Source organism: Lissotriton helveticus, chromosome 2_1, assembly GCF_964261635.1.
Source record: "Lissotriton helveticus chromosome 2_1, aLisHel1.1, whole genome shotgun sequence".
Lineage (NCBI taxonomy): Eukaryota > Metazoa > Chordata > Amphibia > Caudata > Salamandridae > Lissotriton > Lissotriton helveticus.
The window spans coordinates 409854543-409998721 of NC_136059.1; positions in this window are offsets into that span (position 1 = coordinate 409854543).

A 144179-nucleotide genomic window follows, 5' to 3' on the forward strand; every position below is an offset into this window, starting at 1 on the left:
AACTTGGCCATAGCCTAACATAGGGCATTCCAGAACCTTCTGGTCCATGCTGGACCATTGAAGGGCAGCCTATAAAAGGCGGAATGCGGGGCAGCCATTTTGTCTGTCAGTGAGGAGCAGCTAGAGTGAAGGCTGAGGTCTAGTGGGGGTAGGATTCTGAAGGGTGGTTCCCTCTACAAGAGTAGCCCTCTGTCAAGGCTTTCCCCCTCCTTGGTCCTGTTGTCCTAGCCAAGTTAGCTCATCCTGCTGATCCTGGGCAGATAGATCAAGGGGTTAACTTTAGTAGTCCTGGGAGCTGAGCTGAGAGTTCCCCGTGCCCCTAGTCTGCCCAGTAAGGAGGAATAGGGGGTTGGTGCTGAGAGAGTACAACCTGGCTTTATTCTGAAGGAGCCCCCCCCCCTTTCCCCTCCTCTTCGTTCTGGTGAAGGAAGGGAATTCATTCATTAAACAACTGTTAGCATCCCCTACCAGTGACTGGTCCTGTGGTGTGTGGCCATCCCCTCTGCCAGCTGAGACGAAGGTGTGAGGTGAACTGTGACCGGGTTTTCATCGATCGCGCTCTGGGCCAACACCCCCCGGGATCCACTGAGCCTGGGAAGCTTAGAGGGACTTCCCTTTGTGAGCGGGACCCCAGGGGCATTGATCGCGCTGGAGACGCGTCGCCTGTCCTGAAAGGAACAGGAGGAGTTACTGCGCACGCCCCGTCTGTGAGGATATCCCCGGAAGGAGGGGCCGTGAAGTGAGCAGGCCCCAGCGAGCAGCGTCTCTCCTCGGAGCAGGTTCAGTGGGAGGCGGCCTCGGCGAGAGCGCTCCCGCGCATGCGCACCGGAGGAGTGTTTCCTTCGCGCTGAGCTGAGGGAAGGCGCCGGAGGGTGCCTCAGATCGCCGCCTGTCAGGTCGCTTCCTCCTGCTTGGGCGCCGTGTGGAAGAGTCGGCCTGAGCAGGGAGGGAGAGCGAGTAGGCCTGGCAGCGGGGAAGAGGGTTGAGATCTGCCCAGAGGGAATTTCCAGCGCGGAGGTAGCGCGGAGGTAGCAGGCCCACGTTAAGGAGTCACCTGAGGCGTGGGAGCCTCTCTAGCCTTGCTTTTCCCCCCAGCCCCTCGCGCCAGAGCGTTCATGTCCCCTGAAACCGAACTACCTGCGCATCTACCTGATAAACAAGTAAGGAGGAGTCTGAAAGGGGGAGAGCGACGCTGGTGAATAACTTAACAAAAATCTTCCCATTCAACTACTTTTGGGACTTAACTAAATGCTGATGTAAGAGAATCTAAAACAATAGTATCAAAGGAGGTTTGGTAGAAGAACTGTACTGTTGTCCATGCAAAGGGTTGTTGCTCTGATCTAATTTAAGTGCTGCTCTTGCCAATCTTTAAAGCAATGCTGTGTTAAGAGATAGTATAAGGTGCGCAGAGTACAGTAAATGTATAGCTAACTATCAGGAAATCTAGTGATGTGATGTGGACTTTTAAGGTCAGTCATTCTACTTAAAACGAATGCTAATATTGTGATGATACCTGCTTTGGTTTACAGAGAGTAGTAGTTCTCTCCCAAGACTCAAGTAGATTAATAGTTAGCCTGATCGTTTCTAAGGTACAATTTCCCTAAATGCAAAAGTGTGATAAGAAATCAGAAATACAGTGACTGCTAGTAATTTAAAAAGTGATAATCTGCTAGTAACGTACAAAGAGTAATTGCTGACCCGGAAAGTGATTTGAAATGTTTTGAACTATTGATATGTGAGCTACTAATACTTGACAACAAAGAGAATATTATTTTTATATAAAGCAGAACGTATTTTCACATAATTTTGGTGTAGTGTTTTCTTTTTGAGTGCTATTGCGTGGTTCTACTTTAGGGTGGTCTGCAACCTTAACACTGTGCCTCTGAAATGCATGTCTTGCCCTAGGCCAGGCTACCCAGTTCCAACATCCAACAGCCTCCAAATCAGAAGACTGACCAGAGTCCTTGAAGCAACAACTAATGTGACTGCAGGAATACTGCCGAACTACTCTGCCGAACTCGATGACACCCGCATGGTTGCCCTCCAAAATTGTATGGTGCTGGACGTTATCTTAGCTGATAGGGGAGGAGCCTGATGCATCATCTGGGCAAGCTGTTGTGTGTATATTCCTTTTCAAAGTCTCTGTATTCCATTTTCCTCCAAAAAAAGACAAAATAACCCAAAAATGTAAAGCTACATAATTGATAAGAGTAATACATCACTATATTCTCTGAAGATTTCTATTTTTTTCACCCACAATCACATATTTACATGTGCTGTACCACTAACTTCCTATTCCTTTGTCTTAAAAAAATCCACACCCTCAAACACTGCATTTTGTATCAACTATTCCTCTTTACACACCTTTTCTAATACTGAGCATTATGTTTTACTCTAGAAATACCAATATCTCCACTCAAACATGTCATGGGGTAACATATATATACTCTAATGTGCATTAAAAAAGTAGGGGCTTGAGTGGGACGTGGCCAACTGCCGAGAAAGATGGTCGCACCTTGAGGCGGCTCTGTCCGAACACACCCGTTCTAATAGAAATCCACCTAAAGATCTGGAGACACTGATTGCAGAATAGCTCAATTATGTACCGCAGCCAAGCATGAACATTCCGTTCCAAGAACCGGGTGGATTCAGTGTGTAAAGACAAATTACGGCTTGCCTGTGTGAATGACACGGTGGCAAAGCGGGAGTGACGGAAGAGGGGCGCTCTGAACCTGGCCACCGCTGCAGTACTCAGTGCTGAGACGGGAGGAAAGCACAGCCTTCGGGGACACGTGTAGCATCAAGAGACTTTGACCGAAATCCGCTCCGGCTGGCGCCTGAACCTCGGCGGCCTTGCTGGCGTAGGAGGTACTGGTGAGTTGCGCGCTAGAGTCAGTGGGCGGCCTCTGTGAAGCCTGAGCTGCACAAACAAAGCGTGGCTGAGAGCGGCGTCAGACCGTCTCCGCAGTTGGTGCCTGAGCAAGGATTGAGGAAGGGTGATAGATATGCAGATTGAATTTACCCTAGAGCTTGGAGGGAGCGGCGGCAATCAGGAGAAGACGTTGAGCGTGTTCCTGCAGGGCTCTATTGTCTGCACTTGCTGCTGGGATGCATGATTGGCTGTCCCAGCCTAAACAAGGAATACCCTGGGGAGCGATTAATGGCTGCAAGGGCGCATTCAATTCCAATAGTGACTGGGACGAAGTATATGACGAGCTGGTACTGCCCTGCTTTTGGGACCCGACAAAGACTGTGGCGGCAATCTGGGGAAGACGTTGTGCATGTCCCTGCAGGGTTCTACTGTCTGCACTTGCTGCTGGGGCGCCTAATCAGCTGTCCCAGCCTGAACAAGGAATACCATAGGGTGCGATTAATGGCTGAAAGGGTGCAACTGTGACGGGGACGAAATAGGTGTTGAGCTTGTAATGCTCTGAATTTGGGACCCGGCCACAGGGGTGTTACCAGCTGCACTTCCTATCAGGTGACCTCCCGGAACTCTGAATAAATACTTCACTGCTGTTGTCACTAGTGGCCCTGTCCCATTTCTTTGCTCCCCCACCATCATAGGTACTCATGACTGCCTTGCAATATTTATGACTGTTTGCTTCTTGATGCACTTACCAATGGAAACTCTCGAACCATGAGGTTGGCGTCGCCACTGGCGGGATTGGGCCACATTCTGCTACTCCTTGTGGAGGTGTTAAAAGCTTGGGGGAGGCCCAGAGATGCTCCAGTAGTCATCCGGCCTGGGTAAGGCCTGCGCGATATTCAGGATACGAACAAAGGCAAAGTGCGCAGTTACAGCAGTGACTAACGAATGCCACGACGGCGTATTAGGCCGTTAGAACCGTCTCAGAGGGCAGATACAACCTAGTTATCCTCAACAAGTGGCGTAAAGGGACTCCCTGCCCGGTGTTACTTGCCTGACCTGAAAGCCCATACCCGAAATACCAAGCCCACCATGCAGGCGAACTAGACAAATACGCCTGGAGCAAGGGAATGGGCACCAAGGACAAAGATACGGAAGTCCGGCCTGAGAAGAGGCAAGAAGTAGCTGATGCGCCGGAACTAACCCTTCACAATATAATGACAGCCATCACAGCGGTGAGGACGTCACTGAAGTCCAGAATCAATACTGTCTCCACTGAGATCTCCGTAATAAGAGCTGATATGAGATCTAATAACACTAGACTTAAAGAGGTTGAATCGACCGCAAGTACCCTTGTCAAAGACACGTCCACCCTTCAACATAGAGTGAATGACCTACATTCTCGCAGTGAAAGGATGGAAGCTCAGCTGGACGAATATGAGGGGTGTTCAAGGCACAACAACATGCAAATTCTCGGGGTTTCAGAAAAAGCGGATGGAGGAATTGGTCACTGCCTATCTAAAACCTTCAAGACTGTCAAAGTTTTCTACGATTGAGCGGGAACACAGAGTGCCCGGAGGTAGGCTGAAACCTCGTGCTTCCCCAAGGCCTATAGTGGAGAGAGTCTTCAACTACAGGGACAGGGACATCAATTTGAAAATGGCTCACACAGTGCCGCCAACTGAACTCGAAAATAGTAAGGTGTCTTTCTTCCCAGAGCTTACACTGAAGGTACGGTGTCAGCGACGCAACCTTCTTGAAATCAAAAAAGCCCTGCGAGATATGGACATCAAATATGCAATGCTTTTCCTGGCCAAGTTACGAGTAGAATCTGAGGGAAAGGTTTGGTTTTTCGTTTATCCTGAGGATGCATGGGATTGGCTCGATGGATGGCGATTAGCAGGAAAGAGGGGTCACCAAAGCCAACAAGGTAGACCAGGGAAATCTCAAGTGGAACAAATACCACGACCCACAATGGGGTCAGAACGGAGCAGTCGATGGTGATAAAGAGGACTGGTCCTTATTCTTAATTTCTCTTGCAAAATTACAGGAACTCTTTTGTTGAGCCTCATACAAACTTGGATACCCAGCTGATAAGCACCTGAGAGGGAGGTATGATGAAACAGACTATTGATCATGAGGGGAGAGACTGCACAATTTAAAGTAATATGGAGCTACTTGGGGAATCAAAACATTGATTCAGTATTTCTATATTGTAATTGTTGGACGGGTGTGGGGTTGAAACACACACTAATAGTTAAAGGGGTGGGCGATAGGCAATCTGCTAGTTTGGAGTGGCAGGAGGTTCCGAAACCATCATGCAGCAAGGCAGGGAGGGAGGTAAAGTTCTTTACAATGAGAGAGGTGGGTTTCCAGTCACCGAGAACCTCCGTCACATATTGCTTTGCACATACTAAGGATCAGTTAGAATTTACTGGTGGGCGGAAGTGAGATGGGGATCGCGTAGTTAAGTTCATATACAATTCGGGCAAGGTTGACTACACTAGACGGAAAACTAGTGATAGTGCACTCCATACACTGGGCAAGCTGAGACTGACAATTGGCAGGTTGAGATGGGTGAAAGATACCACACAGAGAAATTAGGTGAGTAGAGGTTTTCCCTTGATGGCGCAGGTCAATACCCCAGGTAACCATGGTTATAGCATTAAATGAAGGGCTTAAATTGTTGTGCCCGGAACGTAAATGGGCTTGAAGATAGGATAAAAAGAGGAGTAGTGCTCCAATATTTAGAACAACACTCCCTTGATGTGATTTTACTCCAAGAGACCCATTTGTTAGGTAACGCATATAACCCACTGACGAAATGGAGATTCAGACTCTTAGCACATTCTGCATTTGGTTCAGGGTATCGGGGTGGCAATAATGACTTGTAAATCCTTCCAGATGATGACTGAGCGCACTTGGACAGATAACTTGGGTCGATTTGTGGCAACCTCAGGGACATGGGAGGGATGTACATTAAATTTAGTCTCTTTGTGCCTACCACCGGTTCTTCAGGCCCCGGCACTAAGAGACCTTGGCGACCTGCTGCTCACCCTGCCAGAGGGTACATTCCTAATTTGGGGTGGCTTTCACTCAATTGTTTCTGAGTCTTTAGATAGGTGGTCCCCAAGATCCCCACCACCCGCACGTACACAAATTCATAATTTTCTGGGAACAATAGACCTAGTAGACAGTTGGAGGGTGTTCCATCCCGTGGAACAACAATATACATTTTATTCGAGGGGGGCTCACCTCAGTATGTCTAAGATAAACTATATCATAACACCGGTGGATCACTTAGAAAACATCAAAGAGGTGAGTCACCTCACCAGAGGTATATCAGATCACTTGCCCATCTGGGCCCGGATCGAGGTGGGAGAAGTCAGAATTGGTGGAACGGCCCAATCAATCCATGGTATCTTGAGATCCCCCAGATAAAAGAGAAAATTGTATGTGATACAGAACTTTATTTTCAAGAAAACCAGCATTCAGTGAATTCAACCTAGATACTGTAGGAAGCATACAAGGTTGAAATTTGAGGGGCCGCTATCTCTCAAATTGCCAGGGTTAAAAAACATAAACAGGTAGAATAAGTGGGTTTAGAAACAGATATACTTGAACTAGAGGGGAAGCTCCGAGAAGCGGACCTAGTTAAGACAAGACATGACTTAAAATTAAAAACAAAAGAATATTCTACAGTGGCCACTGATGCGACCAAGACACAACACAGGGCAACGCTCAGCAGGATCTACGAAGTCGGGGATAAAGCTGGGAAACTACTGGCCTGGTTAGACCGTAGGGAACTGGCAAATAGAGTGGTGGCGGAGCTCGCAGCGGAGTCGGAGGAGAGAATCACTGAGCTGCAGGAGGTTGCGGATGCCTTTGGTGCTCATTATCATGGTATATATGCGTCTTAGACGCCACACGCAGGAAAAGATATGCACTCCTTTTAGAGGGATATTTCTTTGCCCGTACTCTCTGATGAAGAGCAATTAGAACTTGAACTGGAATGAAGAGCACAGTGGTAGAGAAAGCCATACAAGACTTACGTGTGTGGAAGGCGACGAGCCCAAATGGTTTGCCCATTGAAATATATACGCTGGCCCAGAGTAAGATTGCACCATATCTGACTAGAAAGATTCAGTAGAGTATAGAGGTGGGATTGATCCCCATTGACCAGAGGTTGGCGGCAATTGTGGTTATTCATAAGAGTGGGGTACCCAAGAACCTATGCTCATCGTATAGACTAATATCGCTGTTCTATGCAGAGGCCAAGATATTGGTGAAAGTCCTAGCCACTCGTTCAATAAGCGTTATAACAAAATGAGTGCGCCCAGACCAATCTGACTTCATGCCAGCCAGAAATACTTCTCTTAATTTGCGGCGATTACAGGGAGTGCTGGACCGAGCCAAGTAGTAATAATGAAGTTGGGATTTGGGCCGGGCTACTTGGGTGGGTCCGCCTCCTCTATTCAGAACCTCTTGCCCAAATAGTGGTCAATAATAGAAAGTCTCCTGTGTTCAAACTCGGTAGGGGTACCAGACAGGGCTGTCCCCTCTCTTCATTGCTGTTCGCCCTAGTGCTTGAACCATTGGCGATGTGGATCCCATTATCAAGAGGCACAGATGGGCCGTGGGGTTGGGAGGACCGTATTTCACTGTATGCCGAAGACATTCTTTGTACTTGGCATCCCCGGCGGCCTCCCTGAATAGAGTGCTTTACATTTTCTTAGTATTTGGAAGATTCGCTGGATACAGGATCAATTGGTCCATATCAGTGATCTATGTTCTTAGTGGAGGGCTGCCTTCCATGCCCAGGGGTTTCACTGTAACAGAAGCAAAGAAGTGGTTTAAATTCTTGGGTATCCGGGTCTGTAAAGACCCAGCTCATTTCTATGAAGGCAATCTCCTACCCCCGTTGCAGAGACTTAAGAGTGATGACCTACACTGGAGGCCGCTCCCATTGTATCTGCTGGGGCGTGCAGTCTTATTCAAAATGATGTCCCTTCCACGTTTTTTGTATGTCTTACAGAACACGCCCTACCCAGTGGGAGTAGAATACTTTAGAACCATAGAAGATGCCCTGAGAGACCTCTGTGGGATGCAAACTGCCCAGAATTGCCATGCAAAAGCTTACATGAGGGTGTTATGAAGAAGGGATGGGTCTCCCAGACATTAAAAGAAATATTAATGGACAATGCAACTAGCCGCTATAAACGAGTGTACATACAGGCTATAGGGAGTTCCTGGGTTTCACATGGAAAGATGGCTGCTCCCGGGGGGAAGTTTTGCAGGAGCAAGATCCACTAACCCCGCCAGGTTTAGACTGTCGGGACCCACTAGGCATGTGATCCAAGTGTGGCGGGCTGCTACGAGGAGCCTGGGTTGAGAGGGTAAGATCACACTGGCCACCCCACTCTGTGACATTGACCTACTTGGCAATCTAAGACACACCTGTGGATTTGAGAGCTGGGAGTTAATAGTTATCTCTAGGGTTGGGGATCTCTGGAAGGCAGGAGGAATCATCCCTTTTGCCCAATTGCAAGTGGAGTATTAATTTGCCAATACTGAGTATTTTAGGTATCTACAGATCCGACACGCCCTGCTTGCAGTGATATTTAACAACAAGGGGTGGTGATGGACAGAGGGTCTGAATTAAGCAGAATACTCTCACCCAGTCAAGAGATCAGGGCTAGATCCAACACCGTTTTTTAGCTCACTGCACCATCCCAGTTCAGAACCTGGCTATATGCAAATTAGTCTGTTCCTGTCCCAGTACATGATGGGAACAGGGCAAACCAAACTACCAAGCCAATTCTTACACTGGGAAGGAAACAAGCTTCCGGGGACCGGTTTCTGCCATTTCAGCCGTCGTCGGCCCGGCTTGCTTGAATCCTGATGGTGCAATGAGCAAGGGACTCACATCTGAGTATACCCTTCCACGCTTAGGGTGGACAAAATATTTAAAAACAAGGGGTGGTGATGGACATAGTGTCTGAATTAAGCAGAATACGCTCACCCAGTCAAGAGATCAGGGCTAGATCCAACACCTGCTCTATCAGGATTCAAGCAAGCCGGGCCGACGAGGCTGAAATGCCAGAAACCGGTCCCTGGTAGCTTGTCTCCTTTCTGGTGAAGAATTGGCTTGGTAGTTTGGTCTGCCCTGTTCCCATGATGCACTGGGCCAGGGACAGACTAATTTGCATATAGCCAGGTTCTGAGCTGGGATGGGGCAGTGAGCTAAATAACGGTGATGGATCAAGCCCTGATCTTTGGACTGGGTAAGAGTGGTCTGCTTAAGTCAGACACTCTGTTCATCACCACCCCTTTTCTGAATCGTTTTTGGCCACTCTAGGTGTGGCAGGGTATACTCAGACATGAGTCCCTTGCTCACTGCTCCATCAGGATTCAAGCAAGCCGGGCCGACGAGGCTGAAATGCCAGAAACCGGTCCCTGGTAGCTTGTCTCCTTTCTGGTGAAGAATTGGCTTGGTAGTTTGGTCTGCCCTGTTCCCATGATGCACTGGGCCAGGGACAGACTAATTTGCATATAGCCAGGTTCTGAGCTGGGATGGGGCAGTGAGCTAAATAACGGTGATGGATCAAGCCCTGATCTTTGGACTGGGTAAGAGTGGTCTGCTTAATTCAGACACTCTGTTCATCACCACCCCCTTTTCTGAATCGTTTTTGGCCACTATAGGTGTGGCAGGGTATACTCAGACATGAGTCCCTTGCTCACTGCTCCATCAGGATTCAAGCAAGCCGGGCCGACGAGGCTGAAATGCCAGAAACCGGTCCCTGGTAGCTTGTCTCCTTTCTGGTGAAGAATTGGCTTGGTAGTTTGGTCTGCCCTGTTCCCATGATGCACTGGGCCAGGGACAGACTAATTTGCATATAGCCAGGTTCTGAGCTGGGATGGGGCAGTGAGCTAAATAACGGTGATGGATCAAGCCCTGATCTTTGGACTGGGTAAGAGTGGTCTGCTTAATTCAGACACTCTGTTCATCACCACCCCCTTTTCTGAATCGTTTTTGGCCACTATAGGTGTGGCAGGGTATACTCAGACATGAGTCCCTTGCTCACTGCTCCATCAGGATTCAAGCAAGCCGGGCCGACGAGGCTGAAATGCCAGAAACCGGTCCCTGGTAGCTTGTCTCCTTTCTGGTGAAGAATTGGATTGGTAGTTTGGTCTGCCCTGTTCCCATGATGCACTGGGCCAGGGACAGACTAATTTGCATATAGCCAGGTTCTGAGCTGGGATGGGGCAGTGAGCTAAATAACGGTGATGGATCAAGCCCTGATCTTTGGACTGGGTAAGAGTGGTCTGCTTAATTCAGACACTCTGTTCATCACCACCCCCTTTTCTGAATCGTTTTTGGCCACTATAGGTGTGGCAGGGTATACTCAGACATGAGACCCTTGCTCACTGCTCCATCAGGATTCAAGCAAGCCGGGCCGACAAGGCTGAAATGCCAGAAACCGGTCCCTGGTAGCTTGTCTCCTTTCTGGTGAAGAATTGGCTTGGTAGTTTGGTCTGCCCTGTTCCCATGATGCACTGGGCCAGGGACAGACTAATTTGCATATAGCCAGGTTCTGAGCTGGGATGGGGCAGTGAGCTAAATAACGGTGATGGATCAAGCCCTGATCTTTGGACTGGGTAAGAGTGGTCTGCTTAATTCAGACACTCTGTTCATCACCACCCCCTTTTCTGAATCGTTTTTGGCCACTATAGGTGTGGCAGGGTGTACTCAGACATGAGTCCCTTGCTCACTGCTCCATCAGGATTCAAGCAAGCCGGGCCGACGAGGCTGAAATGCCAGAAACCGGTCCCTGGTAGCTTGTCTCCTTTCTGGTGAAGAATTGGCTTGGTAGTTTGGTCTACCCTGTTCCCATGATGCACTGGGCCAGGGACAGACTAATTTGCATATAGCCAGGTTCTAAGCTGGGATGGGGCAGTGAGCTAAATAACGGTGATGGATCAAGTCCTGATCTTTGGACTGGGTAAGAGTGGTCTGCTTAATTCAGACACTCTGTTCATCACCACCCCCTTTTCTGAACCGTTTTTGGCCACTATAGGTGTGGCAGGGTGTACTCAGACATGAGTCCCTTGCTCACTGCTCCATCAGGATTCAAGCAAGCCGGGCCGACGATGCTGAAATGCCAGAAACCGGTCCCTGGTAGCTTGTCTCCTTTCTGGTGAAGAATTGGCTTGGTAGTTTGGTCTGCCCTGTTCCCATGATGCACTGGGCCAGGGACAGACTAATTTGCATATAGCCAGGTTCTGAGCTGGGATGGGGCAGTGAGCTAAATAACGGTGATGGATCAAGCCCTGATCTTTGGACTGAGTAAGAGTGGTCTGCTTAATTCAGACACTCTGTTCATCACCACCCCCTTTTCTGAATCGTTTTTGGCCACTATATGTGTGGCAGGGTATACTCAGACATGAGTCCCTTGCTCACTGCTCCATCAGGATTCAAGCAAGCCGGGCCGACGAGGCTGAAATGCCAGAAACCGGTCCCTGGTAGCTTGTCTCCTTTCTGGTGAAGAATTGGCTTGGTAGTTTGGTCTGCCCTGTTCCCACGATGCACTGGGCCAGGGACAGACTAATTTGCATATAGCCAGGTTCTGAGCTGGGATGGGGCAGTGAGCTAAATAACGGTGATGGATCAAGCCCTGATCTTTGGACTGGGTAAGAGTGGTCTGCTTAATTCAGACACTCTGTTCATCACCACCCCCTTTTCTGAATCGTTTTTGGCCACTATAGGTGTGGCAGGGTATACTCAGACATTAGTCCCTTGCTCACTGCTCCATCAGGATTCAAGCAAGCCGGGCCGACGAGGCTGAAATGCCAGAAACCGGTCCCTGGTAGCTTGTCTCCTTTCTGGTGAAGAATTGGCTTGGTAGTTTGGTCTTCCCTGTTCCCATGATGCACTGGGCCAGGGACAGACTAATTTGCATATAGCCAGGTTCTGAGCTGGGATGGGGCAGTGAGCTAAATAACGGTGATGGATCAAGTCCTGATCTTTGGACTGGGTAAGAGTGGTCTGCTTAATTCAGACACTCTGTTCATCACCACCCCCTTTTCTGAATCGTTTTTGGCCACTATAGGTGTGGCAGGGTGTACTCAGACATGAGTCCCTTGCTCACTGCTCCATCAGGATTCAAGCAAGCCGGGCCGACGATGCTGAAATGCCAGAAACCGGTCCCTGGTAGCTTGTCTCCTTTCTGGTGAAGAATTGGCTTGGTAGTTTGGTCTGCCCTGTTCCCATGATGCACTGGGCCAGGGACAGACTAATTTGCATATAGCCAGGTTCTGAGCTGGGATGGGGCAGTGAGCTAAATAACGGTGATGGATCAAGCCCTGATCTTTGGACTGGGTAAGAGTGGTCTGCTTAATTCAGACACTCTGTTCATCACCACCCCCTTTTCTGAATCGTTTTTGGCCACTATAGGTGTGGCAGGGTATACTCAGACATGAGTCCCTTGCTCACTGCTCCATCAGGATTCAAGCAAGCCAGGCCGACGAGGCTGAAATGCCAGAAACCGGTCCCTGGTAGCTTGTCTCCTTTCTGGTGAAGAATTGGCTTGGTAGTTTGGTCTGCCCTGTTCCCATGATGCACTGGGCCAGGGACAGACTAATTTGCATATAACCAGGTTCTGAGCTGGGATGGGGCAGTGAGCTAAATAACGGTGATGGATCAAGCCCTGATCTTTGGACTGGGTAAGAGTGGTCTGCTTAATTCAGACACTCTGTTCATCACCACCCCCTTTTCTGAATCGTTTTTGGCCACTATAGGTGTGGCAGGGTATACTCAGACATGAGTCCCTTGCTCACTGCTCCATCAGGATTCAAGCAAGCCAGGCCGACGAGGCTGAAATGCCAGAAACGGGTCCCTGGTAGCTTGTCTCCTTTCTGGTGAAGAATTGGCTTGGTAGTTTGGTCTGCCCTGTTCCCATGATGCACTGGGCCAGGGACAGACTAATTTGCATATAGCCAGGTTCTGAGCTGGGATGGGGCAGTGAGCTAAATAACGGTGATGGATCAAGCCCTGATCTTTGGATTGGGTAAGAGTGGTCTGCTTAATTCAGACACTCTGTTCATCACCACCCCCTTTTCTGAATCGTTTTTGGCCACTATAGGTGTGGCAGGGTGTACTCAGACATGAGTCCCTTGCTCACTGCTCCATCAGGATTAAAGCAAGCCGGGCCGACGAGGCTGAAATGCCAGAAACCGGTCCCTGGTAGCTTGTCTCCTTTGTGGTGTTTGGTCTGCCCTGTTCCCATGATGCACTGGGCCAGGGACAGACTAATTTGCATATAGCCAGGTTCTGAGCTGGGATGGGGCAGTGAGCTAAATAACGGTGATGGATCAAGCCCTGATCTTTGGACTGGGTAAGAGTGGTCTGCTTAATTCAGACACTCTGTTCATCACCACCCCCTTTTCTGAATCGTTTTTGGCCACTATAGGTGTGGCAGGGTATACTCAGACATGAGTCCCTTGCTCACTGCTCCATCAGGATTCAAGCAAGCCAGGCCGACGAGGCTGAAATGCCAGAAACCGGTCCCTGGTAGCTTGTCTCCTTTCTGGTGAAGAATTGGCTTGGTAGTTTGGTCTGCCCTGTTCCCATGATGCACTGGGCCAGGGACAGACTAATTTGCATATAGCCAGGTTCTGAGCTGGGATGGGGCAGTGAGCTAAATAACGGTGATGGATCAAGCCCTGATCTTTGGATTGGGTAAGAGTGGTCTGCTTAATTCAGACACTCTGTTCATCACCACCCCCTTTTCTGAATCGTTTTTGGCCACTATAGGTGTGGCAGGGTGTACTCAGACATGAGTCCCTTGCTCACTGCTCCATCAGGATTAAAGCAAGCCGGGCCGACGAGGCTGAAATGCCAGAAACCGGTCCCTGGTAGCTTGTCTCCTTTGTGGTGTTTGGTCTGCCCTGTTCCCATGATGCACTGGGCCAGGGACAGACTAATTTGCATATAGCCAGGTTCTGAGCTGGGATGGGGCAGTGAGCTAAATAACGGTGATGGATCAAGCCCTGATCTTTGGACTGGGTAAGAGTGGTCTGCTTAATTCAGACACTCTGTTCATCACCACCCCCTTTTCTGAATCGTTTTTGGCCACTATAGGTGTGGCAGGGTGTACTCAGACATGAGTCCCTTGCTCACTGCTCCATCAGGATTCAAGCAAGCCGGGCCGACGAGGCTGAAATGCCAGAAACCGGTCCCTGGTAGCTTGTCTCCTTTCTGGTGAAGAATTGGCTTGGTAGTTTGGTCTACCCTGTTCCCATGATGCACTGGGCCAGGGACAGACTAATTTGCATATAGCCAGGTTCTGAGCTGGGATGGGGCAGTGAGCTAAATAACGGTGATGGATCAAGTCCTGATCTTTGGACTGGGTAAGAGTGGTCTGCTTAATTCAGACACTCTGTTCATCACCACCCCCTTTTCTGAACCGTTTTTGGCCACTATAGGTGTGGCAGGGTGTACTCAGACATGAGTCCCTTGCTCACTGCTCCATCAGGATTCAAGCAAGCCGGGCCGACGATGCTGAAATGCCAGAAACCGGTCCCTGGTAGCTTGTCTCCTTTCTGGTGAAGAATTGGCTTGGTAGTTTGGTCTGCCCTGTTCCCATGATGCACTGGGCCAGGGACAGACTAATTTGCATATAGCCAGGTTCTGAGCTGGGATGGGGCAGTGAGCTAAATAACGGTGATGGATCAAGCCCTGATCTTTGGACTGAGTAAGAGTGGTCTGCTTAATTCAGACACTCTGTTCATCACCACCCCCTTTTCTGAATCGTTTTTGGCCACTATATGTGTGGCAGGGTATACTCAGACATGAGTCCCTTGCTCACTGCTCCATCAGGATTCAAGCAAGCCGGGCCGACGAGGCTGAAATGCCAGAAACCGGTCCCTGGTAGCTTGTCTCCTTTCTGGTGAAGAATTGGCTTGGTAGTTTGGTCTGCCCTGTTCCCACGATGCACTGGGCCAGGGACAGACTAATTTGCATATAGCCAGGTTCTGAGCTGGGATGGGGCAGTGAGCTAAATAACGGTGATGGATCAAGCCCTGATCTTTGGACTGGGTAAGAGTGGTCTGCTTAATTCAGACACTCTGTTCATCACCACCCCCTTTTCTGAATCGTTTTTGGCCACTATAGGTGTGGCAGGGTATACTCAGACATTAGTCCCTTGCTCACTGCTCCATCAGGATTCAAGCAAGCCGGGCCGACGAGGCTGAAATGCCAGAAACCGGTCCCTGGTAGCTTGTCTCCTTTCTGGTGAAGAATTGGCTTGGTAGTTTGGTCTTCCCTGTTCCCATGATGCACTGGGCCAGGGACAGACTAATTTGCATATAGCCAGGTTCTGAGCTGGGATGGGGCAGTGAGCTAAATAACGGTGATGGATCAAGTCCTGATCTTTGGACTGGGTAAGAGTGGTCTGCTTAATTCAGACACTCTGTTCATCACCACCCCCTTTTCTGAATCGTTTTTGGCCACTATAGGTGTGGCAGGGTGTACTCAGACATGAGTCCCTTGCTCACTGCTCCATCAGGATTCAAGCAAGCCGGGCCGACGATGCTGAAATGCCAGAAACCGGTCCCTGGTAGCTTGTCTCCTTTCTGGTGAAGAATTGGCTTGGTAGTTTGGTCTGCCCTGTTCCCATGATGCACTGGGCCAGGGACAGACTAATTTGCATATAGCCAGGTTCTGAGCTGGGATGGGGCAGTGAGCTAAATAACGGTGATGGATCAAGCCCTGATCTTTGGACTGGGTAAGAGTGGTCTGCTTAATTCAGACACTCTGTTCATCACCACCCCCTTTTCTGAATCGTTTTTGGCCACTATAGGTGTGGCAGGGTATACTCAGACATGAGTCCCTTGCTCACTGCTCCATCAGGATTCAAGCAAGCCAGGCCGACGAGGCTGAAATGCCAGAAACCGGTCCCTGGTAGCTTGTCTCCTTTCTGGTGAAGAATTGGCTTGGTAGTTTGGTCTGCCCTGTTCCCATGATGCACTGGGCCAGGGACAGACTAATTTGCATATAACCAGGTTCTGAGCTGGGATGGGGCAGTGAGCTAAATAACGGTGATGGATCAAGCCCTGATCTTTGGACTGGGTAAGAGTGGTCTGCTTAATTCAGACACTCTGTTCATCACCACCCCCTTTTCTGAATCGTTTTTGGCCACTATAGGTGTGGCAGGGTGTACTCAGACATGAGTCCCTTGCTCACTGCTCCATCAGGATTAAAGCAAGCCGGGCCGACGAAGCTGAAATGCCAGAAACCGGTCCCTGGTAGCTTGTCTCCTTTGTGGTGTTTGGTCTGCCCTGTTCCCATGATGCACTGGGCCAGGGACAGACTAATTTGCATATAGCCAGGTTCTGAGCTGGGATGGGGCAGTGAGCTAAATAACGGTGATGGATCAAGCCCTGATCTTTGGACTGGGTAAGAGTGGTCTGCTTAATTCAGACACTCTGTTCATCACCACCCCCTTTTCTGAATCGTTTTTGGCCACTATAGGTGTGGCAGGGTATACTCAGACATGAGTCCCTTGCTCACTGCTCCATCAGGATTCAAGCAAGCCGGGCCGACGATGCTGAAATGCCAGAAACCGGTCCCTGGTAGCTTGTCTCCTTTCTGGTGAAGAATTGGCTTGGTAGTTTGGTCTGCCCTGTTCCCACGATGCACTGGGCCAGGGACAGACTAATTTGCATATAGCCAGGTTCTGAGCTGGGATGGGGCAGTGAGCTAAATAACGGTGATGGATCAAGCCCTGATCTTTGGACTGGGTAAGAGTGGTCTGCTTAATTCAGACACTCTGTTCATCACCACCCCCTTTTCTGAATCGTTTTTGGCCACTATATGTGTGGCAGGGTATACTCAGACATTAATCCCTTGCTCACTGCTCCATCAGGATTCAAGCAAGCCGGGCCGACGAGGCTGAAATGCCAGAAACCGGTCCCTGGTAGCTTGTCTCCTTTCTGGTGAAGAATTGGCTTGGTAGTTTGGTCTGCCCTGTTCCCATGATGCACTGGGCCAGGGACAGACTAATTTGCATATAGCCAGGTTCTGAGCTGGGATGGGGCAGTGAGCTAAATAACGGTGATGGATCAAGTCCTGATCTTTGGACTGGGTAAGAGTGGTCTGCTCAATTCAGACACTCTGTTCATCACCACCCCCTTTTCTGAATCGTTTTTGGCCACTATAGGTGTGGCAGGGTGTACTCAGACATGAGTCCCTTGCTCACTGCTCCATCAGGATTCAAGCAAGCCGGGCCGACGATGCTGAAATGCCAGAAACCGGTCCCTGGTAGCTTGTCTCCTTTCTGGTGAAGAATTGGCTTGGTAGTTTGGTCTGCCCTGTTCCCATGATGCACTGGGCCAGGGACAGACTAATTTGCATATAGCCAGGTTCTGAGCTGGGATGGGGCAGTGAGCTAAATAACGGTGATGGATCAAGCCCTGATCTTTGGACTGGGTAAGAGTGGTCTGCTTAATTCAGACACTCTGTTCATCACCACCCCCTTTTCTGAATCGTTTTTGGCCACTATAGGTGTGGCAGGGTATACTCAGACATGAGTCCCTTGCTCACTGCTCCATCAGGATTCAAGCAAGCCAGGCCGACGAGGCTGAAATGCCAGAAACGGGTCCCTGGTAGCTTGTCTCCTTTCTGGTGAAGAATTGGCTTGGTAGTTTGGTCTGCCCTGTTCCCATGATGCACTGGGCCAGGGACAGACTAATTTGCATATAGCCAGGTTCTGAGCTGGGATGGGGCAGTGAGCTAAATAACGGTGATGGATCAAGCCCTGATCTTTGGATTGGGTAAGAGTGGTCTGCTTAATTCAGACACTCTGTTCATCACCACCCCCTTTTCTGAATCGTTTTTGGCCACTATAGGTGTGGCAGGGTGTACTCAGACATGAGTCCCTTGCTCACTGCTCCATCAGGATTAAAGCAAGCCGGGCCGACGAGGCTGAAATGCCAGAAACCGGTCCCTGGTAGCTTGTCTCCTTTGTGGTGTTTGGTCTGCCCTGTTCCCATGATGCACTGGGCCAGGGACAGACTAATTTGCATATAGCCAGGTTCTGAGCTGGGATGGGGCAGTGAGCTAAATAACGGTGATGGATCAAGCCCTGATCTTTGGACTGGGTAAGAGTGGTCTGCTTAATTCAGACACTCTGTTCATCACCACCCCCTTTTCTGAATCGTTTTTGGCCACTATAGGTGTGGCAGGGTATACTCAGACATGAGTCCCTTGCTCACTGCTCCATCAGGATTCAAGCAAGCCGGGCCGACGATGCTGAAATGCCAGAAACCGGTCCCTGATAGCTTGTCTCCTTCCTGGTGAAGAATTGGCTTGGTAGTTTGGTCTGCCCTGTTCCCATGATGCACTGGGCCAGGGACAGACTAATTTGCATATAGCCAGGTTCTGAGCTGGGATGGGGCAGTGAGCTAAATAACGGTGATGGATCAAGCCCTGATCTTTGGACTGGGTAAGAGTGGTCTGCTTAATTCAGACACTCTGTTCATCACCACCCCCTTTTCTGAATCGTTTTTGGCCACTATAGGTGTGGCAGGGTATACTCAGACATGAGTCCCTTGCTCACTGCTCCATCAGGATTCAAGCAAGCCGGGCCGACGAGGCTGAAATGCCAGAAACCGGTCCCTGGTAGCTTGTCTCCTTTCTGGTGAAGAATTGGCTTGGTAGTTTGGTCTGCCCTGTTCCCATGATGCACTGGGCCAGGGACAGACCAATTTGCATATAGCCAGGTTCTGAGCTGGGATGGGGCAGTGAGCTAAATAACGGTGATGGATCAAGCCCTGATCTTTGGACTGGGTAAGAGTGGTCTGCTTAATTCAGACACTCTGTTCATCACCACCCCCTTTTCTGAATCGCTTTTGGCCACTATAGGTGTGGAAGGGTGTATTCAGACATGAGTCCCTTGCTCACTGCTCCATCAGGATTCAAGCAAGCCAGGCCGACGAGGCTGAAATGCCAGAAACCGGTCCCTGGTAGCTTGTCTCCTTTCTGGTGAAGAATTGGCTTGGTAGTTTGGTCTGCCCTGTTCCCATGATGCACTGGGCCAGGGACAGACTAATTTGCATATAGCCAGGTTCTGAGCTGGGATGGGGCAGTGAGCTAAATAACGGTGATGGATCAAGCCCTGATCTTTGGACTGGGTAAGAGTGGTCTGCTTAATTCAGACACTCTGTTCATCACCACCCCCTTTTCTGAATCGTTTTTGGCCACTATAGGTGTGGCAGGGTATACTCAGACATGAGTCCCTTGCTCACTGCTCCATCAGGATTCAAGCAAGCCGGGCCGACGAGGCTGAAATGCCAGAAACCGGTCCCTGGTAGCTTGTCTCCTTTCTGGTGAAGAATTGGCTTGGTAGTTTGGTCTGCCCTGTTCCCATGATGCACTGGGCCAGGGACAGACTAATTTGCATATAGCCTGATTCTGAGCTGGGATGGGGCAGTGAGCTAAATAACGGTGATGGATCAAGCCCTGATCTTTGGACTGGGTAAGAGTGGTCTGCTTAATTCAGACACTCTGTTCATCACCACCCCCTTTTCTGAATCGTTTTTGGCCACTATAGTTGTGGCAGGGTGTACTCAGACATGAGTCCCTTGCTCACTGCTCCATCAGGATTCAAGCAAGCCGGGCCGACGAGGCTGAAATGCCAGAAACCGGTCCCTGGTAGCTTGTCTCCTTTCTGGTGAAGAATTGGCTTGGTAGTTTGGTCTGCCCTGTTCCCATGATGCACTGGGCCAGGGACAGACTAATTTGCATATAGCCAGGTTCTGAGCTGGGATGGAGCAGTGAGCTAAATAACGGTGATGGATCAAGCCCTGATCTTTGGACTGGGTAAGAGTGGTCTGTTTAATTCAGACACTCTGTTCATCACCACCCCCTTTTCTGAATCGTTTTTGGCCACTATAGGTGTGGCAGGGTATATTCAGACATGAGTCTCTTGCTCACTGCTCCATCAGGTTTCAAGCAAGCCGGGCCGACGAGGCTGAAATGCTAGAAACCGGTCCCTGGTAGCTTGTCTCCTTTCTGGTGAAGAATTGGCTTGGTAGTCTGGTCTGCCCTGTTCCCATGATGCACTGGGCCAGGGACAGACTAATTTGCATATAGCCAGGTTCTGAGCTGGGATGGGGCAGTGAGCTAAATAACGGTGATGGATCAAGCCCTGATCTTTGGACTGGGTAAGAGGGGTCTGCTTAATTCAGACACTCTGTTCATCACCACCCCCTTTTCTGAATCGTTTTTGGCCACTATAGGTGTGGCAGGGTATACTCAGACATGAGTCCCTTGCTCACTGCTCCATCAGGATTCAAGCAAGCCGGGCCGAGGAGGCTGAAATGCCAGAAACCGGTCCCTGGTAGCTTGTCTCCTTTCTGGTGAAGAATTGGCTTGGTAGTTTGGTCTGCCCTATTCCCATGATGCACTGGGCCAGGGACAGACTAATTTGCATATAGCCAGGTTCTGAGCTGGGATGGGGCAGTGAGCTAAATAACGGTGATGGATCAAGCCCTGATCTTTGGACTGGGTAAGAGTGGTCTGCTTAATTCAGACACTCTGTTCATCACCACCCCCTTTTCTGAATCGTTTTTGCCCACTATAGGTGTGGCAGGGTATACTCAGACATGAGTCCCTTGCTCACTGCTCCATCAGGATTCAAGCAAGCCGGGCCGACGAGGCTGAAATGCCAGAAACCGGTCCCTGGTAGCTTGTCTCCTTTCTGGTGAAGAATTGGCTTGGTAGTTTGGTCTGCCCTGTTCCCATGATGCACTGGGCCAGGGACAGACTAATTTGCATATAGCCAGGTTCTGAGCTGGGATGGGGCAGTGAGCTAAATAACGGTGATGGATCAAGCCCTGATCTTTGGACTGGGTAAGAGTGGTCTGCTTAATTCAGACACTCTGTTCATCACCACCCCCTTTTCTGAACTGCTTGCAGTGATAGCAAAGGGAGAGACACTGCCAGACTCCGCCCCACTAGAAGATAGGGTCCTAGACGGGGGATGTCCCACCAAATGGACACATATTTGGGGAAAATGGAATAACTACAGGGGAGGAATATGTGATCACTGCAGCCTAGGTGGGATGCTGATCTAGGATGGCCCGTTATAAGTGGCTCCAATATAAATGGTTTGTAATACTAAGGTCTCAGATGTATTGTTCAGTTTGTGCCAGTACAAAACCTCGTATACATATATCTGTATGATGTCTAACATGTACCAACCTTCTCCCAAATAAAAGGTTTTATAAAAAAAACTAAAATATACTAGAGGCTTCATTAACAACAATTTGACTTAGGATAGCGCTGCATGTCACTTTGCTGCGCTGCCCTGCATCAAACGAAAAACAGCAGGAATGTGCTGTATCTGTAAGATACAGCACATTCCTGGCCTCTTACTCTACACTGGTGCACAAATGGCTATCTATCACAAACGCAGGCAACCTTGCACCATGGCGCAAGGGTGCCTGCATTGAAATCAGGTTGTTTTTTGAGGAAGGAAACCTCACTGCACAGAACAACCTGTTACACTACCCCTGGGGGGTGCAGAATTTTGGCACATTCCAAGATTTACACTATGTTGTATATGTGGGGATGTGTCAAAAACAATGGGCGTTGAGTGGAAACACCCAATGCAATGTCCATGGAACGCCCCCCCCCCCCCCCCCAAGCAGTGTGAGGCAAATCAGCGAATTGCGGTGTGATGCCTTACACCATATCTACGAGGCCATGAAAAGCCACATAAGGTGGCTTTCTGTGACCTTGTAGATATGATTGAGCAGCCTGCGCCTCCAGAGCATCATTAAAAGGTACGCTCCTGCAGTGTGAATGAAGTCATAGGCCTTGTATTAACATATTACAGACTCAGAAGCATTGCCTCTTTTACTTACAGCTACATACAAATTCAACATTTCATATTTTTTATCACTCCACATTCTAATCTCTATCTCTCAGAAGCTATATTAACAAATATGCACTTCTAGAAACCACTTTTCACTCAGGAAACCTTAAATAGAATAGCTTTACCAACAGTAGTGCACTTACTTACACTTCTCAACAAAGTTCAGAAAGTATATTTTAAATTACCTGAATTTGAAGCGGTTTCTTATATCCAGCTGAAGACAACGGTCTGTCTCATACTTCTGTTGAGCACATCTCAAGCAGACTTCCTTCTCCTTCAAATCACCAAGAACAATGTGAACTATATCTAGTTGTGCACCCGATCACATCACAGCATGTATTCAACCATGTCATATTAATGGTAACATTTGGTTGAACCTTCGTCCTTTTTTTCTACTTCTCTGAATGAATTATTTTATTAACTGTACAATTACTTAAAATCTTTACAGTAACACAATAAATGTCTAAAATACAATCAAATGCACCATGACAGCGTGGGCGCAGTTTTTCACAGAATGCTCCTAAATTAAACTGCGTCACCATGAGTAAAAGTTGTGTATATGCCCCAATTCATCCCAGCTTGTACTTAGACCCATTATGATCTCACGAGACTCTTGCAGGATCACAAAACACCTTGTGGCAGGCTCAATAATTTCCATCAGGGTCTCCCAAGCCTCTCATGAGATTGCAAGTGTCCTTTCTCCCTGAAGCTTGTGGTCTACTCTTGAGAGAGTCTCTTATAATCGTGACAAAATTGTAGGGAAATAGTAGTATGTAGGATGGAGTATCCTCTCCACTGAGACCCATCTCTTATATGACAGGTTTGTGCAGTTGAGCATAGGTAGGTACTAGCCTCTCCAAACAGACCTCTTTCTCAGATTACAGGTGTGCAGAGTATTGTGTGTTGAGGGACTGCCCTCTTCACTGAGAAACTGGCCCCACCACTGAGATCTCTGTCCCAGATGACGGGCTTATACAGTAGGGGTGTTGAGAGAGACTAGCCTCTCTGCAGAGTCCTCTCTCTGTAATGATGGGCGTGCGTAGTAGGGTGTGGGGACCTAGTGGGCTTGCCTATCAGACCTCTCTTTCAGATGATGGGTGCGCATAGTTGGGTGTGTGGAGGTACTGGCCTCTCTGCTGAGATCTCTCTCTCTGTAATGATGGGTGTGCATAGTAGGGTGTGTCAATGGACTGACCTCTCCTTTTAGACCTCTCTCTCTCATTTGACGGGTGTTGGTAGTAGTGTTTATGGTGGGACCACCCTCTCTGTCAGACTTCTCCCTCAGATGGCAGATGTGCATGGTAGGGTGTGTGGAGAGAGACTGGCCTCTCCGCTGTGACTTCTCTCTCAAATAACCTGTGTGCATACTAGGGTGTGTGAATGCAGTGGCCTTTCCTTTCAGACTCCTCTCTCAAATGACAGGTGTGTTTAGTAGGGTGTAAGGAGAGTGTGGTATATAAATAAATAATACCGGATCTAGGTTTTACTGGACATAGCAATAACAGATAGCTCAATAAATAAGAGTCAAGATTCGAGGTAGTAGGAGTTTGCAGGTTTAATACAGCATCAAGGACAGGAACAGGACAACCTGCACAGGAATAGGATGACAGGGCCCTGCAGGGGGAACAGGGAATGAGCTAGCGTGGCCCGGCAGCTGCCGGGGCTGGATCTGGGATGAGCGCGCTAACATTTAATAACAGTACACAAGCATATATACTAAAACAATTGCATTACAATACATATGATAGGCGGAGCAGTGGGTGTGGTCAATAGCAGTCGCGAGAGATAAGGGTGAAAGTAGGTGTAACAAGAGGCGTATACATAGACATGTGATGTAAACGTAACAGAATATGTCATAAATGGGGCGGAAACATGGAGGGGGCTACCTAAGGAGCCGGGACCTCTAACCTAATGGTGCGCGCAAACTGACAATGACGTGTTACTAGGAGAAGCTGGGGGCTATGAACTCTGTGCTAGGAGTAGAGACTGAAGTCTGGAGAGTCAGGGCGACATGTACCTAAACCCTATCTAGTATCTGATGTTTAGAGGACATGTTGATATAAACTAAAAGTCAAGAGGGGAGAGGCTAACAGACTCTAAGACTGGAGCATGCATTATTCTACATGTAGTGCGTGATGAAGAATATTAAATGACCATTAATACAGTATTTCTCTTACATGGAGACGTAAAGGCTAGACAATGACGGAAACTATTGATGCGATTCAGTAGCTTAGGAATGCAGAGAAGGAGGGCTGGACTGATAACTAGAATCATAACATACTCTTGGCAGACTCAGAGGCAGAGCCAGGCCGAGCCGGGCACTGTGAGGCAGGAAGTAAGTGAAGGGTCAAGGATACAGGTGGGGGCTGTATCGCTCCTCAGCGAGGATTCAGGAGACAGGAGCTGAATCTGGTGTCCAGGCCCTTTTGAGGCCTAGAAACGGGAACTTTACAATGAAATAACGTGCACACTGAGAAACGTGGCAACGTACCTTTACATAGGCCTAATACTCGTAGCTTTCACGAGAACTGGAAACTGGCATACTAGAGATGGACACAACTGTAATTGCATCTTAGATCGAACAGGGGGAATACATATGCATATTAATCATGCACACATAACATAAGATGGAGGACACGTAGGGACACAGAACATGGCAAAATTTACTTTTCCACATTCCCTCCTTGTCACTACGTTTCCATCAGGAAACATCAATATTCATGATACCATCTATCATTTCATACAGTATCATTTGCTCGTCTCAAATTTTCTTGGAACGGGGTTTAGAACGGGACTTAGGACTAGGAATACAAGAGGTAGCACAAATGCCGCAAATCGCGGGGCCACATTGTATACAGAGGCAGCAACTGAATATGATCGCTACTGCAATACCTAGAAAGGACAAGACTTTCCATCCCCAGGCGGAAATTATATTCCAGAACCAACCGGACCATGTCCAGGTGCCTGGATCTTGGTGTAACATATGGGCAATATTATGGAGTCTGGTAATAGCTGAATAAACAGACGGCGCGTTATTAGGAATGAAAATGCAGCAACTAGATCCGATGACTCTACATGCCCCGCCCCTATCGGCCAGTATGACGTCAAGGACGAGACGATTCTGGAGCACGACAATTCTCATAAAGGATTGCTCTTCGGTTAAGTTACTTAGAGCAGAAGTAGTCTCAATCACTACTGCTTCAAGTGTTCTGGTTAATCTACGTATCAGTTTACTATTTACAACAGTGCCTAAGTAGGGGAAGGCACCTTTATTGATATCTATGTATTGTTCTAGAGCAGTTTCAGTATAATCGACAATCGGGAGGTCTCTCTTGTGTCTAGTATGTACTAGGTGGGAATTCCTATGATAGTCAGGTGGGGCTAGGAAAACTGGTGGCAGTAGGAAGGCAATGTAACAGGTTCCCTCCCAATCGAGGGGCAAACGAACATATGCGGTCTGACCACAAACAAAATAAGAATTACGTGAAGCTTTAAAAATAGATTTCCTACTGTCACTATACTTGACAATAGTAGTACAATCACTAAGGCCTACATGTACGGAACCATTATTTCGGACACATAATTCGCCTTTAACTGGTAATACTGATATAGTAGGTAGGTCTGGAGTAGAATCAGACTGAACATTCAGGACCATGAAATTCGAAGAATAATTACCTAAATTATAAACTTCATTTTCTAGATCTAACCCTGTTCTGTGGGGAAGACCTTGCTTGTCTGGAAAACATGTACTGTTAAGAAAAGACATATCTGTTGAGGATGACGTTAACGTGGACCATGCTCCACACGAACCATTATGTGAAAATGGATAAGGAAAGAGTGGCAGAACTCCTTTCGGTGTCTGGAAAGGGGGGAGTCGACCACACACCCAACAATTAGTGGCATTGCTGGTCTGGTGTGAATAATGTAACATGCGGATAAAAGAATTATTTCGCATAGCGAGACGATATGAGAGTTCATGAGGAGGCAGATCACTAAACGTGTGTTCTACTGTAGCATTAGCAGACTTATTTACATGAGAAACTGGAAAATACAGATAAAATGCATAACATGTGCAGGTAATCATAAGGCTGAAAAACAATATGAAACTTAGAAAAACAATACATCGGATTGAGTTTTGACTAACTCTCTCACTATGGGGGTCTATTTTATACATGTCAGAAACCGGTCTAACCGTTTCACCTAGGGGAGGACTTAGACAATCAAACTGGCTGACTTATTTTACTAGACCTTAGTTTTTGCTTATACTCCTGTTGCGGAGTTTTCTCTAACAGGGAGGGTTCAGTATCATTGTCTTTTGCGGGACAGTCCTTAAGAATAGTACTTTGGCAATCTTTCAAATCCTCGGTAATGTTCTTAGAAACAGGCTTTAGTCCAAAAAATCTTTTCACATGTGACAGGTGGACCCAGCCCTTCCTGCCTTCCAGCTTGACGGCAGTACGGGTGGCCAGGAGGACCTGTCGGGGTTCCTTCCAGCGAGGCTCCAGCGGACTTGAACGATCAAAGTTCCGGACAAGAACCATGCATCCGGGAACGATGTCATGCGGTGCCACCTCGGTATTGTCTGGAAATGCGGCAGCAACCTGTGAACGACAAGAGTTGAGGGCAGACATCAAGGAAGCTAGGTAATCTGTCAGCATATTACTTGAAACATCTGTAATACTTCGAGGTCTAGGTGTACCCCACATGTTAGGGGGGCGGCCGAATACGACCTCATACGGGGACAGACCTGATCTGGAATGTGCGACCATGCGCATATAAAATAAAGCGACTGGCAGAGCTACTAGCCAGTCCACACCTTTCTCTTTACATACTTTTGCAATACGGATTTTCAGGGTCTGATTATGTCTCTCTACTAGACCAGCTGCTTCAGGATGGCATACACAATGGAACTTCCACTGGTACCCTAACAACAGGGAAATGTGTTTCATAAGCTCGGATGAGAATGGCTGGCCGTTATCAGAATATACGACTCTAGGGAGTCCGTAGCGGGGGAAGAATTCACGAACCAACTGCTTGGCAGTGGTCGCGGCTGTGTAATCTGGGACTGGATATGCTTCTGTCCACCTGGACAAAGCGCATACAACTACAAGGACATACTTGAAACCTCGACATCGCTCCATCTGAATATAATCCATTTGGAGGACTTCAAAAGGGTGGTCAGGGGGCTGGAATCCACCTTGTTCCACCGGGACACTTTTACCTGGATTAAACTGACAACATATCATACAGGTACGGACTTTCTGTTTGGCTGCAGCTCGTAAATGCTTGTTGAACCAAATGTTCTGGATACTGTCTAACATAGCTTTTTCTCCTAAATGTGCTGGACTATGTGCGGTATTGATAATGACTTGAACCATAGAGTCGGGGAGAAACCATGTGGCTCTACCCTTCGTTACCCATCCCTGATCTGTCTGGACCCCTCCTTGTTCGGACCATTTCTTGATTTCATCGGGAGTAGCATGTAACTGGATATCTATGACATCTTGAGTGGGGTCCTTAACTGTCATACATGTAGTCTGATCTGGAGTATGTGTCTGTGTCGGGTTAACTGAAATGTCTGGAGTCTGTGCTGTAAGCTTGGCTGTGCGATCTGCTAGATCATTACCTTGAGAAATAGTGTCAGTAACTTTCGTATGTGCTTTGCACTTCATGATAGCAATAGATGTCGGTAAATGTATGGCATCTAACAGAGCCTGAATAAGGAGACCATGCTGAATCTTGGTTCCATGAGAAGTCATGAAACCTCTCTCCTGCCAGAGCACTCCAAAGTCGTGTACGACTCCAAATGCGTAACGTGAATCTGTGTAAACATTAACTTTCAGGTTCTTAGCGTGTATGCAGGCTTGAGTCAGAGCAACTAGCTCTGCTGCTTGAGCAGACAGGGTGTCAATACGGTGTGTTTCTATAACTTCAGTGTCTGTAGTCACTGCATACGCGGCTACTAGTTCTCCTGTACTCGTTCTCATACATGAACCATCCACATAAAGTGTCAGGTCGGGATCTGGTAATGGAATATCTGTCAGATCTTGTCTTGGCTTAGTCATAATGTTAACTACTTCCACACAGTCGTGTGTGGCAGGATTTGAATTAACTGATGGTAACAGTGTTGCAGGATTTAGAACGTTGCAGCGTCTGATTTCTATGTGTGGCTGGAACAGTGTCAATTCATAACCTGTTAAACGTGCAATTGTCAAGTGCTGAGTCTGTGTTCGGTTCAAAAGAACTTCCACAGAGTGTGGAACTTGTACTGTCAAGGAGTGTCCTAATACTATGGAATCACTTTGTCTGATAGCTAGTGCTGTGGCTGCAACTGACTTGAGGCACGCAGGCAGAGCCTGGGCTACAGGATCTAGTGTGCTCGAAAAATAAGCACATGGCTTGTATTGTCCTGCTTGATCTTGTGTGAGAACAGATAATGCTGTACCTTCACGTTCAGTGACGAAAAAGTGTAAAAGGCTTACTGTAGTTCGGTGTAGCTAGAACAGGAGCTTGGCATAAAGCTTTCTTTAACTCATTGAAACTAAGTGTATGTTCAGATGTCCAAGGGAGGACAGTCGATACGGCTGCCTCCTGTGTCGTTAACTGTATCAGTGGCTTGGCTAGGAATGCATACTGAGGAATCCATTGTCTACAATAAGAAGTGAGGCCGATAAAAGCACGTACCTCCTTCTGTGTCTTGGGCTGAGGAAGACTCGCTATTAACTGGATACGGTCTGGTGTCAACTGCCTACCCCACTTGGACAGTAAGTGGCCTAAATAGATCACTTGCTGGACACAGAATTGAAGCTTCGAAGGGGACACCTTGTGCCCCATCTCGGCAAGGAAATACAAGACTGTAAGGGATGCTCGCTCGCAAGCACGTTCAGAACGGGCTGTGATTAGTAGATCATCGACGTACTGGAGCAGGGCAGTGTCAGTTGGCATGTGAATGTTGTCTAGTTGTCTCTTAAGTGCTTGACTGTAAATACTAGGACTTTCTGTGAAACCTTGAGGAGCTCGTGTGAACATATAGCTTCTTCCATTTAAACAAAATCCGAAAAGAAACTGGCTGTCTGGATGAATGGGGACACTGAAAAACGCGTTCTTGAGATCTATGACTGTGAAAAATGAGGCTTCGGAATCAATGGCTGTCAATAGGGAAGAGATATCTGGGACAACTGGGTACTGGGGAATAATACATTTATTAAGTTCTCGAAGGTCAATCACTAATCGATATACTGGGGGTGCATTTGGATCAGTACGTTTCATGACTGGAATGATCGGAGAATTACATACATTGGAGTCAGTTTCTACAACTACTCCTTGAGCGATGAGCTCGTCAATAATTTTGGATAAGGCTGCTACAGCCTCAGGTGGCAATCTGTACTGTCTGATTCGTGGTAACACTACACCTGGCTTGAGAGTCACACGATGGGGTGTGATTTGCATATAACCAACATCAGTTGGACCTTGCGCCTATAGATGCTGCGGGACATTAGACAATCTCGGATCAAAATCTCGTAACACATAGTGACCCTTGAAGTCACGTAGGAACAATCGTATTCCCTCGGGGGAGCAGCAAATAACTGCACCTAATTCTTTCAGTGTTTTAATACCTAACAGATTTTCTGGACATGACTTCGTAAGTAATAGATCAGTAGTGCGGGACAATGGACCTACTTCTAGAGTAACTGGCTTAGATATCTCGTTTACAATAGGCTTTCCTGAAAATCCAAGGGAAACATTTCTAGAGCCTGAGAGCGGAGCCCCTGGAACTTCGGCGTGGCTGATGGTGGTCCTACTTGCCCCTGTATCAATCAGAAACTTTCTGTCTTTCCCTAATACTTGACTATGAACATAGGGACCCTCTTGATCTACAGGTATCTCGATGAGAGGCAAGCCTACCTCCCTCTCTAGGCTGTTTCATGAATATGGCTGATACTCTGGATACTCGGACTGTGCATACTGGTACATCTGCTGTGTAACATGCTGTGTTGCAGCGATAGGCTGCGGTGCTGGAACTGTCTGTTGTGCATTCTGTGGCTGAGAAGTCTGTGAAACTTGTTCTTGTCTAGGCGGACGTGGTCTTTCTTTAGTCTTACCGGTAGCTATATTGTGTTTCAGAACTGCACACTCGTTTATATAATGACCTGGCTGTTTACAATAATTGCATGTCCCTTTAACGGGAACTGCAGGATGACTTGCTTGATTCGGACCCCTCTTCTGACTGTCTTGAGGAACAGATTGTGCAACTAGTACTTTCATTTTCGTGTCTTTCATACGTTTTCTTTCATGATCTTGCTCTTCTCTGATTCTATTCTGGTGGTATTGAAGCATCTGCAACATCTGGGACGGGGTATTAGCTTGCCAGGTACTTTCGACTTTCAGAACTCGATTCTTTACTTGGGGACTTGAATTCTCGACTAATTTAGTAACAAAAAGATGAGGGTATGACTCGCTACTTGTCTTGAGGCCACTGTTTATAATAAAACACTTTTCAAATCTAGAATAAAAATCACTAGTGTCTTCGTCTTGTTTCTTTTTAGTGGCTAATAATCTAGGCAAAACTTGTATTAATAATTCTGGTAATTCTTTACATTTCTCTCCTAGACCGGTACCTGGTACTCGTATCTTATCTTCAGCTTCTAGAACTGCCCAATCGATCTTTTTCTCTCCCACCTCCCAATCTTTTTCCTTGAGTTTTTCATATACCCCTGCGGGCAACAGGACCTTTAACATTTAATTATATCTGGATACGTGTATTCTCCCATACGGAGCATGTCTTTTAATTCTCGGTGGAACCCTGCTGGATCTTTGTCATGACAAGGAATTAATTTCTTCATCTCTAAGAGTTCCATCTTTGTAATCGGGGTGTAAACAAACACTCGTTGCATTTCACCATCCGTTGTCCTGACTGGGTGTACTTCTCGTAACGGGTTCTGTCTATCTATGTAAAAGGGTTTACTTTCTGGGGGTGAGACATGAACAAAATGCGGGTTCAAGAACAGACTATATTTGTGGCGCTGTTCGAGAATGACACTAATTAAATCGGTACCTAAACCTTTCCATTTATACTGGAGTAACTCGTTCAGGACATCGTGTAGCGGACCTGGATCAGAGTGTTGACCCTCATACAGAGTAATGAGGTGCTGGATCATATACATACCCACCAGTCGCTGCTCGGCTGGGGGCAATTTCAGAAACATTTGTGCCACTATTTCGTCTGGAAAAGTGGTAGAATCAGTAATCCATCGGACTGCTGATCGGACTAGTTCTTGTTCATGCATAGTACTTAACTCGCTATAACCGATTCGTGATTTCAGAATATGATCGGTAGCTTGAAATACTTGTTCTAGAGAACCTTGTTCTGGTGCTGGATGATGAAAAACTGTCTTGTGTTCTAGGCGTGAATGGCGGTCTGGAAATCTAGATTTTCCTACATACGCTATTCTAGTGGGATTCTCGTCGTCTACCTCTTCGGTAGAGTCATTTTCTTTCTCGCTTACTTGTGCTGCTTTACGTTGTTCGTGTAACTTTAGTATTTCTTTACGAATTTTCTTGTACATACTCTCTATACTACTGATAGTCTTGTGCTTACCCTCGGCTATATTATCACTCCACCTTGTCAGGATTCTCATTTCGGCCGGATCTTTAGTCGGGTAGTCTTGTTCTCTTATTAGACAATTAATCAGAAACTTTAATATCATGAGCTGGATCTCAGCTTTCCTTTGAGACATGGCTTCGCCAATACTTTCTGGATCATTCCCTGTACGGATGAAACGATATATTCTGTCTAGATCTTCTTTCATATCTGGTAGGGTGTCTAAATACCCGGTCACCCGTCTTACACGGATGGAATATATTACTGTACTATCATCACCTGCAACCGGATCATAGCGGCATTCAGTAAGAGCTCGTCGGATATCTGCAACGGACTTAAATTTGGGCGTACGCTGTAACGCACATTCATGTAACTCGGCCAACGTTCTACGTTGGTGTGGCGGCGGGGTACCAGGAGGACCTCCTCCTGCGGCCCCTAAACTGGAATCGTCGACGGACACTCTTCGTATTGGTGCGGCGGGAAATTGTAATGTGGGCTGGACCGGGGGTACCGTAGCAGGTACTCCGGTGACTGGAGGAGCAGGATTTACATTATTTACAGGAGCTGGCGGAACAGGATTTGCATATTCTGGGACTGTGTCGTCCAAATAGGACGAGATGAAAATATCAGCTGCGGTCGGTTTGTGACGTAGCTTAGTCGGAACTAATGGTGGCGGAAAATTACTGGATGCCTCCGGGGTCGCTTTTGGCAAGCCCTCGGCAAGAAGAGGATACATACCCTTAATAAGGGCATGCCTCTGTCTGTCTGATTGTTCGGTTTTGACTCGTTCACCTATCTCGATTAATTCCCTTTCTTGGGCTCGTTCTAAAGATTCTCTACTTAATTCTGACTTTCTGATTTCTTTTTCGGTTCTCTTATGAGATTCTTTGCGCCATAACTCGATGGCATCTTTCTGTGACTGTCTGGCTTTCTTTTTCCATAATGCTTCTTCTACTCGCATGATGCACTCGGCATCCCATGTGCCTGATACAGGCCATCTATACTTTTCCTCTAACTGTTTGGTATACTCTACCCATAAATCTAGATATAATATGGCACTTATGCCATGCTTTTGATACATAAAATGACCTGGACTGTCCCTAGGCGGGACAGGAACTGCTGCTTCTAGCAGACCTTTTCTGGTTTTTAACTGACGTAGTTTAGAAAATAAGGGCATGACTGGACTGTAATCTAGACACAATACAATACACAATGAACACGATAATTACTCCACATTCATACCACGACAGTACAATACATGAAAAACATTTAAAATAACAGTTCGAACAGAATACTACCTGGAATACTGGAAACAGAATACATGAATTTTCTCGAGAAACAGAACTGACTTGAACAGAAACTAGATGTACTGCTAAAACAGTACGAAACTCACCGGTCTCATAAAGAGACACGTTAGGACCCGCATCCACCAAAGTGGACACTTCGTTTTGGGTCTGTGTACCACCAACCCACGGACCAGAGTCAATTTAGATTGACCCTGTCTAGATACTACCCCAGCAATGGTACTCACCGGGCAGCAAGAACGGAAGGCCTCGGACTGGACTGGACTGCTTCGACGCCGGACGGACGAACTTCGGACTTCTGTTACGGGTGGGCCTCCGGATACCTCGGACCTTGGACTCTCGGCTTGGGCTCTGGTCGGGACTCGCCGCGTTCCTCCACCGCCTCGTCTGGATGCTGGACCGCCACCTCCGTCTCCTCCGTGGGCCTGAGGGATACTTGAAGCAGAAATATCTGCCGGTGCGCAGAAGAGTTCCGTCACGGCTGCAGAGGGTCAGGGGGCCGGCGTGGCTTCACCGGCACGTGGGGAAAGGGCAAGTCCCTATTCGGGCGCCATTATGTGGTATATAAATAAATAATACCGGATCTAGGTTTTACTGGACATAGCAATAACAGATAGCTCAATAAATAAGAGTCAAGATTCGAGGTAGTAGGAGTTTGCAGGTTTAATACAGCATCAAGGACAGGAACAGGACAACCTGCACAGGAATAGGATGACAGGGCCCTGCAGGGGGAACAGGGAATGAGCTAGCGTGGCCCGGCAGCTGCCGGGGCTGGATCTGGGATGAGCGCGCTAACATTTAATAACAGTACACAAGCATATATACTAAAACAATTGCATTACAATACATATGATAGGCGGAGCAGTGGGTGTGGTCAATAGCAGTCGCGAGAGATAAGGGTGAAAGTAGGTGTAACAAGAGGCGTATACATAGACATGTGATGTAAACGTAACAGAATATGTCATAAATGGGGCGGAAACATGGAGGGGGCTACCTAAGGAGCCGGGACCTCTAACCTAATGGTGCGCGCAAACTGACAATGACGTGTTACTAGGAGAAGCTGGGGGCTATGAACTCTGTGCTAGGAGTAGAGACTGAAGTCTGGAGAGTCAGGGCGACATGTACCTAAACCCTATCTAGTATCTGATGTTTAGAGGACATGTTGATATAAACTAAAAGTCAAGAGGGGAGAGGCTAACAGACTCTAAGACTGGAGCATGCATTATTCTACATGTAGTGCGTGATGAAGAATATTAAATGACCATTAATACAGTATTTCTCTTACATGGAGACGTAAAGGCTAGACAATGACGGAAACTATTGATGCGATTCAGTAGCTTAGGAATGCAGAGAAGGAGGGCTGGACTGATAACTAGAATCATAACATACTCTTGGCAGACTCAGAGGCAGAGCCAGGCCGAGCCGGGCACTGTGAGGCAGGAAGTAAGTAAAGGGTCGAGGATACAGGTGGGGGCTGTATCGCTCCTCAGCGAGGATTCAGGAGACAGGAGCTGAATCTGGTGTCCAGGCCCTTTTGAGGCCTAGAAACGGGAACTTTACAATGAAATAACGTGCACACTGAGAAACGTGGCAACGTACCTTTACATAGGCCTAGTACTCGTAGCTTTCACGAGAACTGGAAACTGGCATACTAGAGATGGACACAACTGTAATTGCATCTTAGATCGAACAGGGGGAATACATATGCATATTAATCATGCACACATAACATAAGATGGAGGACACGTAGGGACACAGAACATGGCAAAATTTACTTTTCCACAAGAGACTGGCCTCTCCTTTGAGATGTCACTCTCAGATGAAGGGTATGCATAGTAGGGTGCATGGGGAGTGATTAGCCTTTCCACTGACACCTCTGTCTCAGATGATAAGTGTGCATAGTAAGGTGTGTGGATGAGCCCGAACTCTACTCACAACTCTTCTCAAACCAATGACTATAAATAGTAGAGTCTGATATACATCATCTACATTAAGACTCCTTCCAATAGTAACAAGTAGCACAGTGTACTCAAACATCATCTACTCCTTTCAACTTTTTATGACCTGGTGAGAAACTCGTGAGATTGTAACATTATTATTTTAAAAAGAATTTACCTTCTAATCACCACAGTACTTATCTAGTACACACTTCCTCTCATATGCAAGGACTTCATTATGGATTCCTACTAATAGAGTGTATTGAGCACTCATCTACTCCTTTTTTCTATTCACATTCCAGCAAAATTCCCACAAGATCCTAAAAAGTAGTTTAAAACAATATAGATTTATTTTCTTCACAGTAGTTATCCCTTGGACACCTTCTCTCCAAATCTAGAGGGACAGCATGCCTTTCTACTGCCCAGTACATGGCTTTTTTACTTCATTTTCACAACACCTCGAATGTTTCACAGTAAACAGTAATGGCAAATATTTTTTTTCTAACATTCCAACAGCCAGGCAATCACAGTGTGACAGCTCATAGGAAAAATGGCCTCTCAACCAATCACAGGACTCAATTTTTTATTTTGCGCTCTGGGACTCTCGCAAGCCCAACTGCCAATGTATACAAATATTTTTCTCCCTTTATTTCTGAAAAACTTCTGAACGGATTTACACTAAATCACAAAAAGCACAATCTGCAGACTAAGATCTAGTTTCTTGCCAAATTTGATTTAATTCTGTTCAGCAATTTCTAACACTAGTGCAATCTATCTGATCCGGGCATATGTATCAAATACCGTTACTGCGATTCTCAAATAGCGATTTTTAGAGAATCGCTATATGAGAATCGCAAAATGGGATGTAATAAACAATTCGCAAATATTTTTAATTCCAAGGCAATCAAGGAATGAATGGGAAGACATTTACAAATTGTGAAAGCAATTTCAAGGATGCAAGGGTGTCATAAGGACACCTTGTTGCACCCCTGAAATGAGCATGTGTGCACATGTGGCGCACATAAGGGCATGTATGCACGCCACATGGCACTTTTAAAAATGCCAAAAAGTGAATTTTTCAAAGAAATCGCTAATTACTACCAAATTGAAGTTGGTGGTAATTTGCAATTTCCTAACCTCTCCTGTGCTCATGACGAGACAAGCTCATCATGAGTCACGGTGGAGCTGTGCTTATGATGAGCTGGTCTCGTCATAACGGTGCCGCTCCGCCCACGCACGATTGGTTCCCCGCCTGTGCAGGCAAATTAATCAATGGGCAGGGTCATGCCGAGACCAGCTCATCATGAGCACAGCTCCACCGTGACTCATGACGAGCTGGTCTCGTCACGAGCACCGCTGCGCCACGCTCACCGCCCCGCAACGCCCGCACTGTGGGGGAATTACCCCCGCAGGGAAGGGGCTAAGGAGAAATCACACAACTTGGGTGCTTTCTACATCGCATTTAAGGAATCGTAATTTGCTATTCCTTAAATGCATTCACAAAATAGGGAATCACAAATTTTGCGATTTCATATTTTGCAAGGGTCTTTTGGGATGATACATCCCAAAAGGCTTTTGCCCGTTCACAAATAGTCCGATTCTGAGAATCGACCCGTTTGCAAATGGGAAATGGGCTTCATACGTATGCCCCCTGGCTATTTTCCTTGAGATATCATCTCAGGAATGGTGATTGTGTTTTACTCTCTTTTCACATTGCTACAGTTTATGGATGAAAATGAATTTGCAAATTAAATTTGAGCATTTGACTTCTTACACCTCATTTTCAGAAAATCATACAACAAATATAAAAAGCACATATGCGAGCTAATCCAAACCAACATACATAGAGGATCATATGGCGCAGTAAAACCCTTCCTGCTGACTCCTTAACACTTTATCAGGTCTACCTTACTGCCTTTCTTCCACATTTAGATTTTGCGTATACATGTGTATGCTGACAATTCATTTTCTGCTGCTAACCTGTACTAACATAAGAAAGGTTGTTTACAATGAATTAAAGGGAATAGGATTCGCATACAAAGACCTACTATATTCAGCATGGTATGTTGGCAAAACATGAGTGTTTTGAATATTGAGGAATTGGATTAACTTGAAATCTAACCTAATCGGTTTATTGGAATGAGATTGTGGTTATAAAACTTGTTTTTCAAGACATAAAATGATAGTTTCTCTTAATCACTAAGTTATTTTTTGAGCTAAGGTTTCATTATCGTGTTAGATGTTGTGCAGTGGCATTTTCGAAATTAAGGTATTGCAACAGAAAGGTTGGAATTCATGTCTTCAGCTTGTGGAAACACAGAAGCTGATCTTTACTCTTCTCTGATGAAATCCAATTCAGCCATCTAAATTATTCACTAATCCAGTGTGCAAAATTGTAGGTCTGAATTAATGCATACTTCTTGGAATTCTTTGAAAACGTCTATAAATCGAAATCAGCATTGTAGGTAATTAGCCTTTCGAGATGAAGTGCATGCGGGGGCAGATGCCAGCAAAAGTTATTGTGTGGGAGAAAGGGAGCAGAAGAAATTAATTTTACAAATAAATACACGTTTTTCTTCAAAATTTCTAATTCCTCAAGTCGTCTGTGGATCGGCCAGGTTGTGCGCTTCCTGTTACAATTCGTTGGCTGCTAGAAACACCCCAGGAGCACTGCCTAGTATTGGTTTGTTTGCAAGCACCTCTGACTTAACATGAAAAAGATGCCATTTAAGCTCTTTGGTGGCTGTGACACAAACAAAACTCTGGTTTTCAAAACCTGAAATGTCTATGGCCCTTGCTCAGTTCATGTTGCGAGACAATCAGATGTCCCAGTAGAAAGGACTTTGGTAGACTTCACAGAATTGAACTCTCTCGAAGGAGGCACAATGAAATGTATTAAAATGGTGGTGGCATCAAAATTCAATTACGTGTGTGGGTTGCTTCCTGGGAGGACCTGGCCAGGCAATTCAGGCTGGACTTTCGTAATGGAGCAGGGTCAAGACTGATTTGCATATGGCTGGGTTTAAGTGAGGTGGCATGGTGTGCAAAATAATTGTGATGTTCTGCTGCTGGGCCCTAAGCCCACATGCCTACGAGAATCATGGACACAGACACAGTTGGTTACTGGGTAGCAATGGCCACGAGCATGTGCGCTCAGCCTCTTTTTATTGTCAGGGTCACCTGACTGGTGACACCTGTGGTGGGTGGATGTAAAGTGTATATTACATCACAGGCGGAACACTAGAATGTGCCCAGCTAGACACTACATCTCCCCCACCTTTAATGAAAGGAAAGAATAAAGTCCAACCTAGAAGAGAAGAAAAATAAACAATGGGTAGTACTAAGTCAATTTCTTCAGGTCGTCAGCCAGGTAGCGCTGGATCCTTGGACTGCCTGATCATGATGTATTTGTTGGCCTTGGTAAAGTGTTTTAGACCGGCCTGGTCTCTCAGTGTCGAAGTCCATGTATGAAGGTCCAGCATCAGTGCTTTGAGAGCTGCGGTGAGGTCCACTCTGGAAGTTCCTTTGTATGTGAGGCCTTTGCCTGGAGGTGGCATGGTTGGTGGTCTTCCTTGCTTCTGACTGCCGAGCTACTTCCGATTTGCCTCTCTCACTCAGACTCTTCTCCCACTGAAGCTTCCTGTAGCGTGTTCCCGCTGGCCTGCCATGGAACCGTGAGGATCGTGGGTTTGCTCTACTTCTGAGTGCTGCAAGTTGACAGTGGCACAGAGATGGGTCCTGGGTGGCTTGCCTCGTGGAACTCTGGTGATTGTTCTTCAGTTGGTCAGCAGGCGGCGGTCTGATCTTAGGGAGCGAGGAGAAGTGGAGGGACTTCACAGTATGCCTTTCTCTTGCTGAGGTTGTCTGTCACCCGTAGCATCTGGCGCAGAGATCCTGGGATCTCATCTGACTTGGACTGCTGAAGCTTGGGACTGAACAGTCGCCCGGGAGAGTGTTGGAGAGATACTTGCTTCGCGTTGGTTACGGCGTACATTTGGTTCTTCTCCATGGGCTGTGTCCCGGGACGTCGGTCTGGTGGGTGGCTGTCTGGTGTCTCAGGGGCGCTCACACTGTGGTGATACAAGCCCTCTGCCCTGTTCCTTTGTCCTGCACGCCTGTGATGGTTGTCTGCCTTGTGGCGCTGTTCTTTCTCCCTCCATAGAGTGGCATTATGCCACTATCTTCTCCTCCACTCAATCAGGATCTCACTTGGAGGTGGCATTCTGCCACCCGTCTCATACTGACGTCACATGGACACTTCGCTGGACGCTTTGTCGTCCATACGGTCTCACCTTCCCGAACGTTCGTTGGCACCATCTCTCTGAGAAGGTCTTGTTCTTCTGCCCTCTTTGGGGTCTTCTTCAATTCTGCCCTCTTCAGGGTCTTCTTCAGTTCTGCCCTCTTCGGGGTCTTCTGCAGTTCTGCCCTCTTCGGCGTCTTCTGCAGGACTGCCCTCTTCTGGGTCTTCTGCAGTTCTGCCCTCTTCGGGGTCTTCTACAGGACTGCCCTCTTCAGGTCCTCTGCAATTCTGCCCTCGTCGGGGTCTTCAGCAATTCCGCCTTCTTCTGGGTCTTCTGCAGTTCTGCCCTCTTCTGGGTCTTCTGCAGGACTGCCCTGATTTCTTTATGGCACACTGTTGCCTCCTAGCTCACTAGCTCATGTCCTTTAGTGCATACACCCTTTCTTTTAACTATTGGGCGTAATAGTGCACTTTAGCCACTAGATGGCACTGCGTCCTTCTTTCAAGTGCGAAGTCTGGTTTTGCAGACTCTGAGGCCTCGCGCTAGCTTGGCACGGTGTGGAATCTTCACCCCGACGGCGCTCCTTCTTGGGACTCTCCCACACATTACAGGCACTCACAGCAAGGTAGGTGCCTTCTTCATTTATTTCGGACAAAACAGCTTTATCCTCACTGCGGGCCTTCTCTCGCCACAGGCTGCGCAGGGGTGCTAGCGCCGCTCCGATAAGCCTCGGGCCACACGCTTTCTTTTCTTTCTCTCTCTCACCCCCGCCGCAGCAAACTCTCGCTGTGCACGTGCTGCACGGGGAGAGGGGGTGCAGAAGCCGTTGCCGGACACTGTAGCGTGGCTCTGGGACAGTGTCCACATTTAATGTGGGTAGGCTCCGCTTCTCCTCACATTCACCCGGGGTACGTCACACTCCCCCCAGGTCTTCACTTCGGCGCGGGGTGGCCTCCAAAACACCGCCTGGGGCTCTTCACAGGCCCCGCAGGCGATTAGGCGCTTCTCTCGCCTGCTCCTGGGGGTGCCCTTGCCATGGGCAATACTCTTGCCCTTCCACCACCTTCAGAAAGGCGGCTGCACACGCGGGATTCGCCCGCTCATCGCCAATGTGATGTTCTGGTGCTGGGCCCTAAGCCCACATGCCTAGGAGAATCATGGACACAGACACAGTTGGTTACTGGGTAGCAATGGCCAAGAGCACGTGCGCTCGGCCTCTTTTTATTGTCAGGGTCACCTGACTGGTGACGCCTGTGGTGGGTGGATGTAAAGTGTATATTACATCACAGGTGGAACACTAGAATATGCCCAGCTAGACACTACAATAATAATGGACTGTGATGCGGCTGGAGTAAGTTTCAGTGGCTAAAATTAATCTAAGCATTCCATCCATCACTTTTTTATTCATATTTAGTTATATTTATATGCTGTTCGAGTTGGAATATTTTCTCCTTATGCAACTGATTAGTCTCTTTTCAATGTGTATTAGAAATGTTGTAACTAAATTGCTTTAAACAAATTGCACTTTCTTTAGGTCATGGTAGTAGTGAGTATATATCGTAATTGGGGGACCCCACATGATGACAAGGTGACAACGTCAATGCATCACCAACGCTTACAATGAGAAGGGCAGCAGGAAGGAGAGACAGAATTGGGCTACTTCTGTTTGCACTCTCCCAAATGAATATCAACAACACATCGAGCTAACGTGTCCCATATGAGGTTGAATGAAATACCTCTGTATCCTCGATAGAGATTAGTACTCCTTTTTTGGGATACACTCGTAAGTCCCTATTGTCAGATAGAAGCACCTTGATGATATTAAAAAAATATACGGGAAAAAGTGTTAAAATGGCAAAATGAGGAGAAATACTTTTAATTGCATTCTGCAGCACACATAGAAAGAGCAAAATTTCAATAATGACTGTTTATATGCAGGAAGGTGTCCCTCAATCATTAATTAATGCTGCAGCACACATAGAAGTAACAAATCACCATTAGTGATTGTTTATGTGCAGGAAGAGACACATATCTGCACATAAACATGTATTCCCTGCAACGCAGGCACCATTTCGCTGTGGTGCAAGGGTGCTTGCATTGGTGCTAGGCAACTAAATTTAACACCAGCGCTAGGGAAAACAAAGGGATGCACTGTATTCTCGTGATTACGGCGCATCCCTTCATTTTGAAAATGTCGGAGCACGGTGCTGCTAAATTTGGCGCAGCTGTGCGCTCTGACATTTTCTCATAAATATGGCTCTATAATGGGTCCTAACTACACTTATGTCAACATGTTTCAGTCCTCCAAGTGGCTTAAAAAGGGTCTGGGGCTTTCTTCAGGACCAGAATCTGACTTTCACTAAGATGAATCCCTGTCTGTATATGTACATCTCTAGCACTCATACATACAGTACCAGTGTAAAATCTCTGCTGGGGGTAAACATTCGCTTAGCATTTAGTATTCATGAGGTCCTGTTGTTGTAAGTACATCAGGGCCCGCTCTGAGTCTAAATTTTAATTTCACGTTTTCTCTTCACATCTTTTTCTAATGATGACTTTTTATATATTTTACTCTTACACAATAATTTACTGAGAAGCTATTCTACATGCAATTCATTTTCTAGTAAGTATTATTATCATATAGTTCATATGCTCTGTAAAAACCTAGATGCTCATTATGATGGCGGAAGGACCGCCACCACCAGGCCGGCAGTGGCGATCCTTCCGCCATCATACTGAAAATTCCCACCGCCAAATTAGGATGGTGGTGGGAATCATAATGGTTCTGCGGTGGACAGAAAGTCCAGCCGCCATGGTTCCGCAAGGAGGTCCTTTTCCGCCTGCCTTGCGAAACCCGGAACCAGGGCAACATTGCGGCAGTGCTGTGCAATGGATATCCCGCTGCAAAAAGACAGGCAAAACTGGCTTGGAGGGCCTGTTGCTGGCCCCCTCTGTATGTGTGGGGGGTGCACTGGGGGTACCCATGGTACCCCCTGCTGTTCCATGCACCAAGTGGCAGGTACCACTTGGGGCCTGCCACGTGGTGCAGGGAAATGCTCTGCATGCTCTTTTGACATTGCGGACGATGCTGCAGCCAGCAGCACCATCGCAATGTTAAAAGGCCGGGGTGCGTCCGCCAGTATGGTGGGCGCATCCTAAATGCACTGGTGGGGCGGCCGCACGTCTGGCAGGCGGTCCTAAAACCATTAGAATGGCAGGCGGACTAACATCCGCCAACCATCATAATGAGCCCCATTGGCACATAGAATGCAATGCCCTTGCATTCATGTTGTACAGTTGGAGACAGCTTTAAGGCTCCAGACAAACCATCGCATCAGCTCTGCACCTTTGACCCAGTGCGATAGGAACGGTGCTTTCATTATATAAATGTCCTTTTTGCTACATTCGGCAGAGAAGCAGGTGTGCTAGGATTATCCTAGAACGTGGTGCACTGTGACCAATGTTCCCTCTAATTATTTTCTTCTGTGTGTGGCAATTAAGGGCTTCTGAGCACTGTGACCAAGGCTGTGTGCTCTGGAGTCTAGTGAAAATTCACTATGCAAGTGAGTGTGATGCGTGAGCTTCTGAAATTAGTTGTGTCCACTCTGATTAAGGTTTATGTGAAAATTAATGAAAAATGCTTCATTTTGATTCAGTTTATCAACATGTGAAAGCCACTTTTAAGGCAACTGATATAATGATATTGCATCGCAAACCAAAATGGTCACATCAACACCTTGTACTTTGGGTTCACTTATGGAAATTTGAAAACATACACTCTCTGATAATTTTTCAGGTTTCAACCATTTTGTTCCATCTGTAGAAAATCCTCAAGATAAACAATAATACACACCTGACTTCTTGATTTAAAAGAGCATAGAGGAGCTCTATTTGACCTAGACATGGTCAATTCTGGTAAACTCAGTAACATTCATTAATCAATTAAGCTATCCAACTGGTTAGTGTCCCAACCTGTCCTCGCAGTCTATTCCCTAAGTGATAACTGGAATTTTGGAGGTTAAAGATTCTCTTGGTCCACACGCATATGATCTAGGACCCAACATCTTTCACAGTTTGTATGCCTGCTGGTTTGAGCCACTGTTTCAAGGGCATTTAGCCACTCCTCGGCAGCACAACATGATTCAATAAGTCTACTTTTCATCAATAGATTCAAATTTCTAGTTCAAATGCAGTCACTTACTATGAAGTAGTTTCAATAAGGGAAGACTCAAGTCTGTGAGATGGGGATGAAAGTGACTTAGTGGATTGTAGTGTCCTTTAAAGCTCAGTTTTGCAGAAGCAATGTTTCCTCTAATCTTATCTCTCCATATGCATTTATTGAGCATTTGTGTAAGCACTTTCATCAGCTGTGTGCAAACCTGAGTGGCTTTTTATGTCACTACCCTATCTCTCACTGAATGGGCTATGTATCGGGTAGGGGAAATGTAAGGGGTATCCTCCATCACTGTGCTTCGACTTTGTGCAAAATAAACTCATGCAATTTTAAAGCATTTTCATATAACTACTCAATTAAAACAAAAGAGTTTGTAGACAAATTGCTTGACAAGCTGTAAAAAAACACAGTTCCAAAAGGAGTTTCTTTCTCATCTTTGAGGTCCCCGTCCCAACAATAACATTATTTTATTTTCATAACTCAAGCTCTGCTAACAACTAGCACATTCCACTATGGTATGCAGTGCACCTAAAAACTAAGTAGGAAAGTATATTTTATAGAATGCACTCTATGAACTGAATCATCTGTAGGCACTTAAGTATCATGTCTTGAATGGAAGTAAGCACTAGAGACAAATTTGATTAAAGAAGAATAGCAGTGCACATTCACATGCTATGGTCTTTGCGAACTCGTATGGTAATATGTATGTATGACCTTCTGGAAGAGGGATTTAGGAAAGCGCATCACTTGGTGACTGGGTACGAAAATATCACATCTTTCACTGAATGTATCCATTTTCTTGGTCAAACAATAATTTACATATGAGTACAAATTGTGTATCTAATCTGTTTTATGTGATTATAACTGAAAAGACCATAGAAAATATGAACATTAAAGTACAGGTAAACTTTATAAAAAGGGAGAAAATCAAACCAGCACTGACTTTTGTAGAACTTGTAAACTGTGGAAGGACAGAAGATAAAATATAAATGGCATGGGTCGAGCTGATAAAGTCTGTGGAAAGGGAGACGAGTGAAGCACAACTGCTCCTGACAGGACTAGCAAAATCTGTGGAAGGCGAGAAGAGTGAAGCAGGACTTTTCCTAATTAGGACCAATTCATTCTATGGCTGGAAGAAGATAACAGAAAAGCAGAACTGCCCTCTTCCCGCTTTTGCCCTTTCCTCCATTTATTTCTTATTCCCTCATGCCTTCTCCCTTATGTTATGGATATTTTATATAGTACTACACACCACACAATGTATTTCTAAGTGCTGAAAATGCCAGATATTAACATTTGCCAATGTATGGTACCCTTGTTGCATTGATGGGGCTTCTATTTTACTTAAGGCAGTGCTCCCAGATTTATAGAGGTGGACAAGCCACTGAGATCTCAAGCTAGGCTTGAGCCTGAAGCCTGGCTCTGGCTCAACTCTGGGTTCTGTTTCCACCTCGAGCCCCTAATAAGCCGAGCTTTCATGTGGCTCCTGCTTGCCTCCGTCCCTCTACATGGGATGTGGCATTACTGCAAGAGCTGCCAGCCAAGGAACTTGCAAACCAGGATCCAGTTTCAATGTAGCTCAACATCCTGTGATTCTGGCGGCATCACTTAATTTCCCTATGCCTATAAACAATGCATTTGACCTTGTTTAATACAACCGGGCCCCTATTATGACAAGGACACAGGTGCGCCATCCATAAACAGGGAAAGTGAGCCTGATTATGTTGAATGAGCTGTTCTCAGGGCATCCTCGGGGCAGCGCAATCATGTGAAACATGGAGTGGCTGCCCCGTGTTTCACTGTGTCGGCAGCAACCCGCTTGCACTTCAAAATGGATTAGAGATTCCCTCGCTTGTGGGTGCAGTGAGTGACTGCACCCGCCTGAAGGGGGATGTCGAGGGGGTCCATGGGACCCACGTCCTTCCCTTGAACGGCTGCACTCATAAGGCGCACTGGCAGTGCGCCTCCTGACAGCTTCTTTGCCTCTGTCCCCGTGTCCATAGCATGGTGCGGGTGCAGAGGTAAAGAGTTTCCCCATTGCATGGGGTCATGCCCTCATGTAAATGAGAGAATGCCGTCTTGAGAAAGTGCTACCACTGCACCTGCTCCGGCACTATCAGTATAACAGAAGAGGCCGCACAAGGGTCTGCGGCCCTTTCTGTAATACCAAAGTGCCCTGGGAGCACGCACTCAGGGACACATGCCTGTTGTGCCCCCCCCCCCCGGGCACTTTCAGTAATATGGCCCCTGGTGCTCATTTAAAGCTCTTTGCCTTTGGGTTGAATTTGCTCTGTATTTAGAATCTGCAGAAAATGAACTAAAAGGTAAAAAAAAAAGCCTTAATATAAGGAAAACACAGAGACCCATTTTCTGGCTGATTTGTTCAAAGTGAAATCAGAAAACCTGGATAAATCCCAGCCTCTCCACTTAAAGTGTGATCTTAAGCCAATACTTTATTTCACCCAAACTCTTTTTTTTTCACTATCACATATAAAAAGCACTTTCGACTATGTGAGTTCAGACTACCAGTCGTACAAAATATCACTTTTAATAAGAACTTGAACTGCAGTGCTATAAAGTACCTTATTAATGTTAAAGCTTCCACATGTTAAAGAAATAATTGAATTTTGGAGAGACATTACCATATGTTACGCAATGTTTGTTGCTTTAGTTACATAGAAAATATTTGATTTAAGTGCTTAAATTGAGCAGGTGGTTTCCGGTGCTCGGGCTCAGGCTTTTGATTTGTCAACACTGGCACTAATGAGACTCTACCGCAAGGTGGCACTGTCTGGCTACCACAACAACTTCAACTATTAATTTAGTACAGATGAAAAAGGAATATTACCTGACAGCCAAGCCATTGTTATTGGTTTGGTTTGACCGGAATACATGCACGAAGAGTCTGTGAAACCAAGAAAAGACTCAGCTGACATCATCAAAAAAAAGAAAGAGAAAGTGTCAGGTATTTCCACTAAACATGCCACACATATTTAGAAGCTTCTTCAGAACAAGACATACGTATTGACACTACTAGACAGCGTGACAGAGGTCACAATAGTTCACCAGAATCTTCAAGAGTTTCTTGTTTTGAGGGCAACTGTGTATTTATTCAAGTTGAAACACCAGATCAGTGGGTTATCCCTCCCAAATCGACTTCATGATTTCGACATCCAGTTTGAAGGCGACATACTGTGTACTATTAACCCCTTCGACGCTCATGACGAGCTCAGCTCGTCATGGAGTTTCCATTGACTTCAATGGAAATTACATGGAAGAACATCAGGGAGCTTAGCATCCAAGTGGTTAAAGTAATATTTTGGGAAATGTCAACAGTCACCTTTGACATTCTCCTAGCTGAAATGGTTTTTGGCCACCTGAGTTTGTTAGACAAGTACCACAAGGGGATGATGTAATTATATCTTCCTTCTCTGTTCTTGATCCTGAAGTTGTCAAACAAGCATATGCCACAGAATGGGCTTGTGCACAAGCCCGGCATTATACTGCAATCACGTAGGCTATAAGGACAAGCCTTATTATGTTATACACATATGGTCCAGTCCGTAAGTGCAACCACAGTAACAAATTAAAAATTAATTAAAACACCTGGTTAGGGAAATTCTATTCCAAATAGGGTATCAAGGCATAATCGAGCCTTGTATTTCAGTAATGATCAATGCACTAGTTTAGATAGCTGAACCGGATCACTCTTATCACTTAGTTTTAGACTGCAGACTTTTTTTAAAAATATCTTTTTTTATTAAAACATTTGTGATAGTACAGAGAACGGACGTGGGGCCACATAATTATCCACATTCATTACAAAATGGAGTATAGACAATATGGTAAATAAACGTCAATGTTACATATCACTCGGATGGAGAGAGGTCAATGTCCAAACTTGTCAACAGTCAGAGACACACACAATTCACCACGTGATACATTCCATTTAGCCCATTTATGGTCCCATTTTTTAGGGCAGCCTCTATGTTTAAAAACATCCTTTTCTGCAATTATCGCAGTGTCCATATCAGTGGCCCATTTTTGATATGTCGGTAGATCCCTGGTCCTCCTCATTTGAGTATTATTCCTTTTGGAGAGGACAAACCCCAGTGATACCCATTTGTGCTCCATGTGAGTCAAATCGGTGGCGTCCCACACATTTAGCAAACACAATCTCGGGGAGTGGGTGACGTTTTTCTCACTTACCCTAGCAAGTGTGGTGATGACCCGCACCCAGTATGACTGAAGTGCTGAACACTCCCAGATCATATGGAAGAAAGTACCCTCAGCTGCGCACCCTCTAAGACATCCAGGATCCGTACGAAGCCCCATATTAACAAGTGTGTATGCTGCTAAGTAAACACTGTGGAGGGTCTTGAGCTGGATCAGGCATAATTGCTTTGGAATAGCAACCTCTTTGAGAGAGGCGAGGGCATCATCCTCTAGGTATCCAAGGTCCGACTCCCACAGCTGCCGGAGGCGCACCAACGGGTCAGATTTATCGTTTATCAATTTGCGATATGTGAGGGAGATGGCTTTACGTGTAAAGGGGTCTTTTAGGAGACGGTCCTCCAGTGGGGATGACTCGGGCAGTGCCTCACCGTTGGTAACAATTGAGAGCAAGGCATGGCGGATTTATAAGTAGCAGAAAGTTTCTGGCTCCGCCAGCTGATATGCAGCTCGAAATTCACTCAGCTGGATCATCTTGTTGAGTTTCCATATGTCCCCAATGGAAGAGATCCCAATGAGGTCCCATTTATCAAAGCCCGCAAGTCTACTCAATAGGCCCAATTGTTCGGAATCCCACAGGGGAGTGGGTAATGTCAATTTCTTGTGCCAGACCCGCACCTTCGTTACCTCATGCCAAATTGGAACTCTCTGGGCCGTGGGACTGGGGAGATGTTTACGCTTGGGGTTAGAGTAAAGAGCATGTCGGTGTTCCCATTAGCCACTGGTCTGTACGGTATGCCACTTCAGCCGGAGGGGCAAAGATCCATTGATTGACCACTGCAAGCTGAGAGGCCCAACAGTATTGTTTTAAGTCTGGTAGTGCAATTCCTCCGTCGTACCTGCTCCTAGTTCGTTTGTGTGTCGCTATGCGTGGGTTTTTCCCATCCCATAAGAGAGTTCCGACCTCACTTTCTACCTTAGCAAAGTAGGCATCTGGAACTGGATAGGGGCAATTATGTAGCACTTATATTAACTGAGGCAGCGCCAGCATCTTAAACAGTGCCGCCCTGCCAATCAAAGTGTGGGGCATCACCTCCAATGGAGCACATCATTGTGTAGCCTGGTCAGTGGGGCCTTAAGATTGGTGTCATGAAACCGTGTCGGGTGTGGTGCAATGCAAATGCCTATGTAGCGGAACCCCTCTACAGCCACCACAATATCAGCACCCTTGGGCATCCGTGGTGAAGAACCATGGAGCGTGAAGAGAACAGATTTCGTCCAGTTGATTGTGTAGCCAAAAAGAGAGCTGAATATTGCAAATATGTGTAAATCCTACGGATTGAGGTGAATGGGGCTTGCGATGTATAACAGAACATCGTCAGCATATAGGGAGATCCTATCTTCGTGTTGGTCTGTCCATTTCAGTCCCCTAATCATGGGGTCTCCCCTGATCCAGCAATAGAGCAAAACAGAGGGGCAACAGAGGGTAACTCTGCCTGGTCCCTCTCTCTAAACGGAATTGCCGGAATTGTCCATGAGGGCACTACAGTATTGATCGTGTTAACCAGTATTAACCAGAGCCCCGGGGTTGCTCGATTGGTCTGCATGTCTCTGCTCCGGGATACTCTCCGCGGCGGTGGCATCATCCATTGGTGACTAGTGTTGGCGATCCGGTCGATCTTGACCCCCAGTCCCACGTCGCTCTTAGTTATAACATTTGTGAACCATGCACCAGCCATCGACCCAGTCCCTCGCATCCTCTGGGCTGGAAAAGAACCAGGTTTTTTTTCCTTTGGATTCCATGCAAAGTTTTTCCGGGAAGAGCATAGTATATTTGATTTCTTGGTCATGCAGGGCACGTTTCGCTTCAAAGAAGCTAAGGCGTTGTTTCTGGACCTTCAACGTGAAGTCAGGGAAGAAGGTCACTTTATTGTTTTTGAGTAGCACAGGTAGAGCCGCTCTTGCCGTCTGTAATATCATGTCTCGGTCCTGGAAATTAAACACCTGTGCCATGATGAGCCTGGGTGGTGCTCCAGGCCTGTGTCTGCCTCCCAGCACCCAGTGTGCCCTTTCGATGATAAAGTATTTAGATAAGCCTATGGGCTGAAGATGGTGCAGCCATAAGTCTTCTATTAACAAATCCGCTGCTTGCCCTTCCGCACGTTCAGGCACCCCCAGTATACGGATATTGTTGTGGCTCATACGGACCTCATAATCATTGAGTTGAAGCTCCAACCTGTCTGGATTGTCTTGAAGATCCGCGACTTGGCGTTTGAGGATGTCGGAATCAGTTTCCAGAGTCTTGGTTGTGTATTCCACTTTGGTGATGCGCTCAGACATTGTCTGCATATCCCCTCTGATCAGAGAGACATCGGATGCGACAGTATCAATCCGGTCCTCCAAGGAAGTGCGTACAGTTGTGATGGATGCCAGAATATCCTGCAGGGGAGATTCCGGTTGGCCCCCCAGTGTTTTTGAACTGATCTGTGCTTCCTCTTGCCCCTTTTGCCAGGCAAATTTTTCCAATTTTGTCTGGAGTGCATTGCGACCACTACGGCCGCTCGCCATTATGTAAACAGTACACCAGGTGCAGTAATGGAAATATTGGGCCCAGCTGGTTACTCACCGCCGCCTGCGTTAGTGACAAAGCCCAGTCTGACCTATTGGGTTTCGCCAGTTGAGCCTGAGCCAGAGAGAACTCAGTGCAAACTGCACACAATCCGTGGAGTAAGGAGGGGCACTGCTGTGGGGTCCAAACAGCCCTCCAGCTTGCCAGACGACTGATAGCCCTACATAACCTGTTTCTCTGTCTCCCCAGTCAGGTGTTCCTGCTGAGCCCAAAACACAGCCCGCTCCAAGTCAACCTGACAGCCAGATGTGAGTGTTAGTCCCCCATATACACCTGTCTCTCATAGAGGTGTGCTAGTCCTGACCATCGTTTGCCACTTGGTTGTGTTGCTTGCCATGAAAGGGTACAGTCATACACACTCACTGTGCAGCTTCTCATGTCCTGACTCTGCACTTGTCCCTGGCCTCTGGCCCTGTTGCTCTGCTGTGTTGTACTCTCACCTGTGCCATGCCCACTGACCCAGTTGCTCAGCTGTGTTGGAGTCTCCCCTGTGCCATGGACACTATTCCTGTTGCTCTGCTGTGTTGTACTCTCACCTGTGCCATGGACACTGACCATGTTGCTCTGCTTTGTTGGAGTCTCCCCTGTGCAGCCTCTCATGTACTTGCTGGGCTACCTGCCATGGACACTGACCCTGTTGCTCAGCTGTGTTGTACTCTCACCTGTGCCATGGACACTGACCCTGTTGCTCTGCTGTGTTGTACTCTCACCTGTGCCATGGACACTGACCCTGTTGCTCTGCTGTGTTAGAGTCTACCCTGTGCCATGGACACTGGCCCTGTTGCGCTGCTGTGATGGAGTCTCACCTGTGCCATGCTCACTGGCCCTGTTGCTCTGCTGTGTTGTACTCTCACCTGTGCCATACCCACTGGCCCTGTTGCTCTGCTGTGTTGTATTCTCAACTGTGCCATGGACACTGACCCTGTTGCTCTGCTGTGTTGGAGTCTCCCCTGTGCAGCCTCTCATATACTTGCTGGGCCCCCTGCCATGGACACTGACCCTGTTGCTCTGCCCTGGTTTACTCTCCCCTGTACCATGGACACTGACCCTGTTGCTCTGCTGTGTTGTACTCTCACCTGTGCCATGGACACTGACCCTGTTGCTCTGCTGTGTTGGAGTCTCCCCTGTGCAGCCCCTCATGTTCTTGCTGGGCCACCTGCCATGGACACTGACCCTGTTGCTCTGCTGTGTTGGAGTCTCCCCTGTGCCATTGAGACAGACCCTGTTGCTCTGCTGTGCTGGAGTCCCCCTGTGCCATGGACACTGACCCTGTTTGTACTTTGCCTGTGCAGGATATCTTGCTTTTGATCTGCTTTTTGCACCCTGATGTTGTGTACAGTTGTTATACTTTCACATCTGTGCAATATGTGAATAAAGACAGTTACTCCTGTTGAGTCTTTTGTTGGTGTCCTTGCTGATTAAAGTTATTTTTGTGTGTACATTTAGTTGACTGGGCCCCATGTTCACTGTGCAGCTTCTCATGTACTGACTCTGCACTTGCCCCTGGCCACTGGCCCTTTTGCTCTGCTGTGTTGTAATCTCACCTGTGCCATGCCCACTGGCCCTGTTGCTCTGCTGTGTTGTACTCTCACCTGTGCCATGGACACTGACCCTGTTGCTCTGCTGTGTTGGAGTCTCCCCTGTGCAGACTCTCATGTACTTGCTGGGCCACCTGCCATGGACACTGACCCTGTTGCTCTGCTGTGTTGTACTCTCACCTGTGCCATGGACCCTGACCCTGTTACTCTGGTGTGTTGAAGTCTCCCCTGTGCCATGGACACTGACCCTGTTGCTCTGCTGTTGTGTACTCTCACCTGTGCCATGGACACTGACCCTGTTGCTCTGCTGTGTCGGAGTCTCACCTGTGCCATGCCCACTGGCCCTGTTGCTCTGCTGTGTTGTACTCTCACCTGTGCCATGCCCACTGGCCCTGTTGCTCTGCTGTGTTGTACTCTCACCTGTGCCATGGACACTGACCCTGTTGCTCTGCTGTGTTGGAGTCTCCCCTGTGCAGCCTCTCATGTACTTGCTGGGCCACCTGCCATGGACAATGACCCTGTTGCTCTGCTGTTTTGTACTCTCCCCTGTGAAATGGACACTGACCCTGTTGCTCTGCTGTGTTGTACTCTCACCTGTGCCATGGACACTGACCCTGTTGCTCTGCTGTGTTGGAGTCTCCCCTGTGCAGCCTCTCGTGTACTTGCTGGGCCACCTGCCATGGACACTGACCCTGTTGCTGTGCTGTGTTGGAGTCTCCCCTGTGCCATTGACAGTGACCCTGTTGCTCTGCTGTGTTGGAGTCCCCCCTGTGCCATGGACACTGACCCTACTGCTCTGCTGTGTTGTACTCTCACCTGTGCCATGGACACTGACCCTGATGCTCTGCTGTGTTGGAGTCTCCCCTGTGCAGCCTCTCATGTACTTGCTGGGCCACCTGCCATGGACACTGACCCTGTTGCTCTGCTGTGTTGTACTCTCACCTGTGCCATGGACACTGGCCTTCCTGTTTGTACTTTGCCTGTGCAGGATATCTTGCTTTTGATCAGCTTTTTGCACCTTGATGTTGTGTACAGTTGTTATACTTTCACATCTGTGCAATATGTGAATAAAGACAGTTACTCCTGTTGTGTCTTTTGTCGGTGTCCTTGCTGATTAAAGTTCTTTTTGTGTGTGCATTTAGTTGACTGGGCCCCATGTTCTATGTATCACTTCGACATTGCAAAGTTCTTTTTCTGCATCGCATTTATAGACAGGGGTGACAGGGGCTTCAGTCCATTCTGACACGGATACTTGTGTTAGCTGTATTGGCTCTTTTAGCTGTCATGCTGTTATGTTTTGAGTGGTTTTCTGTTGTTGGCTACATGGTTGCCATGTCAGTTTGGGGTACACTGCCAGCACAGGGTGTGATGCTGTGCACAGGTTAGCATGCTGGCTGCGCACTGTCATGATGTATATTTGTTATTCCTGTATATATGCCCAGCTGTGTATGTGTATGGACATCCTGTGTTGGCCCGTAGTCCTGGTCCCCTGGCATACATGTGATGTGTGCTCTTGGGTGGTGAGGAGGTGTGCAGTGTGAAGGGTGTGATTTTGTAGTTGTTGTGAATGTGTGTGTGCCCCTGGATTGTGATAGACACACATGTGTCAGCCAGGAGTTGTGTGCCTGCGGTTTTGATTGTCCTGCCCTGTGTAAATGATTTGATGCTTTTGTGTGAGTTGTCTGTTGTGCAGTGTGCAGTGTGTTGGTGTGTCCATGCAGTATTGTTGTATTTGTCACTTATGTGTGTGCAAAGTGTGTTACTTGCACATCAGTGTTGTGGTTGTTTGATCATCAATGTGTGCTGTGTGTGTTTGTGTGGACTGTGTGACCCTGCTGGTCATCACTGGCATTGTGTGTGACTTTCTCTAGCACTGCAGGCACATGGTGCCTTTTCTCCTCCTGTGAGGCATGGTGTGTGGTGTGATGCCATCCCCTATGTGTGCCACTTGTGCGTAGACATTGTGGGTCTGCATTCACTCTATTTGTGTATTGGACACACCTCACATGTCTGATACTGACATGCAAATCAGTTGATTTTGATGGCAGCTGTCCCCTTGCTTTCCATATGTATGTGCCTCCCCATCTCTTCATTTGTGAGACTGTGCCTTGTGGTGAAGTTTCTGGGCCAAGTGTGCTGTTCCACTCTGGACATGGCTCCATTGTTTTATGTGTGATGTTCTTGTGGTATTCATCAGTGTTGCTTGCCCTTGTGCACTTGAGCTGTGTGTGCTGCCCAATGCTCTGGTATTGCTGGGTGTGCTGTTGTATCCTAGTGTGGTGCATCCTGTTGTTGTTGTGTTGGGTGTCTGTGTGTTGGCTGTGGTGTAGCTTCAGTTCCTGGGTGTGCTGTTGTTTTTGTGCTGTGCTGCTTTGTGGTGTGTATTGTGGTTGTGCCAGTCATGTCTGTGTGTATCTGTTGTGCTTGTTGTGCACACACTGCCTGTTGTGCATACAGTGTTGTGTGTCTGTGTGCTTGACATTGCCTGATGTGCATCCCATGATGTCCTGTGGTGTTTGTGTATAGTTTTGTGCAGGCATCTGTTCAGGCTACCCTGTGTGTGTGTGTTCTGTTTGTGGTTACACCCAGGCTGTGTGTATTTGCTGGGAAGTATTGTCAGCCTTGAGTGTGTGTGGCACTGGTGTAGTGTGGTCCTTGTCAGCTACTCCTGCAGTGGCAGTCTCCCTGGTTGTCTGTTGTGTGGTGCATGGTGTGTATTGTGCTTGCTTGCACCTGTGCTTGTTGCTGTGCATGGGGGTGTATAGAATGGGCACCTGGCCTGTGACTTGATGGTGTGTGTTGATGTGTGGTTGGGGGTGGTGTGTCCCTGTGGTGTCAGTGCCCTGCCCATGCCTTGGACTGGCCCTGCCTTCTGCATTGTGCGCATGTGTTGACCGCGGTGGTGACGTGACCAGGAGCGGGACGTTGCTGCTAGTTCGTGGTCATGTAGAGGGGTGACTTGTTGGCAGGTGCACTTGTTGATGTGGTGTGACCCCCAGCAGGGTGTCTGTGGTGGACGTGGAGCCTGTTTCGGGCCGTGTGTTGTGTGTTGTAATGGTGTATTTGCGTACCTGCGGCGTCGTCCGCGGCGGCCCTATTGATGGTAGTGCAGTAGCAGGTACATGACCGGATACATGTGGAGGGCTGGGTCCATGGCGTTCATGGCCGGGTCTCGGCTATAGTGCTCCGCTATCGACATTCCGCCGGCTCTGGTTATGCGGTGTCTCCACTGCGGTGCGTCTGCCTGTTTGGAGCATCCTAATTTGTGGAGCGGTGCGGACGTCATTCTGCACGGCGGTGAGTCTCGATTGGCTCACACCGCCGCGTTGGTGGGTGCACTTTGAAGGCGGTGCGCGTCGCTCCGTGGTGGACGGGAAATGAGCTATGTTTTACTATACTAATATTGCGGACGTGAATTCTGCTGTTCGTGGGCGGAAAAAGGCGTTTTTCCACCCCGCCAGCACCGCGGTGGTTCCACCGCCCAACATCCTAGTGGACCCCTAAGAGTACAAGTGACCGACTCCCCACTACAAGCAACCTGCCTATGTTGTCCAGGCACGATAAGTGAAGTACCTTTCCAGTCATTCTGGAGTAAATAATAAGTATTAAAAAAAGCCAATTTGACTAAACATCTAGGGCCCGATGTAGGTAAATCTCATTTACCGACTCTAGAATACCGAATTTTACCGATTCGGTATTCTAGATTCGGTTAATGAGATTTAGGTAAAAACTCGGTAATTTTTACCGAATTGGTATGATTCAGTAATTACCAAATCGGTATTTACCAATTCGGTAATTGCCATTGATTCCTATGGGCCTTGAGGCCCATAGGAATCAATGTCAATTACCGAATCGGTAAATACCGATTCGGTGAAATTACCGAATTGTCAAGGGGGACAGGGTGTCCCTTTGACACCCTGTTGCACCCCTGATTCTGGCTTGTGTTCCATGTGACACACATACATGCCCCTAAGGGCATGTATGTGTGTCACATGGCACAGGTGTACATGCAGAGATGTGCATGTATACGGGAATTCATTATTTACCATGAAATAGTATTTCATGGTAAATAACGAATTCTTAAGGGCCTGTAGCACTGTTTTCAGTGCCACCTACATCTAGATTTACTGATTCGGTAAATTTACCGATTCGGTATTTTACCAAATCGGTAAATTTACCAAATAGGTAAAAGTACCGAATCTGTAAATTTACTGAATCAGTAAATTTAAGGCCCCCTACATTTCAAAAGCCAAATACAGGTCGGTAACGGCCGAAATCGTCCGTTGCCGACCGGTATTTGGGGTCCTACATCGGGCCCCTAGTGGTTAATCGATGTCAACCACAAGAGGACAACGAAAACAATGAAACTCAGGAAAAACAATTATATGAGCAAAGGAACATAGGGAAACAAACCCCCAAATAAAGAAGCAATGGAGTATGGCAACCACAAAGGAGGATCAGACACCACAACAGGTGTAATCACACAAGACACACAAATGGAGAGGCAAAGAAAAGTGAAAGAAAAGCAAGGAGAAATACAAGACATGTGTATAATAAACAAAGGCAGAGAATATATCCTATGTTCAAACAAATCCAAGATAACACTGTAGAATCTAGCATACTCAATGTAGAGAATGACAGTATAGTCGATGGAACGGGTCTAATTAAGTGGGATGCGGAAGAGGCATAGGTAATAGAAAAGCTGAACTCAATCAGTTCCTCATCACAATTGCCATCAAAAAGAATACAGGGCAGTACAACAACAGCAGATAACACCAACAACAACCATAATGCAGGAAGGAAAGAAACAAGACCATAACAAACAAAAAAAGAAATTAGAAGTGGAACACAGACAAGCCCAAAAATGCAAGACCAACACAAATGTCATATAAACAACTTAAAAGAAACGTTGTGGCATAAGTCACAAAATAGGGATAATAACAGCCACAGTCCATGTCATGGCCCCAGAAATCAGGAAAATGCAATATCAAGTAAAATGCAAGATAATAACACAAACCAGATCAAAGAGCCCAGATCAAAAAAAGTCATGAACGATGGTCAGGAGATAGGTCTGAGTGACCAGGAATCAAATAAAGCTCTCCAAGAAAGTAAAAGGTGGCACCCCAGTACATTACATTACAAGAGAGCACACAAATAGATATAGAGAAAACAGATAGATGTGGATCCTAATTAAATTTCAGGGTGGCGGTACAAACCCATAGAAAGCATACTCCATCAGAAAACGCTTGGTGCCCCCGCAGGCTCATGAACACCTTACAATACGGAAACAGGAAAAAATCATCTCCATCCCATTATGCGATTCGCAAGGTCGACATGACATTCTTAATAGGGGAATATACTTAAATTGAATGCTGAAACCCCAGGAATGAAACATATAGAATCTGTAGATCTGTCGTCAGTGGCATTTCTACCCAACATGGACTTTAAACGGCCTAAACACACCTTAACCACATGGCAGTCTGAAGACACAGCACAACTTATAATCATCCACATGCAATATTTTGAAACATGGGGTATAAAACTAACAAAACAAACAAAGAAATGCTACCCCCAACCTCTAAGGGCAATAGTTCATCACCAAAAACCACAACTCCCATTAAACTCTGCTGGAAATACTCAGGTTCACTCTGTCCTGCAGAACGCCCGAGGAAGCAGCCTAAGCTCACCACAAAAGAAGATCGATCCTGACTCACAAACAGATACCACCCAAAACCAAAAACAGTGGAGCTGGCTTGCAACCACGCTAAACATGCACAATCTAGAAATATCCCAGGGAGCGCCTACCAAGGAAGACGGAGAGCGATGAGGTACATCTTCATTCCTGGAACATAGCGGGGCACAAACGCTGCTAGAAGATGGCATACCGCCTCATGACTGTGAAGTATATGATATAATAGCACTCCAGGAGACATGGGCCTTGGATAACCTGCCTCTGGAAGTTTTCATTCACTATATCTTGGACGCAATAAAAATGAGTGCTATGGCCTCCCAAACGAAGGACTGGCAATCTATGTGTCAACAACGCTCAACATTAAATCTGCACAACTAAAGTCCCCAGACCCAGGCCTGCAACTAATCAAACTCATGTATAGGAGAAATCTCGACTCAAGTGCAGTACTGCTGATTAATTTCTACATACACCCAAGTTCAAATAGGAAATAAACATTCAACTCAGATATAAGAAATGCAAACCCTCTATGGGATGTAATATTAACTGGCAATTTCATCGCTAACCTAATCCATACACCAGATGAGGATGAAAAATTGCCATGTGATAACACATACTGGGATATGTTACTGCAATACCAACTGCTGACATACCGTCCACGTCACATTTGTGATGTTACCGTATTTGGGAATGTGGATCATTAACGGTAGAACCACGGAGGATTCTCCACTGAAATTTACATTACATGGAGCTAGTGCCTGATCTATACTGGACAACACTATCATCTCATTATCTCTGAGGAGACATTTAATCCAGTTTTTTGTCAACCTTTTGACACAAAGCGATCATAGCCACCAACATATACATTTTGGGTTAAACCCCAGCAGGCATACAAATTCTCAGGGACTGGAAGGCACTACAAACACAGCAAACTTAAAATGTCTGAGGTGGAGCAATGCACCACTACAAGATCTGAACACACAATAATAGATCTAATAGTGGCCAGTTGTAAAAAAAATACCATCTTCATAAACTCTTAGATAGAATTTACAACCAATCCGACATCATTAATCACAGGCTGCTCCAGGAGAAAACTGGGGAAGAAAAATAAAGCTACACCATTGAAAACGCAAGTATTAAAACGAGAACTAAGCAAGGTCGTTAGGAATTCCAAATCCACAGATCAACAGGAAGGAGGAAAGTAAGTCAGCTTAGGAAGGAATACTTTGGGAAGAGAAAAGAAATCGGAACGTGGCACACTGAGCCAAGTTAGTTTTTATTGCTAAACAAACCAACTCGAGTGCTTTCTGGGATCTAGTTAATCTAAGATGGCCAATGAAAGTCTAAACAACTAAGATTTTCAGCAGAAAACCTGGGTAGATTTCTAGGCCAGAAGATTTGAGGGGGAAATCCTGTCAGAATTTGTGCCAACCTAGCAAATGGACCTACCTCCCAACTATGCCAACAACGTAGGAACAACAACAAATGCAACTCTTGTGGTAGTAAGTAGCCACCTCGCAGATAACGCTCCTGACCATACCTTCCCAACTGAAGATACTATAATTACAATCAGAAGATGAAGAAGTGACAGAGCACCCAGACCAAATGGCATTCCTCAAGCCATCTTCAACAGCAACACAAATCTTTGGGGTGCGCATCTCTCTATGTAATTTAGGGAAGCAGAACAATTTGGCTGCACTCCTTTTTCGGTTAGGGTCTATAATACATCCAATCTGCAAGGCGGGAGAGCGATTGAACATGGCAAGTTATAGACTTGTTGCACTGCTCGATGTTGTAACAAAATACTACACATCAATGATCCTGGCAGACTTGATCGAGTGGTCAGAAAAGCTCAAACTGATCCGACCGGATTTGGGAAAGGGACCAGAACAACAACAAATATATTAGCATTCTAACTAATTGCTGACAGATGCAAAAGAAACAAGAAAAAACAACACCTGTTCTTTATAGATCTAAAAGCAGCCTTTGATTGTGTAGATCAATACAGGTTCTGGAGAAAACTTGAAGGTTGGGAAATTCCAGAAAAATACTGCAAGGAATAATGCAACTCTACACCCACTCCTGGATAAGAGTCCAGCTGGAGGATGGTGCTAGGGTTTCCAGGAAGATTTTAACAAATAGGGGATTGAAGCAAGGATAAGTGCTGGCCCCTCATCTATTTAATTTGTTTATGTCTGAGCTTGCACAAAGGCTCGATTGAATCAGCTCTCACCTGCCCCAACGGGGAAAATTCACCCTGTCACATCATTCATATGCTGATGATGTTGTATTAATGAGCGTAACACAAGTAGTCCTCCAGAGGGTGCTAACAGATCTGCAGGATTATATCACAACCAAAAAACTGGAAATCAAAACAACTAAATCCAAAAGAATACTGCTCCAAAATCGAGCCGACCATAAACACAAAATCTGGTTGGATGGTAAGATGCTAGAAGAAGTCACAATGTATAAATATTTAGAAGTCTATTTAGATAACATATTTAATCAACAAGAACCAAAAAAACGATATGTCTGAAAGTCTGGAGTGCTAATAGTTGCCTTCAGCACACTAGAAAACAAAATGGAATGCCCATCCTTCAAACCACTGCTATCTGCAATAGCAGCAAGATTTCTGACAACAATATCCTATGCAAGCGTCGCCCTATAAACAGACTACAAGTTGCCATCTATAAACAGATCATCCAATCACCCAAAAACGCCTCACCAGCACAGGTGGGGTTGCAATTTGGGCTACTCAATGAAACATTTGGAAGGATGTATTCTACTATAAAAAGCTGGTACAAAATAAAATTTAACTTGGAACACTCACCAATGGATAAAGTACTATGGACAGTAGTGAAAAATGATAAAACCTTCTCATACAATCAATACTTATACAATGCCCTCCAAATCACCAAGACCGGGGAATCGTGGAACAAGAACTTACCCTTCACATCTTTCAGGCAAATTACTAACAAAACGGTAAAACTTAAATCCCTAATAGAAGATAAAAATGCATTCAGCCAGCGAGCACACGAATGGATGGTAATCAATAACTATGACTCTTTAAAACAAGCATCCTACCTGAGCCTTAAATTTTCAGTATTTTTTAAGAAACGCTTGATGGCACTTTGGTTTGGAGAACTTCCAACAATAGCAGACCAACCTAGGTGGACACTGGCGCAACGAAAAGTGAGGGGGCCTCCCTGCACGGTACTTAGAGGGGCCCCCTCCGGGCTCAATCAGGAGCTCTCCGGACAGAGTGCAGTGCCGAGGGGGGGCCCTGGAGCTTCGGGCCCCCCGCACCACGTGGGCTGCGGGGGCCTGTGTTACGCCCCTGTAGGTGGAAATACAACGGTCCCACAGCATGTAGATTTTGTGGACAAAAAAAAGAATTTTAGGCATTCGATTTGCACTTGTCCATATTTTTTAGAATGGACGTGATGGTTTATTGAGGTCTGATTTTAAATTAAGAGGGATTAGGACATGCAGAATGGCCATTATTCAGAGTTTCCACCCTGCAGATTCTCAATTTAACTGTAAGTTGTTAAAGTGTTTAAACCTCCAAGAACTTGCCCTTAAAAAAAGATTTAAAAAATACAGCCTAGTCTTTACCCAGGATAAGCAATATTACATGGAGGTTATTTAGGTTCAATAAGAAGATGGAACTATTGCTTTATACGGAGTCATATTTTTTCTAAATATTTTTCTCATGCACTGTATTAAAATGTCTATTATTTTTAAGGTTCTTTATGCAACATTGTTACGGTTTTAATTAACTAATCAATCAAAAGCTTACTTACTCGCATGTTGTATGCAACAAATCGTACATTCACACATTACTGTCACATATTTTCTGGTTCGATGCATGGCTACATGATTGTGAGGACAAGCGGCATTCCTCAACCCATGGAGATGCATAAACCATAGAAGACCAATAGGGGCCATCAGTATTTCACAAGCAGATGACACAACACTAATTTCTATTGACAGATTACTTATGCATTATGCTGCCACATGCACAGTACTCACTATTGTGTGGCATTGTTCTGCATTCTGTCCATCTTTGTTCTTTTTGCATTTGCCACATGCATATTGAGAAAAGAGTGCATTCACAAATTCACAGTTAAAATCACCACCTGACTTGTCATCATGCACACTGTGGACCGTCCAACCTATGAGACTTTGAGCACAAGGCATTATAGGTGTTCTTGCCTTCATATAATTCCATCCGTTACTGGAGCAACACACATTTTGTGCATGAGGACATGAAGCAATTTGTCAACTGTAACCGTGATTGCGTAATTTTTCTTCTGTTGCAAATACCAACATTCAAATGTATCAACTGCATGTAACAGTTTTTCAAACGCAGCACATAGGCTTGTGGATATCATCACCATCTCGTTTGTATATCCCCTCTATGTGATGCAAAATACACCTATAAGTCAAAGCTTGCGACTCCTCAGAGCTAACCAGGGGCTCTGCAACGAGCAATCGTCCAACAGGGCACATATCCTGACAAATGGTACTTTAGGAGCATATTTTGCTAATTAGAAAATAAAATCTAATTCACACATGGGTAAGTTAGCCTGATAAGGCCTCTAACAACTTAAATTGACGTCTATCGACATTTGAGGAAAGAACTCTGCAAGTTTATTTTACGTGAAAGAGTTTTTTCCGTGTGCTTATCTCTGTGTGCTTTTTAATTTCTGAAAATCAGGGAAATGGAAGCCTTAACTATGGTCTTCGTATTATTAAATTGCATTGATGTGCATTCCTTACATGGAAGCCATGCTCAGGATGTAACTGTATTTTTAACTTTCAAATTTTCTTCATTGGAGTTTTTTTTGTGAACTATTTATTAGCTGAACTGTCTATTGTATTACTGTATTTCATAAATGTCATGTTATTTCATTCATTTCCTATGCACACCTCATTCATTAATATGCAGTAAAGTATTTGTTTTTAGATTGCTCTCAATGAATGCATTTTATGTATTTGAACTGATATATTGCTGGTCTAACCCTGCCATGCCATTAGAAGTTGCTAAATATGTGCAGCTTTTCTGTCTAAAACTGTACAGAGATTATGTTTTGTAGATATGTGGCAGATTTTCTTGGACTTTCTAACTATGAAGACTCTGCGCTGGTCTGTCATTTGATTTATACTATACTTATAATCTTTTTGCAAACTTCTTTGTGAGTAGTCTCTATGCCAGTCTGTTTATTTGCTTAAATTTGATTTTGGGCTTTGACTTGTTCCAGAGACTAACCTCATGTTAGTCCGCTAGTATATTATGACTTTGACTATAATGATTGAGCTAATCTATAATTGATTAACTAACTACATGTTGCCTTCTGTAATGATCTAAATTTTCTATAAACCTATAAGGTTTGACCTAAAATTCTGTCTTGCGTAAGTAATGTGTTTTAGGTTTGACTAAGACTTATGAAGACTTGTAAAATACTAAGAAGGCTCAAGATAGTCCCAATCCTACATCTCAATCCTCATAAATATTCAACTAGAGCGTTGATAGTACCATCAGAGTGCCTGGACAGCTGAAGGTAAGGATGAGATCATCATGGTGCCTTAATGTAAACCAGATAGGGCTTGTTACATTGTACATCTTTAAAACATGCTTCAAGATATAGCTATGAGGCAATGTGGACCTATGTTTAAAGAGGTAGAGGACAAACAAGACAAGTCGGACAATACAATTGCAATGCCACTGCTATCAGGCACAGCAACATGATCAATTTCTTATGAAGTCTCACACCCAAGTAATCGCAGACATATATGAAAAAAAATTCGTGAACGGCTAATGTTCTAATACCTAAGCTAAACCAAGCTCGAATAACCAAAGCAAATATTAATAGATATTTAAAGACATTTTTGGGGGGGAAACAGCCCACCATCACCAGACAGAAGTGCAGTCCTTGCTGATTTCTACCTTAGTGTTGCATTTGTATTGAATGGAGAGTCAGGAGTTTAACAAAGACCCTATGTGACAAAGAAGGGGAGCTGTTGGCAATTGCAAGCAGCACTGGATTCTTCGCATTGCTCAGCATCCATCTCGTCTAGTCTGCTCCAATGTCTCTGCACGCATGGTGAACAGGAGGAGTGTTCCACAAGCTGTATGTGGCACAGACCAGGAATGGTGGTGTTGGAGTTTGGCACTAGGCTATATACTTATTCATTTGCCAGGTAGATGCACTGAATCACAGAATGTGGGTGTGACTGAGCCTTGTAATGTTGTCCTTACCTAGATGGTTGTGAGTCCATAGAAGGTTAACTGATGTTCCAAACCCACGATTAAGCAGAACCTTTTCCTGTGTTGCCAGTGCCTGTTGGAACAATATACAAGGTAGTTCTTCTAGGAGAAGGTTAATTCACAATGCATTTGTTTACTTATTTTTTTGTCACAATCTTAAGATAAGGTAACTTTTCCAAGAATATTTTTTACCTTTGTGTCTTTTTCCTCCTAACTTTGATCATCTTATAGAGATGCATGACACCGTTCAGATATATGCAATTCAATTTCACATACAGTCATAAAAGTACACAAAAAAGGAAGCATATGAAAAAGGTATTGATCTATGGCATTTTAAAACAGACTTTAAAAAAGCAAAGCAATCTCACTCATTCAACATCTGTAAAAAATACAGGGCAGGTGTGTGTTGAGTACATTTGTATTATCTCAGCAAGGGTATTAAAAATCACTTAGAATAAATGCAATACAAAATAAAAAAGGTAAAATGCAAAAGTGTCTGAACTGAATGGTCAGGGACATTTATAAATGTTATCACTGTCATATTGACCCAAGGAAAACACATCTGGGAACGTATAACCCTTGACCTGAATCGTGTAAGAAGAACCTTATCCCAATGCCCAACTACTATTAACAGCTAAGGCTCTATTCCCAGGATTGTTTGAGACACAACATAGTCCTTATCTGTGTATTTTGACTTACTCGCCCTTTTCCTGTCCATTTGCCTTCTGTCTAAAAACAGTAGCTTAACTTTCAGCCTGTCGGTTTTACAGAGAACAGATGGATTGTTAAAAAGAAAAGGCATCCCCAAACTTTTCAGAGTTACCTTAACATATGAGAGCTATGAACATTAAAAAGACCATTATCGACGGTTAAGAAATCACATATGATAAGTCGATTGAAAGTCAGGAGCGCTAGTGTTAGGGAAAAGTGGCAGGCTGGGGGAGGTGAATGGGGCAACGGAAAAAAGAAAAAATAACTTACCTGCCGTCCTCCAGCATCGCGATCTTCTGCTCCTCTCATCTCCAATACAGGCAGGCACAGGCTAACATGCTGCACTGTGGCCAATCTTGTAGCTGCTCTCATGCATGAGAGCAGCTACAGGATTAGCCTGAGCACAGTGAATTTGCACTCCTAGACAGACTGGGAGCCTGTGCCCACTCTCCTCGTTCCCGCAACACAGCTTTAGTTTGAGAGAGCTTCAGTGTGCATGACGGTTTAGCCATCCTGAGATGGCCAGCCAAACCGCCATGCACACGTATAACAGTGCCCACCATTCCCCCTCAAGTACGTCATCCCCTGGCCCTGCCTGCAAGACTCGGCACACAGGAGAAAATATCATTGATAATAAAACCTTTTTTAAGCGTGTTTAATTATCGTTTTATTTTTCATGTTTTTGATATTACTGGTAGGGATGGAGGGCGACGCTCAGCCGCCATAGCAGAGGAGCTGCTGCTGTTATAATTAGGCATAAGGAAAAGTGTCAGCTTGTGAATTTACCCCTCTCGATCATCACCCGAGGGGCTTTGTGCAAAAATTGTGACTCTACTATGTTTCCTATAGATACCCCAAAATTATCCATATGTAACAGACACAACCCTATTAAATTACATTAAGCAAGCAGATCTCTCTAAGTAGGTTCACAGCCCCGACCTTCCCTTGGAAACTACACATAAGCTCCATTTAACAGATGATTGGGGATCGCAGATATCCGCCTGTACGCCTCGGCCTCGCAGCTGGTGATAATAATTAAGCGATGCGTGTATCAAGAGGGAGAGAGAGGACCAGAAAGCTAGTCCTTATCCCCCGAATTATATGTCAATAAATCAAAAATGGACTAGCTAAATAATCAAAAGAAAATAAATTATTTTAATTTATCAAGGACTCAAGTATGCTTTGTCAATGGTTTGTGGCACCTGGTAGGTGTGCTCATAAAGCCCTAACCCACCAACCTAGTTGGTGGCATGCTTCATCATCGGGCCCACCCAGTGACACCTAGCGTGTCCCGGGTGTGCTTCGACGCCTGAAGACAGCGGAGCAGGTATGTCGCTGTGTGTGCGGTGAAGACTGTTATGGATTGTGAATTTAAAACGGCTTGGCGGGGATCCCAGTGCCCAGGGGCAAATACACTTTATTAGCTGGGTCACCGTCAGCGGTTAAAAAATAAGGCTTATTGGATGTTAGAGGCGAGTTACGACCTCCCACATCCTGGGGTGTGTCAACATGTTTCAGCCAGTGCCTTATTACTATGCTGGCTTTCTTCAGGACGGATAAAAAAGGTGTGTGCAATTAAAATTAGTGGGTGTATATCCAGACTATGTGTATACACGCCCTAAAGTGTTTTTCTATGTGTGAGTGGGGAATTCCCATCTCAAGAAAACACCTGTACATTAAACATATAGGACAGGGACAAAACATACAGGGGAGAAGGTTAGAGTCACTTGGCTGTATATATATAAATACAGTTGGTTTGCCGGCTCTATAGCGGTGTAGGTGCTGGCTATGAGCGGCTAGGGTGTAATGGCACTGGTGGTACCATTAGGGTGGGGTTCGCACTGGATTACGGTAGTGGGGTGGCTAAAACACGAATTGTACAGATTGGTGCACAGTGGTACAAGAGAAAAAACATAAGAATTCAATCTTACGCTGGTTTGTCAAAAGTGCTACTTCATGGTTAGAGAAGTGGCATGGGTTGACCCTGTTGAGTAAAAACATAGGTTTTGCCACAGTTTTTGGGAGAGAGAGAGACCTGTAGGGGAGAAAAACGCTTACCAGAGATGAAGAACTGTCTTGGTACTCACTGAGTTCTTGGTCAGAGCCTGCCGTGGACCTGTACTGCCTCCTTCGCTGCACCGGTAGCGAGTGGCCATGGGAGTGAGCTTTTTATACTGCAGGCTGATTGTTAGATTATTGCCACCTGTGTTTATCGAAAAAAGGGTGAAAAGACTCAAGGTTCCGAGTCAGAGCGCTCGTAAGCGCTAGTCATGGTTGGGGTGGCGGTCTGCGCATGCGCGTAGAAGTGTGCTGTTATCGCGCATGCGCATTATGGAGCTCGTTCTGCGCATGTGCATGAGTGAGAGGGCCGGTACTACTCGCTCGCGCATGCGCGGTTAAGGCGGTGCGAGCGAGGACCAACAAGTGCTATTACCAAATGAAGTGGGGCAATAGGAGGATGCTGATAATGGAGTTACTAGAGCAAATGTACGCCTCATTACAACTAGGCAATGGTCTTGTTAGGGTGCATGTTTTCATGGCGACCGGGCAATGGTCTGGGGATGGCTGGCACTGCTGGTCAGGGGGGGGGGGGTGGGTTTGGGGGTTTTCTTTAAATGTCCTGATCATGTGTGGGACAATGAGTTCCACGGGATGGCATCGTTGAGCCCATTGGTAGATGTTGACAAACGGTATACCCATCTTTGTTCTTTGCCCAGGAGTCTTTTGTCATTATCAGTGGCACTTTCCGGGATCTGCTCGATTATTGTCCAGTTGAAGTCATTCGGAGTGTGACCTTGGGTAATGAAATGGTTCGTAAGCTTGCTTAAGTTTTTCTTGCATCGGATCGTGCTTCGATGCTCAGTGATTCTGGTCTTGACCTTTCGGGTGGTCATCCCCACATAACGGAGGCCACACGTGCAGGTCAGGAGGTACACCACGTTGCGTGAGTTGCAGTTGGTGTGACTTTGTTGTGTCCATGTTTTGTTGGGTTCCAGATGGAGCGTCTTGGTATGTGTGGTCAGATGGCACACACTGCAATCGTTGCAAGGGTAGTGTCCAACCACCTTCGGAAGGCCCCAGGCATTCAAGATGGTATTGGCTGGTTGCTTGTGTGGTAGTCTGGGTCTGGTGCTCACCAGCTGGTCCTTGAGGTTTTTGTTCCTTTTGTAAGCGAATCTGGGTGGTTCCCAGTCCCTCTGTCCAGAGTTGATAATTCTCCAATTTTTTTAATGATTTTGGTCACTTCATTGGAGGCCGTGTTATATGTGGTGACGCAAGTGATGGGTTGATCTTGGTCATTTTTCACGTGATCCTCCAGAAGGGCATCCCGGTTTTGGTTTCTCGCCTTTTTCTGGGTTTTGTGAATGATGGTTTTTGGGTATCCGCGGTTCTCGAGTTTGGTAGCTAATTCGGCAGATTGTGCTTTGTAGTCATGTACATTGGTGCAGTTTCTGCGGATGCGGAGAAACTGTCCGAATGGTAGGTTTTCTCTCAGGGGCCGGGGGTGAAAGCTGTTGTAGTGCAATAAAGAGTTCCTGGCCGTGGGTTTGTAGTAAGTCGTCGTGGTTATGGTTCCATCTTTTGCCCTGATGTCTAGGTCCAGGAAGGGCAATGCTTCGTTACTGGCGGTGCTAGTGAACTTCAGGTATTGGTCCCTGGTGTTGAGCCATGTCATGAAGTTGTCCAGGTCACTCTGTGAGCCTTGCCAAATGACCAGGATATCGTCAATGTACCTGTGCCATTTCAGGATATGGTGACTGAAGGGGTTACTGGTTGTGGCAATGTGGGAGCATTCAAAGTGGTGTACATAAAGTCCTGCTACACTTGGAGCAAAGACACTGCCCATGGACGTGCCATTCGTTTGCAGGTAGAAGTCGCCTTCGTATTCGAAGAAGTTTTGCTTGAGGGCCAGGGTGGCACATGCCAGTATGAACTCCCTGGGGGTGTGGTAGGGCCAAGGGGATGCCATTAGGACATCATGGAGGACCTTCAGGGTGGCGTCCTGAGGCAGGCTGGTATATAGGCTCTCCACATCTAGTCCCACCAGGAGTTGGGTGTCGGGGTTGAAGTCCATCTTGTCAATGACCTGTAACAGGTGCTTGGTGTCTTTTATATATGTTGGGGTTCGTTGCACCAGGGGGTTGAGGAAGAAGTCGCAATAGCGTGACAGCGGTTCCAGGAGGGAATTGATGCCTGACACGATTGGTCTGCCCGGAGGTGGTAGTTGACCCTTGTGTACCTTGGGTACTGTATAAAAGTAGGGTGTCTTCGTGTGTTCAGGGCATAGGTATTCGGCTTCCTGTTTCGAGATATGTTCCGCGTCTGCTGCCCTTTTGACTAGGTTGTGAATACTCGTCCGTAGTTCATTGGATGGGTCCTGTTCCAACCTGCGATAATTCCTCTTATCGCTGAGGAGTCTCCTGCATTCCAAGTCATGATCCGTTTTGTCCTGCAGGACAATGCCTCCCCCCTTGTCTGCAGGTTTGATTACAAGGGTAGCAATGTTTTGTAGGCGTTGTATAGTTTGTCGGTCAGCCCATGACAAGTTGTTAAAATGATTGGAGGGGCTTAGGTGCTCAATATCATGATACACCGCTTGTTCGAATGTCGCAATCTCTGGGGGGATAGTGGACGGGGGAGGTACAAAGGTGGACTTGGGCCGTAGGCCGGTGATGTTTGGGTTTTCCTGAGGTTGTTCATTCTCTGTCTGAGATTTTTCGAAGAAAGACTTCAATTTAAGTTTTCGGAAGAATTGAGCCAATTCAACGTGTAGCTGGAATTTGTCTAATCTTGTTGTTGGCACAAAGGACAGACCCTTCTCTAGGACTGCCTCTTCTTTTTGTGATAACGTAGTGCTAGACAAGTTGAATACCAGGGAGGGTTGACTGGTGTGACTTAGATTTTGCTCGTTCCCGGGGTTGCTTCCTTCGCCTTCTGGCGTGTGTTCGCGCTCACGGGGTTCTCTGTGTGAGCCCAGTGAACCTGTGGTTGCTGTTGGAATGATCTTCGTCGTCCCCGAGCTCTTCGGCCCTGTCCTAAAAAAGGAATGTGTGGACCTTGGTTCCCAGGGAAGAGTGGCATGGGTCCTGGTGGGTACATGGGCGGGAAGCCGTAGTAGGGGTTCGGCATTTGCCCGAGGTTTGGTGGAAAGCCATAGAAATTGCTTTGTTGTCCTCCCGGCCAGTTGTTTGGCCACTGTTGTCCTCTTCGCCCTCTGCCTCGTCCTCCCCTCTTTTGTGAGCCATTGCTGGAATTACTCGAGTCGGAGCTGTCGTCCCCTGAGGTGTTTGACAATTTGGAGTTGTTGGTTTGTGGTGCGTAATCCTCTTCCGAATAAGGGTAAACCTTGGCATAGTTAAATCTTTTCAAGTCTTTGTCAAATTTTTTGATCTTAGCTTGGGTTAGGTATTCCTTGTACTCGTTAATGTCTTTGTTTTGGTCTTCCAATTTTTTCTTGAATGCTGTGATGGTGGCTTTGAAATGGCTTTCTGTTGTCTGGATTTCTATCATGATGGCATCTGATAGTCTTTTGGCGGTTTTGATGATCAGGATCATCCAGTCCCTGGTGCAGTGCCAGGCTATCTGTGCCCAGTCCTTCCTGAAAGTTGGATCATCAAGGAAGATTCTGGGTGCGTTAGTGACCAGAAGGCCCCTCGGGGCGGTGTTTGTTCTGAGGTACTGGGCCAGGATGGTTCCGTGTAGGATAGTCCTTATTCTGTTGCGTTTTCTCTCTGTGAGGGTCTCCCAATCAGTGGTCTGTGCGATGGTGTTGGCGATATTAAAGTCTGCTTGAAGGGACGGATCGGATAGTATGTCCGTGACGTCACTCTCCGTGAAGGTTAGGCCATGGTTTTCGGCCATGGCTGAGAATATGCTCTCACAGCTGCGCGCTGCCAATATATGCGTGTATCAAGAGGGAGAGAGAGGACCAGAAAGCTAGTCCTTATCCCCCGAATTATATGTCAATAAATCAAAAATGGACTAGCTAAATAATCAAAAGAAAATAAATTATTTTAATTTATCAAGGACTCAAGTATGCTTTGTCAATGGTTTGTGGCACCTGGTAGGTGTGCTCATAAAGCCCTCACCCACCAACCTAGTTGGTGGCATGCTTCATCATCGGGCCCACCCAGTGACACCTAGCGTGTCCCGGGTGTGCTTCGACGCCTGAAGACAGCGGAGCAGGTATGTCGCTGTGTGTGCGGTGAAGACTGTTATGGATTGTGAATTTAAAACGGCTTGGCGGGGATCCCAGTGCCCAGGGGCAAATACACTTTATTAGCTGGGTCACCGTCAGCGGTTAAAAAATAAGGCTTATTGGATGTTAGAGGCGAGTTACGACCTCCCACATCCTGGGGTGTGTCAACATGTTTCAGCCAGTGCCTTATTACTATGCTGGCTTTCTTCAGGACGGATAAAAAAGGTGTGTGCAATTAAAATTAGTGGGTGTATATCCAGACTATGTGTATACACGCCCTAAAGTGTTTTTCTATGTGTGAGTGGGGAATTCCCATCTCAAGAAAACACCTGTACATTAAACATATAGGACAGGGACAAAACATACAGGGGAGAAGGTTAGAGTCACTTGGCTGTATATATATAAATACAGTTGGTTTGCCGGCTCTATAGCGGTGTAGGTGCTGGCTATGAGCGGCTAGGGTGTAATGGCACTGGTGGTACCATTAGGGTGGGGTTCGCACTGGATTACGGTAGTGGGGTGGCTAAAACACGAATTGTACAGATTGGTGCACAGTGGTACAAGAGAAAAAACATAAGAATTCAATCTTACGCTGGTTTGTCAAAAGTGCTACTTCATGGTTAGAGAAGTGGCATGGGTTGACCCTGTTGAGTAAAAACATAGGTTTTGCCACAGTTTTTGGGAGAGAGAGAGACCTGTAGGGGAGAAAAACGCTTACCAGAGATGAAGAACTGTCTTGGTACTCACTGAGTTCTTGGTCAGAGCCTGCCGTGGACCTGTACTGCCTCCTTCGCTGCACCGGTAGCGAGTGGCCATGGGAGTGAGCTTTTTATACTGCAGGCTGATTGTTAGATTATTGCCACCTGTGTTTATCGAAAAAAGGGTGAAAAGACTCAAGGTTCCGAGTCAGAGCGCTCGTAAGCGCTAGTCATGGTTGGGGTGGCGGTCTGCGCATGCGCGTAGAAGTGTGCTGTTATCGCGCATGCGCATTATGGAGCTCGTTCTGCGCATGTGCATGAGTGAGAGGGCCGGTACTACTCGCTCGCGCATGCGCGGTTAAGGCGGTGCGAGCGAGGACCAACAAGTGCTATTACCAAATGAAGTGGGGCAATAGGAGGATGCTGATAATGGAGTTACTAGAGCAAATGTACGCCTCATTACAACTAGGCAATGGTCTTGTTAGGGTGCATGTTTTCATGGCGACCGGGCAATGGTCTGGGGATGGCTGGCACTGCTGGTCAGGGGGGGGGGGGTGGGTTTGGGGGTTTTCTTTAAATGTCCTGATCATGTGTGGGACAATGAGTTCCACGGGATGGCATCGTTGAGCCCATTGGTAGATGTTGACAAACGGTATACCCATCTTTGTTCTTTGCCCAGGAGTCTTTTGTCATTATCAGTGGCACTTTCCGGGATCTGCTCGATTATTGTCCAGTTGAAGTCATTCGGAGTGTGACCTTGGGTAATGAAATGGTTCGTAAGCTTGCTTAAGTTTTTCTTGCATCGGATCGTGCTTCGATGCTCAGTGATTCTGGTCTTGACCTTTCGGGTGGTCATCCCCACATAACGGAGGCCACACGTGCAGGTCAGGAGGTACACCACGTTGCGTGAGTTGCAGTTGGTGTGACTTTGTTGTGTCCATGTTTTGTTGGGTTCCAGATGGAGCGTCTTGGTATGTGTGGTCAGATGGCACACACTGCAATCGTTGCAAGGGTAGTGTCCAACCACCTTCGGAAGGCCCCAGGCATTCAAGATGGTATTGGCTGGTTGCTTGTGTGGTAGTCTGGGTCTGGTGCTCACCAGCTGGTCCTTGAGGTTTTTGTTCCTTTTGTAAGCGAATCTGGGTGGTTCCCAGTCCCTCTGTCCAGAGTTGATAATTCTCCAATGTTTTTTTATGATTTTGGTCACTTCATTGGAGGCCGTGTTATATGTGGTGACGCAAGTGATGGGTTGATCTTGGTCATTTTTCACGTGATCCTCCAGAAGGGCATCCCGGTTTTGGTTTCTCGCCCTTTTCTGGGTTTTGTGAATGATGGTTTTTGGGTATCCGCGGTTCTCGAGTTTGGTAGCTAATTCGGCAGATTGTGCTTTGTAGTCATGTACATTGGTGCAGTTTCTGCGGATGCGGAGAAACTGTCCGAATGGTAGGTTTTCTCTCAGGGGCCGGGGGTGAAAGCTGTTGTAGTGCAATAAAGAGTTCCTGGCCGTGGGTTTGTAGTAAGTCGTCGTGGTTATGGTTCCATCTTTTGCCCTGATGTCTAGGTCCAGGAAGGGCAATGCTTCGTTACTGGCGGTGCTAGTGAACTTCAGGTATTGGTCCCTGGTGTTGAGCCATGTCATGAAGTTGTCCAGGTCACTCTGTGAGCCTTGCCAAATGACCAGGATATCGTCAATGTACCTGTGCCATTTCAGGATATGGTGACTGAAGGGGTTACTGGTTGTGGCAATGTGGGAGCATTCAAAGTGGTGTACATAAAGTCCTGCTACACTTGGAGCAAAGACACTGCCCATGGACGTGCCATTCGTTTGCAGGTAGAAGTCGCCTTCGTATTCGAAGAAGTTTTGCTTGAGGGCCAGGGTGGCACATGCCAGTATGAAGTCCCTGGGGGTGTGGTAGGGCCAAGGGGATGCCATTAGGACATCATGGAGGACCTTCAGGGTGGCGTCCTGAGGCAGGCTGGTATATAGGCTCTCCACATCTAGTCCCACCAGGAGTTGGGTGTCGGGGTTGAAGTCCATCTTGTCAATGACCTGTAACAGGTGCTTGGTGTCTTTTATATATGTTGGGGTTCGTTGCACCAGGGGGTTGAGGAAGAAGTCGCAATAGCGTGACAGCGGTTCCAGGAGGGAATTGATGCCTGACACGATTGGTCTGCCCGGAGGTGGTAGTTGACCCTTGTGTACCTTGGGTACTGTATAAAAGTAGGGTGTCTTCGTGTGTTCAGGGCATAGGTATTCGGCTTCCTGTTTCGAGATATGTTCCGCGTCTGCTGCCCTTTTGACTAGGTTGTGAATACTCGTCCGTAGTTCATTGGATGGGTCCTGTTCCAACCTGCGATAATTCCTCTTATCGCTGAGGAGTCTCCTGCATTCCAAGTCATAATCCGTTTTGTCCTGCAGGACAATGCCTCCCCCCTTGTCTGCAGGTTTGATTACAAGGGTAGCAATGTTTTGTAGGCGTTGTATAGTTTGTCGGTCAGCCCATGACAAGTTGTTAAAATGATTGGAGGGGCTTAGGTGCTCAATATCATGATACACCGCTTGTTCGAATGTCGCAATCTCTGGGGGGATAGTGGACGGGGGAGGTACAAAGGTGGACTTGGGCCGTAGGCCGGTGATGTTTGGGTTTTCCTGAGGTTGTTCATTCTCTGTCTGAGATTTTTCGAAGAAAGACTTCAATTTAAGTTTTCGGAAGAATTGAGCCAATTCAACGTGTAGCTGGAATTTGTCTAATCTTGTTGTTGGCACAAAGGACAGACCCTTCTCTAGGACTGCCTCTTCTTTTTGTGATAACGTAGTGCTAGACAAGTTGAATACCAGGGAGGGTTGACTGGTGTGACTTAGATTTTGCTCGTTCCCGGGGTTGCTTCCTTCGCCTTCTGGCGTGTGTTCGCGCTCACGGGGTTCTCTGTGTGAGCCCAGTGAACCTGTGGTTGCTGTTGGAATGATCTTCGTCGTCCCCGAGCTCTTCGGCCCTGTCCTAAAAAAGGAATGTGTGGACCTTGGTTCCCAGGGAAGAGTGGCATGGGTCCTGGTGGGTACATGGGCGGGAAGCCGTAGTAGGGGTTCGGCATTTGCCCGAGGTTTGGTGGAAAGCCATAGAAATTGCTTTGTTGTCCTCCCGGCCAGTTGTTTGGCCACTGTTGTCCTCTTCGCCCTCTGCCTCGTCCTCCCCTCTTTTGTGAGCCATTGCTGGAATTACTCGAGTCGGAGCTGTCGTCCCCTGAGGTGTTTGACAATTTGGAGTTGTTGGTTTGTGGTGCGTAATCCTCTTCCGAATAAGGGTAAACCTTGGCATAGTTAAATCTTTTCAAGTCTTTGTCAAATTTTTTGATCTTAGCTTGGGTTAGGTATTCCTTGTACTCGTTAATGTCTTTGTTTTGGTCTTCCAATTTTTTCTTGAATGCTGTGATGGTGGCTTTGAAATGGCTTTCTGTTGTCTGGATTTCTATCATGATGGCATCTGATAGTCTTTTGGCGGTTTTGATGATCAGGATCATCCAGTCCCTGGTGCAGTGCCAGGCTATCTGTGCCCAGTCCTTCCTGAAAGTTGGATCATCAAGGAAGATTCTGGGTGCGTTAGTGACCAGAAGGCCCCTCGGGGCGGTGTTTGTTCTGAGGTACTGGGCCAGGATGGTTCCGTGTAGGATAGTCCTTATTCTGTTGCGTTTTCTCTCTGTGAGGGTCTCCCAATCAGTGGTCTGTGCGATGGTGTTGGCGATATTAAAGTCTGCTTGAAGGGACGGATCGGATAGTATGTCCGTGACGTCACTCTCCGTGAAGGTTAGGCCATGGTTTTCGGCCATGGCTGAGAATATGCTCTCACAGCTGCGCGCTGCCAATATATGCGTGTATCAAGAGGGAGAGAGAGGACCAGAAAGCTAGTCCTTATCCCCCGAATTATATGTCAATAAATCAAAAATGGACTAGCTAAATAATCAAAAGAAAATACATTATTTTAATTTATCAAGGACTCAAGTATGCTTTGTCAATGGTTTGTGGCACCTGGTAGGTGTGCTCATAAAGCCCTCACCCACCAACCTAGTTGGTGGCATGCTTCATCATCGGGCCCACCCAGTGACACCTAGCGTGTCCCGGGTGTGCTTCGACGCCTGAAGACAGCGGAGCAGGTATGTCGCTGTGTGTGCGGTGAAGACTGTTATGGATTGTGAATTTAAAACGGCTTGGCGGGGATCCCAGTGCCCAGGGGCAAATACACTTTATTAGCTGGGTCACCGTCACAATCCATAACAGTCTTCACCGCACACACAGCGACATACCTGCTCCGCTGTCTTCAGGCGTCGAAGCACACCCGGGACACGCTAGGTGTCACTGGGTGGGCCCGATGATGAAGCATGCCACCAACTAGGTTGGTGGGTGAGGGCTTTATGAGCACACCTACCAGGTGCCACAAACCATTGACAAAGCATACTTGAGTCCTTGATAAATTAAAATAATTTATTTTCTTTTGATTATTTAGCTAGTCCATTTTTGATTTATTGACATATAATTCGGGGGATAAGGACTAGCTTTCTGGTCCTCTCTCTCCCTCTTGATACACGCATATATTGGCAGCGCGCAGCTGTGAGAGCATATTCTCAGCCATGGCCGAAAACCATGGCCTAACCTTCACGGAGAGTGACGTCACGGACATACTATCCGATCCGTCCCTTCAAGCAGACTTTAATATCGCCAACACCATCGCACAGACCACTGATTGGGAGACCCTCACAGAGAGAAAACGCAACAGAATAAGGACTATCCTACACGGAACCATCCTGGCCCAGTACCTCAGAACAAACACCGCCCCGAGGGGCCTTCTGGTCACTAACGCACCCAGAATCTTCCTTGATGATCCAACTTTCAGGAAGGACTGGGCACAGATAGCCTGGCACTGCACCAGGGACTGGATGATCCTGATCATCAAAACCGCCAAAAGACTATCAGATGCCATCATGATAGAAATCCAGACAACAGAAAGCCATTTCAAAGCCACCATCACAGCATTCAAGAAAAAATTGGAAGACCAAAACAAAGACATTAACGAGTACAAGGAATACCTAACCCAAGCTAAGATCAAAAAATTTGACAAAGACTTGAAAAGATTTAACTATGCCAAGGTTTACCCTTATTCGGAAGAGGATTACGCACCACAAACCAACAACTCCAAATTGTCAAACACCTCAGGGGACGACAGCTCCGACTCGAGTAATTCCAGCAATGGCTCACAAAAGAGGGGAGGACAAGGCAGAGGGCGAAGAGGACAACAGTGGCCAAACAACTGGCCGGGAGGACAACAAAGCAATTTCTATGGCTTTCCACCAAACCTCGGGCAAATGCCGAACCCCTACTACGGCTTCCCGCCCATGTACCCACCAGGACCCATGCCACTCTTCCCTGGGAACCAAGGTCCACACATTCCTTTTTTAGGACAGGGCCGAAGAGCTCGGGGACGACGAAGATCATTCCAACAGCAACCACAGGTTCACTGGGCTCACACAGAGAACCCCGTGAGCGCGAACACACGCCAGAAGGCGAAGGAAGCAACCCCGGGAACGAGCAAAATCTAAGTCACACCAGTCAACCCTCCCTGGTATTCAACTTGTCTAGCACTACGTTATCACAAAAAGAAGAGGCAGTCCTAGAGAAGGGTCTGTCCTTTGTGCCAACAACAAGATTAGACAAATTCCAGCTACACGTTGAATTGGCTCAATTCTTCCGAAAACTTAAATTGAAGTCTTTCTTCGAAAAATCTCAGACAGAGAATGAACAACCTCAGGAAAACCCAAACATCACCGGCCTACGGCCCAAGTCCACCTTTGTACCTCCCCCGTCCACTATCCCCCCAGAGATTGCGACATTCGAACAAGCGGTGTATCATGATATTGAGCACCTAAGCCCCTCCAATCATTTTAACAACTTGTCATGGGCTGACCGACAAACTATACAACGCCTACAAAACATTGCTACCCTTGTAATCAAACCTGCAGACAAGGGGGGAGGCATTGTCCTGCAGGACAAAACGGATTATGACTTGGAATGCAGGAGACTCCTCAGCGATAAGAGGAATTATCGCAGGTTGGAACAGGACCCATCCAATGAACTACGGACGAGTATTCACAACCTAGTCAAAAGGGCAGCAGACGCGGAACATATCTCGAAACAGGAAGCCGAATACCTATGCCCTGAACACACGAAGACACCCTACTTTTATACAGTACCCAAGGTACACAAGGGTCAACTACCACCTCCGGGCAGACCAATCGTGTCAGGCATCAATTCCCTCCTGGAACCGCTGTCACGCTATTGCGACTTCTTCCTCAACCCCCTGGTGCAACGAACCCCAACATATATAAAAGACACCAAGCACCTGTTACAGGTCATTGACAAGATGGACTTCAACCCCGACACCCAACTCCTGGTGGGACTAGATGTGGAGAGCCTATATACCAGCCTGCCTCAGGACGCCACCCTGAAGGTCCTCCATGATGTCCTAATGGCATCCCCTTGGCCCTACCACACCCCCAGGGACTTCATACTGGCATGTGCCACCCTGGCCCTCAAGCAAAACTTCTTCGAATACGAAGGCGACTTCTACCTGCAAACGAATGGCACGTCCATGGGCAGTGTCTTTGCTCCAAGTGTAGCAGGACTTTATGTACACCACTTTGAATGCTCCCACATTGCCACAACCAGTAACCCCTTCAGTCACCATATCCTGAAATGGCACAGGTACATTGACGATATCCTGGTCATTTGGCAAGGCTCACAGAGTGACCTGGACAACTTCATGACATGGCTCAACACCAGGGACCAATACCTGAAGTTCACTAGCACCGCCAGTAACGAAGCATTGCCCTTCCTGGACCTAGACATCAGGGCAAAAGATGGAACCATAACCACGACGACTTACTACAAACCCACGGCCAGGAACTCTTTATTGCACTACAACAGCTTTCACCCCCGGCCCCTGAGAGAAAACCTACCATTCGGACAGTTTCTCCGCATCCGCAGAAACTGCACCAATGTACATGACTACAAAGCACAATCTGCCGAATTAGCTACCAAACTCGAGAACCGCGGATACCCAAAAACCATCATTCACAAAACCCAGAAAAGGGCGAGAAACCAAAACCGGGATGCCCTTCTGGAGGATCACGTGAAAAATGACCAAGATCAACCCATCACTTGCGTCACCACATATAACACGGCCTCCAATGAAGTGACCAAAATCATAAAAAAACATTGGAGAATTATCAACTCTGGACAGAGGGACTGGGAACCACCCAGATTCGCTTACAAAAGGAACAAAAACCTCAAGGACCAGCTGGTGAGCACCAGACCCAGACTACCACACAAGCAACCAGCCAATACCATCTTGAATGCCTGGGGCCTTCCGAAGGTGGTTGGACACTACCCTTGCAACGATTGCAGTGTGTGCCATCTGACCACACATACCAAGACGCTCCATCTGGAACCCAACAAAACATGGACACAACAAAGTCACACCAACTGCAACTCACGCAACGTGGTGTACCTCCTGACCTGCACGTGTGGCCTCCGTTATGTGGGGATGACCACCCGAAAGGTCAAGACCAGAATCACTGAGCATCGAAGCACGATCCGATGCAAGAAAAACGTAAGCAAGCTTACGAACCATTTCATTACCCAAGGTCACACTCCGAATGACTTCAACTGGACAATAATCGAGCAGATCCCGGAAAGTGCCACTGATAATGACAAAAGACTCCTGGGCAAAGAACAAAGATGGGTATACCGTTTGTCAACATCTACCAATGGGCTCAACGATGCCATCCCGTGGAACTCATTGTCCCACACATGATCAGGACATTTAAAGAAAACCCCCAAACCCACCCCCCCCCCCCCTGACCAGCAGTGCCAGCCATCCCCAGACCATTGCCCGGTCGCCATGAAAACATGCACCATTGCCTAGTTGTAATGAGGCGTACATTTGCTCTAGTAACTCCATTATCAGCATCCTCCTATTGCCCCACTTCATTTGGTAATAGCACTTGTTGGTCCTCGCTCGCACCGCCTTAACCGCGCATGCGCGAGCGAGTAGTACCGGCCCTCTCACTCATGCACATGCGCAGAACGAGCTCCATAATGCGCATGCGCGATAACAGCACACTTCTACGCGCATGCGCAGACCGCCACCCCAACCATGACTAGCGCTTACGAGCGCTCTGACTCGGAACCTTGAGTCTTTTCACCCTTTTTTCGATAAACACAGGTGGCAATAATCTAACAATCAGCCTGCAGTATAAAAAGCTCACTCCCATGGCCACTCGCTACCGGTGCAGCGAAGGAGGCAGTACAGGTCCACGGCAGGCTCTGACCAAGAACTCAGTGAGTACCAAGACAGTTCTTCATCTCTGGTAAGCGTTTTTCTCCCCTACAGGTCTCTCTCTCTCCCAAAAACTGTGGCAAAACCTATGTTTTTACTCAACAGGGTCAACCCATGCCACTTCTCTAACCATGAAGTAGCACTTTTGACAAACCAGCGTAAGATTGAATTCTTATGTTTTTTCTCTTGTACCACTGTGCACCAATCTGTACAATTCGTGTTTTAGCCACCCCACTACCGTAATCCAGTGCGAACCCCACCCTAATGGTACCACCAGTGCCATTACACCCTAGCCGCTCATAGCCAGCACCTACACCGCTATAGAGCCGGCAAACCAACTGTATTTATATATATACAGCCAAGTGACTCTAACCTTCTCCCCTGTATGTTTTGTCCCTGTCCTATATGTTTAATGTACAGGTGTTTTCTTGAGATGGGAATTCCCCACTCACACATAGAAAAACACTTTAGGGCGTGTATACACATAGTCTGGATATACACCCACTAATTTTAATTGCACACACCTTTTTTATCCGTCCTGAAGAAAGCCAGCATAGTAATAAGGCACTGGCTGAAACATGTTGACACACCCCAGGATGTGGGAGGTCGTAACTCGCCTCTAACATCCAATAAGCCTTATTTTTTAACCGCTGACGGTGACCCAGCTAATAAAGTGTATTTGCCCCTGGGCACTGGGATCCCCGCCAAGCCGTTTTAAATTCACAATCCATAACAGTCTTCACCGCACACACAGCGACATACCTGCTCCGCTGTCTTCAGGCGTCGAAGCACACCCGGGACACGCTAGGTGTCACTGGGTGGGCCCGATGATGAAGCATGCCACCAACTAGGTTGGTGGGTGAGGGCTTTATGAGCACACCTACCAGGTGCCACAAACCATTGACAAAGCATACTTGAGTCCTTGATAAATTAAAATAATTTATTTTCTTTTGATTATTTAGCTAGTCCATTTTTGAATAATTAAGCGATACCAAAGGGGATGATGGACGGAGAGCTTGAGCAAATCAAACACTCACCCCCAGTCAACTAATCTGGGTTTAATCCATCATCATTCTTTAGCTCACTCCACCACCCCATTTCAGATATGGCCATATGCAAATCAGTCTGACCCTGTGCTTCATGGGAACAGTCCAGCCCGAACTGCCAAGCCATGTCTTCCCTGGACCGGAAACAAGCATCCTGAGACCGGTTTCGGGTTCATAACCCGCATCAGCCAGGCTATCTTGAATCCAGTGGCCAAGTGAGCAAGGGACCCACGTCTAGGCATACCCTGCCAATTTAGGGCAAACAAAGCGATACCAAAGGGGATGATGGACGGAGCGCTTGAGCAAATCAAACACTCACCCCATGTTTGATTTGCTCTCACACTCCTTCCATCATCCCTTTTGGTGATAATAATTAAGCGGATTTTTGGGGACCAACTTGACCCCGCATGTAAACTGGAAAGAAAATACCTCTACCAGCCTCAGAGGTATAAATCTGCTACAAAAAAATGTCCCTACCCCTTAGTTTCTCAAAGGTAGACCAGAGCTGAGGTGAGACTTGACCATAAAGAAATCTGTTGATTACATACACAGAAAGCAGAGATGGGATAGGGGCAAGCATTTTTTTGTATACTTGGAAGGCTACTTAAAAGAAATAAAACAATTATGACCAATACTAGCAGCAGTTCTGCTGTTCAGGCTTGACAGTACCTCATTTCTCATTCACCTGACCCAGCTCTACCAAACTTCAAGGAACGAGCCTGATGGAAAAATAGACACTAATCTATTTGGCACTTCCCATTTGTGTCAGAAAGGATGTAGGGCCTAATTTACAAGACAGTAACATAGCATGGTTCTGCTAGCCATGAGGAAAAAGCTAAGAGAAATAAAATAATTTGTCCTTGTTGCACCTCCTTACACCTCCCCACACCTCCCCTAAGAAGGCGTAGGATTCCTACCCATTCCAAGGTTTACAAAACTTTGCAAATCTGGGAATGAGGCAGAATCCATGAATGTTGCTTGGGAACACCCACAGCAACAACCATGACATGCCCCTTTCACGCAAAGGGCTGCATAAAAAGGGGCCTATTTACAAGGCCACGAAAAGCCATGCAGGGTGGCTTTACGTGGTCTTTTAAATATGGAGCGCCACTGGTGAGTCAAAAAAGTGCCGCACCTGCCGCACAAGGGTTTTGTAAATATGTCCCAGTGTGTAGCAATAGAAACAGATAGCATTGGAAGAATTCATAGAGCTTGGTAACACAGTTTAATGGATACTAGTTGCCTTGCTAAAAAGCGCTAACCATTTAAGTATTTCCTGTTTCAAGTAATGTTGATGATGACTAGAGCGGACCACATAGGACCAATGAAAAGAGAGCAAAGGAAGGTAAAGTACGGTCCGTTTACTGAGAAAAAGGCTCTGGTATCCCAATAGGAAATAATGGTACACAATGACTAAAGCAATACAAAATCCACTCTTCAATTTTATAAAGAGAAAAACCCCACTTTCTAAATCAAGTATGCACATACGCACATACTGAAGTGTATATAGACATTTCAGCCATTCAGGGAATGGCAGCAAGATTTGATAAAGGCTACTTAAAACCTCTAGGTTTCAAATGCAGATATATAGTACCTAACCATCAATGAGTTGTGACCCGCGACAATGATGGTGGAAAGATCCTCTGTGTATTCATCTGCTCTTCAATAGGGGTGAATTCAACAGATCTTACGTATTCTGTTACCAAGTCCGAATTTAAAAGAAAGCAGTGACAGGTCAAACCTCAGTTATGTCTGCTCTCTGATCTGTATTTCTGTTCGTATCATTCACAAACCATATGTCAGTGTAATCTCTGATGGATCGCACGTGATATTCATAGACGAAAATAGCAGGCTCCAGAATGATATGTTTCTGACATATTATTGAACCCACAATATAAATGTGGGCGGCTTTCTTTTCTGTTACATTCCAAGGGTGACCATAGACAAGTAAAAGCCCTGGATCTTTAAACAAATTCTAATACATAAGATGGAAAGTTCTCAAATTGAAGTCCATGCAACAGGATAAGCAGTCTCGTTAGTCCACCGTAATATCGATTCAACAATATCTTTTCCTCGATAAATATTGGAAATAATATTGTAATGTCAACAATAACATAGGACTTGATATCGCAGGTAAGGATGTTTAGCATGTAACATGTAACATTGTTGTAAATAATATTAATTAATTTAATATAGTTGTAAATAATAGCTTTAAATTTGTTCGTTCTTTTAGTGTCTTTTTTTAACATTTTGGGTTTATATTGTGTTGCATTTTTAAGTAGTTTCCAATTTTTTTGATGTTTTTATAGTCTTTCAAAACATGTGGTTTATTATGTTTTTTTAGGTATTTGATTTAATAAGGCCTAGGATGGGAATTATTCTAAAATATATATATTTAGTTCATATAAATATTTCCAATTGTTTACTTGTTTATTTTGGTTAATTAATTGTTATTAAATAATTAATTATATTTGACAATGAATTGTTTAATTGTTTTAATTGAAATTTTTAAATGCAACTTTTTATTGTTAAAAATCCATATATTTGTATTAATATGTTGTCTTGTTTGCAGGTTGTTGATTTTGTAGGGAAATAGAGTTGATGGCATTTTAAAACATGCTAAGTGAAAAATTAAGAATGTTAATGTATTGTTTATAGGACACTGCTTCAAATCTATTTTGGGAATAATTCATTTTTTAAGTTAAATTTCAATAATGTAAAATATGTTTTAATGTTATTGAATGTTGTTATCTTTTTTCACAATATTTTGCTTTCCTTATCTTAGTTTTACAGTGGAGTAATTTTAGAATTGATTTTTTTAACGTATTTTGTAATATTTGCATTAAATTAACTAATCAACAATTTAAAAATAAACTTATTTCATTAATATATTTGTAATTTTCGACTAAACCATTTTGTTTACAAAATAAAAGTGAGATACTAATTTAAATGTTATATTGTGTAATATTTTTATTATTTAAATATTTAAACTTATATTTTATTTACGTAAATGATTTTCATTATGATCTTAAATTTAATAAGACTTCATATGAATGAATATGTATATTTGGTTACGTTGTTACATATATATTAATTGCCATTGTTTAATAAGACATACATCTTAAAATTAATTATTAATAAAATGGCATATTTATTCCGGTTTACGTTGTGATTATTTTGTGTCTTGTTATATCTATTGTGAAATTGTGAAAAGTGTCATTGGGGTACGAAATCATGTTGTGTATGGTTGTTTAAATAATCTTAATGAATTGTTTCTAATTGTAGTGAAATTCTGAAACCATTCACAGCTTGGAAAACTGAATTACCCGATAATTGCAACTCTGTCGAGTATACTGTCTAGTTTTTCACTGTCACAGCACCTATTTATTATTTGTTGCACTTTGAAAGATGGCCGCCATAATTTTCTATGTGTAGTCACCTTTTCGATTACTCGCATTTCGCTGTAAATGTCAAAGTCACATGCACCAATAACATGTATTTAAGTTTACTTTTAACTTTATGAAACTGACATTGAGAAAGGCGCCTTATGCCGAAACGCGTCTGTCAGCACCAGGTGGGGAGACCTCTAAAAATAAAATGTGGCCGTGATTGACCCACAAGTGACCCTCTTTTGCTGGCTGTATTGCGCCGCTGTGGGGAAAAAGTATCACGGCTCACCACCGCAAGGAATGCACCCAGGACGTGTGGTGTGGTGGCGGTGATTTCTTTGCTTTAAATTAATATGGCTACCAGCCCCGCTGTTTGATTGAAAATAATACACGACTTACACATCGATATCGGAAGAAGCTCTTAACTCACCGTGTTGTACTGGCAGCGTACATCTGATCGTGTTGTAGTTGAAGGTGGAGTGGATACGGACATTTGGAGCACGCCGTGAGACTGGTGAGTGACGACGTCCCCGTGTATACCATTACGATATAATTATCACTCGCAGCAGTCCTGAGGGTCCTGGCCACATGTTGACAACTACTCCGAGTCTCCCCCCCTCGCGACTTTCTACATGTGCAATTATTAACGCGAAGTGCTTTGAATCATGTCGAGTGTGGCAGAACGGGAAGAGGCAGCAACTGACATGTTCAGACCCTCTGTGGGTGGAGCACAAAGAGTAACAACAAGTAAGAAATCCAACTTGCCTCCGAGCAGCAACTTGAAAATATTGTGTCAAACTTTGGAAAAGACTCAGGAAAAAAAAATAAGGAAATGGTGGGAGGCGACCTCCCTACAAAAATATTTAGATGTGAAACGTATTCCTCTGGGACTTATGATTTTCACAGTATCCTCATATGAGAGTCCAGACTCCGAATTACTCAAAAACTGGGCGGAATATACCAGCACTTCAGCCATAGGGATGGTGAAGATCCTGATTAAGTACGCCTGGAAAGACCATGAAAAGCTGCTTTTAGGAATAAAAAAAATTGAAGACCAGATCTTAAAGGAAAAGGACAAAAAAACAAAGTGAAGACCTGAGAGCCAGCATGACAAAATGACTTAAAGATTATGAGATGGTCATCAGAAAGAGGAAGCAGTCTAAATTCCAGAGGGATGAACAAGACTACCTCTCTGGAAGAGTACTGACTTTCGCACGCAAATATGATGCTCCAAGAAAGAAGGTGGCATTACAAGGTAATACGACTGCAGCGTCCAGAGATACCTCAGAATCAGAGGTAGAGAACTCAGAAAACGAACAATCTGGAGACATGGATGGAGCATCAGGAACCAACGAACCGAGTTATTTTTGGGAATACAAACTGATGCGCGAAACCAAACAGAGACCGGCACCGAGGACACACCCCCCACAACAACATCAAGGAAAAAACGCAAAACAAGGAGGGGACAAAAATGAAGTCGGCGAAGAAACATACCAGCGAGTAACACGCAGCCGGGGACGGAGAGGCAAATGGTAACTGAAGAAAATACCATGACCATAATCAACCTCTCCAAAAGATCTTTAAGCACAGATGAAATTCGAGTACTACAATACGGACTCACCTTTTGCCCAACTATGGGACCTAACTATACCCAGATCAGAATCGCTTTTTTTAAGTACATTCGGAAATTGAAACTACAAAAAATCCATCTGCTTCATCCTAATAGGAATGCTAACAATGAGGAAGCAGTGATGGAAGATCTGAATGCGATTGTGAACAAAGATCTGAATACTATAGGAGCATTACTAAGGCTCCAAGAAGAAGAAGAAACAACAGGAATAAGTACACAAGTAATTGTAGAGCAACATCTCAGAGAGATGAATATCACCCAGTGTGGTGGTAAAAGCCATCTAAAGCCGAAGCTAAAGGACACTGGTAGGTTGTATCGTACCAACCAGTTCTCTGTTTGTTTTTCTTTATTGCACTATAATTGTATGCAGTAGCGTTAGATTGGTCCTGACGAAAGCCTAGTGGCTGAAACATGTAGACCTTTTTTCCATCGCAATTGACAGTTATCCTTTCAAACTGTCAGCGCACGGTTTTTAAGCTTGACACTGTGATCATGATTATTAAAGTTTCAGGAGTTATCCCAGTAGCCAATTTTATCAATATCACTGTATGATTTTCACTTTCTGCACTGCAAACCTTCAGCACTTCACATCAAGGCTGGCGAGTGGCTGTACGATCTATTAGGTACAAAACAAGCTGAGTTTTGATACTTAACTTGGCAGGTTGCACGAATAGGGCAACTTACCATTAATGCCAGATGATGAAGAGTAGCCACTCATGTGGGCTGAGGGGACTCTTTTGCACTTGATGCTATTTTTCTCTTTCTTCCTTCGTCCAGACATCTAGTAGTCTCAGAGAATCAATTGTTTCTTGCTTGTTAGACTGGTAGTTTTTTATTTGCTGTTTATTGGTAGAGTGGGGATTTAAGACTACCTGGTCTTTAAAGATTTTCCTAGGACCCTACATCTAAAGTTTTTGAGTACTGTCGTTAAGCAGCTCAGGCTTCGAGTCCCCTTTCGTGTTGATAGTTACCCCTCAATGAGAGAGTTGTACTTTAGCTTGCCTTATTAACTGTTTTTCACTCCCCAAGCATGGCTGACTTTGCAGGTCTTGCCTTTGATGACGATGTATTGAATTCGATACTTACAGACAATCCTAGTATTCTGGACATTTTACAAGAAGTACAGACAAACTCACAGGATGATTGGTTAACATTATCCAATTTGAGGAAAACCCACTCTCGTTCCAGCATACACGGTTTAGTAATGGCAGAGTATCTGCGAGGTAAATGCGCACCCACTGGGTTGATTGTTACAAATACGCCAAGACTATTTCTGACAGATAAAGATTTCCTCAGAGATTAGTCGCTGATTGCGTGGCGGTGTACACGCGATTGGCTGATCTTAATCATAAGTACAGCTAAAAGAATAGCGGATGCAATCCTAATTGAAATACAGGACTTTGCACGTCTTGCCTTTGATGACGATGTATTGAATTCGATATTTACAGACAATCCTAGTATTCTGGACATTTTACCAGAAGTACAGACAAACTCACAGGATGATTGGTTAACATTATCCAATTTGAGGAAAACCTACTCTCGTTCCACCATACACGGTTTAGTAATGGCAGAGTATCTGCGAGGTAAATGCGCACCCACTGGGTTGATTGTTACAAATACGCCAAGACTATTTCTGACTGATAAAGATTTCCTCAGAGATTAGTCGCTGATTGCGTGGCGGTGTACACGCGATTGGCTGATCTTAATCATAAGTACAGCTAAAAGAATAGCGGATGCAATCCTAATTAAAATACAGGTTTTGTAAGGACAAATTAAGACGACTATAACCAGCACTCTATATAAAAGAAACATGGACGAGGCCAGCAAGTCCAACAAAGAATGTAAGGATAACATTCTTCGGACCAAAATTGAGAAGTTCAAGAAAGATTTAGCCCGCTTCTCTTTAACCAAGATATACCCTTACACCAGTGATACGTACAAACCTCCAAAATATAATAAAAGAGGCAAACGGTATGGCTCAGACTACTTTACATCAGGTTCAGACCAGAGCTTGAGCGACTCAGAACCACAAACACTGGGGCACCTTACAACAGAGGAAGAGGTCAACCTAATAGATCTAATTGTAGACGAGGCACACAAGGTCCAGTTGCGCAGCAGGGGCCATTTTGCCCACCAGGCCCTTGGGGTTACCCACAGTTTCCTCAATTTCCATCATACCCCCAATATTTTGACAACCAGCCTTTTCTAGGGCAAGGTCGAGGATGAAACCAAGGCAGGAGGAGAGCCCAAGCCCAGGTACACTGGGGTACGGAACAGACATTCCCCACACACGGTGCAGGAGGGGTCAACAGCAAATGCCAGGAACGAGCACGGACAAGATGACCTAGTGGTTAATCTCAGCTCTCGCATATTGACAGAGGATGAGCTCTTGGTATTAAACAAAGGGCTAGGTTTTGTCCCTACGAATAAAGGCAACGCTTTCCAACTTAGGTGCGAACTTGAGAAGTTCTTTCGGAAGATCCGTTTACACTTCTTCTTTAAATCCCAAGTGGGAGAGGTTGATTCAGGACCATCTGGTATGTGCACCACAGACACCAGTTTGAAAGTGGCTTCTACCTTTACCCCTTTGACGCACCAGGTTCCCACACAGGTACAGGTTTTTGAAAAAGCCGTGACGCATGATGTGAGAGAAATATGCCATGAACACTGGCTAATAATAACCTTATTGTGATAAAACCAGCGGATAAAGGGGGAGCAACGGTGATCTTAGACACTGACACCTACCGAACAGAATGTCTGAGACAATTGGGAGACAACAAATCTTATCGAACTCTGGCAGTAGATTCAACACCTAGATTGACAACAGAGATCAAATATCTGGTAGAAGAGGCAAGAGCAGAAGGGTGGATTACTGCACAGGAAGCACACCTTTTGGTCACCAGTCAACCCGTTATGCCATACTTCTATGTTCTACCAAAGATCCACAAAGTCCAGAGACCACCACCTGGCTGGCCGATAAACTCGGGCATTGGATCCTTGTTAGAACCACTGTCAACCTTTGTGGACCATTTCTTAAGACCTCTGGTTAAAGAAATACCGAGCTATCTGCAGGACACTAAAAATGTCCTGAGACTTCTACCGGACATTGACTTTGATCTCGAGACTGACCATTTGGTCAGTTTCGATGTAGAATAACTCTACACTTGTATTCCACAGGAAGAAACTTTGGAGGTGATAAGAAGCCTTCTAGAGACCAGAGACCTTAACAGCATTACACCTGTACACTTCATTATGGAGTGTGCGAGGTTGGCCATAACGGAGAATGTTTTCAAATTCGAAGACACCATCTTTTTGCAGATATCCGGAACATCTATGGGCAGCATTTTTGCGCCAAATCTGGCCAACTTGTACGTCCATGCTTTTTAACAGGAACGGGTACTGACAGAAAGCAACCCTTTTTACCATCAAGTTTTGGTCTGGAAAAGATATATAGACGACATTTTTGCCGTCTGGCGAGGGACTCCCAATACTATCATGGAGTTTCAGGCCTGGCTTAACACTCAGAACAGGTTCCTGGAATTTACAATCGAATACAGCAAAACAGAACTCCCATTTTTGGACATTTCAATATATCCAGTACCAGGGAAGCTGGGTAGTAAACTGTACAGGAAACCTATGGCCAGATATTCTTTGTTGACGTTCAATAGTCACCATCCTAGGGCCTTGCGGGAAAATTTGCCAGTAGGTCAATTCCTGCGGATACGCAGGAATTGTTCAGAAAAGAAAGATTATGAAGTACATGCTGGGGCGCTGTTGCTTCAATTAAAGAATCGTAACTATCTGTCACGCCTAGTGAGACAAGCCAAGAAACGAGCTGCGAACAATAACCATGAGGCATTGCTCAAACCACCAGTGAGAAAGCAGCCACTAGACAGACTGACCTTTGTTAATACTTTTAGTGCACTATCGAACCAAGTACAAAGGTCGGTTTGAAAACACTGGAAATGTGTCAACAGACACCCTCCCTCTCCCTCTTTTTTCGTTCAAAAGGGGAACGAGTCTAAGAGACAGCCTGGTCCATACTAGACCAAGGACCCAGGCCGGAGTTCCAGCTAACACACTCTGGGGCCTACCTTCTATCACGGGCCATTATGCGTGTGGCTCCTGCTCAGCCTGTCCACAGACTGTAACCACGAAATCAGTGGATATAGGCACTGGTAGACCTTGGGTTCTAAAAAAGCACACCAACTGTAACTCTGACAACATCATCTATATGATCACGTGTCCGTGCTCATTAAGATATATAGGTATGATGACACAAAGGATTAGTGAACACAAGAGCACGATATGGTGCAAGGAACAGTCTACAGGCCTCACTAATCATTTTCTGACTACGAACGACAAAGCAGAAGACATGAAGTGGATTCTTTTGGAACAACCTTTTGTTCCTCCGCATGTCAGCGATATAACTAAGTTTCTGTTTATCAAAGAACAGAAATGGGTATCCAGAATTCAATCAGACAGTCTTGATCTGAATGATGCTATTCCATGGGTCACTTTATGATTCACTCTATGATTTGCATATGAGGAAGGACAACAAGCATGGTTTAAGGACACGCTTGTTGATTGGTTCCTGTGACCTAGTAAACTGTATAGCTATACGTATCATATGAAATATGAGAATTTTCCAACAGAATAGTAATTTACACATGAACTATTAAGGCCTTTGCATACTTCACATCTCAAGAGTAATGTGAGGTTTTCTCACATGATACAGTACACCATATCCTACTCACTTGCGATTTGTAGGCAGATATGCTCCATGAGTGCCTAATATGAGCGAGGTGTATCGTGATCCGCAGTAGTTCCACCTAACAACTCTGATTGCCTTGCTAACCACATGATATAGGAACTTAGTACACCCATTTTTGATAGAGAGCTTGGTATGGTACACCTCCTTTTTGGATAGCAATATTATTAAATGAATACAGTAGCATAGCTGACTCTTATTACAGAGTCACTCTCTCACTCTTTCTCTTCTTCTCTCTTTTGATGAACAAATGACGCACAATCTTATCTTCCTTTTTATCTAACAAGTTGTATTTCACACCGTCCCCCCCAACACCTCCAAAGCTCAACGTTTGAGGAATCTGCGATGATGCGTGGCCATCATAATAATGAGTAAGAAGGTTGCTTCAAGACGTGGTGGACCCTCTTTGAAACACGCCGGTGGCACATGGTGAGCAAAGAAGCTTGTTTCTGAAGCAACAAGAAGTCACCTGTGGGCAGAGAGAGTGAATAGTGTGCAGCAACTTGATTGCGTAGGAATGTACAATCACCTCCTGGCAGTGGGAGTGGATAGGTTGCAACAGTCTGGGTGCCAAGGGAAGGGCATCCACCTCCGGACACTGGGAGTGGATGGGGTGCAGCAGTCTGGGTGCGCAGTAATGAGTACTCACCGCTATGCAGTTGGAGTGCATGGGGTATAGCACCCTGGGAGGAAAAGAGCGCACAGATACCTCCTTGCAGTGGGAGTTGATGTAATACAGTAGCCTGGTGTGCAAAGGCGTAACGCAAAAATATACGTGTGCAGTTGTATGTGCTCTGCAATTACTAATTGTATACTATCCTTCAGTTCACTAAACTTGAGGGTTCACTATAACCTGGCACGTGGATGGACACACACCAGTGGCAAAAAGGTGAGCTGCAAAAGATTTTCTCCAGTATTAACACTACCTCTCCTGCTCCATCTTTTACTTTTTCTCTCTCACACTTTCAATGACTTTCTTTCTCTCTTTCTCTCTCTCTTCCTCTCTCTCACACTGTTTCTCTTTCCCTTTTCAAGTTATGAGCCCTGCTGTCCACACTGCAGATAAATAAATCAAGGCTGAATTTAATACTGTCTGCAGTATAAATCCAAAGCTGAATTCAAGTTGCAACCTCTGCTAAATGCAGTGTTTGCCAAAGGTAAGCAGAGTGGCCTAGGTGCACAAGGCCTCCAATTAAACGCGGTGCGAACAAACGATATTGTCCTGCATAATGACACGATCTCTCACCTCATTCTGTATCATCTCTGAATCATTTTAAAGTCCTGCTCGACCATACTGTAGATCTGAGCCAGCGGGCACTTCCCTACAGACACCTCTTCAGCACGGGCATCCGAAAGGGGTGGGATACTTCAGGCACACTGCACATGTGGGAATAAGCAATATTACCAAGTGTTATGTTAATTTGTGATCTTTGACCTCATTCAGTCACATCTCTGTCTCATTTTAAATACCATCTATACCATAAGATAGGCCTAAGCCTACGGCCAGCGCTACCCTACAGAATCCTGTTGAGGGTGATTCTGTGGGAGGGGTGGGGTGCACTACCCTGAGTGTGCATGTGAGAAAAAGCGATCTTGCCTTCTGTAATGGTGTAGTCTCTTACCTCATTCAATCACATCTATCTAATTTTAAGGACTTATGTTTCATTTTTGTTTTGCAGGTTACCTACACTGCTACCACTGGAGTCCATCTCATGTTTTGTTTACTATACTGTTCTATTAAAGTTACGTTTCTATTTATTTATTTCTGTTTTAATAAAGGATCATTTAAAAAAAAAAAGGTGTGTATACATCTTCTTTGTCTGATAACATTTGACTAATATTTAGTGTGACAATCATCTGCTAAGAGAAGATTTTAAAATCAAAACTATTTAACATTACAGTGCACCTACAAAAAATAATGTAAGTAACTCTTAGGCACATAAATCCTGAGTAATTATACAACTACAAGAGTTCTATGAGTGTATCACTTTATAACACCATAAGTACTGACCGTGTGATTACAAAACAAATAAGGCACTGCCTAGCACCATCGAGGCTTCAGAGACTGCCGAGGCACACCCTGCATATTAAAATAAAGATCCTGAGTATGACAATTCCCGGACTTAAGTTGCCTCGAACTCCTCGAACAATTAGTAAATAGTTCTCAGGAAGGTGGCCGTCTCCTAGACTACAAAACGTCGCTATACCCTTCCGCGCCCATTTCACGTGTGACGTTAACACAGTACTTGGGGGCATATTTACAAGGAAGCCGTTAAAATTATACCCCTTAATTTGTAAAAGAATAACTGATTGGGCTCAAAGTTTTCCTAAGAAAAGAATGTTGTTTATGACTAGAAGTGTAATACCAGGGCTAACTCTTTACCAGCTCTTTACCAGAGGCTATAGCTGCGATTAACGGTTCCTATGGAAAAAATTAAAAGTCAAGCTGTTTGGATTAGCAACATTGTGTGCTGAACTTGTGACCTGTGTGTTCTATTGAGTGTTCCATGAACTGTGACTATGGTAACAGGCAGTAAGCAGTTTAGGGGTAGGATTCAAAGGTGCTGGCTGTACAGAAACCGTCATATTTACCCCAAGTCCTCTACATGACAGAGGAGAAAGCAAACAAAGACGTCAGAACACTGTGTTCATTAGGAGCAAAGGAAGTACACAACTCTTCGAATTAACCTCAAGAGAGGGCGCGAGCAATAGCCACTGGTGTTACAAAACCCCATATACAATTTGCCTACTCGGTACTCAACAATGGGCAATTCTTTATCGATCCCAATCAGACACTGCTGCTTCACGTTTCACAGTGTGCACTTCACAAAATACTTTGTGGCTATTTAAATGGGAGACGGGATTGTCGACATTCCAAAGCTTAGGGGCATATTTACAAGGACGGCGTTAAAATGATCGCCGCTTTAGCGGCAGCAAACTGCCGCTAAAAGGGCGATAACTGACTTGAAAATCCTTTGTTGTTTTACAGGAAGATTTTTTCTACACTGCTGTTTGCTATGGCAGGGTGTGAGCTGAAGCTCCCGACCTGCCATAACAAACTTGGTTTGGATTTTGAAAGAGAGAACAGGGAAACCTGCTCACTCTTTCAAAAGGCAAAGCAGATTGCTTTTCCCCACAGGGAACTGCATTTTAGCAGGTCCCCATGTGAAAAAGTAATGGCGGCTTCAGAAGGACACGGGGAGCTGGCTAGGACCCTAGAGACCTGGGGCGCCACCCACGTTCCCCAAAGTTGTATATACGTATAAACAGTAAACAGGGCGATATAATTTTCACCACATTTTTGCCTTTTTTTTAAAAATGCGGCAAAATGGCCCTTGTTAATATGCCCTCAAGTTTGCTATGACAGACCGGGAACCTCGACTCCCACCCTGCCATACCAAACAACAGTGTACCGGGGGTAGGCACCCCTAGACACAGCAGGAGCCAATCCTGGGGAGTGGTGTTCCCCAGGACCCTCGACTGCTCCAGAATGGGGGTCACGCGACCCCCTTCCCACAATTTAAAAAGCCCCAGAGGGTGGTGATCCCTGGAGCTTAGAGGGACCTTTGAGCCTCTCCCACCCATTTTTTGAAAGCCCCAAAGTATTTTACTGGGGGAGTACCTTTGAGTCCCCCCACCCGTTTATTTTGTATCACCGAGGGATAGTGGTCCCCGTGCTACAGGGCCCCTCTGAACCCCCATCAAATTTGATATTTTAGACCCCGGAATTTGGCCCCCCAGGTAGCTCATTTTTAATAAGCACAGGAGCCCGCGCTTCGTTTTTTTGTTTTTGTTTACAGCAGATCCATAAATCTCTGTGCACATTTCTCATTTTAAAAAAAAAATTAAAATTGGGGGGCCTAGGGGTTCTTATGGGACCCCCTAAGCAGGTCTAGAGGTTCAATATATTTCTAACCTGCCCCCATTATAAGTTTTGAACACTTGTTCCACTGATTTCAAGACCCTCGCTTCTACAGAGGCACAAAATGGCTGCCAACCCTTCCTGGTTTTGAATGTTGACAACCACTTGACAGCCAATTTGCATTCAGCGCATGATCGGGACAGTGCTCTTAGCATGGGCGGATCCACCGCGGCCATAGATATATATATGTACTTTTAATTGTGATTTTCTCAGGAACTACTGAACAGATTTACACCATTTAAGCAAAAGGCATGAGTCTGAACCAAGGATTACCTCTTTGTCAAATTTAGTGTAATTCCGTTCAGCAGTTCAGGCTGTAGCCACGATGAACGGTTCCTATGGAAAATTGCATGGGGAAAACTCGTTTTGGGAGTTGGGACCCCCTTTTTTCTCAGTCCCTGCTTCACAAATCACCCCAAGACTTTAAGGATAGGAGCGGACCGGAGCACCCTACTAGTTTAGAACATTTCACAAAGATTCGTCAACCGGCGCCAAAGTTATTTCAAATAGAATGTTGCGGATTTACTATGGAAAATAGGTCCTAACTATAACTACCTACTGGCGACTGCCAGTAGGTAAAATAAATATATATATATTGAAAAGTACTCGCTAAATGCAGCGCGTATCCAACCCGTCTCCGGTAGGAAAATGACGAAGAGCAAAACCCGGTTTCTGGTGCCAGATATTCAGTGCTTTATTAGTGCAATAGATCGCCCAGCATGTCCGCCATGACGCGTTTCGCCTCTGTCCAGAGGCTTGATCACATGACATGTTGCTAGACACTAGAGTGGGTACTTATAGTAAAAGAAGGCGGAGATTAATGGCCTTGCTCAATGCAGTAAATCTATGGAAACTGAAAACATATTAACAATGGTACAATTTCGATTTGAATAAAAGACACAGTGTTTAAAATCAATATATAACCATTATAAAACCAACATGTATTAATAATAAATATGTGCAAATATGCTTCCAAAATAATTACATACTTATTAGTATAAGTTCATTTTGATTCATCCTTGTTTTATCAGTTTCTCAATATAGATTAAAGTGCATATAGAACCCAAGTGGGTTTTAATCTTATGTTGAACTCAATATTTCAATCAATTTGTAAACTATATACTCCTTCTCACAGTGTAAAAACAAAGTACTTTTTATGTGCATAATTCTGCTTTAAAGTGAAATTTGTGCAAATGGTAAAAATGGGACGGAAGGTCAGCACCTTTAAAATTATTATCTGCTAATTCGTTGTATTTTACCCTCCTCTACAGGCTGCAGAGCTGTATCAGAATACCAATATAGGGAATCACTATTTTTTATATAAACACAGATTGATCTTTATTTTAAAAACTGTTTTTGGAACTATATGCAGGTGTATAAATCTTCACTAGCATTAAGGCCTCCTGGAGTCTTACTGTCAAGTTTCAATATTTATCTGGTTTCTAGGAGGCGTAGTTGTGCTTCCCTATTTCCTCCTCGTTTTAATGGCACTACAGTGTCTATTAAAAAATATTGTAGATGTTTAGGGTCACTACCATGTACATTTCCGAAATGACGGGTCACTGGACAAGCTTGATCTTTTCCAGTAATGGCCCTAATGTGCTGCAGTATCGGTTTGTGGGCGGGCAGTCGGGTACTCCCTACATACCACAACCCACACCGGCACTGCAGCACATAAACTGCATAGTCTGTCTTGCAGGCGAGTCTCTTTCTAATGGGTACAGGTGTGTCTTTGAATGGAACTGAGTAGTGAGTTGTATTGCAGCCATACCGGCACGCTTTGCAGATGAAACATTCTTTGATCCCCTTACTCAATGCCATCCATGTATGGGTACCGATACCTCTGGGCAGTTGCTTACTAGCTTGTCTGCCATTGATGGAAATTTCCTAAAGGTTAGCTCTGGTTTTTTAGTTACTAACCCCCCTATGACAGGTTTCCCTGCCACCAGGTTCCAATTTTTATAGAAAATCTTTCTGATCTCGTTATGTTGTTTGTTGAATGTTAATATGACTCTTGGCTGGATTTTAGACTTGTTTGTTACCCTCTTCACTACTTTAGATTTAGAGGTTAAAGCTTGATCTCTTGATACTGCTCTTGAACGGTCTATTGCTCTTCTGAGGACCTCCTCCGAGTATCCCCTGCTCAAGAATTGTATTCTACTTTCTTCTTGAGCCCTCAGACACTTCAGATCTGAACTACATACCCTCCTAATGCATAGCATCTCCCCAAAGGGAATACTATTTATTAGGTGGTACGGATGTTGACTAGCCGCATGCAGTATGGTGTTCCCTGCAGTAGGCTTCCTGTGTAGTCTTGTGGCCAGACCTGTATTCTCCTCGTATACCTCTGTATCCAGAAAGCAGACTGACTTTGCCTCAATAGTGGAGGTGAAATGTAGATTTAAATTATTGTTATTTAGTTCCACCACAAACTGCTGTGCATCCTCTTTGGATCCCTGCAGGATCATAAATAGATCGTCTATATATCTAAGGTAAATGGGTACATGATCTTACATAGTAGCTTGGTGTTCAACCATGAGGATCTGCTCCTCCCACAGTCCCATGTTTAAACATGCGAAACTGGGGGAAAAGCAGGCCCCCATAGCTACCCCCCTAATTTGCTGGTATACCTGGTTATTGAACAAGAAGTAACTCTGTTCTGGACAGATCTGTATCATTGATATCAGCATCTTATTGTGCGATTAAAAATTAATCGCACGCTTATTCAAATAATGCTGTACGGCTTTTACTCCATCACAGTGCTTTATAGAGGTATATAACGAAGACACATCTAATGTAATTAAAAGGCATTCAGAGTTCCAAACAACATCATTCAATTAATGAATAAAATATGAGGTATCTTGTACATAAGAACTAAGGGCCATATGTATGAAGATCACGATTTGCGAATCGGAATTAGCGATTTTTACCGAATCGCTGATTCCAAATCGCAAATCGATATGTCTGTACCAAATCGCAAATAGATAACGATTCGGTAAAAATCGCTATTTAATTGCGAGATTCCGAAAAGCGATTCCTTAAACCCAAAAAATCGCTAAATTGCCATTCCTTAAGGGAAAAATCGCAATTTAGCGAATTTTGCTTAACAGCCAATCGGAAACCTGCTGCAGTTTGATGACATCACTACCAGGAAGTGACTGACTACCCATGCTGCAACAGTGCTGCTGAGGGAGAGTCACAGAGAGGGAGAGTGGGAGATTGGAAACTGCTACAGGTACACCATGGCTGTAAATGGCAACATGGAAATAGCTGAAACACAGCAGGAGCAACAGCAGGAAGGAGAATGTTCCTGGAAGAGAAAATTGAAATTTTCTGAAGTAGAACTTGAGACCCTCATTCAGGAGATGGTGCCAAACCACGATGTGCTGTTTGGGAGGTGTTCCCTGTAGGTGCCAGAGACCAGGAAGAGAAGCATTTGGGCAGCCATACAGGCTAAAGTGAATGCGGGCGGAGTGACACACCGGAGTGTGGACGTACTACGCAAGCGCTGGTACGACCTGCGCAAGCGCTCTAAAGAAAAGGTAGTTTCCAGGCTGGAGCAGTCACGAATCACCGGTGGAGGGACCTCAACTGTGCCAGAATCCACACCTCTGGAGGAACTAGTGGAGGCTACTCTGGTACCAGAGAGCGTGACGGGTGTGGCTGACCTAGACAGCTCGGACCAACAAACATCCAGACCAGGTAAGAAGCATGCCATCACACACCAACCCCCACCCCCCCGACCCCCTGCAGCAACCTAGAGGGTAGGGGAACCACATTTCATGCTAGAGCAGGTACAAAGGCAGTAACAGCAATGCATTATGGGAGATGTAGTCACATGTAAATCAAAGTTGTGAAACAACAAAACTAGGCAATTTTGGCATGTGCAGGTCAAGTAAGGGGAAAGAAAAAGTAATGTTAACCCAAACTGTGTAACAATTTATTTTCACATTGCAAATGAGTAAAATACATAAATGTGTGCTGTTCTGTCCACAGCACCAGCAACTACACAGCCAACAGGCAGTGGAAGGGTGAGGGGACAACCAGACACTGGAGACGCAGGGCAGGAGCCAGAATCAGATGGGGAGGATAGCCCTGTCAATCCTCCGAAGAGACAGAGCGGCACATAGTGAGGCCACTGCCACCAATGGAGGACGAGGCAGAGGACAGCAACAACAATTTGCAGTCCGAAGATACATGGCCACAGCAGGAGTCCAGGCCTCAAAACAGCCAAGGTCTACAGGGCACAGCCAGGCGCAGAAACCACACCGCCAGCAGCTTTGGGGACCAGGCAGATGAATCAGTGTTTGCAGGCTTGGAATTGAACATGCTCCAGGTGCAGCGCCTGCAAACAAAAAACATAAAGGCGTTACAGCGAGAGGTGGGGGCAGGGCTCAGGGGCATCCAAGGAGAAGTGAGGGGTGCCATGCAAGCGCTTTGTGGAGAGCTGCAAGCAGAACGTGCAGCAAGGCGCAGGGAGCTTGAGCGCATGGACCGTAATACACGGGCAATCAATAGATTGGCCTCTGCTATCAACGTCCAGAACAGGTGCAGCATCCTAATGCAGTGTGAGTTCTCACATGGCATGTGGGATATCGCCACTGCAGTTGTGCAGGCAACATCTGCTCTGGACGAGCTACGTGCCCTCCGTACTGAAGGCCCTGGAGTCCTTACTCCCAGTGAGAAGATGCACAATCAGTGCGGAGTAACAGCACCCCACCACCCGTCATGGAGAGGTGCCGTAGTGGCAGGAGCAATAGGCCTGCTACGCACAATTAGAATGAATTTGCAGTCACACTGGTTTATTTGTTGCACTGTGACTTTAACATGTGCATGTCATTAGGATTGTGAGTAGTTGCAATGGAGGATATGTGGCATTGTTACTGCTGCTATTAAAACACAGTTACACACAATAGAGTTGTCATTGTGTCATTATTACATACCTAGAAGTAGTTTCACATGATCTCATCACGCCTCTGGCGGCCAGCTGCAGCACCAGCGACACCAGATGCCATGCCTCCAGGTCCAGGCCCCTCCACGTCAGAGGATTTAGATTCGCTCAACTCCACTGATGTGCCTTTCCTGGTGGCGATATTGTGCAGCATGGCATATGCTACCACTATTTTGCGAAAAACAACTAGGGGTTGGCCCTAATCAGTAAGTCAGAGCCCAAATCATTAAAGAACAAACAGAAGTGCCAGTACTGATATGAGTAGATTTAGATAAACAAATAGTCATCCTGGACTCGAAGAGACACTCAAGAACGGGGATTGCTAGTTAATAGCTTTTTATTTTAACAATTTTTGAAAAAAACATTATACACAGGTTTTTCAATTCATCATAAAAAAGGGGGGAAATCTCAAAAAGGACACATAAGACACTAGAAAAATAACTGTACGTCAATCATTCATTCATAGTTACATGCATATCACAACCAAACCATACCACTCAAACAATTGAAGAAAAACAAAGCATATAATACAATATATATACAGTACAATACAGGGAGTTGAAAAGGGAGAGTGCCACAATCTGCAAAAGATTTTTCAATGATATTAGGAAGATTAATTTAAACTAAGTACATTCCTGTATATTGAACCTAGTGGTCAAAAATCATTAGAACTAGTGATCCTAGGTAATGTACAACATGGAGCGGCAGGGGAGGTTCATTCCATATCCTGCGGCTCTCGCAGACCAGAGTGTGGCGGGGCCTACGCGTTTCGAATCCCACCAATTTCTTTGGTATTCTCTTCAGGGCCTCATGAAGTATCTAAGAAAGAAGGAATAAAACAAAAGAATTTTTTTTTTAAAGACACAAGTTTGACAGCTGATATGTTAAATGCAGGACATGACTGACACCGAGGAAGTTTGCTGGGCGACCCAATTGGACCCCTATCGGCCTACAATGGGTGTAGATACAGAGTGATCTAGAAAGAATCAATCAATCAATCAGGTCATTTATAGAGCGCACTACTCACCCGTAGGGTCTCAAGGCGCTAGGTGGGGGGGGGGGGGGGGGGTGCCGTTACTGCTCGAACAGCCAGGTCTTGAGCTTCTTCCTGAAGGAGAGGTGGTCTTGGGTCAGGCGCAGGTCGGTCGGGAGTGAGTTCCAGGTCTTGGCGGCCAGGTAGGAGAAGGACCTTCCTCCTGTTGTCGCTCTTCGGATGCGGGGGACGGCGGCGAGGGCGTGGCTGGTTGATCTGAGGTGGCGCTTGGGAGTGTAGAAGTTGATTCGGTTGTTGAGGTAGCTCGGGCCTTGGTCGTGTAGGGCTTTGTGCGCGTGGGTGAGGACACGGAAGGTGATTCTTTTGTTGACGGGGAGCCAGTGCAGGTCTCTCAGATGTCCGGAGATGTGGCTGTTTCGTGGGATGTCGAGGATGAGTCTGGCTGAGGCGTTCTGGATCCGCTGGAGTCCCTTCTGGAGCTTGGCGGTGGTTCCGGCGTAGAGGGCGTTGCCGTAGTCCAGTCGGCTAGTGACGAGGGCCTGGGTGACAGTCTTCCTGGTCTCGGTGGGGATCCACCAGAAGATCTTCCGTAGCATGCGTAGGATGTTGAAGCATGACGAGGAGACGGTGTTGACTTGTCTGGTCATGGAGAGGGAGGAGTCCAGGATGAAGCCCAGGTTGCGTGCGTGGTCCGTCGGTTTGGGTGCGGTGCCCAGGGCGGGGGGCCACCAGGAGTCGTCCCAGGCGGAGGGCGAGGAGCCCAGGATGAGGACCTCCGTCTTGTCTGAGTTCAGTTTCAGGCGGCTGGTCGTCATCCATTCGGCTACGTCTCTCATCCCTTCGTGTAGGTTGGCTCTGGCGGTGGCGGGGTCGTTGGTCAGGGAGAGGATCAGCTGGGTGTCGTCGGCGTAGGAGATTATGTTGAGGTTGTGTTGGCGTGCGATGGCCGCGAGGGGGCTCATGTAGACGTTGAAGAGGGTGGGGCTCAGCGAGGATCCTTGAGGGACGCCGCAGATGACTTCGGTGGCCTCTGACCGAAGTTAATTTAAGAAACATGAGTACGAGTCTAGATATAAACAAAAGAAAGATGTGCTCAATGGTTTCATTCGATGTTACAAGCACTGAATCCGAAAATGGCCTGATCAACTAATAGAAACAAATTGGATGCCTGGTTTTACTTACCTTTCACATTGAGTGCAACGTATCTTTTTTTTTAAATTGTGTCCGTAGGAAAGTGATGGAGAACTGCCGGGATCAGAACGTGAACCTGTTGTGGAAATAGAGAACTCTATTTTAGACTGAACTAAGGCTGTCACTTTGCAGAGGTAGACGGGGGAATAAATATGAATTCTCACCCCTAGTATGACAAGATGAGTTTCGGGGCCTGTTCGGGGTTAACAACCATTCCGCACTCGGTCTCTGAGGTCTAGAGAAAGACGGGACGAATTAATGAAGATGGTAGGAATGCATCACAGCTATAGATTACGCGGATCCTGGTGCAGGCTTCTTACCGGTATAAACGTCTTGAGGGGCCTTAGAGGTCTGAGGTTGACAAAGTCGGGCGTATGACTCTTTTTTGCTATGAAAAGAGTTGAACAAAGAATTAATTCTTTTTTTTTAAAAAGGAAAGAAAGGGGTTGGTGAATTTTACGATGGTGGGGAAGCACAAAACATTAAACTTAATTACCGCGTTTAAAGCATCATCTTATCTATGGATGGGAAGGGCCTTATGTGTGGAGTGGTGCTTCTATCGAATTCCTAAACGGGAATTATACAAGAAGTCTACGAGTTTAAACGGAATCGTGAAATGACTGCAATTTAATTACAATAGCGAAGGCTTACCGCGGGTAGTGTGGAGTTTAATTCAAAGCCTGGGTTTGTCTTAGAAGCAGTCTGCTTCTATGTAGCACCATCGTACACGAAAAACTGTAAAGAAAAACAGTTTCTGTGTCATTTTACAGCATATACACAGGTTTACAAAGTTGCCAACATGTTTCTGGGCTGTATTGGAGTGCTCCTACGCTGTTATGGATGCATCAAAATCGGCTCTTCAGTATGCCAAAAGTCCGTTCAATGGTGCCTCTTGTGGAAATGTGTGCGCAATTGAATCGCCGCTCCCCAGCAGTAGCAGGATTGAGGTAGGGTGTCATGATGAAGTCCCGGACTGCATAGGCACTGTCACCTGTGGTTTGAAATGTAAATGGTTAGTCACTGAACTGCACATGGGAGTCAGTAGAAATGTGCCCTATGTTGAAATGCATTTACCTAGTAAGTATCCCTCGCCAAATTCACCTCTTGTGAGTCTACGGTATAGCCCACTGTGACGAAAGATGAACGAGTCATGTGTGCTGCCTGGATACTTTGCTACTATGTCAGTGATGATGTTTTTAGCATCACACACCACCTGTATGTTAAGTGAATGGTAGCATTTACGGTTCCTGAATATGTACTCATTGTTTGAGGGGGGTGATATTGCGACATGTGTCCCATCGATATGGCGTGGGGGAATTGGGCAATATTGTAAAAGTCCTGCTTGGTCTGGGCTAGTTCCTGTGGGGTGCTGGGGAAGTGAATGTGGTGTTGCATCCTCTGTGCCATGGCATCGACGAACGCATGGAAAAAGCGTGACAGGGCACTTTGTGACACCCCTCCTGCTGTGGCTATCACCCCCTGAAAACTACCTGAGGCCAGCAGGTGTAGCGAACACAGGACCTGGATGTGAGTGTGGATGGCTTGTGTCCTGCTGTGTGGGGTGTTCAAGATAGGGTCTGAGTTCTTCAATTAAATCTAGTATACTGTCTTCCTCCAGTCTGTAGTGGGTGTAGATGTCCTCCTCAGTGCGCTGGTAGATAGTGGTGCGTGCACGGAAAATCCTCTCCTGGCGTCTCCTCCTCTGCGCAGCAGCTCTCAGTCTTCGCCTCCTCGCAATGACGTACAGCCCAGACATTGTGGAAAAGAGTCGGTTGCATTGTGGGCTTCCTTATATACTTTTCACCTGGTTACCACCTGCCCCCACTTGGTGGTAATTGCGATTTCTAAAATTGCGAATTTCGAATTTGGGATTTTGTGATACCTTCCATTGCGATTCCTTATTAGCGATTTCTGATCTTGCGATTATCGCTAACTGCATGTTTGCACAATAAGGAATTGCAGAATTCTGACTGACGCAATTTAAGAAATCGCTATTTTAGCGATTCCTTAAATTGCGATGTGATTTTGGCTTCATACATAGAAAATTGCTAATTTTTGATCGCAAACGCTATTTTTAGCGATTCGCAGCGTTTGCGAGGAAAAATTAGCTTCATACATATGGACCATAGTCCTTTGACCCAATCCTGCAAGAAAAAGTCTATATATTTGGAAATATTTTCTGTGGAGCTATTTATGACAGAAATGTTCGGCCAACCAGAAGGCATGTGCACATTCTTATGTATTGTGGGTATCAGGTAAAATGTAGGAACCACAGGATGCTCCTTTTTGAGGAAACAGAATTCCTCGTTGGAAATAAGATTGCCACTTCTCCATGCCATCAGTTTAAAATTTTGATCCTGCCATGCAGATTTTATGGCTGAAAAATTACTTTTGCTGTAACATAAGGAGTCCTGTAGTTGTGTCTCTGCTTCACTTATGTACATCTGGCGTGGCCACAAGACGATATTCCCGCCTTTACCTGCTTGTCTAACAACGATGTTTTTGTTAGATTCAAGTTTTTTTATCAAATTGTTGTAACTTTGATTTTTCTTATTGATTACGGCATGTGTTCTATTCATGGCAATGTATAGTTTCTTCAAGTCTTTGGTAATCAGTTCCTGATACACATCCAGGTTATCATGGGTCATGATCGGGTGGAAAACAGACTTGGTTTAAAGGGAGTTCTACATGATCATTGATCTTCCCTTGAAGGTGTCATGAAGATATCCATTGCTGTGTCTGATTCCTTCTGTAGTGACCCGATTTCATCAAAGGCCGTGCGGTCTCCTGCATCTAATAGAGATGGACTACTTGGTGTTTCCATTCGATTTTTTCTGTTAGGTTGCAGTAGAAAGAATTTGTTCAATTTTAATTTTCTCACAAATGTTTATGCATCCATCCTGGTGTCAGCTTAGTTGAAATTACATGGTCGGCAATATGTCAATCCTAAGCCTAGGATTGTCTCATCATTTTTGGTGAGTTTTATGTCCGTGAGATTAATTATTGAGCTGGGGTGGAAGTTTGTACTTGATTGCGATTTTGTTTGTTCCAGCGACCCCGTTGTTTGATCTTTCTTTTGTGGCATTTGCGCCTTTCGTTGCGTTTATGATTGGCACTTTGTTGCCAATCCTGACACTTGCTGGAATCCGCGGTCTTAAGGTGTCCCGGGGGTCTTGGCACAGACAGCTCACTTCTTGTGCCAAGGAAAGTTTTGTAAACCCCGCTGTTTGTGCCCCTGCTGTTTCATTGTCTACATCACTTTCTGCTGCAGAGCTTACATCTGTTGATGACGCTGAGATTGAAGTTTCCTCTGTCAGTTCTTGGCGTGGTTTTCTTGCCCGCGCCTTTACATTATCGTACCTTCTAGCAAAAGTGAATATTTGCCCATTGAGATAGTCAATTCGATCACACTCGAATTTGAAGGCTTTGCGTTTTTTAATAATGTCCTCATCTTTGCCCAGCCTAGTCATCATGTCTGCTCTCATTTTGTCCTTTTGTTCACTTTTCTCCTTTCTGGCAATCTCTACTTCCAGCTGTTCTATTTCTGATTGAATTTTAATGCGGTCACTTTCCACATATTTTACCGGAATGGCCATAAGTTTACTGGAGGACTCTAGATTTGTTTCTGCCCATTCGGTCAACATGGCCGGATCCAGGGTTTCATAGCTGGGGGCCAGAGTTATACGTAGACTCCTCGGCACTCGGCCTACTTGTAGATATCGGGACAAAGATTTATTCTCCCACCACTTAGCCTGTTCCCTCTTCATCAATTTCTCCAATTTTCTGTGCATGTCCCTTATGGTTGGATTATTTTCAGCACTTGCAGCCTGTCTTGGAGTTATCGACCCCGCAGCCGGGGAATCCACAAACAGTGTCTCGGCCGCCTCCTCCCTGTTCCGCAACACATCCGCCGACATTATTGCTGTTTATGCGATGTGGCAAATTTAAATGCTGCACTGATATCGGATATAAGCGTTTTTACTTTTGTAAACCAAAAAACAATATCCACGCTATAATCCGGGCAAGCTCACCACTGGAACGTCTGTTCCCTACCTTGACTGGGTACCCGCTACCGTCCGATCTGATGATTCTGTAGGTGCCGGCTCCCTCCGTCAACGATTCAAAAAGGGGGGTGGTGATGGACAGAGTATCTGAATTAAGCAGAACACTCCTACCCAGTCAAAAGATCAGGGCTTGATCCATCACCGTTTTTAAGCTCACTGCACCATCCCAGTTCAGAACCTGGCTACATGCAAATTAGTCTGACCCTGGCCCAGTGCATCATGGGAACAGGGCAGACCAAACTACCAAGCCAATTCTTTCCTGGAAAGGAAACAAGCTTCCGGGGACCAGTTTCTGGCATTACAGCCGTCTTCGGCCCGGCTTGCTTGAATCCTGATGGTGCAGTGAGCAAGGGACTCACATCTGAGCATACCCTTCCACACTTGTGGTGGCTAAAACGATTCAAAAAGGGGGGTGGTGATGGACAGAGTATCTGAATTAAGCAGAACACTCCTACCCAGTCAAAAGATCAGGGCTTGATCCATCACCGTTTTTAAGCTCACTGCACCATCCCAGTTCAGAACCTGGCTACATGCAAATTAGTCTGACCCTGGCCAGTGCATCATGGGAACAGGGCAGACCAAACTACCAAGCCAATTCTTTCCTGGAAAGGAAACAAGCTTCCGGGGACCAGTTTCTGGCATTACAGCCGTCTTCGGCCCGGCTTGCTTGAATCCTGATGGTGCAGTGAGCAAGGGACTCACATCTGAGCATACCCTTCCACACTTGTGGTGGCTAAAACGATTCAAAAAGGGGGGTGGTGATGGACAGAGTATCTGAATTAAGCAGAACACTCCTACCCAGTCAAAAGATCAGGGCTTGATCCATCACCGTTTTTAAGCTCACTGCACCATCCCAGTTCAGAACCTGGCTACATGCAAATTAGTCTGACCCTGGCCCAGTGCATCATGGGAACAGGGCAGACCAAACTACCAAGCCAATTCTTTCCTGGAAAGGAAACAAGCTTCCGGGGACCAGTTTCTGGCATTACAGCCGTCTTCGGCCCGGCTTGCTTGAATCCTGATGGTGCAGTGAGCAAGGGACTCACATCTGAGCATACCCTTCCACACTTGTGGTGGCTAAAACGATTCAAAAAGGGGGGTGGTGATGGACAGAGTATCTGAATTAAGCAGAACACTCCTACCCAGTCAAAAGATCAGGGCTTGATCCATCACCGTTTTTAAGCACACTGCACCATCCCAGTTCAGAACCTGGCTACATGCAAATTAGTCTGACCCTGGCCCAGTGCATCATGGGAACAGGGCAGACCAAACTACCAAGCCAATTCTTTCCTGGAAAGGAAACAAGCTTCCGGGGACCAGTTTCTGGCATTACAGCCGTCTTCGGCTCCCTCCGTCAAGCAGGTACTTTCACAGTGTCCAGGGGCTCCTCGCAGCTTACATATATATGTGATTACATTTGCAGCAGAAATAGTAAATATATCTTTCTTTAGTGCCCAACACTTTCCCCAATGTTTTAAGTTTTGAGTGGGATTTCTATATTAATCTCATCACTTTAGAGTCCCACACCTTTTTCCAAAGTGGCTGGTTTTATCAGAACTCTTTGAAATCCAACACCTTCCCAATGTGGTTAAACATATAGTGTCCAACATTTCACCATTTGTGGCATTTCACCCTTTTTGGGGAAGGATCCCGTAGGTAGGCCTTGAAGCCTCAGAAACCCCCCTGAGAGAGTCCACTGGGTAAAGGGAGCCTCTTGCAACGGAGTTGGGGGAATGATACCACTTCCCCTGGGATCACAGCTTACTGGACTTTGTACGCAGCTATTACTCGTCTACAGGTTTGTGCCCCCGTCACCCTACCCCTCTTCATTCATGCTGTGTCTCTCCCCCTCCCCCTCCTCTTTCCCTCCTTCATTCGCTGTCTCCTTCCCCTGCTCCTACCCCCTCTCCAATGAATCTCTCCCCTTGTCTACTTTTTCCCTTACGCATATTGTCCTTATTGCTTGTCTCAACCTAACATGTAACTATGTAGCTATGCTCTAATAACTGTGCAACCTTTGTAATGATGTAACCTGTAACTATGGTCTGATACTCATGTGAAGGGCTCTGTTACCTCCGGGTCTAGCCAGCGCTATATAAAACCTTTCAAATAAATAAAAGTTTTGAATGGGAACTGTAAATTTGGCTCTTCATAACTTGGGGTGCCTTTTGCCCCAACACCGGTGGCGACAGCCTTTGGAGTTGAACACTTTCCCCAGTGTGGCTACGTTTGGAGTGGAAATAGAAAATCTGACCCTTTACATTCAACAATTTCCAAAATCTGTCTTCATTTGTATTAGAGATACTAAAAGTCATACTTTTAGAGTGCAACACTTTGATATATTTTTCCCATGATCCATCTGCACAGAAAGTGACATCACCTGATTTCTCATGATCAATCTGCATAGTAAGAGACATCACTGGTTTCCTGTGAAATGCATCCTTAAAAGAAGAATCCAAGCAAGAGGATATTATTTTCCATCATCCATCTGCACAGGAAGCGGCATTACTGATTTCCTCCCAAAACCATCTTTACAAGATGAAGCCAAGCAAGAGACCATTATGTTCTATCCTACAGCTGCACAGTAGGTGACATCAATGGATTTCCCATCATCCAACTGCACAGAAAATGACATCACTGCATTTCTCAAAATCCATCTGCATAGTAAGTGACATCACTGGCTTCCCCCAAAAACATTTTTAAAATAACAAGCAAAGCCAGAGGACTTCATTTTCCATCATCCATCCATCTGCACAGAAAGTGATATCACATCACTGGATTTCCCAACATCCATCTGAACAGGAAGTGACATCACTGAATTTAACATCACTAATTTTTACAAGATGTGACTTCTTTGGTTTGCCACCAAAAAAAGAAGAAACAAAGCAAGAGGACTCCATTTTATATCATCGTTTTTTACAGGAAGTTATATCATTGCATTTCCCATCATCTATCTGCGCTGGAAATGACACCACTTTTTTGCCTTCTACCTACTTTAATCAACTCTTCAAGGCATCCCATCACCCAGTATCCTCAGCAAAGAGCAGACACAGACAAAGGGATTGCCTCTTTGAGCCTGTTGGGGCCAGAACCCCTATTTTACTGAAATGTGTAAGGTAAAATATAAGCGCACACCTCTCCCAACACTGTCAATCCCCACAATTACAATCAAGCATACAAGACTTAAATACTCACATAGCATTCCCACAAAACATAAACCCAACATGGTACACACATCTACTAACTACCACATGCCCCCAAATTACAAGACACACTTTCAATTTATGCTCATTAAGGCTCACTCTGCAGTATATCATTCACCAAACATCATAGAACTCATCACCTATTAAAAGCTTAATGCCATCTTCATCACAGAAACATCCTCGCACATTTTAGATGTCCTTCTATACACAAGCTACAACCTCTAATGAGGGGAACACACACAGAAGAAGAAGGGAGGCGGCCTCTTTGTCATCCATATGTCCTGCTGGTCCTGTACCCTAAGCAAGTAAAGCTGAACTGTATACAGCTGCTAACAGCCATTTCCAGCTCTCTGAAACTCAGATGGCTACCTTTGATCTAATGTTCAGGCATCCCAAGAGGAAAACGGACTTCATTCATTAATTCTCAGATCTTCTCACACCTTATGAGACATGCTCATATCATCCCCTTGGGTGGTTTCAACCTCCCAGGCAACACACGCTCAAAAACAATGAAACACTCTCTGCAACCTCATCGACACACTCAACATGTTACTGTAGTGTAGCTCCTATCTTCCCAATAGGCTCTGCGCATTGGAATAATACCTACAGCAGTAAAGGCCTAGGCCAGACGTTAACTAGGTCTACTACTGTCGATACTAGACTTAAGTTTTGGGTTTGCCAGCGTAGCTCAGAGTTCGCTAGAAACTTTCTCGAATGTTCAGGAAAGAATTAACTCCCCTGATTAGACAAGAAGGGATTTAGTTTCTGACAACCATAGAACATGACAACTTTGCTCTCCCCTAATCAAGAGTCAATCTCGAGAGTCGTGTGAGCACAAGGCAATTATTTTACTCAGTCAGTACGTGCATTCTTAGTCTCATCAGATTGTAGAGAAAAGGAAGAGACGGGCGTGTTCAATAAAAGGGTGTTATTTATTGATCAGTCTCTTTTCTCGTACAAGAGAAATGGATCGATATTATTGCAATACTTATAGTTAAGTAAAGTGCATACATTAAAAGCAATAGTATAAAATAATACTGTAAAAACATTGATATGGTTTCTGAGCCATATGATGTTTAAAATGATTAAAATATATTTACATACACATATACATTTGACTAAACGTACTCAACTGGTGTTTCTAAATACGCCTACCCCGTGTACCTGACCTAAGTCTAATGCGTGGGCGGGAATAGAAAGTTACAGTTTAAGTTAAGTTTGTTTTTGCCAAGTGAATAACTAAAGGAATTCTCTGTGAGGGGTTATTCAGTTCTGTACCTGGAAGTTAGGATGAATGAGGAATGGTATCTCTTTCTCTGCTCTCGATATTCCAGGCTGCCTGCGAGGGCTGCCCGAAAGCGCCGGTGCTGGGTCTCTCGGCAAGAGATAGCAGCGCGTCTCTCAGCGCGTCAGGAAGGCGGGGCTGCTGCCAGCGGGGTCTGCTCTGCTTCTGGGCTTCGGCAAGTATGGCTGCTCCGTCTCGTCACCACGCGTGTGTTTGCATAGGGCAAGATCGGCAATATTTATACCTTAAAGGTGCCGAGATTGACGTAAGGATGGACATAGATACGTCAATAAAGATGTCATACGACTTGCTCGTTAGCACATTCTTTTACTGAAGTTCTCTGTGAAATCAAAACAATGGCCGCACGGATTTTCCAGGTTGTCATAGGTTTGATTTGTTATGAGAACGTCGTATGCCTTATCAGGGGCTGGAGGAATGTCGCTTGTCTAATTAGATCTCAAGCGTTATGACCTAATCAGATAACACGTTCCTGTGCCGTAGTGTGACTGCGTCAGATAACGGTATCTGCATCATGGGGGCTTTTCTTGCCTCATGGGCTGACTGTTAGTTAACTTGATAGTTAGTTTAACCAGAATAGGGTCAGGAATAGGGGGATCGATTCAGAACCTATAGGAATACATGACACCCACTCCACGCTAACTATGGTCATATTTACTAATCTATGCATAGTATAACATAGTACAACATACTATAGAGTATAGTGTATACCTCACCACCCCAAAATACATAAATGCATTTTGAAATTTTCAAATATACTGAAAAATTGCAGTCATATATATTGCATGCACTTAAGCTATGAATTAAATGCTAAAGTAAACACGCATTTGTAGACATTATTGCTTATTTGGTATATGAGAAATACACATGAAATGGCTCTTAATATGGCTATACAGAAAGAAAGTTCGAGACCATTTCATCACATAATAAAATATTTGTGAACATACCAGCGGGCAACTAAAGTTTATAAAGTATCTAAAAATAGAAATCTTAGTTCTCTAGGAATAGTTTCTTACTTTAAGCAGAAGATGAGTGTCCCGAAAATTTTGTAAAAATAATTTGGGGCTGCTAAAAAATTGCTGTCCGTGAACTGGTGGGAAAAATTGTTCATGTGACTTTATTTTTAAAGTTGAAGGCCGAATTCAGGGAACGCCGTGTGCGAGCTTGCTCAAAAGTCTCTATTTCTGTTCTGGAGAGAACATCATATCATTAAGGCTTTCGAAAAAACTGTCAACAGCTTCATGGGAAAGTTCCACTAAGTCGGAAATAGGTGTAACCATGCATTCGTGCGCATGATTGTCTCCATTGACATTCTGATTTGCATTGCTGACAGAAGGTCGTACCTGATCGATGCTGCTTTCATCTTGAACTTCACTACTCTTCAATCGTAGTGGTGAAGATTCCACGAATGCCGTCATCAGGATTGGCAGCCTTTGAGGGCAGCACAAAGCGTGAACCTTGGTAGGAACCAACAATGTATCTGCATCCACTGGCGCATCCGATTGTAGCGTCAGACAGGTGTCTAACACGCATTCTTCTCCGCATAGCAGACACCTTAATACAGGTAAAACACACCTTTGCCACATTGGTCGAAATGATAGAAACCAAGTCATGTTCAGGTCTCTAAGCCGGGAGAGTCCCAGGATTTTTGATATCCGGTCCCGGTATCCAATGGCTAGGATTGTATCTTCCATTGTCGCGAGAGTTTGATCTGTGACATGGGTTGCCATAACGAAAAATAAGGACTAAGAATAGGATTCCTGCAATTAGTCCCAGGATCAGGGGAAGTCCGCCAAAAATCGAATGGACGAAATCTGGAAAAATACCCAGTATGGCTTTGAATGGTGTTAAGGCCATCGAAAATACTGTCTTAAATACCTTTGAGACCCCAGTGGTATCAGAAATATTTAAGATTTCGCTCAGGATTTCCGCGAAATGTACGGGGGAATTAGTTGATAATAATGTATGTATCTCTGCAGTCGTCCTTGCGACTTGTAGATCATACGTTTCTTTTGATGACGTGAGCCTTGTAGGCGTCTGAAGAAGCACTGTTTTCATTCTGCTTAAAGTATCTATTCGAATAGAAGTAATTTTCAAATTGGGCCATGCCCTTGCCTCCCTGTCTGGAAAGGAGCTGGGGAACAAAGAACGTCCACAGCACTTGACCTTCGCAGTCGTAGTGACTAGATAAGGAGTCCCGGGCATAAGACTACAACATCTGCGGTCTACAATAAGAATGTAACTCCCATTATAGAGTCTTTGAAAGAATGGTTCTATTTCAGTTGCAGGTGCGCCTTGCTGGTGACATGAAAGGTTGTATGAATTCCCTTCACAGGCTCCATGCAAACTAATTCCGTTACACAGAAGCGTGCTGCTTAGTGACATAGCACAATTGTTGCCACTAAGAAACACTTTCTGTCCTTTATTACTGACACATGCATGTGAATAGGGCAGGTTCCAAGTTGTTTTAAGGTACCCCTTCCCCAATTTCTCGTACATGCCAGCCTGTATATATTTTTGGCAGTATTGAAACCTGAAGGTTGAGATTGGAATATTTATGATTCCGTGGATTTATCCATTCAGTGACAGGTCGTTCTGACATTGTCATTGGTAATCTTTCTAGTTTTTCAATGCTCAAGATTGTATAATCAGCACCCTTTTGCGCCATACCGATTTGTCTATCAGTAAGGTTAAAGATTTGGAATAGTGACGTTGTGTTGATTAAACGCCAAGGCACATAGCCTGAACGCAGATTTTGTAACGTCCAGCCAAGCTGTACAATAGAACGCAATTGTGACTGACCATGTTGTAATTACAGTAAGTCTTGCGATAATATATCGATTGCTGAAGACACAATGCTGTCCAATGAAAAAATTCTGGAGGACAGAGTCATTAACCCATTGTCCACTACAGAAAGTGATTTTTCCAAATTGATACGGTCAATTTCCCGTATTCTCTCTGCTGTTTCAATTTGAGTAACCTTCCAGGCCTCATTGTATGCTGCATATACAGAGGCTGCTATGAAACGCTTTTGACGCTGTTTGCGTGGTCCCAAAGTGAAATCACGCAAGTCAGCACCATCAGTAAGTAAAGTTAGGTGTTGCTTAATTTCTGCCAGTGTGGAAGTTTGTAGCCATTGAAGGCATAATTTGCCCACACTGTAGGTGGTTACTATCCCTGGGTGATGTCTTTGAGGAAATCTAGGGTCTGGCCTGTTCATTTTGAAACCTTGTGTTTTGTTCAGGAATCTGTCTTGACAGTTATTAGTATCTGTGGGCCAGATCAACCACTGTTTCCAATCAGGATGTGTTCTGTTTTGGTTTAATATATCGTTTACGTCTATCTCTTCATCTGTATCAGAGTTATTGCTAAACATTGTTGGCTTTGGAATAGACGGTTTATTTAAATCTTTGATTTTGGCTAAGCCAAGACAGGTGGTTTGTTGAACAGTGTCATTTAAAAATATCATTTGTTCTGGGATCATGCAGGCTCTAAACAAAGCTTCTAAGCCCTGTACTTGCCATTCTTTCGTACCCCAAACACTTTTCAAATCAACATTTTTGTCCCAATAATCAAATCCAAAAGTATTCATTTCTTCGAAGAATGAATCTGAATATATCAATTTTGTGTTGGTTATCATGGTTTTCATCCCTGTCTTGTTTGACAATTTAAAATAAAATGTTTCAGCATTACTTGTGTTAAAACTTGAAAAATATGAATATTTGTCATAAACGGTTCTGGAGCTCCCTTTTGGAGGTGTTGCACAATGTTCCCATTGATTATAATTTAAAACATTTCTAGGTTGTGCAGCTCTATGTAAAAAGTGATTACCATAGTGGTTATAGCAATACATACTGTCATAATTTGTAGAACCCCGCAAATAATCATGTTTGGTAAATTTAGCAGACATTACTAAATCAGACATCATGTTATTAATGCTTTCGAAGTCCCAATCATCAGCAAATGAGTTTGGTTTTACAAAGTCACTCAATGAGATCTTAATTTGGTGTGGATATTTCAGGATCTCGACCGGACCATAAATTTCATAGTCAGTGTTGTCCCAGGCTACCCCACCAGGTATAGGATTGGCTGTGAAGTTGGCTGAAGAAAGTTCTCTTTTCTCGACGTGTGAAGATGTATGTGGTTTGAGGATCAAGTTGATGTTCTGACTTGCTGTGTCCATTTTAGCATATTTTCCCTCAATGAAGCGTCCCAAAGTTAATACCATGATGAGCCAAAGTATGAGGATAAATGCACCAAAACCCACCCAAAATTCAATCCATGGAGAAATCAGATATGTTTCTTTCAGTTGGTTCAAAAGTTCTTTAGCTTTGTCTTTAAAGGTTTTTGATGATGGCTGTGTCTTTGATTCACTGAGGCTTTCAGAGGAATCATTGAAGTTGATGAAGTAACCGGATGCAGTTCTGTCAATTGTTCCAATTGGTTCAGGATTTTTGTTTCTTGAATTGTCACTTGGTACTTCATTGTAGATTGGTGTGTCTCTGCTAAATGTTTTTATTTGGGTTTTCAGAGGTCTGAGTTCTATTGCATTGTTGCATAGTCCTTGTTGTTCTTCTGTAGGCGTTTCGAATGTGATGAGCCTCTTTGTTAGGACCTCTGTACTGGTAGCAAACCTTGGTGTTCTGCTACTTATTGGGAGTCCACTTGGCCTACTGTTTGTTATCGGCCACATGTTGTGGTTTTACCAGGTCGATGGATACAACTCGATTCTCCTTTTTACCAGCAAGTGGCGGTAGTACAACTGATCTTGTCCCGTTGACAGACAAGACAGGAACTGCTTTTCTGTAAGAAGGCCCAAATTCCTTCTTTACCGCGATCTTCTCCCTGACTAGATCCCCGACTTTTGGAATCCAGACAGGTCTTGCTGGGACAGGTGGTGATTCTTCAGTGTTTGTTGGCTGTTGTTGCAACTGTATGTTGCTCAGGTCTTTCTTGTTTTGTTTAAGTCCTGCAAAATAGCCAAACGGTCTTTGACATCAAAGCTTTTTTCTTTAACCACTGAAGTCTGACTGTCGAGGTCAGAGATAATCATTCTAGTTCCAAATAATAATTCGTACGGACTGAATCCCTTCAGAGAATTTCTTGGCAAGTTATTTAGACTACGTTGGACACTTATTAGATGTTTGACCCACCCAGCTCCCGAACCTAATATCCTTTCCATTATAGATTGCTTTCTGCCTTGGTTTTTTCTTTACACCATCCCGTACCCTCAGGAAGGAAGTGAGAAGATTCCCGCTGGGCTGTGCTCATTTGGCCATGTTTCCCCCCCGGCCGGAAGGCTAGAGTGAAGACAATGGTCAAACGTAACATGCTCTTAGCGTATATGCCATTTAGACTCGCAAATCTTTGTATAACAGTCCGGACGTCAGCCGAGTGCTGAGGATCTACATTATAAGTGGAAACTAGCCTGTATATGTTAATCGCAAGCCCTGCTTTTTACTGGTGATATTATCTGCCTTGATACGACGAGGTATAAAACTGTTTCTCTCCCCACTGCGATCTCTGTTGCAGTTTGGGCAGTTTTTTACAAACATGGTGTGATGCAGGCTCATGCCTGGCCACCAGTACCGTGATTGTAATTCTTCCAGAGAATCCTTTAATTTATGGTGTCTGAGACCCTCGCCCATGTGTGCGTCTGCGATTAACAAGTTTCTCCTGTCCATGTTTGGAATCACTCTATCCCCCACTCCAGGGATTCGAGCAAAAGGGACGGAGTTTGCATCGATTATGTATGTATAATTGAGTGGATAGTTGATCGGTAACGCTGAGCAGTCACCTTTTGATGACGTTTTCACCGCCAGCACTGTTTCACCGTCAATGTGTTTTAATGTACGCTTTTTTCGAACTACGGGAGCCGATTTAGTGGCTGCCGCTGCGGCTGTTTCAGCCAATGAATTCCCTACAACGTGAACGCCATCACGCTGATGACTCAGTGAGTGAGTCACGTGAGTCTTGGTAGTTCTTTTTGTAAAAGAGCTATTTGTTCCCAGAGCAGTTTCTGCTTTATTGGTGCATCTGTGTCATCTTTGTAACCGTTCTGAATCCATGTCTGCAAATCCTTGTTATATGATTTGACGCAGTAATATGAATCTGACACTATAAGTGTCGGGAATTCGCGATCCGCATTATCTAGCGCCATTTTCAATGCTATTATTTCAGTTTGTTGTTCTGAATTAGTTTCAACTGAGTGTGTTTTTGTTAATAGAGGTCTTAGTTTACCTCCACGCCACACTTCTTTTGTAATCTCACATGTGGGGTTGTATGCTTGTTCTCCCCAAACGGAGGGTTGAGCATGTCCGTCTGTATAGATTACACAGGCGTAATGTCGTAGAGGCAGAATGTCGATTGGCAGAGGATACTTCTTTTCATATTTTAGATTTTTTAATTCTTCTTGTTCTGGATCAAAGTGGTAGTATACTTTGTCCGTTGTGATTGAATTCACCCATTGTATCCATTCCGGATTCAATGTTGTTGTTGGTAAATTACACGGTGTTGTTAGTGCCTCAAAGGCTGATTCTGCTGTTCTGACTGTGATATGTCTACCGTCAGCTATGTCTTTTTCTCTAGCTATTGCGGTTTGAACTGCGCGAATGATTTTTTCTGTATTACTGAATTTCTGTTCAGCTTCTGTGTACAAGTGTGATTTGAATGCAATTGGTACCTTTTCTCCCTCATTAGAGGTCAGGTATGTGAATCCGCATCTCCCTGGGATGACTCGAATCACAAGATTGCGTGTGTTATCACGTGTTTCTAATTTTGTTTTAATCAGCATGTCTGTTTGTAAGGATCTCAAAATTTCTGTGTGTGTTTGAGTCCAACTGGATCTTTTAAAGTCTGGTTTAATTAGATCATAAAGGGGTTTGACCCTTTCTGCGTAATTTGCAATGTATGTTCTTCCGAAATTTAGGAAGCCTAGAATTGACTGTAGGTTTTTTAGTGTTTTAGGAGCTTGGATTACGGCACATTTCTCTAGGAAACTGTCTGCCAGGCTTTTACCTTCACTTGATAACTCATATCCTAAGAATAGGACTGTCAGATAGGCAATTCTGGATTTTTTAAAGTTGAATTTGTAACCCTCTGCTGCGAACCCAAGTATTATGGTGTTCACTCTTTTCAAGTGAGTATCCAAGTCATCGTCTGTTAAGTAAATGTCATCGACATAAGATAATGCTTCATCATCATATAGTTGTAGTAATTCTGTTACTCTCACTGAGAATACCCCCGGGCTGTTCTTGTACCCCTGGGCTAACCGACAGAATTGTTTTTGAGTGCCATTTACTGAGAATGCAGTTAAATATCTGCTCTCTGGTGCTATGTTTTGACAAAAGAATCCATTGGAGATGTCCAAGGTAGTTTTCTATTTTTTGCGCACTATGTTATTCATTAGTGCAGCACTGTGTGAGTTTTGCACTGCAAAAGTTTTGCAACATGTGTTAAGGTGTCGGTAATCCAAAACTAGACGATATGAATTGTCTGGTTTGGAGACCGGAAACAAAGGATTGTTCATTTGTGAGGTGCAAGTTTCAATCACCCCCTGGTATTCTAGCTGATCTAGTATTTCATTTACCTGTTTTTTAGCTTCTTGCTTAATTGGGTACTGCCTTTGTGCAGTAGGTTGTGATTTTAACTGGATTTTGTGAGGAGGAGAATCCCCATCCCATCCTACGTGGTTTTTATATAAAGCAGGTGCTAAGGCCACTGCCCATTTTCTGGCAAGTGTATATTTTTTATGAATCGGGATTTGATTCGAGAAGGCAGGCATAATTACTTCTTCGCCATGAGGGCACTCCCTGACAAACTCTGGTGGCCAGTCTTTTTCAGCTAGAAGGATATCATAGCCCTTGGAGAGATTATCCCAAAATAGTCCCCTTATTTTCCTAGTCTTATCTCCCTCTATACGTAATGTTATCTCGTATATCTTGTGGGGTTTGCTAACTCTGGTGTCTGCAGTTTCCACTTGAAGATATTCATTCGTGTCCACTGTCTCCAGATGATTCATAAGGACTTTGCGAGCTATGCTCACTTCTGCTGCGCTGTCTAGCATTGTCTGAGCCCACTCTCCGTTTTTCAGTTGTGTCCTCAGTATTCTCGGCATTGTTAACTACCTTGATACTGGCTACCTTCTTTTTTGGAAATTGTAATTTCTTTTTTTGTGAGCAGGTTCCTTGTCTTTGGACTTGGCGTGCTCTTCTCTTTGTTCTGATCGTCCTCTTCTTTCCGATTTCTGCGAGGAATTCTGAAAAGATTGAGAGGGACGTGTATCAATGTCTTGATATCTATCAGGTTTTTTAATATTATCCCTATTTCTAAGGTTATATCTTTTCCCAGAGGGGTCACTTTGGGGTGACCTGTGTCTCTGGTTTGGAGATTTCTCCCTTCGCCTAGGAGACCTTCCTCAGGACTGGAATTTCTTTTCTTTTGGATTGGATTGTTTGTTTCCATCCCAGTTCTTTTTTGGTGAATTATTAAAAAATATTTTTTCTGGACTTTCAGTCAGTTGCGGTTTTACGGGTATTCCACCTAAACTATCTCTACCTAGTTCTTCATAGGATTTTTCTATGATTCTGGCAATTTCAGCTGGTTGGTCTGCTATATCTGTCTCTTTTAACCTCTGGCGGATCGCCACGTTTGCTGCTTCACCTTTTATATTGGCTAATAATATAGCCGAGACCTGCTTGAAGTCTTTCAGTAATTTCATACCAAGAGTTAAAGCTGGTTCTGGACCGTATTCATCTTGAATTTGTTTTAGCACATCTGGTATCACCGAAATGGATGGAACACCGTGCGTTTTTGTGTAGATTGAAGCAAAGACTGTACCCCAAGTGTCACAGTCCTCTATGTGTGGTGCGATTCCCATTGGGAGACATATAGTCAGAATCCTGTGTTTTTCTAGCGGGGTGGTGTCAGGAAACACCGCCTCTATTTGTGTGATTTTCTGTGCCAACCAGAATGGTATCTGTTCCCGTTTAGCCGGAACTTTACCTAGGCAGGATTGGATGTTCTGTGGTGTGATTTTATTTGTGTTCCCCTGGTGAGGGGTCAGCTGTGGAAGTTTAATCGCTGGCTGAATTGTTGAAGTCCGCATTACATACTGGACTAATTGTCTATGAATTTTTAGTGATTGTTTTAGCTGTATTAACAGCTCTCCTGTAGACATCCCTTCGATGTCTGGGTGTGGTGTGTATCCGGCTAAGACCGGCCACGTTGCTCCTGGTCTACCTAAAGGACCGAGCCTGGTGATGTGATTATTATGTATTAGGGCGCCATCAAATAAGAGCAAATGCTCTTGGAATTTGAGTGGTACTTCCACCTCCTCGAAAGGAGTGTACATTTCAGGAGGTTCCTCTATTTTGTAATAGTGGAAGTACTTTGTTACAGCTTTTGCTGCTGGAAAATGTATCCATGAATAGTATACCTCTGTCTGCCGATATTCGTGTGCCTCAATTACGAATATGACTGTGCCACCTCTAGGTGTCAGTCCATTTTCTATAAGTTTCAGGGTTATAGATCTCCTTTTGATGACCAGAATGAGTATTATATCCGCGTCTGCTGCTTGCATGGTAGCATCAGCATCTGCGAGTTCAGTTGCTAATCTAACTGCCTCTCTTTCATCATCACTCTCTGCCATTTTACCGACAGGAAGCTTATGTCTTTTGTTTGCAGATCAGGTTTCTTATGGAACAAAGATTAGGTGCACAATATTTTGGAACTGTTTATCCTTCAACGTTGACTATACCAAGAACCATACATAGGAGTTCCCTCCTGCGAGGTTTTGGAGGATATAACCTTTCACCCACTCCAGACGTCTTTGGAGTATGTGGGAAAAGGGGTCTGAGTGAGAAAGCACGACTGAGTTACTCTAAATGTCTTACGTTAGTTTTATCGCCCTTTCCAAACGCGTTGGGCGCCATGTAGTGTAGCTCCTATCTTCCCAATAGGCTCTGCGCATTGGAATAATACCTACAGCAGTAAAGGCCTAGGCCAGACGTTATCTAGGTCTACTACTGTCGATACTAGACTTAAGGTTTGGGTTTGCCAGCGTAGCTCAGAGTTCGCTAGAAACTTTCTCGAATGTTCAGGAAAGAATTAACTCCCCTGATTAGACAAGAAGGGATTTAGTTTCTGACAACCATAGAACATGACAACTTTGCTCTCCCCTAATCAAGAGTCAATCTCGAGAGTCGTGTGAGCACAAGGCAATTATTTTACTCAGTCAGTACGTGCATTCTTAGTCTCATCAGATTGTAGAGAAAAGGAAGAGACGGGCGTGTTCAATAAAAGGGTGTTATTTATTGATCAGTCTCTTTTCTCGTACAAGAGAAATGGATCGATATTATTGCAATACTTATAGTTAAGTAAAGTGCATACATTAAAAGCAATAGTATAAAATAATACTGTAAAAACATTGATATGGTTTCTGAGCCATATGATGTTTAAAATGATTAAAATATATTTACATACACATATACATTTGACTAAACGTACTCAACTGGTGTTTCTAAATACGCCTACCCCGTGTACCTGACCTAAGTCTAATGCGTGGGCGGGAATAGAAAGTTACAGTTTAAGTTAAGTTTGTTTTTGCCAAGTGAATAACTAAAGGAATTCTCTGTGAGGGGTTATTCAGTTCTGTACCTGGAAGTTAGGATGAATGAGGAATGGTATCTCTTTCTCTGCTCTCGATATTCCAGGCTGCCTGCGAGGGCTGCCCGAAAGCGCCGGTGCTGGGTCTCTCGGCAAGAGATAGCAGCGCGTCTCTCAGCGCGTCAGGAAGGCGGGGCTGCTGCCAGCGGGGTCTGCTCTGCTTCTGGGCTTCGGCAAGTATGGCTGCTCCGTCTCGTCACCACGCGTGTGTTTGCATAGGGCAAGATCGGCAATATTTATACCTTAAAGGTGCCGAGATTGATGTAAGGATGGACATAGATACGTCAATAAAGATGTCATACGACTTGCTCGTTAGCACATTCTTTTACTGAAGTTCTCTGTGAAATCAAAACAATGGCCGCACGGATTTTCCAGGTTGTCATAGGTTTGATTTGTTATGAGAACGTCGTATGCCTTATCAGGGGCTGGAGGAATGTCGCTTGTCTAATTAGATCTCAAGCGTTATGACCTAATCAGATAACACGTTCCTGTGCCGTAGTGTGACTGCGTCAGATAACGGTATCTGCATCATGGGGGCTTTTCTTGCCTCATGGGCTGACTGTTAGTTAACTTGATAGTTAGTTTAACCAGAATAGGGTCAGGAATAGGGGGATCGATTCAGAACCTATAGGAATACATGACATTACAGCATGTCAAATAACCAACACACTCCGATTGCTACATCCTTGACCTTATCTTCTCAACATCACCAACAATCCAATGTAAACCACCCATACCCAGGGACTGAACTGACCACTTTGCCATCCCTGCCTCACAGTTCAGCTTCCTACCAAGGTCAACAAATAATAAAAAAAAAAAACCTTTAGATCCTTCAACCACCTCTACATAAACAATCTTATGCTTGAACTCATCCCTCACCCTATCAACTCCACGTCCGATGCCAACACCCTCCTGAACAAATAAAACACTTTTTTTGCAAAACTGTGTGAACATCCATGCTCCAATTACAACATGCAAGGGCAAATGACCATGGTACTCTAAATATATTGCTGTCAATATATGATCCATCTGCAGACATGAAAGAAAAATGAAGAGAGACAGAACTCCCAATGACTTCACGATACTGACATCCCTCTGAGCAATACGCAGTCTGGTCAGTCAAATCAAAGTACTACACCAACACCATAAATTAAGCCACCAACAGAAACAAAACTCTTTTCAAGATAATCAAGCACTGCATCAACCCCCTGCCAGATCCATCTAGTCCTCACTCTACAGAAAAGTATAAAGCCATCAAGCTCTTCTATAGTGACAAAACACAGAACAGCCTCAGGCACATCAACAACAACAAACATGTTGCATCTTTTACACCCTCCTATGTATAATCCCATAATGGTCAACATTCAAAGCCCTATCTCTCACAGATCTCATCACCATAAGCAAATCCCTCGAAATCAGTTCTTATGAAGATGATGTCTTACCCTCGTCCTTCATCAAAGCTCTCTCTAGGAATGCTCTCTCACCTTGACTCACCATTGTCAATGCCCCCTTTCCTGAAAAAAAAACAGTGGACTTAGGCCCAGATCTCTTTACTGGGGGTGAGTGCTTGACCTAGTTCAGCATATCATCCATCAAATGTTCATCTTGCATTTGTCAGCCCAAGTGGGACGGAGATGCCCAAAATCTGTCTGCATTTGTATTAGAGATACTAAAAGTCATACTTTTAGAGTGCAACACTTTGATATATTTTTCCCATGATCCATCTGCACAGAAAGTGACATCACCTGATTTCTCATGATCAATCTGCATAGTAAGAGACATCACTGGTTTCCTGTGAAATGCATCCTTAAAAGAAGAATCCAAGCAAGAGGATTTTATCTTTCATCATCCATCTGCACAGGAAGCGGCATTACTGATTTCCTCCCAAAACCATCTTTACAAGATGAAGCCAAGCAAGAGACCATTATGTTCTATCCTACAGCTGCACAGTAGGTGACATCAATGGATTTCCCATCATCCAACTGCACAGAAAATGACATCACTGCATTTCTTAAAATCCATCTGCATAGCAAGTGACATCACTGGCTTCCCCCAAAACCATTTTTAAAATAACAAGCAAAGCCAGAGGACTTCATTTTCCATCATCCATCCATCTGCACAGAAAGTGATATCACATCACTGGATTTCCCAACATCCATCTGAACAGGAAGTGACATCACTGAATTTAACATAACTAATTTTTACAAGATGTGACTTCTTTGGTTTGCCACCAAAAAAAGAAGAAACAAAGCAAGAGGACTCCATTTTATATCATCGTTCTTTACAGGAAGTTATATCATTGCATTTCCCATCATCCATCTGCGCTGGAAATGACACCACTTTTTTGCCTTCTACCTACTTTAATCAACTCTTCAAGGCATCCCATCACCCAGTATCCTCAGCAAAGAGCAGACACAGACAAAGGGATTGCCTCTTTGAGCCTGTTGGGGCCAGAACCCCTATTTTACTGAAATGTGTAAAGTAAAATATAAGCGCACACCTCTCCCAACACTGTCAATCCCCACAATTACAATCAAGCATACAAGACTTAAATACTCACATAGCATTCCCACAAAACATCGACCCAACATGGTACACACATCTACTAACTACCACATGCCCCCAAATTACAAGACACACTTTCAATTTATGCTCATTAAGGCTCACTCTGCAGTATATCATTCACCAAACATCATAGAACTCATCACCTATTAAAAGCTTAATGCCATCTTCATCACAGAAACATCCTCGCACATTTTAGATGTCCTTCTATACACAAGCTACAGCCTCTAATGAGGGGAACACACACAGAAGAAGAAGGGAGGCGGCCTCTTTGTCATCCATATGTCCTGCTGGTCCTGTACCCTAAGCAAGTAAAGCTGAACTGTATACAGCTGCTAACAGCCATTTCCAGCTCTCTGAAACTCAGATGGCTACCTTTGATCTAATATTCAGGCATCCCAAGAGGAAAACGGACTTCATTCATTAATTCTCAGATCTTCTCACACCTTATGAGACATGCTCATATCATCCCCTTGGGTGGTTTCAACCTCCCAGGCAACACACGCTCAAAAACAATGAAACACTCTCTGCAACCTCATCGACACACTCAACATGTTACAGCATGTCAAATAACCAACACACTCCGATTGCTACATCCTTGACCTTATCTTCTCAACATCACCAACAATCCAATGTAAACCACCCATACCCAGGGACTGAACTGACCACTTTGCCATCCCTGCCTCACAGTTCAGCTTCCTACCAAGGTCAACAAATAATAAAAAAACAAACCTTTAGATCCTTCAACCACCTCTACATAAACAATCTTATGCTTGAACTCATCCCTCACCCTATCAACTCCACGTCCGATGCCAACACCCTCCTGAACAAATAAAACACTTTTTTTGCAAAACTATGTGAACATCCATGCTCCAATTACAACATGCAAGGGCAAATGACCATGGTACTCTAAATATATTGCTGTCAATATATGATCCATCTGCAGACATGAAAGAAAAATGAAGAGAGACAGAACTCCCAATGACTTCATGATACTGACATCCCTCTGAGCAATACGCAGTCTGGTCAGTCAAATCAAAGTACTACACCAACACCATAAATTAAGCCACCAACAGAAACAAAACTCTTTTCAAGATAATCAAGCACTGCATCAACCCCCTGCCAGATCCATCTAGTCCTCACTCTACAGAAAAGTATAAAGCCATCAAGCTCTTCTATAGTGACAAAACACAGAACAGCCTCAGGCACATCAACAACAACAAACCTGTTGCATCTTTTACACCCTCCTATGTATAATCCCATAATGGTCAACATTCAAAGCCCTATCTCCCACAGATCTCATCACCATAAGCAAATCCCTCGAAATCAGTTCTTATGAAGATGATGTCTTACCCTCGTCCTTCATCAAAGCTCTCTCTAGAAATGCTCTCTCACCTTGACTCACCATTGTCAATGCCCCCTTTCCTGAAAAAAAAAACAGTGGACTTAGGCCCAGATCTCTTTACTGGGGGTGAGTGCTTGACCTAGTTCAGCATATCATCCATCAATTGTTCATCTTGCATTTGTCAGCCCAAGTGGGACGGAGATGCCCACATGTGGGTCCTATGCTTGCCATAATACTGAATTCAGGCTATCCTGACTGATGAGGGGTGATACCCCGGAACCGGTCTTAGGATGCTTGCTTTCAAGCCAGAGATGACATAGCCTAACACTTCAGGCTGGACTGTTTCCATGGGAAGCAGGGTCACGGCTGATTTGCATATGGCTGGGTCCAAACTGGGATGGCATGGTGAGCTTAAAACTATGGATTTAGGTCCTATTTACTGTTCTGAGAGTGAGTGTTTGACATTGTTCAGCATTCCGCCAATCAATTATTCTTTTTGCAACCTTAACTCAAGGCATTTTCCGAGGAAGCTCTCAAATCAGGCCAGAATCTCCTAACCCTAAAGAAATCTACACTAGGGGACTGATTATGATGATGGCTGTCAGTGGCGGGCTCACCGCCATTGTGAGGCCATTTCCTGCCCGCCATATTATAATGGCGTGCAAGTCCGTAGCGGTATAAAAAATTCTGCCTGCCATGCATCCAAAGGGCTCCTTGAGCCTGCCGGTGCTAAAGAGGCCCTCACAATCCCATACATGGCAGCGGTGCCTACCTGGCACCGCCTTGGGATTATGATGGTCCATCCCCGCCAGCCTTTCCATGGTGGTTCACCCGCCATGGAAAGGCTGATGGGGATGGACTTTGGGGGCCCGTAGCGGGAACCCTTTCATCATGGGCACTTTTGTTTGAGAGTTGGGGGCTTCTACGGTGACTCCCTACATTTCCCTGCACAATGTGGCAGACATTGCATGGTGCCTGCCATGTAGTGCAGGGAAATGTACACAGTGTCCTTTTTGCATTACGGCGGGTGCTGCACCCGCCGCAATGCAAAGTATGGTGAGCGTGACCACCATTGTGGTGGTCGCATACTAATGAGTGTTTGAAAAGTTTCGCCTCTCTCTCCATCATCTCCTTATGTTTGCTTTGTTTGCCCTAAGTTGACAAGGTATGCCCGGACGTGGGTCCCTTACTTTCTTTGCCACTGGATTCAACCTAGCCTGGCTGATGAAGGATGTTACCCAGAAACCGATCGCAGGATGCTTGTTTCCGGTTCAGGGAAGACCTGGCTTGGCAGTTCAGGCTGGACTGTTCCCAAGAGAAACAGGGTCAAGACGGATTTGCATATAGCCGGGTCTGAACTGAGGTGGCGAAGTGAGCTAAAGAATGATGATGGATTCAACCCGCATCTGTGACTGGGGGTGAGTGTCTGAAAAGTTTCAGCATTCATCTCCTTGTGTTTGCATCCTAATACCCCCTGTGGGACCACCACCTTGTAGGACCACCACCTTGTAGGCGGGAGGTCCCACTCCCCGAGTTGATGGCAGACGGAATGGATGCCGTCCGCCATTGAAATCAGCCCCTTGATTCTGATGGCCTCACCAGTTACTAGCCCATCACTCACCTACCATTCATCAGCAAGATCATTGAAAATGCATAATGGTTCAACTACAATATCATATCAATGATAAACATTTTCTGTACAACTACCGGTGTGGCTTCAAATTAAGCTGCAGCATGGGACAGGCAGGAAGCAGAAGAGCACTTTCCTAAGACACGCAGTTTTAACTTCTCTGCTAATATACTTCTTTTTATTTTTTCACTACCCACTTGCGTCGAAATTAGCATATGAGCATTTTAGCATTTTAGTTGTTCCACAAATAACCTTATCATAATAGCGGCACTTTAAATCGGTACCTGTAAAACTTCTGTATTTTTGCACATATTCCCCTGTCGATTGAACGGAGGGAGTTCAGGACATGAAGGCAGTGACATGGCAATTCCATGACAGCCGCCAACCATTGGATGGCAGCGATCTACCTTTTCTGCATACATTTCAAACTTGCACGCTAAAGTCAAGTCCGTCTGCTTGCCGGAAATGCAACTTCACATGTTCCACCACCAAACATACAGTATTAGTGGACAAGGAGGTTAGCCCTCCCTTACATAAACAGGTGTTTAAAGCCTCCCCCCTCCACACCTGGATCCCCCAATGAATAACAAAATGTTCCATCCACACTGAAATGCATCTACTTCAATGCTAGGTCGATTCCCAAACACAACCAGATCTGTGTTTTATAACAGAGACATGGCTACCCCAGTCTGCTTTGCCCAGTATCCTGATAGCATTCCCAGAAACTTTTCAATGAATTTGGCAAGAAACGGAACTCCAACTAGGAGGAGGAATAGCCATAGCCTTTAGGGACTCTCTGAGAGTCAAAATACTGGACTCCCTACTCACTAACTGGGTGGAATTGATCATATTTAAATGATATCCCCAAATGGCAACTCCTGGAATGGTGCTCTCGTCTACCGCCCTCCAGGACATAAAAGGATTTCTCCCTCAACTTAATAGAGAGACTGGCACCTTATGTGCTAGCCACACAAGACTTGCTCATGATTGGCAAATTTAACTAGCACACCGATTTAACCACAGATCCCAATGTTCCTACTTTGCTAACTTACCTCAGAATGTTAAACCCATGTATCAAAAAAGCTGGCTCAACTCTCTGCCAGTCACACGCTGGACCTCATTTTTCCCACTGCTAAGCTGCCACAAAATGACACACCAGTGCCTTACAGATCTCTTCCTGATCAATTTCTGTATTTCGATTACGACTGTCTCTGATAGATCCACGGCCCAGAACCAGACTATCACGAGACCCTGGAAACAGATCACTCCTGATGCGTTTCAAGCAGCAAACAACTCACATGACAAAATGTAGCTTTCGGACAGCTAAATGACTCCCTTACCTATTCATTTGACTTTGTGGCTCCCTATAAAACTCTGCCACGGAAGAATTTCAGACCCAATGCACCCTGGTACACAGGCTGAACTAAAAACTGATACGTTTCGTAGTAGACGGCTCAAGCGCAACTGGAGGATGTCCAAAAGCAGTACAAATAAACATATTCAAAGATACCAAAGAGACTTTGCGCACCTTCCTTTTGTTTCTTTTTTCTTCTCTGGGTGCCCTGTTTACAGCTAGGTCACCCACACTGCTAAACGTTTTTATGGGCTGTGGAGGAACCTCCAGGGCCCCTGCGGCCAGGGCTATATCCCTGCGTGGCGCTCCCATACTGTGCAGGAGCTGGTAGTCATCTGTCATCTCTTTTCCCATGCGCTGGTCTCTTTCTGACAGGGGGAACACAACCTTCTTCCCCAGATCGGGGGGGGGGGCGGCCTATGGGGCCAGGGATGGGGTACCAGGCCCACCAAAGCACTTGCCCGGCCACATCCTTTGTGTGTGGCCTGACCTGATTATGTGAAGCTGAAGCTTGTGCATGGGGCATTTGGGGCTGAATGAGCCTTTAGGGATGGTGGCCATACGCAAACCATCCTTGCACTAGCTCAGCCACTGGTTAATCTTCTGAAATACGGCACATCCCCATGTGCTATGTTTCTCACAAAGGTCATAGGAAAAAAAAGGTTAACGCTGAATAACCCGAGCCCTGTTGGACTGATTTCCTTATTCTTGGGTTAATTCTTTTCCTGGTGGTGTACCTTGCAGGGAGCTGGTTTCACTGGCTCTATGTGTTAGACTTCTTCTCAACTTAAATATCAACACACCCAGTCTTCCCTCATCTGGTCTTCAAGGGGAGTAAGTGGACTATCATCTCGTTTTCAGATATTGCTTCCTCTTACTGTGGAGAAATATACTGCCCATCATTGTGTGACTGTAAATAGTTATGGCCAGTGGAGTGTTGTGTAAATCAAAATTACAGAACCCTCTTGGTTCCTGATCGACTCGCAGATATGTGACGTCGGCGTTGAATGGTAATGAAGTGAATGCAGGTTTAGAACGTTGAGTTCTTGCTAAAGATGTGTATAACTATTCTCCATGTGTGGCGTTGCTATTGGCGAGTGGCTGGGCTGATTAAGACATTACAACTGGTGATGAGTAGCGGATAAGTAACTTGTAGATGGACAACGTTCTCCCAGACTGTTTGCTGTTGTCCAGCAAAGTGCTTATTGAAGCCAGATGTGGAGAAGTGTGGCTCACTGGTTAGAGGAGGCAGTCCTGGAAGCAGAGGTCAGCCCGGGACCAGGGTTCAATTCCCGGCTCGGCGGGGTCTTGAGTCCTAAAATGTCCATGGGCTCGACAATTCTCGCTCCGGTGCCTACTCGATTCACGGGTTCACACTCTGCGACTCTGGGCAATAGCTTGCTTAATCTCCACAACGGCCCCTCGCGGTGGGATGCCTGGCTTTCACCTTGCGGATACCCTGCCGGGGTTATCTCACAGGGGAATACCAGGACGGGTTCCCTAAGCAAGCGCTTAGAAACCGCTCTGTGATTTGCGCTATATAAATTCCTGTACATTTACATTTACATTTACATGTGCAGCAGTCAAAGTGTGAAGTCGTCATTGGCTCCTGGGGTAACTCAGTGCAATGCAAGACTGAGTAAAGCATATGCAGACAAAGAAAGTATCAAGGAAAATCTATACCTCAGTGACCGAGGGTAAGAAAAAAAAGGCTGCAAACACAGGTACCATGCAACTATGCAAATTAATGCTATATGTCATACAGAGTTATAATTCTAAAAGTGGATGCAACCAGGTTTTGAAAAGCAGTGTATTGTGACAATCCAGTGCAAGTCAAGCTATAATCTGATGTGCTATGAAGCAGAGATCAACCAGGTGGTTACATAGAGACACTTACGCACAAAGCCAATTGAATATCATAACGTTATCCACCTATCAAATCATTTTAATGCAGGATGAATTGTCTACGTACTGAAACAACTAGAGAAAGTCATCATAGCCCTACCTGCTGTGGAGTGGCTCCAGAGAGAGGGCTGAGGTTGTGAGCTCCGAGCTGTCCATAAATGAAGTGGCCCACCACAAAAAGCTGCCAAGTGGAGGCTCAAAACCACCATGCAGATCTCCTTTGAAATGAAGAGCTCCAATGGAGAGCAAGGAAAAGGCCAAAGCACCTCCTGTTGTCAAGGTTGACCCAGACGCCAGCATGTCACGAGGATCGAGAGATGGTTAGCATGAGCAAGTTCACCAAAGTGTTAGAGAGACTACTACTGTTCCCCAATGGTTTTACTACTGCTGTTTTCTTAAAACTGCAATCATCATTTGATACTCCCAAAAAACACGCTTACTGGCAATTGATGGAGAAGATTGGAAAGAGACTTTTGAGGACTCCATAGCTGCAATCGATAAAACCAATCAAGCAATCAATCAATCAATCAGGGTTCTTATAGAGCACAGCTAGTCACCCGTTAGGGACTCAAGGTGCTGGGGGGATCTTCAGTTCAGATGAAGAGCCAGTTCAGTCAAAGAGCCAGGTCTTGAGGTCATTCCTGAATTGAGACATCTGAGGGGTTTGCCTGAGATGAAGAGGAAGAGAGTTCCAAGTCTTCGTGGTAAGGTAGGAAAAGGATCTCAGATGACAAAAAGATGATCAAATATCTGAATTTTCACTGTCGAGGGAAAAATACAAATCCTGCTGATTCATTTTCAAGAGTGCCATTACAATGACATAAAAACACATGATAGTGAAGACACTCACTTCAAAGCAGCCTTGAATGTCAAGTTAAACCCAGTGCCAAATGTAGCTTATGAACAATACATTTTCAGTCAAGAATGCCAGAGAGTTAGTGAAACCATAGAATTTTTTGGCAGACGGGATCTCCTCATACAGCACTGTAATTTCAATCAATTTCATGACAAGGAAGCTACACAACTCAGAGTGATAGAAGAATGTCTGTCAGATTCCTTTCGACAATGAATGCTAAAGGTAACTCTGAGCTTAGTGCAAGTCCTCACAACTGCTCTAGCTTAAGAGCATGCTAATGTACAAGGGGCTGGCATAGAGGCAGAGGTACTCAAAGTGAGTCAGTCATGAACATGAAAAGTCAGCCAAAGTCTGAGCTGAGGGACACAAAAAGGATGTCTCCACAGAAAAAGAAAATGTGCTCAGATGCGGATTGTTGTTTCCACACAAAGGTAGATGTCTCGCCATTGGACAGATATGCAATGTCTGTGGCACAGCAAACCATTTTGTGATAGTTTTCAATGTGAAGGGAAAAGTAAGTGCATCATAGCATAAATACCAAATGGCTGACGAGTGTTGCATCAGCAAGGTTCTCTGTGCTTCCACAAGAGCAAGCGGTCACACCAACTGAGACAAATTGACACTAAACGAAGTCAATTGTTGTCAAAATTATCTTCAAACAGCTTAGTCTTTGGAGCTACTCTGAAAGAGCAAGACAAATATCTCATGTTGTTTGCTAAATGCTGCTGGCTTAGCTTTGAATGATGACAAATGTAAATTCCATAGGACAACATTTTTATTCTTTGGCTTTATCTTTTCTGATGGGGGCATGACACCTTATCTAGGTAAAGTACAACCAATATCTACTGCTAATCTCCTACAGGACATTTCTGTTACGTTCATTCCTTGGTTTGACCAGTTATGGTCCTAGATACATACCAGATGTTGCCACAGTCAGTGCACCGTTATGAGAACTGACAAAAAAGAATGTGGTGTTTTACTAGTTACATGAGTTTGAGGGAAGCCTCAAGAGAATTAAGCAAGCAACTGAAAATGCCACTGAAAAGACCTACTTTGATCCCAAGCATCTTACAAAGGTTGTGGTTGATGCTAGCCCTATCGGGTTAGGTGTGATTCTCGCACAGCACAAAGGACAACCAAATGCCCGTAGGCATATCGTGGCTTATGCGGGGAAAAGCTTGTCACAGACTGAACATGCTTATAAACAAGCTGAGAAAGAAAGCTTGGCAGCGGTGTGGGCTTGTGAATATTTCCAAGTGTTCTGAAATGGAAAGCCATTCACAGGAGTGACTGATTTTCAAGCACTATTGACATTTCTTGGCACTCATAATTCCAAGATGCCTCCTTGTATTGAAAGCTAGGGTCTGAAATTACTACCAGGCAACTAAACAGGTGTTTACCGTCCCAGGAAAGATAAAAATACTGCTGACTATTTTTGAAGGGGCCATTACAATGCCCTGGTACCCCATCTAATATGACTGAAGCCTACAAAAATGTAATTATAAAGTCAACCACACCTGCTGCCATAACATTAAAACAAATTTTCACTGCTACTAGTGAAGATAGTAACATGCTGAACTTGAAAGACATTATTGCTCACAAGTCTTGGAACCAGCACTCTAGACCACTCACCCGTGACAGCGAGTACTTAAAATTCTGAAATGTCAGAGATGAATTGTCTGTAACTTGCAAAGGCCTCATCTTGTGAGGTACCCATATTGTCATTACGGAGAGTTTACAACAACAAGTAATTGAAGTAGCCCATCAGGTGCACTGAGTAATAGTTGTCTCAACGAGAGCTCTTCAAGACAGAGTCTGTTTTCCTCTTCTGAACAAAAGGATTGAAAGAGACTTAAAGGCCTGTCATTTATTCAACTGTCGCAAATGACACATTACTCTGCACCCTTTAAGCATGTCAGAGAATTGTTGTTGATTTCTTTAGTCCTCTTGAGAATGAACATCATTTAATGGACATTGTTGATGAATAATCCCATTTTCCATTGGTAGAAGATCTTTCATCCATCACTCATGAAAAGGTTATTGAAAGATTAGTTGGCATCTTTGCAACATGAGGTGTCCCTGTGATCTTGAAATCTGGGAATAGCCCACACTTCAATAGTCGAGAGTTCAAAGAATTTCTCAGCAATCTCAACATAATGCTTCAGAAAAGTACTCTTCTTTAGCCCCAGGCCAGTGACCTGGCCGAAAGATTCATGAGGATTCTAAAGAAAGCTGTGGAGCATTCTGCCTTAGAGAAGCTTGACCCCAATGTTTGTTTTGAATACCAATCTTCGAGCTTACCGTTCGACCCCTCACTCGACTAGCAGTAGAAAGCTCTGTAACCTTAATGTTTAGGAGAGCGATGACGATCAAATTACCTCAGCAGACCAAGCTCAGATCAAAGACTCAGAAAGACATTTGCACAGAAGATCTAGGTCGCAAACAAAAAATAAATATCATTCTGTCAGACTTGCTCCATGCGTTCTCTTGTCTATCACCAGGGGGCTGAACTGTGGGACTCTCCAGTGTTCTAATAAGCTTCCAGACCCTCCCCATCATTTACATACTGACTTCGAGCCACCTGGACTCTACTTGGAAATGGCCATCCTTTCCCAATTTATGCCGTGTTTTGTGGAAGCCAGCCTGCTCATGCCAGAAACTCCTTTACTTAGAATTCACAGCTCACTGCTTCATCTCCACCCCTGCAGGCCAGGAATGGGTGGAGGAATTCAGCTCACCTGTGGCTGGCTTCGGCTAGCCCGCTCACACCTGATGCATGTAATTACTGTGAGCTCTTTTAAGCCCCAGCTCCCTTCAGGCCAAGGTTGATCATTGTAGCTGTTTACTGGTGAGCCGATCCTTGTATCCAGTGCCTTGATATCCTTGTTTCCAGTGTTTCCTCCTGAGATTTAGTTCTTCCTTGTTCCTGAGCTCCTGCTGTTTTCTTTATTCCTGAATTAGCACTGCCTGCAGTGCTGTCTTGACCCCTGAGCCTTAGCATTCTTTCTTCCTGTTTCTGAGCTGAAGCTATTTCTTATTCCTGATTTGCACTGCTTGCAGTGCTCTCTTGACTCTGTGTTTCCTGAGCTGTAGCTATTTCCTGCTTCCTTGAACTACCACTGCCTGCAGTGCTACCTTGACTCCTGAGCCTTTGCTCAATTCTTGTTCCTGCCCCAGCACTGCCTTCTATGCTACTTTGTTTTCTTGATTCCTGAACCAGCACTATTCGAGTATACCCTTGAAGCATCCCCTTCTGTATTTCCTTTTCCAGTCCCAGCCGTTCTTCCCATTCCTTGGTTCCAGTTCCTAGCTGGCTGTCTTTCTGTCTTGCTTTTGTTGCCTTGTATGTTTGTTACCTGCTTTCTGCCAAGTGTGTCCTGTGATTTCCTTAATTTCCTGTTAAGCACTCCTCCTTGCTAACTGCTAGTCTATTGTGCTTGTGTTTAGTTATACCCCCTTGCTATTACTGCCTTGCTTGTTCCTGTTTGTTTGTCAGGATCCGTGGACACAGCTGACTACATAGGCGGTGTTTCTTGTTCACTGTGAGTATTGTCTTTGAGTCACCATAGGTATAAGCTCCACAGACCGTGCCTTTGCATGCATATCCTAAATGTGGGTATTTGCAGTCAGTATCTGTGGGTGAGAACCTTACTGAGCTTCAGTCTTGCCATGTGGAGCTCCTGAGTGCTTTACCTCACACTCCCCTTTATTGTTAATGTTGTTTCATATATATGTCTTGCACATTCGTCCTGGTTGTAGTTTTTCTGAATGCTAAATTACCTCATAAATGTCTGCCCTTTCTGGGTCTTAGCCATCTTGTTCAATTGTACAGGCTTCCTCTTTGGATCCCTTTTCCTCCTCTGACTTCCTGTGTGACCACCCTGACCAGAGCTGTTCTACTCTTTCTGTGTATGTTTTCTACCTAGTCCCCAGTCCTTGCCCAAGTCCCTGACTGTGTTCCCGACATAGTCCCGGACAGTCCCTGACACTTTCCTGACAAGCAACCTCATGTCAAAGATATCACTTTCTAGAGAGGAAATAAAGTAATAGTTCGACAATCTAGAAAACGAAAATCTGATGCTCGCTTCGGGGCTGAGACCTTTACTATCACAACCACCAAAGGACTCGTAGTGAGCACCCAACATCCTGGGAAGTCCCTTATGGCCTTATGAGAACTTCTTTTCACTTCAGACATGTGGCTTATCCCTCACCAAACATTGCTATCACCGCAGAGACTGGGTTCAGACAGACCGTCAATGATCCTGCAACAGTTGTTGTTTCCACCTCACCTATGCAGATCATTGACACTTCGCCTGCTAGCTTCCCATTTCTGATGACCCAATCAGGGTGTGTGATCCAATCGCTACGAAGGCTTATTGAAGAGCTATAAGCATGTATGTATTTATTTAGTTATTGTCAAAAGTTTTAATGTTTTTTTTAGCAAAGGGGGAGATGTAATGTGTGTAAATAAAAAATAACTGAACCCTTTTGGTTCCTGATTTACTCCATAGACCTGACATAGACATTGGAGTTTAATGAAGTGAATGTAGGTTTTAGAACATTGAGTTTTTGCTTACACACTGTAGAATAAAGACCTCTATAACTACTCTCTGTGTGTCGTGTAGTCACTGACGAGTGCCCGGGCTAATTAAGATGCTACAGACATTTAAGTGTCTGGACCTCATCAAATGCATCACAGGATTCACAGTGAGCTACAGTTAATTATTCCAGGCAAGCACATGTTTATTTTTCTAAAGTTTAAGTATTTTTGGTCAACACATTTTACCTGTAGACAGTTTACAGTTAGTGGTCTGATAGACGTATCATACATTATGCAGAATGTTCTAAAATAGGATGTGAAAAGAGTGTTTTATACAATATTTCTTATTTTGAAATTTGTAACATTCCAAATGATCTGTCACCCTCTTAAATCCATGTTTAAAACATTACCGAATGAATTAGCCCATAATCCTTAATAAAGGTTTTTTATTCTATTCCGAGTTAACATGTCATTTAATCAGATTTACCGATGGTACCCATTTAGTTGCCGTTTGTACACAAAGATCACTCGATTGTCCCTCATAAATATTGCTAATTCTGTTTCTCTGTACATTAAATAAACAGCAGCAAGATTTTTATCACATTCAATTAGTCATAGGCCCATACAAGTTTGCTAACACTAAATGTTATTGACAGCTATAAAAAAATAATTAACAATAAAGGGGAGTGTGACTCCATCTTCCTCTGCCTGGTGTAACACGCTTTCCTGCTGTTTCAGAGATAAAATTCAGGCTATCCAGGCTACATTTCCTTCCGGGAAGGGTAGCTGTGAGGGGTCCTTGATGGGGCAACCTGTGGTATCCACCAGCTCTCTATCAGCATTTATAGCAGTTGACCCCTCGGAATCCCTTAAAATCCTTAGGGGTCTTAAGTCTGGTTCTCCCTCGGACTCCTGCCCGGCAAGGTTGCTGGCAGCAGTGGCAGAAAGTGTTAATATAGAACTGAACCTTATCATTAACTTGTCTCTTCAGACAGTGGCTGTTCTTCAGGGGTGGAAGCAAGCAAAGATCTTGCCTTTCCTTAAAAAATCTTCTTTGGATCCCCTTAACTCAGGGAATTATCGGCTTACCCCCCTCCTTCCGGCCATCGCTAAGGTATGTGAGAAGGTGGTCAATAAACAGCTTACAGAGTATGTGGAGAGCGAGGCACTTTTGCATCCTGCTCAATCAGGGTTTTGAGCCTCTCACAGTATTGAGACTGTTTTAGTTGAGGTGGCGGAGGCCATTCGGGAGTGCCTCGACGCCGGCGGGAGAGCGGCACTGATTTTGCTGGATCTCTCGGCGGCGTTCGATACGGTCCCACATGCCCAACCTTTGGCCCGACTGGCAAGGATTGGAGTGTCGGGAGTCATTTGGGGCTGGCTTAGGTCTTTCTTGGAGGAGGGTGTCGAGCAGATATGGCTTCCTCCTTTTTCTTCCTCTCCTCAGCTGGTTACTACTGGATGCCTTTCAGGCGAGGTCACCCCCACTCCGCTGCTCCTGCCCGCTGCTCTGCTGCCTCGCCTCGCTGCCGCCTCGTGGGACTTTCCCCCCTGCTGCCTCGCTGCTGACCCCAGTGCCACCTCTGTGTGCCCCCGTGTCAGCCTTTGACACCTGTGCCGCCTCTGTGTCACTCCGTGTGTCCAGGCTTTGCCTCCTGTGCTGCCCTACCTCTGTGTTGCCTTGTCGTCTGCCTTCCTGCCTTGCCGCCACTACCCCCTGCTCCCCCCCTCTGCTCTCCTACCTTGGGTGCCGCTCCCTGCCACCGAGCCGCCCCAGCCCCCCTTCCCGCCACAGACCTCCTTCTACCCCGCCCCCCTCCTGTCCATTGGCCGCCCCGCTCCCGCCACCCAGCTGACCCGCCCTCCCGGCTCCTTCTTATGACGCCCCCAGAGCGACCGCGCAGCGGACGCGCGCAGCGGGAGCACCGATTGAGCGCCGAAGGTGCGCCAAAGGTAAGCCCGTCTGCGCCCGTCCGCGCCTGGACCGCGCCCAGTGCCAGGACCCCTGGCCCCCACCGACGGAAGCCGACCCGACCGACTTACGACGCCACCGAACTCAACGCACTCAACACCGGCCGAACCCCGGGCTGCTACCAAGCCACACCGAGACGCACCCACAGACCCTTCAGCTGCCACTCCTGCAAGTTCACCTGCAACTGGACTCACGCCACACCAGCACCCACCAAGCCGAACTCCAGCAGCACCCACCTGAAGTGCATCCTGCTCAACACCCGCTCCGTCCACAGACACGCCGTCGAGCTCTGGAACCTGCTCGACAACACAGCCCCAGACATCGCCTTCCTCACGGAAACCTGGATGAACGCCTCCTCAGCGCCCGACATCGCCATCGCCATCCCGGACGGATACAAGATCATCCGGAGGGACCGCGTCAACCAGACAGGAGGAGGCATCGCCATCATCCACAAGAACACCATTCGCATCACGACCGACACCGACGATACCCTCGCACCCGTCGAACACCTGCACTTCCAGATTCACGCCAACCCCAAGACCACCCTCAGAGGCACCCTCATCTACAGACCCCCGGGACCACGCGCACAATTCAGCGAAGACATCGCCGACTTCATCAGCCCGCACGCCCTCCCCTCCGCCGACTACATCCTCCTCGGGGACCTCAACTTCCACCTGGAGAACAACAACGACCGCAACACCACCACCCTGCTGGACAACCTCGCCAACCTCGGACTCAAGCAACTGGTGACCACCCCCACCCACTACGCCGGACACACACTCGACCCCGTCTTCTCCTCCAGCAAGGACATCGCTTTCAGTCACGCCACCGGACTCTACTGGACGGATCACAGCTGCGTCCACTTCAGCTTCATAAGGACCACGTTCCACCATCACCAGCAACAGGTTCCTCGCAGAAGCTGGAACAAGATTACTGCAGACCAGCTCGCTACTTTCTTGAGCATGAACCCTCCTACCAGCACAACGAACCCCAGCCAAGCGGCCACCAACCTCACGAAATGGATCAGCGACTGCGCAGACGACCTCGCCCCTCTGAAGACCCCGCCGAGCCGACCCAGCAGCAAGAAAGCACCATGGTTTAACGACAAACTCAAGAGCTCCAAGAAGAACTGCAGAGCACTCGAGAAAACCTGGCGCAGAGACCCAACACCGGACAACATGACTGCCCTCAAGCTCGCCACCCGAAAACACCACCAACTGATCCACACCACCAAGAAAACCGCATTCAAGGAACGACTGGACAACAACGCACACAACAGCAAGGAACTCTTCAACATCGTGAAAGAGCTCTCCAACCCCAACGCCGGAAACAACGACATCACCCCTTCGCAAGACCTCTGCAACTCCCTCGCCTCCTACTTCCACAACAAGATCGCGGACATACACAACAGCTTCAGCACGCAACCGACGCACGCCATGACCGAACCACCGCCCCCCACAACCACCCTCCGCGCCTGGACCCCGATCAGCACCGAAGACACCGTCCACACGATGAACTCCATCCACTCCGGATCTCCGACAGACCCCTGCCCTCACCACGTCTTCAACAAGGCCGACACTGTCATCGCACCCCACCTGCGGGACATCATCAACACCTCCTTCGACACCGCGACCTTCCCGGAGAGCTGGAAGCACGCCGAACTCAGCGCCCTACTTAAGAAGCCATCAGCCGACCCCACCGACCTCAAGAACTACCGCCCCATCTCGCTGCTCCCATTTCCGGCAAAAGTCATCGAGAAGACCGTCAACAAGCAACTGGCCGTCTTCCTCGAGACGAACGGCTCCCTCGACCTCTCGCAGTCTGGCTTCCGGGCCAACCACAGCACCGAGACCGCCCTGATCGCAGCTACCGATAACATCCGAGCCCTGCTCTACAATGGAGAAACAGCGGCCCTCATCCTCCTGGACCTATCCGCAGCCTTCGACACTGTCTGCCACCGTACCCTAGTACAGCGCCTCAGCAACGTCGGAATCCAGGAGAAGGCACTGGAGTGGATCATCTCCTTCCTCGCCGGAAGGACACAGAGAGTCCGCCTCCCCCCGTTCAGATCGGAGGCCACCGAAGTCATCTGCGGCGTCCCTCAAGGCTCCTCGCTCAGCCCAACACTCTTCAACGTCTACATGAGCCCCTTCGCAACCATCGCACGCCAGCACAACCTCAACATCATCTCCTACGCCGACGACACCCAGCTGATCCTCTCCCTCACCAACGACCCCGCCACCGCCAGAGCCAACCTACACGAAGGGATGACAGACGTTGCCAAGTGGATGATGAACAGCCGCCTGAAACTGAACTCGGACAAGACGGAAGTCCTCATCCTGGGATCTTCTCCCTCCGCCTGGGACGACTCCTGGTGGCCCCCCGCCCTGGGCAGCGCACCCAAACCCACAGACCACGCACGCAACCTGGGCTTCATCCTGGACTCCTCCCTCTCCATGACCAGACAAGTCAACGCCGTCTCCTCGTCGTGCTTCAACATCCTGCGCATGCTACGTAAGATCTTCCGATGGATCCTCACCGAGACCAGGAAGACGGTCACCCAGGCCCTCGTCACCAGCCGTCTGGACTACGGCAACTCCCTCTACGCCGGAACCACCGCCAAACTCCAGAAGAGACTCCAGCGGATCCAGAACACCTCAGCACGACTCATCCTGGACATCCCCCGCCGCAGCCACATCTCCAGGCACCTGAGAGACCTGCACTGGCTCCCGGTCAACAAGAGAATCACCTTCCGGCTCCTCACCCACGCACACAAAGCCCTACACAACCAAGGCCCAGGATACCTCAACAGCCGCCTCAACTTCTACGTTCCCAAACGCCAGCTTCGATCGACCAACCACGCCCTCGCAGCCGTCCCCCGCATCCGAAGAGCCACCTCAGGAGGAAGGTCCTTCTCCTACCTGCCCGCCAAGACGTGGAACTCCCTTCCGACCCACCTCCGCCTGACACAGGACCACCTTGCCTTCAGGAAGCAGCTCAAGACCTGGCTGTTCGAGCAGTAGCAGACCCCCCCCCCCAGCGCCTTGAGACCCTCCGGGTGAGTAGTGCGCTATATAAATGCTGTGATTGATTGATTGATTGATGCCCGCAGGGATCCTCCCTTAGCCATCTCCTCTTTAACATCTACGTCATGCCACTGATATATCTGGCAGAGGAGCTTGGGGCTAAGGTGATGGCCTATACGGACGATACCCAGTTGCTTTTCTCCTGGGATAAAACAACAGACTCCTTCTCGGCAGTGCAACAGTGCCTAGCCTCTATTTTTAAATGGTTGTCGGATACACAGCTTAAGTGTAATGAACAGAAGTCTGAGATCCTCCTATTGACAAGTTCCCCTCTGACTTCCGAGAGCATCTGTGGCCGCCTGACTCTACAATGCCTCTATCCATGGGACAGCCCACAAAAAACCTGGGTGTATGGTTCGATGATAGTCTCTCTTTTTCGACACATATTAAGAAACTGGCCGGCGGCTGTTTCGGCCTTCTTAAGGCACTCGGGCACTTTTTCCCTCTTCTTCCGCAGGCGGCAAGAGAAACTGTTACATGTGCTTTGATCTTATCATGTTTGGATTATGCCAATCCCCTCTATGCAGGCGCCCCAGGCTACCTGCTCAAAAGGCTTCAGGTGGTTCAGAATACGGCAGTCAGATTGTTATTGGGCATTTCGGCAAGAAACAGTGTGGCTCACCAACTGCGCTCCATTCATTGGGTCCCCGTGGTGGATAGGGTCAAGTTTAAATCTCCGATTCTGGCCCATCGTGCTCTCCACGGGTGTGGTCCTCTTTATCTTCATATGCACTTCTCTTTTTATGTTCCTTTTGCGAGCTCTTTGATCTATGTCCCTTTGTTTTGCTCGGGTTCCGCGCTTCAAGTGTCAGGGCAGCTCCTTTGTGGTGAAGGCTAGTGTGGCCTGGAATACCCTCCCTCTAGCCCTACGGTCTTTCCAGGACCCAGCTGTGTTCAAAAGGAAACTCAAGACCCATCTCTTTGCCTGATAGCCTCTACTAGCATCCCGCCGGGACACTCACGAGTATCCGAACGCATTAAAAAGAGGTATAACATAACAATGAACGTAATATATTCAACTGCAAACTATCTCAGATGTAATAAATGTGAATAACTCTTAAATTACATAAATTACATTCTAGCCCATAAAGTTGATCCAGCAGACTTAATTATGCACATATGAAAGAACCTTTTGCAGCATGTGCTAGTACAGTCTTCTGTTTTTGAGTGAATAGATTCACTCCCACATCCCATGAGTGATGGTTTCCAAGAGCTGGGCATCATTACAGAAGACACTGGTTAGGTTTTTGTGTTGGAGTTGCTATAGTGAGAATTACTGTTTGCCTCTGTATCTTGATAGCAAATTAGCTTCACAAAGTAATGCAATCCTTCTGCAATACGATGTACTACCCTCCACCCAAGAATTTTGGTCAAGTAGCTAACCATATGCTTAATAAAGAAAATTAACTTCTGCTTCTTTAAAATAAGTTGCTTTTGACAAGCTTGTTACAAAAATCAAATGCAGTAAAAAAACTGTAAAAAAAAAAAGGGAAGCCAATAACAAATTTCCAGAAGAAACATACACGAAAAACACAAAAATTCCCATCACGACCATCAATCAATCACTCAGGGCACACTACTTGCTGGCAGCCACGGCCCGTGTAGGGCGTGTCACCGGGCGGTGACGTGGGGCAGAGGAGGGGAAGGATGGGGGGGTTGTAAAATGCGAGAAACTGACGATTTCAGGTAAGTAAGGAACAAAATAAATAAAACAAATGTTGTTGCGCGCGCTGCATCGCATTTGGCAATGCAGCCCGTGCAACGAAATTGGGTTTTTTTTTTTTGGTACTTACCTGAAGTCGTCCGTTTCCCGCATATAACAACCCCTCACCCTGCCCCTCCCCCGCCCCACGTCACTGCCCGGTGGCACGCCCTACATGGGCCATGGCTGCTCGCCGGTGAGGGTCTCAAGGTGTTTGGGGAGGTGTTGGGAGATGGGTGCGAGCAGATCTGTGGGGATCATTCAAAGAGCCAGGTCTTGAGGTACCTTCCTGAATCTGTGCAGTGTCGGGCTCCATCAGAGGTGTAGTGGGAGTTTGTTCCAGGGCTTGGCTGCGAAGTAGGAGAAGGATCTTCCCCCTGCTCTGGTCCTGCAAAAACGTGGGTTGGTGGCTAGGGAGAGGTCAGCTGAGCAGAGGTTTCTCTTGGGGTGTGAAAGGAGATTCAGTCGTTGAGGTATTGTGGTCTGGTGTTGTGGAGGGCTTTGTAGGCATGGGTGAGCAGCCTGAAAGTTAATCTTCTTTTGATGGGGTGCCAGTGGAGGTCGCGGAGGTGTTGGGTGATGTGGGTGTGCTATGGGATATGGAGGATAAGTCTGGCTGTGGCGTTTTGGACTTCTGGAGTTTGTGGAGGAGTTTTTTATTGATTCCGGCATAGAGGGCATTGCTGTAGTCCAGTCTGCTGGCGATGAGTGCATAAGTGACAGTTTTCGTGGAGGCAGAGGGGATCCACTTGAACGGCTTGCAAAGTATGCAGAGGGTATTGAAACATGTGGAGCATACACCAGTATCCCCTTTTTTGATGTGTTTCCAAGGGCAATCCTTTGGAACTAAAAAGAGGCTACTCAAGCTTGATGCATCAGTCCATTTTGGCAGTTTAGTTTGCGATGCTAGGGGTAGCATTGGTGTTTCAGTAGCGAACTATGTCTATTTTGGCCAGGTGGGTATGCCCAACTGTGTACGTTCACTTCAGGAGCCACCCAACTCTATTAAAATGCACAGCAGTACAACCCAAATGGCAGAGCTCCAAGGATCTCCCAAATGACCTCTCTCATTTTTGTTTCTATGGTTTACTAGTATTTCACTATTACTGGGCATGTCCAAATTACATGGAAGATATCTACCTTTGGGGATAAGCACCGGGGGCAGTCAGGTGTGTTTCATGTCTTGTTTCCCCCATCCTCCATAGCTGTTTGGGGGTGAGGGAGGTTTCTTGCAAATAGTTAAGTTGGATAAGCTTTAGGCGGACAAGATGACAAGGGTGCAAGGGGCATATGGGCATTCGTCCTGTCAACCTCCTCCAGGGTACCAGCCAGGATTCCCATTTATTTTTAAGGTAGTAAAATGTCTTTGGGGAGTTAAGTATGAGTGTTCTATAAATCTGTGAAATCCACCCTTTCCCTAGTGAACCTTGAAGGAGTTTAGCCTCAAGGGGATTATATTCTGGGAGGTTAGTGGTGTCTCCTCGGTAGCAGGAGAGTGTGCGTGTCAGCTGCAGGTATAAGTGGAATTTGGTGGGAGAAAGTAGAATTGGGACTGGAAATCCTGAAAGGATTTCATAGGTGATACACGCCAGACATCGCATAGGAGTATGATTTATATTTTTTCCCATTTGACAATTCCTTCTATTTTTGCAATTTGGCTATGCCAGTGCCTCATCCACAGAGGGGTTTGTTGTGTAAATTTCTTGTTCAAGGCCATCATCTGCAGTGCGGAGCACCACTCCTTGACTACCACTCTGGTGGGCTCTGGGAGTCGCAGGGGAAGCGGACCCCTTTACAGTACATGTAGGACATCTATCTAATACTAAATAAGCCATTTCCAGTCTATACATAGGGTTGCCTCAGGCTCCATTGGCATATTTAGTAATTACTAGGACTTGGGCGGCCCCATAATACCGGCAAATATCCACCATGCTCATGGCACCTTCATATGCTTGTTGGCAACATTTACTGAATGCCATGCATGGGGGTCGTCCGGCCCATAAAAAAGGTTCAAATCTGGGAACTGATATTACGGAACCAGGTGCAGCGGATTTCCATCTGCAAGGTCTGTAGGGTATAGCTGGAACAGTGCCACTCTGTCCAATATATGTAGCAGGAGGGGTGCCATGGTGTATAAGTCCTGTTTTATGTGAGCCACTAGAGGGCCTATGTTGAAGTACCAGGTTAGCATTGGGAGCACTGAGATATGAACAACTTAGTATGGAAACTGTGCCTTTGAATTGGATCAAGATTTGCCATACCTCGAACTCTAAGTTCCCAGAAGAGATTTAGCTCAGTTAGTGCAGAAACCTGATACCTCCTCATACAGCAACAAGAGCTGCGGCATTTGGGGGCCCATTTTGTGGGGGGTTTGGAGGTAAAGGAATATGTCATCTACGTATAGTGAGATTCGATCGTCGTCATCTTCTCCCCAGTGCCAACCCTGCAAGTTTGCATCACAATGAATAGGCTGAGACAGATCTGCAATTGCTGAGTAGAAAAGGGTTGATAGGGGAAAGCCTTGTCTAGTGCCCCTGTGGATTGGCAAGGGGTCGAAGAGCATTCCAATGATGCACGCTTACGCATCTGGTGAGAAATACAAAGGACTGAAATACCGACGAAATCTTGTACCGAAGCCCAAGCGCTGCAGTATGACCTTTAAGAAAGACTAGTGAATGGAGTCAAACACCTTTTCAAAATCGACAAGGAGCAGAGCATATGGGTCTTTGATCTCCTACC